Below are 137,557 nucleotides of genomic sequence, written 5' to 3'. Positions count from 1 at the left end.
CTTCTCCCCACCAAGGCCCTGGCAGCGAGGCTCCTTTGTGGGACCCAGCAGCTGCACTGCCTGGAAGCCCAGTGAGGAGCCCTGGAGTTTGTCAGGGATAATAGCAGGGCCAGGAATCCAGGCAGCTGCTCTCCTGGGCCAGGCATTTGGCGCTGACAGACACCAGACTCCTAGTCCCCTGTTCTAACCATATCCGTCCCCGAGCAGGGAATAGAACCCAGGCGTCCTGAGTCTTACCATGAGACAAGCCTGCCTCTCAGGCTGAAGGAGGAGAGAGGAAATAGTGTGATCCCAGGGGGCACCGTCTGACCCCCACCCCTGTGTCCTGAGATCTGGGGACAGTGGATCTATCAGCTCCTGTTATCCATGGTGTTTATTAATGATAAGACTCTGGATGGCCAGCAGAGAGCAGGATTCCTGACCTTTCCCACTCAGCAACTAGGAGAATGTGCTTAGCAGAGCCACAGGGCTGGGCTAGCAGGGGAAGGTTGCCCCGTAAATGCCCTTCGCCAATCCTAGCAGCCCCTCAAATTCACGAGCACTGAGCAAACCCTGAACAAACCCACCTGCAGGGAAGCCACCTGGGCAGCCAGATACGTGTCTGCCCAGGCCTGTCTCCCACCAGGCTCCCTTACCTCGTAGGTGCTGGTCAGCCCCAGGCGGTAGAAGACGGGCAGGAAGAGGTAGGTGGTCAGCAGGGTGTTGAGCATCTGCCCCAGGCACATCCACAAGAACTTCATGCCATAGCGGTAGGCCTCTGCCGGCACACCCAGCACCTGGATGGCCGACATGAAGCTAGCAGAGAGCGAGAGCCCCACAGGCACAGCCGACATCTGGCGCCCCCCGGTGAAGAAGTCGTCGCTGGTCTTCTGCCCGCCTTTGGAGAGGGCGTAGAAAAGCCCAATCCCCGTGGAGACCAGGAGCATCAGACCAAATACTCCGTAGTCCCAGAGGCTGAATGTTAGCATCTCCGGCATAAAAACCTCCATGCTGCCCACCTGGGACATCGAGCCAGCTGCTATCCGAGCAACGCCCCCGCCTCAGACACGGACAGACCCAGCCCCACAAGATCCCCCCCCGCAAGCAAATCAACAGCTAGGCCTGCAACGGGACCCTGTGCCGTAACTTGCTGGCTCAACGCAGCCACCCGAGAGCTTTGCTAGCAAAGCAGGGGCAGTTTGGAAAGCGCCTAGATAGGGCCACAGACAGACAGAAATAGAGACACAGATAGGCAGCAAAGGGCTGTAAACAAAAAAAACACTACAGTTAACCAAGTGAAGGTTCACTGTGGTAGAAGGGAACAAATAATAATTATTTAAACCAACAAAAACAGCAAATTGTGTATGAAAATCAAAGTGTTTCAGAAACTGAAATTCACAGTTTGGATCCAGGACCCAGAGAGACCCACACTGCAGAAAAGTCTCTATGTTCACGGTGTCAGGATCAGCTGGGGGGTGGGGGGGGAGAGGAGAAGAAATATTTTTTAAACAAACAAAACCATCTGGCCTGGATCCTTTCTGAAAAATCAAAATATTTTACAAACTGAAACTGACCAGAATGTCAATATTTTAAAACACATCGTTAGAAATTAAAGCAAGTCCAGTTGAGGCTGATCAAAAAACAAAACCAAATCTGTTTTGTCTATTCAGAACAATGCCAACACTCAGCACTTCCCCCCTAGTGCCTGGAAAGCCAAAAGGTGATGGCACAAGAAAGAAAATACCCAGCTTAAAAATTTTAAAAAAGAGTGATCAGTGAAATTGATACAGGTGAGAAGATCAAAAGGCAATAGGTTCCAAACCAGTGTTGTGCTCGGCAAAATGTTCCCTTGTGTTTAAAAAAGATATAAGATGCCTAAAAGCCTTGTTTCACAGGAAGTTTCATAAGCAGATAAATAAATAACTAAATCAAACCCCACTAAACTGCTAGGAAAACAAGAGCAGGACAGGAGAAAATAGTTTGCTGCCAGCAGGAGCTGGGATGTCCTGGGAGACTCCTTGGCAATCCAGGTCCCCTTTAGGATGAAGCAGCTTCTCAGTCTACCTGGGCAGCTCTGGGCTGTGAGCGTTTTTCTAAAGTCACTTAGCCAGCAGGTTTACGATAAGGGAGGCGGCTGCTTAGAGTTTCTCAGAGGGGTGTTGATTTATTTGATGGGAGACCAAGGTCATCCAGGCTTGGCCAAAGGAGTATGTGTCCAACGCCAGACACCCTTTCAGCACTGGGGCTAGGAGAGCAGGTGGAAGTCGTCAGGAGGAAGTTTTTAAAGACACTTTCCAGCCCAGGGCGTGGTGGCAGGTTATGAGCAATGACTGGCTGTCACAGCTTTCTCACCAATGGTGGAGAGCATGTAATTAGCGAAGGGACCTACCAGGGGAATTGGGGCTGGTTCTGAGAGGTAAGTGTCAGGTGCTTCCTGGTAAGGGATGGCAGGATGGGGGAGAGGAGAGAAGAGCTGAATAAGTGGGTGGAAAAAAGAATCCAGTAACTCCCGCCTTGCACTGGTGCAGTGATTTACAGCTCTTCTGAGCAAGGCTGCAAAATGCTGCCACTGGATAAGGGAGCAGAGAGCTCCCCACTCCCTCCACACGGCTGTACGACTCGGTCGGGCTCTGAGGGACACACGCACACAGCCTCAGCAGGCTGCGAGCAGCGATGGATGATGTCCCAAGGCCCATTGGCTGCCTGCCTCCCCAGGGGAGCTCCTGCACCGCCAATCCTGCAGGGCCAGGGCCCGGGGCCCAAAGCTCTGCTTGCAATGCCTTAGCGCAGGCAGAGAGGCGCTGAGTGACCGTGAGTGCTCCCTGTCCGATCATGGATATCAGGGGCGTGCTGCACAACTCCACCCCAAGGGAGCAGGAGTCAAAATGTCCCCCCTCCCCCCACCCCACAGTAAATCCCAGTCAGATGTGGGGGGGGGGGGGGCGTGTGGAGGAGAGGCAGGCACACTCATCGGGGAGGGAGCAGAGAGGAAACCCAGCAACCTGGTGCAGCTCCATGCAAAGCCAGAGCATGAAACTGACCAGCCCTTGAATCCAAAGATCTTCATCACAGCGAGTGTCCATCCAAGGAGTAACTCCAGCCCCGGCCAGGGCAGTTTCTACGGGGGGATGCCCTGCACTTCGCCTGTGCGTTTTCACGGGCAGCGCCTTGGTGGATTAGGGCAGGGCAGTGGCTCAAGCACTTCTGCAGGGCCAGTGGTGCAACTCGCACAAGACCGCGGGCTCCCAGGCTGGCCCCTCCGCAGCCACCACTGTGCAGGCAGAAGAAGCAGGACTGGGCGAAAATTTCCCATCCTAATTTATACCGAGAACTGGGGGGTTTTGATGAGATGAAAGTTCTCTGGGGAAGCAGCTGCTCTCGTTGGAACTTTTCAGGTTTTGTCACAAATTTGATGTTTATACTTTTTTTTTCTCTCCAGTTTTTTTGGCCTTTTTTAAAAAAAAATTCCATAAAAAGCCAAACATTCCTGTGACAAATACCCATTTCCCAACCAGCTCTCATTATAAGCCCTCCAGGCCCTCCCCTGTGACAGTCCATCTACCCCCCCCCCCCACCGTCCCATCACTGCCTCTGTTGGGCCCTTCGCTTTGAGACACCAGGCATCTGTTCCTTTTTAGAGGTGTTTTCACTGAGGGGGTTCCTGATCAAATCCAGGTCTGGCCTCACAGCAAAACTGGGTGAAAAGGGAGAGAGAGAGAGATTTTAAAAGTCACTGGAGAGCTGTTATCTGTGTTTGGACTCTGAGGAGGTCACAAAGTCTGGGTTAACCTTGCAGCAAGGAGAAACCCAAAGGCCTTGTCTGTGCAAAGACACCAGCCCAGCTTTCGGATAAGCAAGTGTAAGCAGCTCAGTGATTAACCCTTTCCGCTCCTGCCTGGCCCCTTTGATTTCAGTAAATGCCAATGCTGAGGCAGCGCACTAGGTACCTAGTTACTTGGCTCCTCTGCTGGGGACAGAGGTGGAGTGGGTGGTTTAAGGTGCCTTTAACCTTAAAAGGTGTGTAGGGCCCTCCCCAGCCTGCAGTGTAACTTAGAGCAGCCCCGGGGCTGCTCTAACTTACACTCTGCATCCCATGGCCCCTAGGGAGCAGAGCACTCTCGACATGTTGGATCATATTAAAGAAGTTCTTTATTAAAATCACAAATGAGTTTGATTCCCCATAGTTTAAATTCCAGGGTATTACTAATGAAGAGGTCTCTTGGTTCTTGGTGCTGTTTCTCTCCCTCTATGTGTGAAACTTGCAAGCTGCTAATTGTGTTAGTACATTCTAAGACAGAGTCTGCTCTCAAAGCAATTCTTTGTAACAACAACTACTCACCCAGAGAGAGACTCAAAGCAATACTCTGTAACAACAGAAACAGCACCCAGAGACTCCCTGCCCTTTTGTTGTATTCATCTCGCTTTGTTAACAATTGTGATTAAAATAGAGATAGAGGATGTATGTGGATGGATGCTTGGTGTGGATAATAACTGAATGTTCAGGGAGGTGCCAGCCTAAGAATCCAGTGTCCATCGGCTGAAGAAGGCGTCAAGTGGAAATAAACAGAGGACCCCCGGAGGGCAGACTGGAATCCACCCAACAGCATCAAGGATGGGAGAACCAAAGAACAAGATAACATCTGGCAGCACGGAGCCGTCAGGAATGTGCCATCTGCTGATTGATTCAGCAACAGCATGATGAAGCAATTCCCATAGACTGGCATCGGAAGAAATTCCTATAAAAATGGACTCTAGAAAGTGAGAACTTTAGGGTCTGATTCTGCAAACCAACTTCCAGGAGCATCAGATGAGCATCTGACAAGGCCCTGCTCCCTCCTCAGGTCCAGGCCACCTGGCCAGTGGCTTGGGATGAGCAACTCTAAGGCTGGTAACTATGATAACAACCTTGCAGAACGTGTGTGTGTGTGTGAATAAATATGAAATTGAATGGAATGGTATAGCTGCCACAAGTACTCCTTTTCTAATTGCTTACTATGATTCTTTCTGTATTCACAATAAATGTGGCATTTTGCCTTTTCCCCTTTAATAAGATCCTGCTGGTTTTTATTTTATTTGTATAACATTTTGGTGGAGAATTGCGAGAGGGGGAATACTGGTAAAAAGCCTCAGTTATTGTAAATATTGGTGTGCAAACTGCCAGCTCTGTTGAGCTCGGCATTTCTATTAGGTTAACCAGACCTGCTGGCCTCCGGGAAGGTAGCAGGGAAAAACAAGTTAACCAGACCTGCTGGCCTCTGGGAAGGTAGCAGGGAAAAGTGTATAATTTAAACTAAGGTTACTAAAAATGATCAGGTTTAACCAGACCTGCTGGCCTCCGGGAAGGTGGCAGGGAAAAGTGTATAATTTAAACTAAGGTTACTAAAAATGACCAGGTTTAACCAGACCTGCTGGCCTCTGGGAAGGTTGCAAGAAAAAGTGTATAATTTAAACTAAGGTTACTAAAAATGACCAGGTTTAACCAGACCTGCTGGCCTCTGGGAAGGTAGCAGGCAAGAACAGGTTAACCAGACCTGCTGGCCTCTGGGAAGGTAGCAGGGGACCTGCTGCCCTCCGAGAAGGTAACAGGGGAAAAACTCATAGATTAAGCTACGATTACTAAACTTAAGTCCTATTGCTCACTGAGGTATTGGGGCAGCAAGAAGGCCTAAGGGCCAGGCTAAGCTACTTGCTGGAATAAGGAGTAGCAGATTCAGAGAATCTAGGCTGTGTCACTCCCTGGCCTGTGCCAGGTGTGACAAGGAAATCTGATAAGCTATGATTTCAGAATCTAGTCTGTGTCACTTGCTAAGGAATACCAGGAGTGACAAAGAGATTGAAATATCCGTGTTAAGATGTTTAAAACAAAACTGGGTAAGCCAGTACCAGAGGGAAGAATGGAGTCAGAAGGAACTCCAACCTCACCTTTTGTTAAAGAAATTACCGCTTTTAAACAAATCCTTCAGAAACGTGGGCACAGTCCTTGGACTAAACGAGCCCTAGCTGATGTCTGCACTATTTCGGAGCTAGAGGATAGATTGGCTCCGTATATCCTCATATACAAACCTCCTAGTGCTGCCAGAAGAGAGTGTGAGGCATGTAAGGATTCTTCCCTCCGCTTGTCTTCATGTAAAGAGGAAAAGGCACAAACGGAAAAGGGAGCAGACAACTGGAAGGTCCTGGGTACAAATACCCAAAGTCAGCTGGAAATAGTGAAAGAGGCACTCCAGGAATGCAAAAAGAGAGAAAGGTTCCTGGCAGACCAAGCTAAAGCCTCTGAGAAAACTGAAAGAGAGAATCATGTGCTCCAAGGTATGGTAAAGAAATGAACCTTGAAGCAGGGCCAAGCACCTGCAAATCACAGTCCTGAATCACTAATTAAGAGTCAAGGAGTACTTGTGGCACCTTAGAGACTAACCAATTTATTTGAGCATGAGCTTTCGTGAGCTACAGCTCACTTCATCGGATGCATACCGTGGAAATCCGATGAAGTGAGCTGTAGCTCACGAAAGCTCATGCTCAAATAAATTGGTTAGTCTCTAAGGTGCCACAAGTACTCCTGTTCTTTTTGCGAATACAGACTAACACGGCTGTTACTCTGAAACCTGTAATTAAGAGTCTGAAACAAAAATTGGGCTTTGCCTCTAAACAGGTAGCAGCCATTACGCAGGTGAAGGGGGAGAAGGTCCTATGTACGGCACCCCCAGGCATAATGACAAAGAGAAAAGAGAGTGAAAAAGTTAACTCTGCAGAGGCTGGAGGGAATTAAGCAGCTAAACCTTGTGAAAATGTTAAAAAGGAAAAGTGTTAGAGAAAGTTCCCAGAAGTCACCTACTACAGGACAGGCCTAACAAAGAAAATAACAGAACGCCACTAGCCGTCACCTTCAACCCCCAACTAAAACCCCTCCAACGCATTATTAAGGATCTACAACCTATCCTGAAGGATGACCCAACACTCTCACGAATCTTGGGAGACAGGCCAGTCCTTGCCTACAGACAGCCCCGCAACCTGAAGCAAATACTCACCAACAACCACATACCACACAACAGAACCACTAACCCAGGAACCTATCCTTGCAACAAAGCCCGTTGCCAACTGTGCCCACATATCTATTCAGGGGACACCATCACAGGGCCTAATAACATCAGCCACACTATCAGAGGCTCGTTCACCTGCACATCCACCAATGTGATATGCCATCATGTGCCAGCAATGCCCCTCTGCCATGTACATTGGTCAAACGGGACAGTCTCTACGTAAAAGAATAAATGGACACAAATCAGATGTCAAGAATTATAACATTCATAAACCAGTCGGAGAACACTTCAATCTCTCTGGTCACGCAATCACAGACATGAAGGTCGCTATCTTACAACAAAAAAACTTCAAATCCAGACTCCAGCGAGAAACTGCTGAATTGGAATTCATTTGCAAATTGGATACTATTAATTTAGGCTTAAATAGAGACTGGGAGTGGCTAAGTCATTATGCAAGGTAGCCTATTTCCCCTTGTTTTCTCCTACCCCTCCCCCCCCCCAGACGTTCTGGTTAAACTTGGATTTAAACTTGGAGAGTGGTCAGTTTGGATGAGCTATTGCCAGCAGGAGAGTGAGTTTGTGTGTGTGTGTGTTCCCGGGAGTGGGGGGGTGAGAAAGCCTGGATTTGTGTTGGAAATGGCCCACCTTGATTACCATGCACATTGTAGGGAGAGTGGTCACTTTGGATAAGCTATTACCAGCAGGAGAGTGAGTTTGTGTGTGTGGTTTTTGGAGGGGGGTGAGGGAGTGAGAGAACCTGGATTTATGCAGGAAATGGCCCACCTTGATTATCATACACATTGTGAAGAGAAAAGGAGGACTTGTGGCACCTTAGAGACTAACCAATTTATTAGAGCATAAGCTTTCGTGAGCTACAGCTCACTTCTTCAGATGCATATCGTGGAAACTGCAGAAGTGAGCTGTAGCTCACGAAAGCTTATGCTCTAATAAATTGGTTAGTCTCTAAGGTGCCACAAGTCCTCCTTTTCTTTTTGCGAATACAGACTAACACGGCTGTTACTCTGAAACCTGTCATTGTGAAGAGAGTGGTCACTTTGGATGGGCTATTACCAGCAGGAGAGTGAGTTTGTGGGGGGGGGGGGCGGAGGGTGAGAAAACCTGGATTTGTGCTGGAAATGGCCCAACTTGATGATCACTTTAGATAAGCTATTACCAGCAGGACAGTGGGGTGGGAGGAGGTATTGTTTCATGGTCTCTGTGTGTATATAAAGTCTGCTGCAGTTTCCACGGTATGCATCCGATGAAGTGAGCTGTAGCTCACGAAAGCTCATGCTCAAATAAATTGGTTAGTCTCTAAGGTGCCACAAGTAATCAGACTGTCACTTGGATAAAGGTGCATGAAAACTCTGTAAGCAAAAAAAGAAATAGTGACACCTTATGTAAAAACGGATCTGGATCATGTTCTAGAAGTTAAACCATGGAAGGAATGTGCATTTGCCCCAGAACATGTGCAGGGTATATTGTAGAAGGGGCAAAAGAAATGCAAACATACTGTGCTACTTAATTAAAATGCTATTCGGGCTCCAAAGGGAGCCACCATAGGTTGGGTTTTCTTTTTCAGATTGCTGTGTGTCTTGGAAGCAGAAGTAAAAAGTGATCAAAACTCTGGTGAAAGTTGATTGTGTCCCTTTTAAGATCGAGTCTCTGAGCTGCTGAGGGCTTTAAATCCAAAAGCAGGAAGCGTCTGTGAAAATGCAAATGACCTAAATGATAAAGGAAGGAAAGAACTAGCAGCAAAAAGGAGCTGCAGATAAAGGACACACCTGGTCAGCAAACAAATTGTCCACATAAAAGGCATGGGATCACAAGAGAATTTTAAGAAATGTAATGATAAGGACCCCTGTAGCAATGTATAGTGTGTATGATTTTTGGAAAAATCCTTTAAGGTCATATGGTAATGATGCTTCTCAGTCATTACCTGTAAATAAACTTAAAGCTTAACACAGCAGGAAAAACCTTATAAACTTGGTCTGCTGTATAAGAAGGGAAACTGAGGTACCCCACCTCAGGGATTTAATAACTAACCAGAAAGAAAAGGAGTACTTGTGGCACCTTAGAGACTAACCAATTTATTTGAGCAAAAGCTTTCGTGAGCTCTCGAAAGCTCATGCTCAAATAAATTGGTTAGTCTCTAGGTGCCACAAGTACTCCTTTTCTTTTTGCGAATACAGACTAACACGCCTGTTACTCTGAAACCAATGACTAACCAGTGGGATAATTTCCCCATAACCCTTAAAAAATAGAAGCCATGGAAACCTGGCCTGCTTATAGAACAAAAAACAGGAAAATGTGGGGGTAATTCCTCTGTTTTGCCTGCAATCAGCAAGGGTATTTGTAAAAGAAATATTTTAAGCAATAATCTGCCACCCCAAAAGGGGTAGAAACATGTTCTTTTGTCTTTCAGAAAATCAGGAAAAGCTGATGCCAGCTGAAGAGCAACCCACTACCAGGAATCTACTGTCACAACAGAAATTGTGTGTTGTCTTGTCTTGTCTTGTTGCTAGCACTGTTGTGTGTTTAAAAAAAAAAAACAAAAACTGCAGACCTGCAGGTAATTAAAAATAAATTAAGCTCTCTGTGCCAGCCACAGGACAGCCTGAAACAAAAACAAGTATATGCCAATGTAGACTTGGTCCAAATTGGCCTGGGTAACCTAAAAGGCCGAGGGAATCTTTGGCAATAGCTTAATACTACCACATGGCTTATGTATAAGGAAAAACAATTTAGAAATAGGAAACTACACAGCCACGGCTATGGGATGCACTGAAATGCAGATACTTGCCCTAGCTACTTTAGAACACAAAATGTTCTGGGTCATATTGGGAAATATTAAGGGTTTGATGCATTTGTTAAAACAAAGAAAGAGATCATTGTTTGACACTTATCAATATGAATGGATGCAATACGTTTCCAGTATTGTAAACCAGCCTTGTTAATGGGAGAAATTGTTATCAAAATTGCACACCAACAGTCCCTGGAGGCAAAGGTATTGAAGGTTAACCCACTCCCCATATTACACATGGGATCCTTCTGGCTACCTGGACCTCAAGCCAGTGGGCTGGGGAGGGAGGGAAGCTATTGGACACTAGAGGTTGTACCGAATGGACTCCTCAAAAGTGGGTGTGCCTCACCTTGCCTGTTGCCCCAGAACCTTGTAGTAAAGATACATCACTAGGATCATGTATGTGGCATGAATTGGAATCACAAACTCAAATTGCCTCACAGTACTTTCTCTTGAATAGGCTACATAGAAAGTGACACTGGAGATTATAAACCTTAGTGTCAAAAGGGGGATTATGTTGGATCATATTAGAAAAGTTCTGTATTAAAATCACAAATGAGTTTGATTCCCCAGAGTTTAAATTCCAGGGTATTACTAATTAAGAGGTCTCTTGGTTCTTGGTGCTGTTTCTCTCCCTCTTTGTGTGAAACTTGCAAGCTGCTAATTGTGTTAGTACATCCTAGACAGAGTCTGCTCTCAAAGCAATTCTTTGTAACAACAACTACTCACCCAGAGAGAGACTCAAAGCAATACTCTGTAACAACAGAAACAGCACCCAGAGACTCCCTGCCCTTTTGTTGTATTCATCTCACTTTGTTAACAATTGTGATTAAAATAGAGATAGAGGATGTATGTGGATGGATGCTTGGTGTGGATAATAACTGAATGTTCAGGGAGGTGCCAGCCTAAGAATCCAGTGTCCATTGGCTGAAGAAGGCATCAGACAATGGGACACGCACTCTCTGGAGGGCCAAGATATTAACAGCTATTGAAAGACAGTTGCAGGCAAATGGGCCCTGGCTCCTCATCTTTGGCAACACACCACCCTCCATGCAGGCCCATTAGCTCTGTAGTCCAGCTGGGAATATCAATCTGGGAGATGGGGGAAGGCTGCATTACCCCACTCTATGGAAACACAGAGCCTAGAAATCTGCAATTATCGGAGAAACAGGAAAAGAGTGTCCCCGAGTAACAGAAGCCCATTCCAGCTGGTGTGGTTACATTCTGCTTCCCTACACCTCCCCTGTGGCTTCAGCTGGATGCAGGCTCTTTATCCACTGCCTGTTCTCCAGGGCTGCTGAGCTCCCTTAGCTGGTGCCACCCCAGAAGTGGATGCATTGCAGCAGCGAGGTTCGGCAGGGAATGGCTTCATGGGGGCAAAGTCTGCAGAGGCCGTAAATACTTTTGCATCTTTCATCCTGGAGGGCAGATGCAATGTCAGCTCTGCCCATCCCTCCCTTGGGGCTGTGGGGCATGAAGACTGTAGCAGCTCGACGTGTGTCTTGTTGTGCAAGGAGATGTTGATGATACTGTATGTGCTGTGGCATCATGCCAGCTCCTCCCAGGCACACGCAGCTGGGAAGGACAGGTCTGTTTCCCTGCAGATGTGCCAACCAAGCCATTCCCTCAAGACTGGGTTTCCGTCTGCCAAATGCATGAGTTCCTGGTTACTGCTTTGCCTGACTCCAAATGCAGGTGGCAGAGCCGGGGGATTGGGCACAGACTCCCTGGCTAACCTTGGGCAAGTCCATTTCCCACTCCGTAGAACAGGGATAATGAGTCTTACCCTCCTGAGGCAACAGCCTTAAGATTTGAATGTGCCCCAGGCTATTTGCCACAACCTGGCCCTGGCCCCCTCAGGATGTGACCTGTTTGCTGAGAGTGGATCTGGCTGCTGGATCTCCCCGGCTTCTAAGCCAGCCAGGTCCAGGCAGAGCCAGGTCACTGGTCCATGCTCTGGGTTGCTAGGGTACAGCCCCAGGCTCACAGCCCCGAGTCTGAGCTGTGCCTCAGGATGTGGGACTCCCCTGCCCCATCACCCGAGCCTGGAGCCAGTGCCGTACGCATCCCACGCCCCCTAGTTGGTGACACACACTTCCTAAGAGTTCATAGACTCCAAAGTCCAAAGAGCTCACTGTGATCATCTAGTCGGCTCTTCTCCATATCACAAGTCACAGGATTTCCCTGAATTAATCCCAGCTCCCTTAGGAAAACATCCACTCTTGATTTAAAAATGGCCAGTGGTAGAGAATTCACCACAGCCCTGGGTGAGTTGCTCCATTAGTTAGTTACCCTCACTGTTAAAAACGTACACCTTATTTCCTCTCTGTGTTTGTCTAGCTTCCTTTGTGGCTGGCAAAATTTTGAAGCTCCAATACCAACATCTGGTACTTTGCACTTGCTCTTTTTGCAGTGTAAGGGTACGTTAGCTGTCCCAGGGGGCAGCATAGGTATGTTGTCTGGTAAACGAGAGAGACAATGCTGGAATGTGAGCTGTGTGGGAGCCTGGCTGCAACAAGCGCCTCCTGTTTCAAAGGATTACTTCTAGCCTAAGGTTTCAGAGTAGCAGCCGTGTTAGTCTGTATCTGCAAAAAGAAAAGGAGGACTTGTGGCACCTTAGAGACTGACCAATTTATCTGAACATAAGCTTTCATGAGCTACGGTTCACTTCATCGGACGCATTCAGTGGAAAATACAGTGGGGAGATTTAGATACACAAAGAACATGAAACAATGGGTGTTACCATACAGACTGTAACCAGAGTGATCAGGTAAGGTGAGCTATTACCAGCAGGAGAGCGGTGGGGGGAACCTTTTGTAGGGATAATCAAGGCGGGCCATTTCCAGACATTCTTGTCAACTGCTGGAAATGGCCCACCTTGATTATCACTACAAAAGGTCGTCCCCCCTCCCTTCTCCCTCCCCCCCCCCCACTCTCCTGCTGGTAATAGCTCACCTTACCTGGTTTCAGAGTAACAGCCGTGTTAGTCTGTATTCGCAAAAAGAAAAGGAGGACTTGTGGCACCTTAGAGACTAACCAATTTATTTGAGCATGAGCTTTATGCAAGGTAGCCTATTTCCTCTTGTTTTTTCCTACCCCCCCCCCCCAGATGTTCTGGTTTAACTTGGATTTAAACTTGGAGAGTGGTCAGTTTGGATGAGCTATTACCAGCAGGAGAGTGAGTTTGTGTGTGTATGGGGGTGGGAAAACCTGGGATGTGAGAAAACCTGGATTTGTGCTGGAAATGGCCCACCTTAATTATGCACACTGTAGGGAGAATGGTCACTTTGGATGAGCTATTACCAGCAGGATAGTGAGTTTGTGTGTGTGGTTTTTGGGATGGGGGTGAGAGAACCTGGATTTGTGCAGGAAATGGCCCAACTTTATTATCATGCACATTGTGTAAAGAGTTGTCACTTTGGATGGGCTATCACCAGCAGGAGAGTGAATTTGTGTGGGGGGGTGGAGGGTGAGAAAACCTGGATTTGTGCTGGAAATGGCCCACCTGATGATCACTTTAGATAAGCTATTACCAGCTGGACAATGGGGTGGGAGGAGGTATTTTTTCATATTCTCTGTGTATATATAAAGTCTGCTGCAGTTTCCACGGCATGCATCTGATGAAGTGAGCTGTAGCTCACGAAAGCTCATGCTCAAATAAATTGGTTAGTCTCTAAGGTGCCACAAGTCCTCCTTTTCTTTTCACCTTACCTGATCACTCTGGTTACAGTGTGTATGGTAACACCCATTGTTTCATGTTCTCTGTGTATATAAATCTCCCCACTGTATTTTCCACTGAATGCGTCCGATGAAGTGAGCTGTAGCTCATGAAAGCTTATGCTCAGATAAATTGGTTAGTCTCTAAGGTGCCCCAAGTATTCCTGTTCTTCTAGCCTAAGGGTTCACTTTTAGGGCTGCCAACAGTCCCTTATTACAAGGGACGTCCCCTATTTTTTCATCTCTGTACAAGATCGGGAGTTGCTGAGTGCCACAAAAAGCAGCAAGAAGTACTGGTGAGAGCAGGGGAGTGCTGGTTAATTGTACTGATACTAATAACTATGATAATATCAGGAGGGGGGTGGGGCAGGGGTGCTAAGGAAACAGTCCCTTATTTCCGAAATACAATGCTAACCACCCTACTTACACCTACTTGACAGATACCACACATTGCTGCAAACAACAGGACTTGACCACAAAGCCAATATGCACACAACATTCTGCTGCTAAGCCGGCCCTATTGTTGGGCGTGCCTCACCGCGTCAGGCGGGAGTCTCAGGTATTTGTATGGAAGGGCTGTGTGTGTAATTATCCCTGGCTGATCACAAAGGGAACATAGAAATGCTCCTGTAGCAGGAAATATGCTGGGGAGCCAACCTCACTGCTTGCCAAATCCTTGTCATGTGGTAGAGGGAAAAACCATGTTCCTTAATCAGCAGGGCTGCCTGCCTTCAGGAGCACAGTGCCCGGGGGTGGAAGTGTGATTTTACAAGACGCCAGCGGGTCTTTGCAGTGCAAACATTGTCACTGTGCCGGGGGGCGGGGAAGTAATGTTGTGTCCCAACAGACCACAAAGCTGATGGGTCTGGAGGGGCACCACTTCCTGGAGGAACTCTAGACCATGCTACTCAAAGTGGTGGTCTGCGGCCTGGTGCCGGTCCACAAGCCATCGGCTGCCGGTCTGCGCGCACATTGGAAAAAAGAAATGCCGGTCCCCTACATCAGATAGCTTGAGAAGCACTGCCCTAGACCATAACAACAGACCGGGGGGGGAGGGATGCTGGCTTGTGGTTAATTGAGGGAACGGGGAGTCAGGGCTCCTGGGTTTGTTCCTGGCAGGGAACATGGGCTCGTGGTTGGAGACGAGGCCCGAGACTCAGGCCTGCTGAGTTCCGGTCCCAGCTCAGCGAGCCCAGTCTTGCTGTTGGAGGTGGGAGTTTGTAAAAGCAGGCGATGGTCACGCATATGTTTACCCCGGCTCCGAATGACAGCAGGCTGCACAATGCACCTGTCTCTGCCCCGAGCCCTTGAGCCCTTTGAATGCTGCTTTTCACCACCAAGGCTCTCTGAGCTCTGGAAGGAACTGAAGGCATGCAAGCAGGCTCTCTATTACCAAAGAGAAACTACAAGTAGGTTCCTCGTTCCTCCAGCACAATTGGTGGTTTATCTCCCGTGTGTGCTTTGGACAGGTGCAGTGATTTTCCAGGGGCTTAGCTGGTCTATTCACACAGGGAACTAAGAGGAAAAAGGTTTCAAGATAAACACACAGTTAAATTATGACTCAAGGTGAGGGCCAAACAGATCCCTTGTGCAGCTCCCTGGATTGCAGCAGAACCTGATCCCTAAGTGATCAAATATTTGAAGGCGGGTGAGGGAGTTTAGTGGGTGTTGACAGAGGGAAGAAAGGGGAAATTTAGACAGAGGAGCAGGAACCATTTCTGCAAAGGGTGTCTAGTCTTAGCCACAAGACTCAGCCTTTTGATACTATTTGTATTCTCATAGCAGCCGGAGCTCAGCCCTGGAGCAACTCCCCACTGCAGTTTTTTCCCACGTCGACCTCAAAGCACTCTGTAAAATGGGTCAGCGTTGTTAGACAGACAGCAAGCTCTTCAGGGCCCGGACCGGCCATTTCTTGTAGGTGTGCCCAGCCCAGCGGAGCACAGAAAGAAGCCCCTTGCCCAAGGCCATGCAATGCATCAGTGGCAGAATCCAGGAGTCCTGACCTCTGTTCTTCTCCAGGCTCCTTCCCGGGGGAAGTGGTGACAGCTACACCAAATGCTAGGGGATGTGCTACAGCGACAGTCCTGGCCTGGCTACCAGGAGGGGCTTAACCCATCTTTTCCCCAAGCCACTGCTAGTTCTAGGCTAACCCATGCATGAGGTTCAGCTCTCGGCTCTTCCCACTAGCTCATCTCACCACGTCCACCAAGATCCTCATCTGCAGCGCTGGGCGCCACTGAAAGATTTCACCTGTAGGAGGAATGGCTGGGGAATCTCTTGGAGGCAGGGCCCGGAGCTAGGGTCTCTCCCTCCAGCTGGTGAGTCTTCGCTCTGTACGCAACATAAAGAATACAAGGGAGCCTCCGGGCCACAGCGGGGTTCCAGAGAACTGTGTTTCCTCCCTATATGTAGGCACAGCAACGTACTCAGCTGCTCTGCTATGTTCTGGGGGCTCCCAAAGGACTGAAGGGGCTGTGACAGGTTCCCTCTAGGATGCCACCTGGAACTGGGGTACCACTGAGCCCTCTGACCCACCAGCCTGGGCTCCCTTTAAACTGTACTGCTGTGACCAGCCTGCCAAGCCCTCTCCCCGGCTCCAGCCCCCATACAGGTAGGGACACACCCAGCTGCAGTACATTTAGATGCTGTGATACAGACAGCTACAGCTAAGGAACTGTCCAGCTGCTCAAGTGCACCCCCACCCCCGAGTGTAAACCCAAAATTATACCGTCTTGCACGGCCCAGAGATCTGTACAGTGTAAGCTCATGAAATTCGCCCCCTCCCTCAATGTGGAGAAGGTTATGAAACAGCTTTCTGCCCCAAGTTATGACTCCCACACACTGGTTTTAGACAAAGCAAAAATAAGTTTAACTACAAAAGATCAATTTTAAGTGATTATAAGGGACAGCAAACAGATCAGAGCAGATTACCTAGCAAATAAGCAAAACACGCAAATTAAGCTTGATATACTACATAGATCAGATATGAGTAGCAGATCCTCACCCTAAATAATGATTCAAGCAGACTGCAGAGATTCTTCAGGGGCCAGCTGCACTGGCTTACAGCTTAAAAACCCTGGGTTTTCCTTTCACAGGCTAAAAATCCCTCTAGCCTGGGTCCAGCTCTTCCCCCAGGTCAGTCCTTGTTCCTCAGATGTTTCCAGGAGTCTCTTTGGGCAGGGAGTCAGTGAAGAACCACTATGATGTCGCTTCCCTGCCTTAAATAGCTTTTGCATATGGCAGGAACCCTTTGTTTCAAAGCTTGGTTCCCGTGCCAGCCGTGGAAAAACACTGATATCCCAAGATCCCAAGACGGAGTCCAGCCCCAGGTGACTTGGTCACATATCCCTGTAGTGTAAAAGCAGCCATTGCTGGGAGGTAGTCTGTAGTGTCCTCAGGACAACCCCCAGGTGAGGAATAAGCTTCTTCTAAGGCCTATTGTTCTCCCTAATGGTTCATTAACTTGAAGGGGCCCTTCCCAGCCAGCCATCTAGACTGAGAGCCTTTTGCCTCTTGGTCACTGCCCAAGTGTAAACCCATTTGTAATACAGATACACAATCAATATTCTGAAGAAGTGGTTTTTTACCCACGAAAGCTTATGCCCAAATAAATCTGTTAGTCTTTAAGGTGCCACCGGACTCCTTGATGTTTTTACAGTTAATATTCCTAACTTCAGATACAAAAATGAGACTTGCGTACAAATAGGATAATCATATTCAGTAAATCGTCACCTTTCCAATGATCCGTCACATGACCTAGCTTGCATAAAATACGTCAGAATTATGCCATAATCCTGCCATAGTATCGCTGTGAAGAACACCGGGTGCAGTGTCACGGGGGCTACCCTCAGTTCCCCTACATTCCACTGCCAACCCCTGCCAAGTGAGCCAATCTGGGGTTAACACACCACACACAGCCCTCTCCTGTTCAGTTCCACCAGCCCACGAAGGGAGACGGTACCTCTCTCCAGCCTGGGATATAGGTAGATTTAAGGGTGGCACAGTTTTAGTCCTCCAAGTTTACCCTCTTCGCTCTCACTGGGGCTGGCAGGAAGAAACCCGGCCAGGACCCAGGAGGAGCAGAAGAGAAAGTGAAATAAAATATTGATTTGATATATCATGTAAAAATATGTGGAGCTCGCCTCCCCGCCCCTGCTGTCCAGGAGGGACCAATGACTTGTCTCCCCACCCCCAGAGACTGCGTCTGAAGTTGGCCAGAGGAAGCCGTGAAAACTCCATAATTCATCCAGCTGTGTAGCAGCAGCCCAGGTGCATGGACCCAATTCCTTCCTGGCCCCTGCTGGTGATTGTTTTGTGCCCTGAAGCATGAAGTCTGAGCACCTGCTGAAGTTTTAACCCCAGCTCCCATCACTCCAGAGTGCCCGTCTTAATCCTTTCCTGCACTCGGAGGCACGTATGCGGCACCCACGGGCACCCCCAGGGGGATCCCAAGGCTAGATTCGGCCCACGATCGCGTGGCATTTTCAGTCTACCCAGGCAGGGCACAGAGAGGGGAGAAATCCCTGCATTTCAAAGAGAACGGCTGGCGCTGGCGGGACAGGGAGGCTCTGGGTCTCAGTGGATTGTTTTATGAGTGGAAGGATTTAGGATAATCAATGTGAGCCAAGTACAGGGAACTGCCTGGCAGGGAGTCTGAGGGGTCAGGAGGGCATCTAGGGGTCAAATACTGGTCCCACTGACGGGTGCAAATAGAAAGCAACATCACTGACTTCAGTGGGCCCACAGTTACCTCGGCGTAAGGGAGAGCTTTGGGTTGTGTTTACCCCACCCAGCACAGCAGGGTCCTGCTCCCTGACCACAACAACAAACACTCATCCTCAGACCCACTGGCTTCAGCGGGTTTACGCCAGCTGTGAGCACAGTCAGAAACCAGGCCCAGGCATCCACATGAAAGGGAAGCGCCCAGGCGAACATGTGGCAACCACGCAACATAAACAGCGGCTCCGAAAATGAATCACCCGCAGCCACACAAAAGCCCCGCTCGGCTGGTGGCAGCCCCGAGCTTGGGAGCGGAACAGGCTGCCAATACAAACAGCTTCCCGCATCCCTGTCGCAAAGGGGCTTTTAATAAACACGCTGGCAGAGTTCTCCTTCCAAAGCAACTTGAGCTTCTGCCAAAGTGTGTCCTTCTGGAGAGGACCTGGGCTCTGTGGAGCCACCTCTGCTCTACCCGAGAGGCCCAGCCAAGAGCTAGAGAAGCCAGTGCAGCCGGTGGCAACGACTCCACCACAGAGGCTAATTGTCACTCTGTGGCCTCAACACATCCATCCCCGTGATCCAGTGGCTCAGGGCCCCGCTCTGGGAGCCAGGACGCCGGGGGTCTATGCTTCGCTCTTTTACTGATCTTGGCTGGGGATCGCACAGACCTGACCCAGCGGACGGGGTGTCTGCAAAGGGGAGATGGAAAGCTCAGTGGTTTGAGCATTGGCCTGCTAAACCCAAGGTTGTGAGTTCAATCCTTGAGGGAGCCATTTGGGATCTGGGGCAAAAATTGGGGATTGGTCCTGCTTTGAGCAGGAGGTTGGACTAGATGACCTCCTGAGGTCCCTGAAATTCTATGATTCTATGACTCCTGTTTGCCGAGCTCCTGGGCTCAAGGTGTGATCAGCACACCACAGCTGTTTGGTGCAGTGGACATAGCTCCGGGAGCAGAGTGCTGTTCCTGAACCAGGTTTCAGGGCAGCAGCCGTGTTAATCTGTATCCGCGAAAAGAACAGGAGGACTTGTGGCACCTTAGCGACGAACCGATTTATCTGAGCATAAGCTTTCATGAGCTACAGCTCACTTCATCGGATGCAACTAACAAATTTATTTGAGCATAAGCTTTCGTGAGCCAGCCAGCCACCCCCAGCCCCTCTCCTGAGTAAACATGCAATAAATACGCTGCTGCGTTCAAGCCTGGCGACCCACAGGTCAACCACAGCTGGCCCAGGCACTCAGCAAGCTAGGCAGAGCTCAAGTGCTGCTCCCTGGAATCTGGGGCTCTCGGGCCAGATTCGCAGGGCTGCTGCTGGAGCTCTGGGTGCTCAGAAGTCACAAGGAGACGCAGGGGCTCTGGATCTCGGCGAATCAACCTCCTGCTTTACCTGGGTGGACAGTCTTAGTGCTTCAGCGAAGGCACTGATGTGACCACGTAAAGCACATGTCTAACTCCCCGCACTGGTAACTGCAAGAGAAGGGAGTCCAGGGGGCAGCTAGTAATTCAGGGATGTACCGAGGGTGTACATGCAATGGCCCCTGCTGGATAGAATTAGAACCACTCTGCTGTGTGTCATATGCTCTAGACAGCCACCAGCGATTCTCCTTTCGCTGAAATGGCAGGGCGATCAGAGTTCTAGCCCTGGGTCACAGTGCAGTTTCGGGGGCCAGTGGTGGGCAGGCAGGACGTCCCTAGATGGACAAAGGCCAGAGACAGTCAGATCTCAGAGTCTGTCTCACTAGCCAGGAGTTGTTATTACGAACTTCGCTCCAAGTGGGGCTTGCAAGCCTGAGAGCAAGCTGGGGTCTGTGACAGGCAAATCTGCTGTTTCTAGCCTGTTCCCAAGGGCCTGCGGAGCTCCAGAGACAATTCGCTTTCTTGGGATAAAGCCTCACTAGGCAGCAGGTCCGCACCCATGGCCCGTCCTCGTTAGCACCTGAGTCAGAGGGAAGCTGCTTCGGGATTTGACAAAGGGGGGCAAAATGATAGGAACATTAGGCTGACCCCCTGGGGAAACTGAGGCACAGAGTGAGGCAGCAACTCTAGTCTAGCCACTAGACCACATTGCCTCCCCTGCAATCAGGTTAGCTCCCCTGCTCACCAGCCAGTCCTGCTGCCAGTCTTGCAGCTCAATGTGAGCTGCTCAGTGGTCCATGATTCCCCCCATCCCCACCCCAGTTCCTGTAGCACCCTTCCCCAGCCTGCCAGGAACCCCCAGAAGAGCAGGGAACAGAGCCAGCCAGAGGCCCATCCCCGTCTCTGCCCATACCCAGGGCTCCCTGCGCTTCTCTCTCCCAGCAGGTGCGTCAAAGCACTTGCAGAGCCTCTCTTCCCACAAGGCCCAGGGCTGACACACGTGCCCGGGGGGAAACCCAGCAGAAAGCACATCTCTTGTGTAAAGGGCTCCCAGTTGCAAGCCAGGCTGCAGGCAGCCCAGTGACTCAGTGCCCAGGCATGAGAGCAATTCTCCCACCCCTGCTTCCTCGCCTCCCTCCCTGCACCAGACACTCAGGTACATTCCAGCTGCGTCACACACCTGCCGAGAGCGGCTGCTTGGGGCACACGGCCCTCGCCACTTGCCTTCCCTCCTGGAAGCAGCAGCCTGGGAAACGGCCTTTGGCTGCCCTTTTGGAATGGGGGTCTAGGCCAAGCCAAGCTGGGCCTGCACGTGTGTGTAGGGCGGAGGCACCCGTAGGACCTGGTGATGGCCATGGGTGGTGGGGGTGCTTTGCACCATTTACAGTCAGGCCCCAAGAGTTCCCTGTCGGGCTCCCGCCTTGTCTCTCCAATGTCCTGGGACCAGCGTGGCTACAGCTTCACTGCACGGGGCTCCCACAGAGTCCGTATCGCCGGGCCCAGTACTTGCAGGGTCAGTCTCCTGGTGCAAAGGGAGTGTCACCCAGCCAGCATGGGCGTGGCTTGCACTTGGGCAATAGTGAATCAGGCCCCCAGTGTTTCAACAGAGGCCAGTGCAAGTGACTTTGGATGCAGGCCCAAGTGGGGGGAGGGGAAGGCAAACACACGTCTCTACGCCGGGCGCTCCACTGTACATGCCGAGCCCCCCGAACCGCTCTGAAGAGGTTCCCCACCCCGAGACCCAGCAGGGAGCAGGAGGCAGGGAAACCAAGCAAGCAGGAGAGGCCTCGAAACAACCTTCCCATGTCTTAAAACCTGTTGTGGGGGAGACCCCTGCATTTCCCCCTTCGCGGCTCCTCTCCCAGGCTAGGTGAGGGGTCGTGGCTGCCGGCAGTTCAGACCCTGACTTGCCCCCCCATGCTACCGCGCATGTGACGTTAGGGGCTGGCAAAGGCATTGATTGAACTAAGCACAGCAGAGACACCAGCTCAGCGAGTTGCCGTGGGCTTTGTGGCTGCTAACGTGGGGGTGGGGGGGCATCTCACAGCCGGGACTATAGTTGCCTAGGGGGAAATGGCTTTCATAGATCGGCGCCTTCCTGGGTAGCCACAGCAGGGTGGGCACGGATCCATCAAACCCAGTCCCGCCCGAGTCCCTCCAGCAGGCGAGCAGCATGCGTGGGGCAGGGATGGGGGCTGTGAAGTTTGCCCAGCCGCTGTGCCTGTCCCGTGGACAGAGAGCAGCTGTTGGTTTCTAGGCCCATCAGCCTCAGACCATGGAGCTGCCATGGGACGATCCGATCCCCAGCAAGCCTCCATAAGCCGACTGCTCCGAAAGTTGGGGGCAGGGGTCCGCTCTCTCACCCCCCCACTGTCCCTCGGGACCCAGAGCCAGGGCAGGGCTGCTAACGCCTCTGCTCTCTGTGGGGAAAGAGCCGGGGGATCTGCCCCAGCCCCATCCCCCTGCGCAGAATCCCGGCAGGGCCTGAGACGTGGATCAGCGTCGCCCATATCTCGGGCCCCACAGGCAGCCCCAGCCCCGGGATCGGAGGGTGCAAGGGAGCGTGTGGTTGGAGAAGGGGGAATGCGAGGGCAGAGCCATGCCAGCTGCTTCTGTAGCACTTAGCTTAGCCCCGGGGGCAGTCTCAGCAGGGGCACTGCATGAGAGTGGCACCATCTAGTGGTCAGAGCCTCTACTGCACAGGGCTGGGGGCAAGCCGGTAACTGCCCCTGGTCAACATTTCCTGACGGAAACTATTGCACTGGGAGGTGGGTGCGGGGGGGGGGTTTCCATTGTAACCCCTCCCCTGCCTCTGTCCTCCCCCCTGGGAAAATGTCATCTGGCACTTTTTCAATGGGAAATGTCAGAACTAAAGTTTAGTTTGGTTTTGTAGTGAAATGGATGTTTTGCTGTTCTAAACCGGGGAGATTTCAAAGTGGTCTGTTCCCCCCCCCCCGCCACCCAACATATACCCCCGCACCCACACGCCTTAATTGCTATGAATGCGACAGAATGAATGGCACGGGGGGGAGGGGTATTTTTTCTATTTTCTCCCTCCCCCGCTACATTTTCCTATTTTCCTCTTTGGAAATTTTCAAAACTTTGCAGCCTTGTGGCAAAAAAATAAAATAAATAAAAATAAAAAACAAAAAACAAAAGGAAAAACACACATGCACACCCCTGCCCCCCACTTTTTAAATAACTGGTTCCATTTCAAATCCTGCAAAACACACACACGCACCCTCTTCAAATGGTTTCCTGACATTGTTTTCCCAACTCTTTAACCTAGCCCCTCGTGTGGACGCCACGGGCACCCCAGGGAGATTTGCTGCCTCTGTTGCCGAAGCTGCGTCTACACTGGGGCTGGTTGGCCCAGCCAGCAGTTGGGGGCAGTCCCAGAAGTGTAGGCCAAGCCTGTGCAATCCCATTCCCAAGGCCAGGAGACACCCGACCCTCTCGTGTCCTAGGCAGGGATCTCTCCCATCCCGCTCTCATCTGGCTTCCTTAGCCCCGGCGTCGCAGAGCTCAGTACCGAGCAGCCCCCGGCACGCGGGGCTCTTTGGAGCCTGGATGCTGGCCCAGACCCATCTCGCTGTCTCCCTCCCACCAGCGCGCACAGCAAACCGGCTGCAGCTGCAACAGGAAAGCCGCTCTCCCTGCCATGCCCTGCGGTCAGGCCCTCCCACGGGCCGCTCGCGCCTCCCAGCTCGGCAGGAAGCCCATGGGGGCTAGGACCTGAGGGGTGCAGCGCTCCCTCCTTCGCCCCTTGGCCATGCCAGGGACCCTCACTGGCTGCAGGGAGACACGCTGGCCGCATCCAGCAGCATCTGGTCTGTGGCTCCCGGTGGGGGGATGCTGCTCTGATGCCAGAGCTTGGGAGAGCCCCCTCCTCCAGGCTCCACTGGGGCCCCTGAAGAATCCACACTGGGGCTGCTGGCCCAGGCCCATGGGAGCTCGGCCAGGGCTGGGGGGATGCCCCATGCGCCGCAGAGCCCATCACCTCCCTCCAGAGCCTCAGGGCTTTGATTCGAGCGCCCTGTGCCATACTTCAAATCCCACGGCAGGAGCAGGGCAAGGCCGCTCAGAGCCCATGTGGCTGGATCCCAAGGGGTCCCGCGGGGTCTCTGGGGGACATGCCTGGACCATGGCTCTGGTAGAGAACGTCCCTTCCACGTGCCTCTGCTGCTCAGAGACTGGGGTTCACCTGGAGACCTCAGGGGGCTGGGAAGGACTCCGTGGGGTGCTGCAGAACTGAGCCCCTATGTCAGAGCAGCCTCAGCTCCCAGGGGCTGGCTCGGCAGCCTCTCTTTATACCTGGAACGGGGCAGCTGCTCGCTGGCCTGCAGGGACCCCCTTTAGGCCTGGGGATGCTGCCAACACGGGGCTAGTCAAGCAGAGCGGCCATCCCGCCCCCTAGCATGGTACCGTGGGGCCCGACTGAGCCACCGACTCCGCCCAGAACCAGCACCCAAGCAGGTGCAGCAGAACCCCGGCTTGCTCCTAGGCCCCGCTTCTGTGCCCCCCCCGCGCTCGGCGGCTCTCCCCTCCAGCCTAGTTGGTTCCCTCCCCATCCCACGCACCAGCCTCTGCGAGCAAATGACAGGAAGTTCACACAAAGCCAAGATACACAGAGGGCAGGAAGGAAGCGAGAAGGGGGATTTCCCCCCCCCCACCATCTTTCATCTGCATCACAGCTCGCTCCATGCCCAGCTCCCTGCCCTGGCCCCGGGAGAGGAAACCGAGCACGCTGGCTCCTTGTCCCTCCAGCGAGGGCAGAGCTGCGCCCACGAAGACGTCACCCCACACAAGGTAACGCTCTGGGTCTCACCGGCTGGGATGCAGGGCAGAGCGGGGCCTGGCTCGCGAGCCCATCGTGGCGTAGCTGCTGCGACGGGGGGCTCGGTTCCCTCCCCCGAGGTCATCCAGACCCGGAGGGAAATCGCAAAGGCCTGTTGCTAATAACAGAGGAGGGAGCCGGACAAGGCTGCTCAGCGGCTCACGGTTGTTTGTCTCTTGGGACGTTGGCCGGCCCGCTGTGAAGGCGAGCTCTGTCTGAACCCAGCGAGAGGCGAACGGAGAAGGCCGTCAGCGAGCAGGGGGTTTGGCAGGGCTGGAGGAAGGCTACGTCTGGGGTCAAGGCATTAAACTGGGCACCTGCTCTGCCCTGACTCCCGGGGGTGGGGGGGGCTTTGGCTAGTCATCTGTCCTCGCTGGCTGAGAGAGTTGGCTGCTCAGCATCAGATGTCTGAGAGGGACCTGATCTTCAGAGCCCTGCCAGGCCACTTTTTAAACAGGTGGGCCTCTGTGCCTCAGTTTCCCCATCTGTAAGACACACTCCCAGCTCCCAGGTTTGCAGAGTGGGCTGAGGCCCTTTGGCTAGATGGTCTGATGGGGTCACTGGATTCAGCCCCTCCTGTCAGGAGGACAGGGACCATTCCCCACTCGGCGGGGAGGGAGGGGAAATGTACCGCTCTCACTTCATACTACGAGAATCCTGGCACACACACACACACACACACACACTCTCTCTCTCTCTCTCACACACACACCCACACCCACCCCTCCCTCCCCTATACAGCACGAACATGACCACAGCCTGCAAACAACTAACATGTTCATTGCACTTATGCATCCCCCTCCCTAGAGGGTTTTAAGACCACGTTGGCCAAACCCCCAAAAGGGCTGGTCGGGGGTCGCTTGGCCCTGCCTCAGCACAGGGCACTGGACTCAAGGCCCCTTTCAGCCCCACATAACTCTGATCCTACGTTGAAGAGACAAACCAAGTTGAACTTGTGGGGCCTGATTCTTCACTCCCGTGCATGTTTACACCAAAGAGCAATGCTACCCTGCCCATTTGCACGGCTGTGCCCACAGAAACCGGAGTGTAACCAAGAACCCCCGCCTCCCCAGTTCAACTCCGGGTGCGTCTTGCAAGGCAGCAGAGTGAGGCAAGAAATGAGATTAGCATCAGCTCTCTGGGAAGGGAGTGGTCTCAGCGTGAAATGAGTGCAGACAGGAGACCACAATACGCCCTGTGACGTTGGCACCAGCTGGCCCACGTATTGGCCAGTCAAGGATTGAGCGACCTGCCGTCTTGGCTAGGAGACTAGTCTACGATACCATGTTTGGCCAGCGTAGCCACATCCTGGAGGGCCGTGAAAAATGTCCTGCCCTTGGCAAGTGAGCCAAGCCAACTTATGCCCCTATGTAGGTACCACGGGGTTGCCGGAGGAATTCTTCCTCACTGCCTCCTCTGGGGGTGGGTGGGGGAGGGATTTCAGTGTCTGCACCACCTTGTTTTGAGGCCTGCGCCTCGCCAGGCCCAGGTTCAGGCAGGCTAGTGGGGAGGGAGGAGAGAAGCCACCTGAATAACTCACCGGCTCCGTTCTGCAGGGCTCTCAGACCAGCCTTGCTCCAGCTGGAGAGGCAGGGAGGGGGTAGGGGAGCCCCAGGCAGGCCAGCAAGCAGCTGACCACCTGGCCTCTGCATTGCCCACCCTCGTAGAGTCCTGCACCCAGCCAAGCCGCTGTGACTCAAACCTCACTCAGGGGAATGAAGCAGACTGCAAGCAGGAGGCTGCTTTCATGGTTGACTTTCTGAGCGCAGTCACATTGGGAAGGAAGGCCGGGGTGGGGGAAGGTGTATTCGATGCGGCGGCCGGGGCCTTTGCAGCCGCCTGAACAGGACTTCCTACCTCCCCACCTCGCTGAGGATGAAGTGCCCGGGATGGGAGGGGAGCCAGCACCTGCTAGAGAGCAGGCAGGGGCACTTGCAGGAGCAGAGGAGAGCATTGCTGCCTGGCCTGGTTTTGCCAGGAGGGTCCATTTGTGGAGGTGACTGGCCCGGGAAATCTGGGAGCTCCGGACCCGCTACCAGCAGGGCTCAGAATCAGCCCGGCGGTGCCGGCGTTTAGTGCCGGAGGCGGCCGCCCAGAGCAGGGAGCGCAGAGAAAAGGAGCCCGGCTAACCAGCCCCGTCCTGGTGTTGCCGCAGGCTGCCTCCCACCATGGCCCCCCTCGGGGAGGAGACGCCCCTGATCGGAAACAGGTCCTGCAGTCTGTCCTCCATGGAATCGGGGACCCTCCAGGTCTACCTGTACCACCCAGCCAGCACCCCGCGATCGGACCCCGACTTGGGCGGCGTCCTGACTTTCGCGTACGGCGAGTACTTGGCCGAGGAGCTCTGCGTGGCGGCAGCCAAGGCCTGCGGTGAGAGGGGCGGGGGGGGGGGGTTCTGGGGATGGGATCCACCCGGGGCAGGGGAGGGGAGGAGGTGGCCCCGCCCCCCGTAACGCAATGCCATCGCTTCCCGAGCTGCCGCGATTATGTCGCCACCTGGTGGCCGCAGCCCGAAGCACCAGTCGACCACGGGGACAGCAGCCAGACGCTCTCCCGTGCTGCATCTGCCCTGTGCCTGTGGGAGGAGCCCAGCGCCCAGGGCTTCACAATCCCCTTGTCCGGTGCGGGGGGCCTTGCAGCCCAGGAGATCCAGGGTCAATTCCCAGCTCTTCCCCTAGCCACAGGGTAGCCTGGGATGAGCCGCTTCCCCACCCACGCATCAGTTCCATTGGGAGAATGAACCCATCTTTCTTCAACCCTTGAGCTAGATTGTAAGCTGCCTGGGGCCGAGTGTAAGTGCCCTGCTGCCCCAATCTCGGCAGAGGGCCACCCGGGGCAGGCTGGAGCTCAGGCTCTGAAGCCTAAGGAGGGGGGGAAGGGGTGCACCGAAGCTGCCCCTTCCAAGTTCTGCCTACTCGGCTGTTTTCGGCGCATTCGCCCAAGCCCTGCTTGCCTGAGCCCTGTCTAGAGCCACCCCAGAGCTACCGGAATGGGTGAGCCCTGGGTGCCCTCAAACCAGGCACGGACACCAACACAGCCAGGCCAAGGAGCCCAGGGCGAGCCGCTCTGGTGTCTGGGCTAGTCAGGTTTCCTGCCGGGTTTGCCGAAACGCCTCACCTGCCACTCTCCTCCCTGCAGGGATCCTGCCCGTTTGCCACTCCCTCTTCGCCCTGGCAACGGAGGACCTGAAATGCTGGTTCCCGCCCAACCACCTCTTCACGGTGGACAATTCGAGCTGCCAGGTTGTCGTCTACAGAATCAGGTGCTTACGAACTCCCTGCCCCAGTCGCTGAGCGCCCAGCTCCTGGGGCGTTGTCCGGAGTCACCCCCTTCCTCGCGGGCCTGCGAACTCGCGAACCCAGCAGAGACCTCTGGCTAAGCTTCCCCGCCAGTGCAGGCTCCTCGGCGTTCCAGGCAGGAGTGTCTCTGTCCTAGTCCCTACTTCCCTCTGGGCCAACGAACCGCACCCACTCCCTTCCCGGCCTGCGTGGAGCTCATGGGATCACTCAGGAATTACCCTGTGTCTCCACACAGGGTTTCAGCACCCAAGCCTAGGGCCCCTCAACAGCAGGGCAGTGAGGTCTGTCCGCTCCTGAGCGGGGCCATTATTTCACACTGGTGCATCCAGGGCCGGCTCTAGGGTTTTTGCCACCCCAAGCAAAAAATTTGCCATAGGTGCATCTCAGGGGCAGGGTTGGCTCGGGAACCTATCGGTGGCACGTTTGATTAGGAACCACCCGACTGGATCAGACCCACGGCCCATCTTGTCCAGCATCCGGTCTCTGCCAGTGGCCGGCCACAGGCAAGTGCAAGAAGGTCTGGGTGGGGGAGGTCTAGGTTGGATATTAGGAACCACTCTTTCACGCGGAGGGTGGTGAAGCACTGGAATGGGTTCCCTGGGGAGGCGGTGGAATCTCCAGCCTCAGAAGTTTTTAAGACCCCAGCTTGACAAAGCCCTGGCTGGGATGATTTAGTTGGGGTTGGTCCTGCTTGAAGCAGAGGATTGGACTAGATACCTCCTGAGATCTTTTCCAACCCTAATCTTCTAGGATTCTAAGAAACCCCACAGGAAACAGTTATGGGACAACCTGCCCCCATAGAGCCTCCTGTGGAATGATAGTGTCTTATATTCTCTCTAGGCTCATATCCTGTGCCCAGCCCCCAAGCAGGAGGTTGGGGCTCATGCCCCGATGCCAGCAAGTTTTGCATCCTGCCAACATTCTTGGTCCTCTTTAATCCTTGCTATTATATCTGCACATCGCTGCCCCCCCCTATAAAATCACCACTGGGGAGCTGGTAACCCCAGGGTCAGAAGTGACACTTCGAGAGGGTCAGTTCTCACCCCCAAGCAGCCAGCCCACGGGGAAGTTAGCGTCAAACATGGAGGAGAAGAGAAGTGAGCTGGGCTCGTTTTCCTTGGCAGGTTTTTCTTCCCCAGCTGGTTTGGGCCGGGGAAATCGTACCGCTTCGGGCTGCTGAATGACCAAGCCAGCGCTGTGCTAGACTGTCCCACCATGAATTATCTCTTTGCGCAGGTGAGTGATGCCCCGGGGGGTTGCTACAGAGCGTTTGTCCCCTAAAGTCAGGTACCAGCATCACCCGCCAGGTGCGTCAACGCCCAGCTGTGAGGTTCAGACATGGCATTGCCCAACCACTTTCCCAGTTGGGCTGCACCCCGGTTCACCGCCCCCCCACTGCACAGCGGAGGAGGGAAGGCGCAGAGAGATAAAGCAGCTGTCCACAGCCCTGCAAGGCCCCAGGGGCAGAGCTGGGAACTGCCCCCCAATCTCCAAAGTGCCAGCCCAGCACCTCGGCTGCTTGCGAGCGTGGGCCTCTGCCAGCCTGATCCCAGGTGCACAAAGGGCCCAGGCACCGCCTAGACTGGGTTGTGAACAAGGTATAACTGGAGTGTGGAAATCCCTGTGCAGCAAGCTGGGAACTGCCCGCGGCTGTACAACTGGGGGGGGGGGGGGATGTTGCCAGGGCTGGAGTCACCCCAAGATCAAGCATTGCTCAGGGGGCTCAGGGTCCCTCAATCCCTTGGAAGGAAGCTTACTCACTTGTGGCCCTGTTTCCACATCCCTGCAAGCGGGGGGGATCCCAGAGCACCAGCTGGAGCCTCGCTGTGCTTGTGTAGCTGATCTGGGGGGCGTGGGGCAAAGTGGCTCTGCCCACAGGCTGTAATCGCAGCCTGGCGCTGAGCGGACCGTGCGTGGTGTGCTTGGGGGTGGCCCCCAGTCCCGCAGCGATTTCATCAGCGGGCGAATGGAGGGGGCGCTGAGCCTGCAGATGCAGGAGGAGTGTCTCAGCCTGGCCGTGCTGGACATGCTGAGGATGGTCAAGGAGAGGAAGTGGAGCCTGGAGGAGATCTTCAACAGCGTCAGGTGAGAGAGGGATTGGGCGGGGGGCAGGGGGGCCAGCAGGGCAGGGGGATCCGGATGTGTCCCTTCTAGCATCTGGCCCCAAGTTCCATCTGCCAAAGCAGCTGCAAACGCACCCGCTTCCCTGCCCTGCTGGGTTCCAGCAGCAGCCACCAGTGCAGGCACAAATGCTCACCACACAGGCTCACCCCCAGCTGCCCAGGCCTTGCTTTCAGCCGCCCAGGGACCCCGGCCAGCAGGTCCCACGGATCCCAGTTGGCGAGCTACCAAGGGCCACCTCCTCTCACATAACACCTGGAGAAGGGGCTGTTGGGGAGGCTAGGCCAGGACCAGGTCTCCTCCATCCTCTTCTTCCACCCCCAGCTACAAATCCTGCATCCCAGAGACGCTCCGGCACCAGATCCAGCAGCAAAGCTTCCTGACCCGCAAGCGGATCCGGAGGAAGTTCCACAAGTCCCTGCGGAAGATCAGTGGCTGCCAGACCGATGATTGCACCCTCAAGCTCAAGTACCTGATTGACCTGGAGAAGCTGGAGAGGGCCTGGGTGGAGGAGAGCTTCCCGGTCCGAGCCCACAGCGCTAGCGAGCGGGGCCAGGAGGGGCAGAGGATCATCCACGTGTCTGGGGAGAACGGGATCTTCTGGAGCCACAGCGGGGACAAGGTGAGGCTGAGGGGGCGTGGGGCAGGAGCAAACACCAGCCCTCAGCCCCACATGGCTCAGCTGGGGATTGAACCATTCGACGCCGGAGATGGGGCTGGGGGGCAAAGGGCTGTTGCTGCTCCATACTTTTGAAACATGGGGCGATACCACCCCCCCACACACACACACTTTTGCAGTCCATCCCCCACCTCTGGATTGACCCTGGGACCATGGATCTAAAAGCACAAACCTCTCCTGCTTGAGCTAATTAGCCGGAAAGCCATAGCAGCCTCCAAAACCTATAGCACGCCACCGCCACTAGAAGGGGCCGCAGCCCTGGCTGGTGTCGGTGTGGGGCACACCACAATGTGCGCTCCATCTCCTCCACAGACAGGGAATGAAAACCCGGCTCAACGTGTCAGGAAAGGCTGGACGGGTTTTCGTTTCCTGTTTCCCACCTGCGAAATTCAGCCCTTGTCTTGCTCTTGCTTTCCCAGGAAACTCGATGGGCCACTGGAGAACTCACAGGTCTATGGCATCAGGGAAACCAGGCCAGGGAGCTGGGAGGGAAAGTGGCTTGTCCTCCAGCTGCCTTAAACCTCTGTGCATTTCATGTGTCCTCTTACCCACGTTTAATCCTATCACCAACCAGCCAGGTGGGAGGATTGTTCTCCGGGAAAGACCTAGCCCCAGCCCTTCACTTGAGCTTCTGTGTCCTCCAGCAAAACCAGGGGCAAGAAGAATCCACCCTCCTGCTACATCTGAAACCTCACCCGGGGTCCGAGGCTTGGGGGATGTTTCGGGTCGGTTCTTGTTGTCTCGCGTTGGGAAAATGCTCAGTTCAGAGACCCACTTCTCCTCCTCTCCACCCTAGAGCCGCCAGCCGTTCTGCGACTTCCCCGAAATCGCCGACATCAGCATCAAGCAAGCGAGCCGGGATAGCAATCCCGTGGAGAACCGGATCGTCACAGTCACCAAGACGGACAACAGGATCCTAGTGAGTGTGTGTGTGTCAGGTGGGGGAGCTGCCTCATTCCGACTGCCTGCTGTTCCCTTTTGGGCACCCACGGGTCTCTGTGTCCTTTCTAGACACATAGGGGAAGGGACCTCGAGAGGTCAGCTAGTCCAGCCCCCTGCACTAAGGCAGGACCAAGTAACCCTAGACCATCCCTGGCAGGGGCTTGTCCAGCCTGGTCTTAAAAATCACCAGTGACAGAGATTCCACCACCTCCTTAGGGAAATTCCAGGCTTAACTCCCTTGACAGTTAGGAAGTTTTTCCTAGTGTCTAACCTAAATCTCCTTTGCTGCAATTTAAGCCCATTGCTTCTTGTCCTGACCTCAGCGGTTCACAGCAATGTATCATCCTCTTCTTTAGAACAATCTTTTACGTACTTGAAGACTTATCAGGTTCCCCCCCCAGTCTTCTTTTCTCCAGGCTAAACAAACCCCGTTGTTTGAACCTTTCCTCAGAGGTCATGTTTTCTAGACCTATCATCATCTTTCTTGCTCTCCTGTGGGCAAACATGAGCCTACCATGTCATGAGTACTTTCACCCAAGCTCCCCTCCACCTTCAAATTCTCAGCCAGTTTCTCTGTATCTGTCAGGAACAAATCCACCTCAGCCTCTGCCCTAGTCACGTCCTCTGCCTTCTGTGATAAAAACGTGTCCCCAGGGCATTCCAAGAACTAGTTGGATAATCTGGGCCCTGCTGCATTATTCCCCCAGCAACAGCTGTCAGAGTAGCTGAAGTCCCCCATCACCACCAAGTCCTGTGCTTTGGATGGTTTTGTTAGTTAACATAAGACCGTAAGAATGGCCATACTGGGTCAGACCCATAGGCGCCAACTTCTCCTGGTGCTGGTGGGTGCTCACGCCCCCCCACCCCCGACCCTGACTCCACCCCCATTTCAACTCCTTCCCCAAAGTCCCCACCCCAACTCTGCCCCCTCCCTGCCCCCATTGGGCTACTTCCCCAAATCCCTGCCCTGGCCCTGCATCTTCCCCTGAGCGCCCCGTGTTCCTCCCACCCCCACAACTGTTTTGCGGTGGCAAGCCCTGGGAGGAGAAGCAGGGGTGGCGCGCTCAGGGGAAGAGGCAGAGGTGAGCTGGGGCAGGGAGCTTGGCACCCACAAATTTTTCCCCATGGGCGCTCCAGCCCCGGAGCGCCCACGGAGTCGGCGCCTCTGACCAAGGGTCCATCTAGCCCAGTGTCCTGTCTTCCGACAGTGGCCGGTGCCAGCTGCCCCAGAGGGAATGAACAGACCAGGGAATCATCAAGTGACCCATCCCCTGTCGCCCACTCCCAGCTTCTGGCAAACAGAGGCCAGGGACACCATCCTGGCTAACAGCCATTGAAACGTTGTTTAAAAACAAGCCTCATCCACCGCTTCTTTCTGGTTAGCGGTCCTGGGCCCTGTAGTAGACCCGTCCCAGGAGATCGCCCTAGATTTTCACTCCTTTCAGCCTTAGCCAGAGATACAGCCCGCCATGCCGTTTGCCTTTTCTGCACTAGTATCACATTGCGGACTCCTTCCACGTGCGATCCCCCATGGCTGCCAGAACCTATTCTGCAGCCCTGCAGCCTAGCCACTCATTCCCCATTTTGCATATGTGCAGAAAGAACCAAAGTCTCTATGAGAGAGCAAGAGACGGAGGGAGCGGGACGCGTGCGTCTCCTCTGTGAGGTCTGCACTAAACACAACTCAAAATGGCCTGCCGCAGACAGCCGAGTCCTTAGAGATTTAAAGGCACGGTACACAGGAAATGAAGCCACAGCTGTTACTGTTCAGTGCTCCATCACAGAACCTGCCCCTCACAAGGGTTTCCCTCTGCCCAGGGGCAGCCTTCTCCTCCTCGCCAGGCCTCCACATGGACACAGGACAGTTGGCATCCCAGGTCCTGCGGTTCAGGGAAGCTGTACCCCCATTTCCTCCCCACTCCCATTGGCTTCCAAAACTGGCTGACCACAGTGACAGCAGCACAATGCACTTGCCCTTGTACCCTGCCCGTTCCTTCCACAGCACCCCCTGCGCAGGGCCAGGGCTAAGTGCCACCCTCTTGGCCTGGCTGAGCATGAGGGATGCTTGTGGCTCTGATTCCAGCTGAGCCTGTTGTCTCTCTCCGCCCCTCCCCTCACCCCCCCAGGAGGTGGAGTTCCTCACGCTGCAGGAGGCCCTGTCCTTCGTCTCCCTCATCGACGGCTACTATCGGCTGACGGCGGATGCTCACCATTATTTCTGCAAGGCAGTGGCTCCCCCCCGGCTGCTGGAGAACATGGAGAACCAGTGTCATGGACCCATCAGGTGGGGATGGTGACGGGACCCTTGCCAGCAGCAGCGCCGCCTGGCTAGAACATAACTCCTCCCCTGCCAACTTGGCAGCCTCGGGCTCTGGATTCCTGGGGGCAGGGAGTTAAAAATACTCTCTGCAGGAAATGTCAAGTAATCATTTAGGTAGGACCTACACAAAAACAATGCTTGCTGCTCCCCTGTTTTGGCTCTGAAGGGGCACTGCACTTGTTCTGTTCACCAGAGCTGTGCTGAAATAGGAGGAGGGAGATGATGCTTGAACAAGGAAATTGGTTTTTAAGGGAAAGCATTTTTAAGTAGAGGGTGTGGACTACTGGGTAGTATTCCCAGCTCTGGGAGGGGAGTGGGGTCCGGTGGGTTAGAACAGGGGAGTCTGGAGTCCAGACTCTTGGATAGTATTCCCAGCTCTGGGAAGAGTGTGATCTAGTGGTTAGAGCAGGGAAGGTAGCCAGAACTCTTGGGTTCTATACTTGCGTCTACCAATGGCTGAGTCCTTATGAGACATCATACAATATTTGGAAAGGGCTCGGAGAACCATTTCTGGGAAGTCTCCTCAAAGGGGAAAAGATCCCAACTAATTCTTCCGAAAGCCCCACCGTTGCCTTTCATGTTCTGTCTGACCCCAGCTCCCCTTCCAAATGGAGGAGCCAGAATCTGGAGGGGAGGCAATGGGGAGCGCGTTCTAAAAACCCTTCATTGCATGTAAAGCGTCACGTGGCCTTTGCAAACTGACCCCTCCACCCTCGCTCTAAAGGATGGTGCCATGTGCCAGGCCTGGGCACTGAGCATGCACTATCTTAAAGGGACAGTGCAGAGAATAGCTGTGCTGGACCCAGTCGCTGCGAGCTCTGGTTGGTTCCTGGCGGCTGGGACCTTCGCAGGGTCCTGACACGGGCCTGGGCTTTGCAGGTCTGAGTTTGCAGCAAAGAAGCTGGCAGCGAATGACGAGGGAGCCTACCTCCTCCGCCGCAGCCCGCAGAACTTTGACAGCTACTTGCTGACTGTCTGCATCAAGGTGAGACCTTGTGATTGACGGTACCTGTCCTCTGCTGGCTGCCTGGGGCACAGGGGGATGCCAGGCTGCTTCCCTGAAGCTGTTCAGCATCAGAGTTTATTCATGCTTCCCAGCCCTCTGCTGGGGAGGACATCAACCCCACAGGGATCCGCTCCCGTCCAGTGGGGGACTCCAGTCCGGAATTCCCCAGTGACCCATCCAGGCTAGAAAGGGTCCGTCTGAGTCAGCCAACCAGAGGGAAGAGAGAGGATCTGGAACTGGGATTCAGTTCTCACCTGGGACAGATGCTGGGCGTGGTCCCCAGGAGAAAGACCCGGCATGGATTTCTCTGCCTTGGTCCCCTCCCTGGCTGCATAGAGAACTGCCCCGCATGGACCTAGGTCTATTCGGGGTGTCTCAGAGCCAATGAAGCCCAACTCCTTGGATGGGCCAGGACCCCCTCTACCATCCCTGCCCGCTATTCGGACTCTGCCTTTAGCTTCCTGCATCTCACTCAGGGATGCCCAGTCCCTGGCTCCTAGCGCCTGTTGGCCCAGATCATGGACTGTGGCTCCTTGTGGCTGAAGGATCCTTTGGGTCACATGTGGTACCGCTGGCTAACTGCCCCCTGCTCTGCTATGCAGACTTGCTTCGGACGGGATTACAAGGGCTGCCTGATCCAGAGGGACAAGGATGGGAGCTACTCCCTCTCCGGAGTTGCCAGGCGCTTCTGCAGCCTCCAGGAGCTGCTCTGCACCTACCAGAACTGCACCCTGCACGCCGACGGGGTGGCCCTGCACCTGGGCACCTGCTGCCCTCCCCAGCCCAAAGGTAAAGCCAGGGTGTGACGCCACACATGGCACCCGGGGGCACCACCTGGATCCAGACTCAGGGCACGTGGTGGGCCAGACCCATAGGCGGGAACCAGGTTCTGCCTAGCCAATGGGTTGGAGGGCTGAGGAAACCAAGGGCAGCTCAACGGTCTGTGATGTCACGGCGGCGGGTGTGGCCAGCAACATTTAAAGCCCAGTTGTGCCGGCTGCCCCGTGGGCACTGCTGAGGACCATTGCGCCTGCCGGAGACTGTGTGTGCCAGGATGACGAGGATGTCTCCAGACTAAGGGTCTGTCTCCCAGTCCCCCCCACAAGCCATGCACATCCAGGCCAAGCCCTGGGTCTAACTGTGGGAGCTTTGTCCCCCTCCCTTCCCACGCTGAGCCCCTGTGCTGAGCAGTGAGGGAGCATCTGACCATTACATGGCGAGACCCCCCCGCTCACCCCATGCCATGGTCCCTGCTGATTTGTCCCCTTCCCTCTCCTCACAAGAAAAATCCAACCTGCTGATCGTGCGAAGCAGCTGCTGCCAGCTCCTCAGCTCCCCCTCTGCCCCACGCCGCAGTGTCAACCAGATGATGTTCCACAAGATCCAGCCGGAGAACCTGATGATGGTAAGTGGCGAGGGCTGGGGACACAGGGCCCACACCAGGGTCTGGCTGGACAGGGGGACTCCTCTCCCAGCCACATTTCTGGATCAAACCCAGAAGCGGGCGACCTGCCCAGGACTCCTGGGTTCTCTGCCCAGAACTGGGAAAGAAGTAGTATGTTCTAGTGTTCAGATCAGGGGCCTAGGGGAGGCGGCTCAGGACTCCTGGGCTCTTTTCCCAGTTCTGAAAGGATTGCATGGTCCAGTGGTTACAGCAGGGGAGGGGGCATTGTCAGGACTCCTGGGCTCTGGCCCAGATTCACCATGTGACCTTGGGGGAGTTCCTTCCCCACTCGGTACCTCAGTTTCCCTCTCTGTGAAATGGGGACTATTGAGGGCAAGGGCCTGATCCTTTCGCTCTGGTGTAAACTGGGAGTCGCTGGCAGGCACAGTACTCGGGAACAAAGGGAGACAGGCAGCAGTGTTGTGCACTGCTCCCACACCACCCCTGCCTGCGAGAGGAGACAGACACCAGGGTGATGGGCACAAGAGGGCTGGCATTTCCAGAGGAGGCTTGTGGGAGTTAGGTGGGTACCCAGCTCCCAGCAAAGGGGGCGCTGAAGGATTGTGCCCTGGCTCCAGGGGGAGCTGGTGAATGACCCAGGGCAGATGGAGGGGTGGGTGTGTGGGGGAGGTGCCCCCTGGTTATTTATCCCCTCCCCTCATCTCCTCGCTCTTGCTTCTGACAGTGCGAGAACCTGGGCCAGGGATCCTTCACCAAGATCTACCGGGGCATCAAACGGGACCAGGAGGACGACGAGTGCCACGAGACCGAAGTCCTGCTGAAGGTGATGGACAGCAGCCAAGGCAACTGCTCCGAGGTGAGGCCTGAGGTTGTCGGGGGGCAGGGGGATGAGCCGACACACTGGGCTCCCTGCAGCTTGCCCAGTGTAGGGCGGCCTGGCTCTAGAGAAGCTAAGCCAGAGACAAAGCAAGGGGACAGGTATCCTAGCTCAGCCTAACCCGGATTCTCCGTCCGTTCCAGTCCTTTCTTGAAGCCGCCAGCATAATGAGCCAGATCTCCCACAAGCACCTGGTCCTGCTGTATGGGGTCAGCATCAGGGAAAACAGTGAGTAACGCCCCTGCCGGGGCCTTTCCCGAGATGCTGCCCAGAGAAGGCGCGTGGCAGGGAAGGCCCTGAATCATTAGAACGGGGAGGTGTCCGGGCAAAATGCCAGTTTCTTGCTCCACAGTTGATTCTGCTTGTTTGCCGTTTACACTCACAGCGAGTCAATCCCAAGCAGTTTCACTTCCTGAGGCTGGAACCCAGGTGTCCTGGCTCTCAGTCACTTCTCTCAGCACCAGATCACCCAGCTGTCCCTTGCTCTAGCCCCTGGCTCACGCTCTCTCCCAGAGCTGGGAACAGAAATAACTTAGCAGTCCTGACGCCCAGCCCCCCACCAGACTACACCCTGCGCCCAGGGCCAGGGACAGAAACCAGGAGTCCTGACTCCCAGACCCCTCCTCGAACCCACAGCCCATTCCCAGGGCTGGGGATAGAACCCAAGGGTCCTGACTGCCTCTTCCACCCCTATTCTAACCCTCAGATCTAACTATGCCCCCAGAGCTGGAAACACAGGAGGCCTGATTCCCTGCTGCTTTAACCACTAGCTCCCCTTCTGCCCCCAGAGTTGGGGCCAGTGCTGTAGTGTCCACGTTTTTAACTCTGCAGAGAAAAATCTTGTTAGAGTCCCCCCCAAAATACATAGGGCGAGATTTATGAATCAGACTCACTAAAACATTTCCGTTGGAAGGCAGCATGGGGCACTGGAGCTGGGGGGGTCAGGACTCCTGGGTTCTAGTCCCAGCTCTGGGAAGGGAGTGGGGTCCAGTGGACCGTGAGGGGCTGGGAGTCGGACTCCTGGGTTCTATTCCCCTGAGCCAGCAAGACATCCTGAGGACACAACCAGAAGGTCCTCACAGGTATTTGTGATACAGGAACCATCCTCCCTGGGCTGAGTCAGGGAAACTCTGCCTCTGTAGCCAAGTGGTCCTGGCCCAACCAGCTGCCGTGAGATGCTGATCGCTTGCCCCTCCCCTGCAGGTATCATGGTGCAGGAATACGTCCGGTTCGGCGCGCTGGACATATACCTGAAGAAGAACCAGGCTGGGGGCAAGGTGACAGCCAGCTGGAAGCTGGAGGTGGCCAAACAACTGGCCTATGCCCTCAACTTTTTGGTAAGCTGGCAGATGACTCACGGTCAGCCCCTAGACCCCCTCCCCAACCTCCTTGCCAATATCCCCCTTGATCACCCAATATCAGCATGCCCTTCTTGGGCCCTGCAGGCAGGCCCTCGGTTATTTACAAGGAGCCAAAGACTAGGTTGGGGTTAAACTCCCAGAGCAGTTATTAAACCTGAGAATGACTCATCCTGCTCCACACACACACACACACCCCTTCCCTGGGGTTTTCCCTCATGGTTAATTTCAGAAATAATAAGAATCTGTAGCTCTTACCTAGCACTTTTCATCAGTCGATCTCAATGCATTTCACAAAGGCAGACATGATCATCAACCCATTTTATAGAAGGGGAAACTGAAGCCCAGGGAGGGCAAGTCACTTACCCAAGGTCCCCCAGGGGGCCAGTGAAAGAGCCAGGAATAGAAGCCAAATCTTCTGAGTCCCAGTCCTGTGCACTAGGTCACAGTCCAGCCCTCTCCCCTTACTACTGGAGCATTTCTAGGGTTGCAGGCCAGCCTTCATTCCCTCTGCAAGGCAATCAAAGCATTTGATCCTCCTGGGTGGGTGGTGATAGGGCCCACCTGGTCTGGCAGCCAGGGTGAGTTAGCAGAAATAGCTCTGCAGCTGCATGTCCCTGGCACCTTCAGTACTCTGGAAATCAAAGCCCTAGATTCTGTGGTAAAAGACGAACAATGGTGGGTGGTAAGTAACAGCCCCAGGCCCAAATAGCCTGGTGAACAGGGAAACAAAGAGACACACTGGGCTGTTCGCTGCTGACATTTGCAACTGACCACTTCGCTTCTTCCCCAGGAGGATAAGAAGATCGTGCACGGCAACGTCTCTGCTAAGAAGGTCCTGCTGGCCAGGGAGGGGGACGCTGCCAGCGGCAGCCCCCCTTTCATAAAGCTCAGCGACCCTGGAGTCAGCCTTGCCATGCTGACCAAGGAAAGTAAGTTCCCTGGGGCAGAACCAGCTCCCATCACAACTCACACCCCATGAGGCTGGGGAGGGACAGAGGCGTCCTTTGGGAAGAGGCATCCTTCCATCCCCCACCTTTCCGCCAAGGAGAAGAGTTTCCCTTGAAACAGACCAGTTTGTCTCCACTGAGGAAAGGCCCTTGGGATCCCACCAGGGCCTTCCCTGGCTCCCATCACCATAGTATCTGGGCACCTCAGAGTCTGCAATGTATAGTAGGGCAGGGCTACGATCCCCACTGCACAGAGGGGAAACTGAGGCACAGGGCAGCTAAGGCCCAGATCTTGAAAGGTTCTTAGGCTTGGCAACAACAATTACCAGGGTGCCCGCGTGCGGAACTGCCTTCACCCCACCGGTGTGTACTCCCTTGCAGTGCTGATCGACCGCATCCCCTGGGTGGCCCCCGAGTGCATCAGCAACCCCAAGAACCTGGCACTTGAGTCGGACAAGTGGAGTTTTGGGGCCACCGTGTGGGAGATCTTCAGCGGGGGCACCATGCCCACAAGTGTCCTGGAGCCCCGGTCGGTGAGTCGGCCCCTCTGCTCCCTGGAATCCCCCCTCCCATGGTTCTGAGCCACACGGCAGCCCCAGAAGGGTCACTTCCCTTCCTCTGTTCCTGCGGCTGGGATTTTACCAGCCTGGAGGTGCTGGTTTGTGTTGGCAGAGCGGGTCTGACCTGCAGTCACTCCCATGACAACTTCTCTGCAAAGTTCCTCTTCGGAGGGCCCCTGCCCAGAGCAGCTGTTCCTTCACTGTGCTGCTCCCGCTCACGGGCGCCAGGCAGCGATGCACCATTGGAAACTTACAAGGCCCCTTGACACTGCTGGCGAGCCTGGGTGGGCAGAGGCAGATCCGGTTCAAGGATCGGGGCCCACAATCTTGGCATAGCAGGAAGGTCGGGGTCACTCTGGTTAGTTGAGGTGCCATTGGGGTGCAGGCATCAGAGTCTGACACATGCCCCCCTAAAAGCTGGGGGAGTAGGGCCAACCCCAAGCGTTCCCATGACATGAGTTTGTCGGCTCCCCAGAATCACGATCAGCTTAAAAACCATGAGATAAAAACATTGGGTTCTTTTACCTTTGCCTTCAGGGGTCTGAGCCCCTCAGGGTCCCCACTTCCACCCTTCCTCACCAGCCAGGAAGGCTGGCAAACGCTTTGCTTTTCGTTTTTTAAATGGAAGCCAAGATTTGCATGTACTACCATGACTCCCAGAGCTGGGACTTTATGAAAACCTCCCAGTATCCTGCGACTTCTGATGAAGCCATTTCAATTGGCAAGGCTCCTTCTGACCCCGGGGGAGGGGCATGTGCTGGAAGGCAATCGGCCCTTCCCCCGCTGCATGTTATTTTTAAAGATTTTTTTTTTAAAACCCGACGGTTCCCCGTGGAGAAGGACAAGGGCGTTTGGGCTCCTCCTCCTGGCATCCCCCTGCACCTGGGGCAAATGCAGGTGGAAACTCCAGCCGGCTGAGAGACCCGAATGCCACAGCTTCTACCCGGGCAGGCCTTTATCCACCCCCGCCACCCCCCATTCATGGCAGAGGGCGGTGTCGGGTACCGAGCAAGGGACGACCCAGTGGGGGGACCCAGGTGATCCGCAGGCAGTGCAACACCGAACCCCCCTGCCCCCTTTCCCCTGGATAGAAACTCCAGTTCTACCAGAACAGCCTCCAGCTGCCGGCTCCCAAGTGGACGGAGCTGGCCAATCTCATCACCCAGTGCATGGACTACCGGCCGCGCTGGCGACCCTCCTTCCGGGCCATCATCCGGGACCTCAACAGCCTCATCACCTCAGGTGAGTGCCCGGCCGGCGCACGTGGGACAGGCTGCCGAGAACACGGGGCGTGGGATCGCAATAGACAGCAGCTCCCGAGCCACACGCCCGGCGGTAACGGCCACGGTCCGGTAAGGGCCTGTTGGTCCCCGCGGATGACTCTGGTCCCCCGTTTACCAGGCTGACTGTGGTCTCTCTTGCCTCCAGCCCTGGCCTGGCCGGGTGTGAGGCCAGGGTGGCTCCAGGGCGTGGTACCGAGCAGGGTACAGCGGTGAAGCAGGAGCCCTGCTTGCTTTTGGCTCGGTATCGCCCCCTGCAGGACGACACCGGTGCTGCCGCTGCCCAGTTTGCAGCCAGAGGAAGTGGCTGGGCCTGGGGGGGGACTGGTGGGAGCTGGCCATGCAGCCTGACATGCCCACCCTCCCCCACGTTTCAGATTACGAGCTGCTGTCAGACCTGTCGCCCAGCGAGCTCCCAGCCAAGGATGGCTTCTGGAGCTACGTCACAAACCCAGCGTGCCAGGACCCCACCATCTTTGAGGAGCGGCACTTGAAATACATGTGTGTGCTGGGCAAGGTGAGACCCCGAAAGTCCCACGCCTCAGGCCCCAGCCTCCCTGTGTGCTTTACATTCCCGCCAAGTCACCCGGCCTGGCCGAGTCGCTGCACCACCCTCACCCCAGCGTTTGGGTGTTAAACAGCTCCCCGGCCGGACAACCCGGTCCCCTTCCTCCCACGGCTCTCTCGTGGGCAGCCTGACCCCCCAGCCTGAGCCCAGGGCGCCCTTGGGGCTGTGCATTTCCTTTTCCTCAAGCAGGGTCTTTGCCCCCCTAATGTCATTGGGGACCTTCTCCCAGGGCTAGTCACCCTTTGCAGAGGGGCCAAAACAAGGCCTAAGCCTTACTGTGGAGGATTTAAATGGTGCATCGTCCACCCTGCCAAGGGCCAGTTTCTCCCGTCTTCCACCTCCACAGCTAAACCTTCAAAACCCTTGGCCTCCGTGGTTTCTTGTAGCAAGGAGTTCCGCAGGACAGGCACGTATCACCCACATTAGTGCTGGGTAAATCTTTGCCCCGCCCCCCGCGGCAGGCTGGGTAAGGAGCTTATACTGCTGCATCCAGCTGGTGGGGTTTCCAGGAACCACCGCCAGGGGGAGATGAAGAGCCATGCTGGGTTAGGGTGGGTGGCGTGGTGTGGCAGGCGTGGCGTGTCTCGTGGGGATCAGGGCCCTTGCTGCAGGCCCCGGGGGGGTTGCCACGGCTGTATCCATCAGTCCCCCCCGAGCTGCCAGGCCCCCCACACTCCACTCCCTCTCCCGCCCCAGGGGAACTTCGGCAGCGTGGAGCTGTGTCGATACGACCCGCTGGGCGACAGCACCGGGGAGCTGGTGGCCGTGAAACGGCTGCAGCAGAGTTCAGCCGAGCAGCTGCAGGATTTCGAACGGGAGATCGCCATCCTGCGCTCCCTGCACAGCGACTTCATCGTCAAGTACCGGGGCGTTTGCTACAGCCTGGGTGAGCCGGGGGGCCTGGGCAAGGAAGGGTTAACGCTAGGGCTGGGCAGGAGCCCTGGGGTGTCCGAGGCTGGGGCCACATCCGGAGCCAGCGCCCGGCCTGGGTGGGGCTACATTCGGTTAGACCCTCACAGCCGGGGGCAGTGAGCGTGACGGGGCAGCGCATTCCATGGGGAGCCGCTGAAATCACCGACCGAGGCACCAGGGTGATGGCTTCAGCACGCTGCAGGGGCCTGTCACAGGCTCTTTGCAGCTCTGCAGCTGGCCCTGAACCATGACCCGCAGCCCCCCTGCTATCCCAGCCCCCCAACCCCGACCCGCAGCCCCTCTGCTATCCCAGCCTCCCAACCCCGACCCGCAGCCCCCTGCTATCCCAGTCCCACCAGTGTCCCTCAACCCTGACCCGCAGCCCTCTGCTATCCCAGCCCTGGGCTCCCCCACCCCACAGCCCTGCTGGTGCCCCTCAATCCTTGCTGCTTGTTCCAAGCTGAGACCCTCACCTCGCTGCCTGGTGGAGCTTTGACTAGAGCAAACCCGCTCAGGACGCAGTGGGTAGAGGGCCAGAGCTGAGGGCCGGGTGTGGGGCAGACTCGGGTTGGGCCTGAGGGCCAGGTGTGGGGCAGGCTCCCGGGCCAGAGCTGAGGGCCAGGTGTGGGGCAGGCTCCCAGGCCAGAGCTGGCCATGACATCTTTTCTGCACCTTCTAGGGCGGAGGAGCCTGCGGCTCGTCATGGAGTATCTGCCCAAAGGCTGCTTGAGGGAGTATCTGCAGAAGAACCAGGAGCGCCTGGACCACAAGAGGCTGCTGCTCTACGCATGGCAGATATGCAAGGTAGGGAGCCCGGCTGCACCCCCAGGCACCTCCCCGCATGCAGCTCCTCTGCTTTGTGCCCCCCATTCACAACAAGAGGGACAGGAAACTGAGGCACGGAGCAGTTACATGACTCTCCCAAGGTCACCCAGGGAACCTGTGGCAGAGCTGGGACGTGAGCCCAGGTCTTCACAGCCCGGCCCCAGCGCCTTACAACCATCCTTCCTTTCCCAAGTGGGTGCATGGAGCAGGGCCAGCTGGCTCTCTGATTCAGAGTAGGCAGGGAGCGGGGGAGCCAGGGTCCCCTGTGAGATTGGCGTGTATTCCCTCTGGCTGGAGGCTTTCAGCATCTCTGTTCCAGGGCATGGAGTACCTGGGATCCCAGCGCTACGTCCACAGGGACTTGGCCAGCAGGAACATCCTGGTGGAGAATGAGACCCACGTGAAGATCGGGGACTTCGGCCTGGCCAAGCTGCTCCCCCAGGACAAGGAGTACTACGTGGTGCGGGAGCCAGGACAGAGCCCCGTGTTCTGGTAGGGGAGGCCCGAGCTGCCAGCACCCGCTGGACTGCGTTTCGCTCGGGGGTGGGGGCTGCAGCTCCCAGAGCAGCTGAAAGCCAGGACTCCTGGGTTCTTTTCCCAGCTCTGCCACAGGCTCCCTGTGTAGCCTTGGCCATGACACTTCTGCTGCCTCATTTCTCCCCTCTGTAGAAGGGGGATAAACCTCTTAGCGAGCGCTGAGGAGATTCGGAGTGCTCCCCCAACCCACAGTACAATCCAACCTTCCTGCGGGAGGGGCCATTTCACACCTCTAACGCAGTCCATGCTAACAATGGTACTTTGCAAACATCAGCTAAACAGTCGCCCTGTGAGAGCAGTATTGTCAACCCCGTTGTACAGATGGGGAAACCGAGGCACCGGCCTGCGGCCACCGAACAAGTCAGTGGAAGAGCTGGGAATAAAACCTGGGTATTCTTGCCCCCTAGCCCTACACTCTATCTGCTAGACTTAGCTGCCTCCCCCGGTGGTCCCGTACAGCAGCGACGAAGGATGCCTGGCTAGATGGGGAACGGGAGGCTGGGGGGTGATGTTGGAGTTCTCTGATACAGGGCCCACGGCCCGTGCATCTGGGGGACTTTGAGGTCAAAAATGTTGATTTTTAAAATACGCAGCCAACTGTTCAGCTTGTGTAAAATGGTGCCGCTCCCGTTGACACCCATCGAGCTGGGCCCGATGTCTCCGGCTGGGGATCTGGCCAATTTGTTGCAGTATCTGTCTCTGCAAACTGCCCCTTCTCTCTGCCCCCTTTTGCCCCTGGAGGGGAGAAGCCCCTGCTTCAAACAAGTACCCTGATGGGCCCTCTGCTTGCACAGCCCAGTGCTCACCCACCTACCTCGCTAACCACCTCCTCCCCGGCCAGGTACGCGCCCGAGTCCCTGTCAGATAACGTGTTCTCCCGCGAGTCCGACGTCTGGAGCTTTGGAGTCGTCCTTTACGAACTCTTCACATACAGCAACAGAAGCCAAAGCCCCTCCGAGGTGAGACCACTAGCCACAGCTTCCCCTAAGGGCTCCGTCTCCCGCGAGCACCACAGGGTGCCATGGGTTTGGAGGTTCTCAGCCTCTGCTGCCAGGAAAGACCTTTGGCTGAATCAGGCACATCTCCCCCTGGACTCCTGTGGGAGCTGCCCCCCCCCACCCATCACCAGAGCTGAACTTGGCCTGGTGCATTTAGGATTGCCCCAGAAGAATTGCTGAACAACCCCATGATCTACTTAGTCTCCAACATTGGATGCCTCAGTAGGTTTAACTCCCCTGCCTCAGAGTGCTCCTAATGGGGCAATCCTATCAGGGGAGGGTCTGGGATTCCTTCCTGACCCCAGTCAGCTCATACCCTGAAGCATGAGAGCTGAGAACCCTTGTCACTTAATAAATGTCCAAGCCCCTAGAAGCCAACTAAGTTCCTTGCTTCACTAATATCCTGCAGCAGTAAATTGCACAGGTGAGCCCCAATGCTATCCCACTGCAAGGTGTCCCCCCTTGGTCACTTATCTGAGCAAACATTCCACACAAGTGACCCATCCACGGCAGACTAAACTGGCAGTTTCCTTTCCTGAAGGCGGCCGTGGGTTATGTTAGATACAAACTGAACTTTAGTTGATAAAGGGATAAAAAATGACAAATCGATGCTTTAATACCTGGTTAACACTTAGAGTCCAACCTGTCAATAGATTGCTTACAGCCTCTGTACCACCTTACCTTGCTGTGTACATAACCATCCCCGACGCCCTCCTTTCACATCTGTTACCTACTTACAGAACTTCAATTTGTTATTGATTACCCCTTTGTAAATGGAGCTTTGATAGACTAAAGGGTGACCACAGGGACTATATAGTATGGGGAAAAATCAGATTTAAAAAAAGCAAATGGCCTTGCAGTCCCCCCTCCTGCCTGCAGAGGGAGACAAAGTCACATCTGACCATGGAGATTATATGGCATGGGGTGGGGGTGGGGGGACTGGTTTAAAAAGAGATCTCGCAATCCCCACTCCTGCCTGCGGAGGGAGACAAAGTCCCATCTGACCATGGGAGAAAGGGGGGAAACTGGTTTAAAAAGAGACCTCGCAATCCCCACTCCTGCCTGCGATAGGAGACCAATCCACTCCCAGAGTTTCCATTTCCTGCCTTGGTTTCCCTCCCTGCCTCGCAGGAATTTCTCCGCATGATGGGACTCGACAAGCCCATGCCGATCATTTGCCACCTGCTGGAGCTGCTGAAGGACGACAGGCGGCTCCCCGCGCCCCCTGGCTGCCCCGCCGAGGTAAGGAGCCCGTGCTTCCCCGAAGGCGGGGGTGGCTCTGCCAGGCACGTCCCTCTCCCCGCTCCGAGTTCACGGCTCCGCACCCCTTTCTCCTCCAGGTGCACGGCCTGATGCTGAGCTGCTGGGCCTTCAGCCAGAGCAAGAGGCCCAAATTCAGCGAGCTGGGGCCACAGGTCGAGGCACTACGCGACAGCCGGAGCAAGGTCCGAGGCTAGCAGGACGAGGGAGGAGCGGCCCAGCCCCCTCAGCAGCTCCCGGGCCCCTGTTCCTGTCCGGACTTGACACCGCTCCTCGCACCCTGCCAGGCACGCCACCCCCCCCCACCCCGCCCACAGGCCAGGGACACCACGGACTGCGGGGTCATGGCCTGCGCAGAATCCCACTCATGGGCCCATGCTGTGAAACTGCAGGGACTGAACTCAGGGCAGGGCCCTCGCCCCTGGGACAGAGAAGAGGACGGCAGGACACGCAAGGGGCTTGACGATGGCTCTGGCAGCCCCATGACCCAGCCTCCGGGGCTAAGCCAGACGTGTGCTCGAGGCAGAGCAGCAAAGGGCCCCGGGTTCCCTGCCAAGAGCTAGTCTGAAGGCTTCAAGGCCACAGAGCCGCTCTGATCCCTCCAAGGCTCCTGCGGAGACACCTTCCTCCTCCCAACTTCAGCAGGTTGGGGGACCGGGACCAGACTGCCAGCCCCAGAGCCGCCCGGTGCCCTCCCGCTGGGCTACATCACTGGCCCAGCCCGGTGGCTAACGGGTTTGACTCAGCCGCGGCTGGTGCTGTTCAGGATCGTCGCTTCCCCGGCTTAGGCCTTGGCTCCCAAGGATCCGCTTCAGCAGGGCGCAGGCTGAGGTGCGTTCCCAGCTGCTGTGCCCAGCTATTTGCCCGTGCGGGTGACTGGGGAGACTGAGTCAGCCGCTCGTTGGTGCGGCATGCCATGGGCCGCAGAGTCAATCAGCCCATCCAGTCTGACTCTCCTGTATAACACGGGCTGGAGAACTTCACCCCACGACCCCTGTCCTGTGCGTGGGAGCTCGTGTTTGACAAAGCACCGCCCAGAAAGGCCCCCCACGCCGCCCTAGGGCAGGCAGGCCCTCGCTGCCCCATGTGCTTTGTTCCTGTGGTGCATCACAGTCCTTGAACACAAATCAGAACCATCCGCTGGGCATTGCCCCTGTATTGTACTCGCCCCTGTCCCCCCATCTAGTGATGCTACCAGCTAGACCCGATCTGTATTACCCAGAGATCTGTGGAGCTTTTCCCACAGCCCCCGTTTGCTGCTGGAGCTTACACCAAAGACTCTCTATCTTTTAAGATACCTACGGGGAGGCTTTTCACACCCCAGTTTTTCTTGGAGAGGGAGAAAGGACTGGAAATCTCAGCAATCCCACCCTCCCCCACAGACCTCCCCAGAGCATTGCCAGTTAAAGAGAGACACAGAAGAGCAGCACCATGATGAATTAATTTAATTATTCAGAGAGAACAGCAAGGTCTGAATGGAAGGACTCTTAGGGTGAAGCAGTTTTGGTCTTTGAAGCAGACAGGTAGTTGGGGAATTCTCCTCCCACATCCCCCCAAAAAATGGAATTGAATTGAAAATTTAAATGAAAATGAAAAACTTTTCTTTTGTTACAGGCAGTGAAAGTTTGTGAAAATGTTCAGGTTTTCATTTTAAAAACATCGACAGATGTTTGTTTTCAAACGCCGAAAACCCTTTGTACATAGTGGCCAAAAGCTGAAACGTGTTTGGCTCTTCAGCAAAAGTAGGAATGGTTTTGTCCTGTGAAACCTTTTCCACAAAAATTTCATTTATCCGAAACTCAACTGTTGGACAGCATAGCAGGGGCTTTACCCCGGGGACACCGGAGCCGCTTTGCAAAGAGTTAATATATACGAGGTACAAAACAGGGTGTTCCAGCATATGCGAGATGAACTCGATTGCTTTTTAAACTAGCGCAGCTCGGGTGGGCAGGATTCGAGTTTTAATCAGTAAATGTTGGGAACCATCGATTTCTCCATACACACACAACCCGAGGAAGGACTATTGCCAGCGATAACGAGAGACATTTACAGAGAGGTGAAGTAAGAAAAAGATGCTTGACAATAACAGACTTTGATTTAAGGAGTGTGACTTTGTACGTTTCTACCTGTGACATTGACAATTTGCGATTTAACGGTTTATAAAGCTTTAACTTTTTGAACCTTGAAGGTGACTGTCATTAAATTAAATCATTATTGTCTGATCTCTCCCGCCCATAATTTCTTGCAACTATGCAAATTGAAATAGACTAAAAATCGGGAAAAATGGATCCCATGAAGAGTGCTCTGATCTGTCGCAGTTATACGGAAATCAAAATTGAATTCTGCTGCGGTCAAGCAGAGAGCTTTCGTCACTAGAAACGCACACAACCCAGCCTTTGGCAGGAGTTAAAGGGAATTTGAAATCAAACCGGGCTTGGCAAACCACTCCCTCACCTTCAAAAAGCCAATCAGCCCCCTCTTCCCCCCCTCCGCCCAAAGTTACCAGGTGGTTTTAAAAAAAAAAAAAAAATTTGGCATCTTCTTATTTGTCTCCTGGCGCCTGAGCCTTTGAGTGTCCCAGGTCCAAGCTTTCATCGGCACGCAGGCGGGCGAGAAACACCCTTGGGCAGCTGAGCTGCTGGAGTAATCCCAGGAGTGCGGGAACTGGAACCTTAAAATAAAGTCAAACAACCCCCCCCCACACACACACACACCCCAGCGCTAACTTTAATGTGGGAGGGTGGGCAGCAGGATTTCAGATGACTGACAAGCACTGAAATGTCAGCTCTTGGCTTTCTGCTAGGCCTGGGGGGTCTTTAAATGGCTTAAAGAAGCCAACACCAAACTGTGTAGAACGGATTGTGGGGGGGGTGAAAACGACCCCCCACACACACTCACAGCCGGCACTTCCTGGACACCCTGTGACGAAGTGGGACTGTTCTTAATGTTTCTTCTGAACAGTGTGGGGGTGCCTCAGTTTCCCCTAGGCAGTTCTTAAGTATCTAGGGGGTGGAGTAAGGGTGTATGATCATTGCAGAGCCCTAGAGGGCAGGTGTGTGCAGGGGTCTGGACACAGAGAATGGCCAACACCCTGTTTCCTGGCAACTGATGGCCTGGGCCCTTCCCCCCTGCAAGGTGAGAGCTAAAGGGTTGGAGAACAAAGAAATCAGGTGTCCTCCTGGCCCCAGAAAGGGGAACGCCCAGAGGAGGAGGGGCTGGAGACATGGAGTGAAGGGCAGACGTGGTTGTCTGGCTCACTGCCGCCCAACATGGACCCAGCTGAGGGGTCCTGTTCTCTGCACCTACAAGCTCTGTGTTAGACCATGTTCCTGTCATCTAATAAACCTCTGTTTTACTGGCTGGCTGAGAGTCACGGCTGGCTGTGGAGTGGGGGGGCAGGACCCTCTGGCTTCCCCAGGAGCCTGCCTGCGTGGACTCGCTGGGGGAAGCACACGGAGGGGCAGAGGATACTGAATGCTCCGAGGTCAGACCCAGGAAGGTGGAGCCGGGTGAGCTGTGTGTCCTGCAGACAGGCTGCTCCCAGAGAGGAGACTTCCCCAGAGTCTTGACTGGCTTCGTAGGGAGCAGCCCCAGAGCATCGCCCAGGGACTCCGTGACACTCCTTCACTAAGCAGGGCCCTCAGAAACACACCCTGACTCACCACGGCGCCAGTTTATCAGGGGCGTTGGTTGTTCCTGGAATTAACCAAACCGGCTGGCCAGGCTCAGCTGCTTGCCCAGAACCCCGGCTGCAGCATTCAGAGCTGGCTCCTCCGGCAGGCCTGCTCCCCTGTCAGCTGGGTGGCGGGGCTGGGACGGGGCTGCTGCTTTGGGCTTGTCAGCCTACAGGCAACCTGGTCACACTGGGGCAGGCCAGGGGCTTGGCTTCTGAGCCCCTTTAGCAGTGGGTGCTTGCAAGGGCCAGCAGAGGCTAATGGGCAGGGCGAGAAGTGGGGGGAGAATCCTGGCTCCTAACAGAAGGGCATCATCTCCTTTCTGGTGCAGCCCCGGGTGCAGCACATGCCTGCTGGGCCGATGTCACGCTCCACACACCGGGGCAGGAAGGCAGCTCCTGGGTTCTCCTGGGAACCTAGCACGGCCACCAGGACAGGGTGGCACCTTTGGGGGAGCCAGGGCCTTCGGCCGCCTCGGGGCCAGGGGAGAACCGGTCACAGTTGAGCCACCTGAGCTGTTTAGCTGAGAAAGAGAGAGAGCGAGAGAGGAGGTGGGTCTGTGCGTGGCAGAGGGACCAGATTCCGGCCACCCCAGGTGGGGCTTCTCTGCTCAGGCCGGAGGACAGATGGGGAAAACTGACCAGGGTTAGCACAACGTCACCTTTACCTACCCAGGCCAGCACGAGCCAGGTCAGAGGAAGGATCTGGGGACCAAAATCTGGCTCCCACAACACCACTCCCCTGGGCTGCAGAGGGGGCAGCTGCCCGAAGCACCGTGAGCTTGGAGACACCTCCTGCCCCAGCCCCATAGCTTCTTAAACGCTGTAATGACCAGTCATGGGCTGGCCTGCCGGGGCTGTCCCCTCCTCGCCCCAGGGAGCGCACGGCCCACGGCAGCAGGGTTCGCAGCAGGGCCGGTGAAGCCGCAATAGGAACCGGCGCCCACTTACCGCCGACTTTGCCTGGCTCCTGCCCGGGGCTCCGGGAGTAGAACTTCCACCAGGAGCCCCCGCACGAGGTGACGATGGGGCGAATGAACTCCCAGCCACACAGCTTCACCAGGGAGTCGTGCTGCTCCTCAGTGCCCTCACGGCATGCCAGCGCCAGGACGAGCAGGGCCAGGCTGGCCAGGTAGCGCGTTACTTCCCGGGGGGGCCTATGGACAAAGCACCTAGAGGATGAAGCACAGATCCTGGGGGGTGAGTGAGTTTACCGGAGAGCCAACTGGGCTATGGGGACACGTTCGCTCTTCCCAGGCCCAGGGTGCTGCGTTCTCCCCACCCTCCTGCTGGGCTCCTTGCCGGCTGCACGCCAACCCCATTCCCTGCACCTTCCCCACAAGCAGAACCAAACGCTCCAGCCTCCACAGCCACACCTCAGCCGGGGACCCAGCGTCCTGATGAGGCTAAAATCCCAGGCCCCTGCTAATATTCCTTCAGCTGACGGGCGTAAGGGCCAGATCCTGAACTCAGAGCTGCACCAATTCACACCCGCCAAGGATCCGGCCCTAATCGCTGCCAGGTGGCCCGCAGGCATCCTGGCCATCCCCTCATTACAGATCTGTCAAATCCCCCCCAGTGACAGGGTCACGAATGGGGCGTGCGTGATGCAGCGGGACTGTTCTTAATGTTTCCTCTGAATAGTGTGGGGGTGCCTCAGTTTCCCCTAGGCAGTTCTTAAGTATCTAGGGGGTTGGATAAGGGTGTATGATCGTTGCAGAGCCCTAGAGGGCAGATGTGTGCAGGGGTCTGGACACAGAGAATGGCCAACACCCTGTCTCCTGGCAACTGATAGCCTGGGCCCTTCCCCCCTGCAAGGTGAGAGCTAAAGGGTTGGAGAACAAAGGAATCAGGTGCCCTCCTGGCCCGGGAAAGACCAGAGGAACATGGAGGGAGGGAGTTTCAGTTTGGGGCTGGCTGGAGAGATGGAGTGAAGGGCAGACGGGGTTGTCTGGCTCACTGCCCTCCAACATGGACCCAGCTGAAGGGTCCTGTTCTCTGCACCTACAAGCTCTGTGTTAGACCATGTTCCTGTCGTCTAATAAACCTTCTGTTTTACCGGCTGGCTGAGAGTCACGTCTGACTGCGGAGTTGGGGGGCAGGACCCTCTGGCTTCCACAGGAGCCTGCCTGCGTGGACTCGCTAGGGGAAGCGCACGGAGGGGCAGAGGATGCTGAATGCTCCGAGGTCAGACCCAGGAAGGTGGAAGCTGTGTGTCCTGCAGACAGGCTGCTCCCAGAGAGGAGACTTCCCCAGAGTCCTGCCTGGCTTCATGGGGAGCAGTTCCAGAGCATCGCCCGGGGACTCCGTGACAGCGTGGATGCCCCAGCCTAGTAGTCAGAGCAGGAGGGAGAGGCCAGGAACAGAGCCAAGCACCAGGCAAGGCGGCGGGGCTGGGAACGCTGCAGGTGCGGAGCTGCAGGTGGGCTAGTGCTCCCGCTTGGCATAGCGGCTGGGCTCCCGGGGCATCCCAGTGGCAGGGGGCCTGGCTGAACAGGCAGGTCAGCTGCCGGCCCCAGGCTCTGATTCAGCACCACAAGCCTCCGCCCCGCAAAGCGTGCGCCCCGTTACGAGGGATGCCAACTTTCCATTTGCAGAAGCCCAACACATTTGCCCCGCCCCTGCCCCACCCACTTCCTGAGGCCCCGCCCCCTCTCACTCCACCCCCATCCCCTGCTCTCCCCCACCCTCACTCATTTTCACTGGGCTGAGGCGCGAGGGGGAGAGGCAATTTAGGCTCCGTCTGCGCATATGGGAGATGAGGGGTCCAGAATGCAGGAGCGGGATCTGGGCTGGGGGTGTAGGCTCCGGGGTGGGGCCAGAAATGAGGGGTTCAGGGTGAGGGAGGGGATCTGTGATGGGGCAGGAGGGTGGGGTGTGGGGTGTGGGGAGGGCTCCAGCTCAGGCTGTGGGCTCTGGGATGGGGCCAGGGTTTGGGGTGCAGGAGGGGGCTCTGGCTGGGGGTGCTCTGGGGTGGGGCCAGGGCAGGGGTTGGGGTACAGGCTCTGGGCAGCGCTTTCCTCAGGCAGCTCCTGGCATCTGCCTCCAGTTCCTATGCTGAGGTGCAAACCTGCAGCTCTCGCACCGCCCCCTCAGCTCCCATTGGCTGTTCCTCTGCCTAGGAGCCAGAGGGAGATGCCAGCAGCTTCCCAGGACTCGCCTGGAGCCAGGTAGGGAGCCTGCCTGCGCCACCGACCGGACTTTTAACAGCCGGGTCAGCAGCACTGCCCGGAGCCACCAAGGTCCCGTTTCGACTGGGCGTTCCGGTCAAAAACTGGACACCTGGCAACCCTACCTGCGACAGAATAATCAGTGCCAGGCCGCCCCCCGCCCATCGCCTGGAGCTATGCCCAGGAAACCTTGCGCCCAGGAAACTCTCCCCCACTAGCAGTCAGCCAAGCTGCAGGACGCTGGTTATAAAAACCACTCATTTATTCTCAGGACATGGCCCCAGTTCTCTGGGAAACTTCAGTTTTCACTGGGTTAAGACCCCACGGGGCAGGGGCAGAAGTCACAGTCGGGAGGGGACAGGAGCAGGGACCCACACGCTTTGCACTACGGGCCAGCCAAGCCCCCGCAATGTGTATGAAGGCCAAACGGCAGAGGGAACAGAATGAGCCACATGCTGCACCAGCCCAGGACCCGGCTGATTGAACCAGCTTCCTGCAGCCGCTGGTGAGGAACTAGACTTGGCTGGAGCAGGAGGGAGCCGGAAGCCCACAACTCAGCGCTTTGCAGACCACAGCGTCGCACCTCAGAGCTAGCAAACCCTCGCCCCCGCCGTCAGGGAGGGTCAGCCCTTTGCACCCCCAGGTCTGTGAGCTGGTGGCTTCACCTCCCACCTCGGGGTTGCAGGGGCCAGAGAGATTCCACGAACAGCACCTGGGAGGGGGTAGCAAGAAAATTCTGCCACAATCAGGGGGGAGAGATGGTCCCTTGCCAGAACATGTGCTGAAAATAGAACCAGATCTTCAGTTTCCTGCGACTTCTGCTTTCTTTGGGTCTTTGTATTGCAGGTCGGGGAGGGGATGGATGTTTTATCTCAGCAGCAGATTTAACCTGTGCAGTTCCTGACTCCAGCACAAGGCTACACAAGAAACTGAACCACAGATGGCCTAGGTTCAGAAGAGAGGGTGCGTTGTAAAGCAAGGGGGAGCTGGGGAGAGGAATAGCTGAAGAGCTAGTTTTAAACATAAAACAAACAAACCAAGGCCAGGTTTCAGAGCAGCAGCCGTGTTAGTCTGTATTCGCAAAAAGAAAAGGAGGACTTGTGGCACCTTAGAGACTAACCCATTTATTTGAGCATGAGCTTTCGTGAGCTACAGCTCACTTCATCGGCTTTCATCACTTCATCACTTTCCAAGGCCAGGGTCCTAGGAAACTTTGGGCTTGTTATCTCCTCAAGAACAATGAGCTGATAAAGCCTCAGCAGCCCTTTGTCCCAAGCTCGGGGAACAGCTGGCAGTTTGAGAGACCTCAGGGCTCGGTGGTGCACACTTGTACCTGTCTTGATTGAGCAACAGACATTGCCGGTGGGTCGAGTTTAACAGCAATTCAGATCTCAGGTTTGCCCTCCGCTTGGGCAGAGCGGGGCAGGGTCGTATGTTAGGCTTCTGCCGCGGCCCCATGCCTGTCTGGCCGTGCCAAGCCACAGGCCTGAATTCAAAGGGCCCAGGGCAGTTAGTAAGTATCAGGCGTGTTCTGCAAGGGGCTCGGGAATGTGCCTCAGGCCTGATCTTCAGGGACAGGGCAGCTCTTTGGAAAATCACCCCTTGGTGCCATGCAGGACTGTGCCCCTGGGAGGAGTGGGGGGGCGGTATTGGGGGGCTATTAGTACAGTCAGGACACAGCTGAGCCAGAGAGGCCCCCGTTTGCTCCCTCCCCTGCCAGCAGAGATGCAGTTTTATACCCCGAGTCTCCCGCGCTGACTCGGGGCGAGATGGTGTAGCCTGAAGCCCGCTGGGCACGGCCGGCCTCCTGGCACCTCTCAGGGCGGGGACACCGTCCCACTGGCAGGGCCAAGCCCCCAGGCCAGGCCAATATTTGTCCTGCAACAAGTTCTCACTGGAACATCTGCACAGACAGGTGCTGGGAGAGAGGAGAGGCAGCCACACACGCCCTCCTGAGGTTTTCTACAGCTTCCCCGGAGCTACCCAGAGGGCCAAGGCCACAGTCCTTCAACCTGGTTCATCTCCTCCTTCACCCCTTGCCAGCCTAGCTCATAGGGCAAACGGCACTGCTTCTCTCAGCGGTTTTGAGCGGCTGGAAGCACCAGCCCTGCCAGTCAATATATCCAACAACCAGACCGTTAGCAGCAAGGGACTGGCCAGAGATCCCCTGTGGGCCCAGCTGAGAACACGAGACTCATCCCCCTAGTACTCTCTGCTGCATCATAGCCCCAGAGCTAGGCACGACTCCATTGACATTACGGGACCACAGCTAGTTGCGCCGGGGCAGATCTGGCCCCAGAGCTCTGGGGCGGGGAATGCATATGGTGCCTATCTCCTGCTCTTAGCGCCCCCAGTAAAACAGGGGCTGGGGCTGGGACCTAAGCCAAGCTCATCACACCAGAGACCCTACCCATTTCCTGCAGCGTTTGGACCTTTGGCCCCAGAGACGCAGCGTCTGGGCCGAGATCCGGACATCGGCCAAGCCAGTGACATCCTGCCCCAAGATTTGGGCACCCAGGTGGCAACATGCCCATTAGTCAAGGAGGCAGAAATTCTCCCCTCCACGCCACAGAGACCCTGGTCTGGCGGCCTTCTGGCACTTGCTTTCTTGGAGGTAGCTGCCCCAAGGGCATCGCTGCAAAGGGATCCCTGCATCAGCTCGAAATGCCTATTGCAGCCATGGGGAAGGGAGGGGAAAAGCCCCTGACATCCCAGGAACGGCCAACGGGCCAAACCAGTTGGGACAGGACCCAGAAGCCAGTGAGCTGTTCAGCATCTCTGTGCACCCCATGCATACCAGCCAACAGTGTCAGCCGTAAGTCCTGCTGAGGCGCATTCCTGGAAGTCCCGTCCCCTGGAGCCGGGACTTCCTGGAATAGGCATCAAGAGCAAGAGGTGACGGGTCTGGAGCATTCGGGGCACAGCAGCAAAGAACTAGACAGGCGGATCACCCGCTGATGCCCTAGCACCTTCAACCTCGCATTACATCCCTCCCGGTTGCCCCCTCCCCTCAGTTTCCAGGATCCGCTCAGACGCCCTGATAGACCTGCAGCTTCTTCCCGCAGGGCAGGTCCGGCTCGTGAATGGCCCGCCACATCACCAGCATCTCGTAGGGCACGAAGCGGTGCACCAGCAGCAGCTCCTTGTAGTAGCAGGGATCAAAAGACTCCAGCTTGGCAGAGGGCACCCTGACGCCCACGGTCCGGATGCCCATGTGGGAGGCTGGGGCCAGCCCGGCTTTCTGCAGGCACATGCCCAGGTAGACGTCGTCTATGGGGAAGAGCTCGATGCCCAGCGACTCCTTGTAGATGGTGCGGGCGGTGAAGCCGGACATGAGCAACCCGCCGCCCCCGCAGTAGGGCGGGTAGGACTTGAGGGCGGTGATCTGCTCAGGCACATAGTACTTGCTCCACTTCTCGCGGATGGGCCCCACGTCGACGATGAGCTGCCCCACGTAGAGGTGCTTGTCGCCATCGTTGGCGTCCCGCCTGTCCAGCAGGTAGTGCACCAGGTTGTCCGTGTTGGCGAAGACATCGTCGTCCCCGTTGAAGAGGAAGCGGGCGCCGGGGCAGCGGGCCTCCAGCCAGCCATGGAACAGCACCTGCTTGAGGGTCAGGTTGAAGAAGCTGTCGCGGAACGCCCACTGCAGGACGTCCCCGTGCTCCACCGCCTCCAGCCACAGCAGCCGGTTCAGCTTCCAAGCCTCCCGCGTGTCCCCCGCCTCCCCAGAGAGGAAGACCCTGCGGATGCGGACCCCTTGGTACGTCCTCTCTGCTCCCCAGGTCTTGCGGATGATCTCCCGCCGCTCATAGTTCCCAGGGGAGGACTTGATGGCTAGGAGGAGGAAGACCCCCTGGGAGCCCTCAGCCCCCCCGCACTTGTCAGGGGCATCCAGCAGTTGGGGGAACTCCTTGCAGTGCTTGTAGCGAAGGAAGTCCTGGATGTGGCCGGGCAGGCTGGCGAAGCCGGAGATGTTGGCCACCGAGGCGTTCTCCTTGCACTCGGAGACGTGACATGGGATTGTGGGGATGCCGGGCATGGGGGCGGAGGGGCTGGTACTGCTGACTCTCTTGGCAGCCATCATCACCCGCTCGTCCTTGTTGGTGTCGAGAAGGAAGAGGAGGCAGAGGATCCCCACCGCAGTCAGGACGAGGACCTCAAGCTTGCAGCCCCGGCGGGACAGCATCTTCCCCTGCAAGAGAGAGAGAGGCAAGAGCTGAGAACCCACACATGGCTGCACCTCCATCCCTGCTCTGCTGGGGGTGCAAGCACCTCCTCCTCTGCAGCTCCTGCTGCCCAAGCCGGCTGGCTTGCATCCCCTGGGCTCTTCTGTCCATTCATCTCCCCTTAGTTAGAGCCTGGCCCCAAAGCTCAACTCCAAAAGCCATTTTTAGGCATCTGATGTGAAGCACCCGGATTTTCAGAGGTGCCAAGCGACCTTCGTCGCTGACGGAAAGCCTGGCTGCTAAAGCCATCCTGGACTCCTGCCGGTAGGCAGCCAGCCTGGCATCCCCACCCGCTTCTCAGCAACAGCCCCTGATTGGTACTTCTCCACAGCTTATTCGAGGGGTTGATGGGCAGGTTGAGAAAAAGGTGACTGCATCAGTTCGGGGCATTTCTCCGTTCCCACTGCCCCCACCAATCAGTTTAGGAGACTCTCTCACAACACGTGCCGGGAATTAGACATCGCTCCATTGCTGCAGGGATTTGGAAATCAGATTCCCAACACACCTGGGGAAAAACGTCCTGCACACCCTGGATGTCATGACTGATGCTGTGCTGCCCACCAGGGCGCCATGCAGAACATCACAGCAACGCTAGGGGCAGAAGTCAGCACCTCCTCCCACCTAAACCAAGGGAGAAGCTCCATGAAGCAGTATAGGCCCTATGACACACAGTCTAGAAGTTCCAGTTCCACCCAATAGAAGGAAGCAGTGTGCACACACACACACACTTTAGACTCCGCCCTCCATTCATACTGTAAGCACAGACACACCCGTCAGGGACTGGAGATCACAGGGGGATGCAAGATGTCCCCCCCAGCCCGGTTACTGCTCGGCGTTGGCATGAGAACCTTGCACTCTAGAGCCCCAGGATCTTTTGCTTCCTAGGCCGGATGGGGCCGTGGCAGCAGCTTGCCCCTCAGCACCCAACAGACCCTCAGGATCAGCCAGGAAGGCCAACGAGCTCAATGGAGAGACTCGTACTGGCGCTTCGGATCAGGCCCCCTTGCGTCTCCCTCACTGCAACTGGAGGGGAGCCCTGGAGAAGCAAGGTGCCCCCCAAGGACAGCAGCTTTATCAATGAGCTACCTGGTGGGTTGAGGCAGGCTCAGCTTCACATAGCTCGGGTCCAGAGGAGGCCTATCTGGGGCTCCAGTCGCTTTGGGACACCAGCTCCAGAGCCTGCGAAAGCCAGCAATTCATCCCTTCTCCCATCCCTGCGGCTGAGAAGACCGGTGATGATGCTGCTGCTTCTCCCACGGGGACGCCACCTGTCGCAGTCACCAACCCTCGCCAGCATAGGAGGATTCGTGAGTCTACACAGAGCAAAACTGGCTCTGCCCGCCCGTTTCTGACTGAAAACAGGGAGGAGGAGGAAGCGGGATCAGAGAATCTCATTTCTCCTGCATCCAACAGAGGCCCGGTGCCGCTTTAAGGGATGACCAAGACATTCAGGGGAGAGCTCTCCAGGGATTTAAAACAAAAAAAAAAACTTGATCAGCAACAGTCCAAGCTCATCTCGATTTTGTTCAAGGTTTGCTGCAGCAAATGCCAACCACAGCCAATGCCTCTTGGGAGGGTGCTTTGGGCAACGCAGCTCCTGGCATGTCCCTCATCAGCCTGGGCCAGAGCCCAGCTCGCATTGCATTGAAAGGAGATTTTAAAATAGCACCATCGGCCGCCTTTCTTGTGTGTGGTTTCGCACCTTGTAGTCTCCTCCCCAAACACTCCCTACTCCCCACACACACACACACACACACACACAGCGTGTTGTATACGTAGACCTTTTCCTTGCTGAATCAGCTTCCTTCTTCTCCCACCATCAGACACCCACTCACAGCAGCCATGCTCACCACGCCCTAATTGTCTCACAATGGAGAAGGGTGGGGTGGGTGCTGCAGAGCACCATTTAAAGTGGGGCATAGATTTGCCCCATCCCCACCTCATCTGACCCTCTTCTTCTCCTGTCAGGTGCCCCACCTCTCGCACCAGCGGCCTTATCCCCCATGGCCCAGAAGCCCCTGCACCCACCCCCTTCCTGGAGTCTCAGTCCTTGCGGGACTCATTCTGCTGTCCCTCCCTGCCCCTTCCTCACCTTACCCCTCGGGTGACAGGTCCGCCCACTTCCCGGCTGGCCCCGGAACTGAGAGGAGCTGCTCCGGTTTTGGCTGTTGGCAGGCGAGGACCCGGCCCACTGTGCTGGCAGAGCGGGACCTGGGTGCACGCCCCCGGCTGTAATGTGTGCAGTGGCTACTCGCCCAATCTCTGTGCTCGCAGCTGCATGGGCACATGGCAAAAAAAACAACAACAACTCACCAGCAAAGGAGGCTGGCAGGAGAGTACAAAAACCAGCCAGGCCAGTCCAAAACCGGCTCCGCTACTCCAAAACCAGCTGGGTGGCTACCCTATCTCATGGACACACTTAACAGTGGTCAGGCCATGGGCCGGGTGCCCCACCGCGGGTCCATGCCCTATGGTCACACACAGACACTCGCATGCTAGCCTCAGGCCACCCTCATCTGCCCCCCCCCAAAGCCTACTGACAAAGAAGGCAGCCCTACAATTAAGAGGCTGAACGAGGAGCCAGGAGCTTGGGGTTTCATTCACTGGGTAGGTCGCTGCAGCGCTCTGGGGCTTTGCCGTCACGACAGAAAGGTGCATTTTTTAACCAAGGGATAAATTGACTCACTCAGCCACATCGCTGCAAAACCACAGTGCAGACAGGGTGTTTGGCATCACTGCGAGGTGGGGGACGATGAAGGGAGCCAGCCTCACGCTCTTAAGCTGCTTGCACCACAAGAACCCTGTCTCTAGCAGCATTTCCCAGGGACAGAACTACCCCTGCTTGCTCCCTCGCCGTGAACTTTGGGGTCAGCGATGACAAAGCCTGCGTCTTAGTTCCCCACGGGTAAAATAGGGTAATCATCCTTCCTTGGTCTGCCTGATCTCCTTGGATTGCAGCTTCTGCCTCTGGCCCCCTATCGGGGTGACAGCATGCACTCATTTAAAGAGCAGTCCCTAGCTAGCCCCAGATAGAGCTCTGGCATGCACATGCCCCCTCACAGAAACACCAGAGACAGCGTTGTCTAGTGGGGCAAGCAGCAGGCTGGGAGCCTGGCGTCCTAATCCCACTTCACTGTGCAGCCTCAGCAAAAAAATAATAAACCCACCCGCTTTGGGGCTCAGGTAGCTTGGTAACCCCCGACTCCCTTGGAGTTTGCAAGGATTAGTCCATGTTAGCAGAGCTTGCTGAAATCCAGCAAAGGAGCCCTGAATAGCAGATTGTGGACATTGGCAGAGCATCTAAAGAAAACCAGAAATCAGATCTGCAGTAAGCTGCATTGCTAATGTATTTGCCACCAGTGGATCTAAATGCATGGTACAGACTTAAATTAACCCTCTCAATGTCACCCACCAGGAAGTAGCCGCTGAGCCTCATGCTACAGCCCTGGGAAAGGATTTGCACAAAGGTTACAGTCAGTAGCAGAGCCAGGAACAGAACCCAGGAGTCCTGACCGCTGGCCCCCCCGCCCCAGATATCACACTTCCTCCCAGCACCAGAAACAGAACCCAGAAGCAGAACGAAGTGAACTGACGTCAGTTCGGGGGGGGGGGGGGAGGACAAACTTAAAAAGAAGAAAAGAAAAAATTGTTTCCGTTTGAACCTGGAATTTGTCCAATTTTTTCCTCACAAATGTTTGTTTGTTTTAAGTCAAATGAAACATTTTGTTTGTTACAAAATAATTTGGGGGGGTGGGGGGAGAAATGTTTTTTCCCCTTTTTTTAATTTCAATTCGCTACCTGTCTAAATGACACACCATCGCCAAACAAAACCCTGAGAGGTTTCATTTCAAAATGGATGAAAGAGTTTTGACTTCTTGAGAAAACGATGGAATTTTTTTTAGCTGAAACTATTCACTGAATTCGACCCAAATTCGCAAAGAGTTTTAGTGCCCTGGAAAAAAAAATAAAATGCATTTTTGGTGCATTTATTGTTCATTGAAAAAGCTTTCCCTGGCTCGACCCAGAAGTTCCAAGCCATTTAGGGAAATGGTGAAAATATTTGGGGGTTCTCCTCCCCACATCCCTCAACATTCTCGTATTCCTCTTCTCTTCCCCCCAACAAAAATGTGGAAATATAAAGTCAGTTTTCAAAAAACAAGATTTTGTATTTTCCTGGGTTGCTGTTTTCTTTTAAAAGAAAATCTCCAAATTAAAACATTTTTTCAAACACACAAAAGAAAAAGGAAAATCTCCCCCCCCCCCCCCCCGGGTGTTTTTCCTCTCTCATTTTCATGGCTACACCATGGTGGTCTCCTGGCCCAACTGCTCCCCTGCATGCAGACTGCAGCTCAGTCCCAGCTACCGGGGCTCTGCCTGCCCACGGGAGCCAAGCGTTGGCAGCCCCAGTGGCTTCCTGGCAGCTAGGTCTTGTCCCCTCTTCCCCTGAGCTCTGGCCACCGGCAGGGCTGCAGGCCTAGGGGCAGCCCCCCAGGGGCAGCCCCCCAGGGGCAGCATGGTCAGGTCCCCGGATGCAGTGCACCTGCACACGGCGCTGAAGGACAGTGGCTGCCCTTATTTGTTCCAAGGCCTTGTTCTTTGCATGCCCAGGCCTTTATCTCCTCGGCCTCCCAGATGCTGATAAGGCACCTGGTTCCCAGTCCCCACCTGGCCAAGGGGCAGGTTTCTTGAGACGGCTCCTGCCCAGATGTCACTTTTCCTCCAATCCCCTCTTAGTGGGACAAAGGGTTTCACTGGGTGTGACGATGTGAGGCAGCAGGGAGGGGGGAGTGTTGACCTGGGAATGTTCCCTGGGGAGGGGAGACCTGAGAGCCTGTCACCTGAACCAGGAGGGGGAGGGGGAGGTAACACCTCTACCTGGGAATGTGAACAGAGGCTGCAGCAGGGAACCTGCTGGGTGGGTTTAGTTTCAGTTTGGGGCTGGGTGGAGGAACACAGGGAACCCCAGGGCTGGGGTCTAAGCTCCCTGCTCCCCCAGAAGGACTTGACTGAGGGGTCCTGGGTGTACCCACAAGCTCTGTTTTGGACTGTGTTCCTGTTGTCCAATAAACCTTCTGTTTTACTGGCTGGCTGAGAGTCTCAGTGGATCCCAGGAAGAGGGGTGCAGGGCCTGGACTCCCCCACACTCCATGACAACTGGTGGCAGCGGTGGGATGTACTGCACCCCGTGAATGGCGCTTCCTGCAGTAAGTGACTGGGGAGCAATAAAACGAAGGGGGATTGACGGGGAACAGGTGTGCTGAAGATTCAGAGAGAGACAGTTTCAGGGGGCAGTTAACCCCTGGGAGCATGTGACCAGAGAGAAGGACTTTTGCAGTAACAGGGTCCCCCGGGGGATTGCAGCAAGCGGTCCCAGGGGCGGAGAAGTCTGCTGCTCGACCCTGGCAAAGAGGTGGTGACCTCAAGAAGGACTGGCACACGAGGGGTTTTTCCTGGAAACTGTGGAAAGCTGCCCGGCCTGCAAGTGGCCAGCAGGGAGATGTACACTAAACGCCCTAAGAGCGACCTGGTGGAGCTGTGCAGGCAGAGGGGGCTGCGCATCGGGAGGTCCACCAAGGAGCAGCTGATTGCCCAGCTGGAGGAGAGGGATCGCTTGGATGACCCAATCCCTGAGGGAAGCCACCCGGCGGACGCAGCGTGGGCCCTGACCGAGCTGGGAGGGGTCAGACTGCTGCCGAGGACATCCCGAGACCCTTCCTAACCTAGGCCTGGGGGAAGCCAGCGAATACCGAGGGCACCCTGACCCCGGCAGCCAGCAGGGGATCCTCACGGCAGAGCTCCCCATCCCTGGAGCGGATGCGTCTGGAATGGGAGAGGGAGATGAAAACGAGGGAGCTGGAGGATCATGAAAAACAACGTCAACATGAGCAGGAGGAGAAGGAGTGGGAATGTCAGGAGAAGGAGAAACAAAGACAGCATGAACTGGAGCTGGCCAGGCTGAGGAGCAGTGGGGCCCCGGCTGCGGTGAGTGCGGGGAGACCCAAGACTGCAAGGAGCTTTGATAAGTGCTTCCTGGCCCAGCGGAAGGAGGGGGAGGACGTAGATAGCTTCCTGACAGCCTTCGAAAATGCCTGCGAGCTGCACAGGGTTGACCCTGCAGACAGGCTCCAGTTTCTCACCCCCTTACTGGACCCCAAAGCCGTGGAGGTGTACAGCCGAATGACAGGGGTGGAGGCAGGGGACTACGAACTGTTCAAAAAGGCCCTGCTCCGTGAGTTTGGGCTGACCCCCGAGATGTACCGGAAAAGGTTCCAGAGTCAGCATAAAACGCCTGAGGTCACCTACCTACAACTGGTCAACCGAATGCAGGGATATGCCCACAAGTGGACAGCTGGGGCCCAAGCTAAAGAGGACCTGCTTGACCTAATCGTACTGGAGCAACTGTATGATCAGTGCCCTTCTGACCTGAGGCTGTGGTTGGTGGACAAAAAGCTCGAGAACCCCCAGCACGCAGGGCAGCTGGCCGACGAGTTTGTGAACAGTCGGTCAGTGGGTAGCCGGGAGGAGTCCCAAAAGAACAGGCCCCCCCGCCCCGCTGCAGAGAGAGAGTCACCAGAGGACCTCCCAGCGGGGAAATAGGGAGAACCCCCTCCCAAGGGGAACGCCTGGCGTCAGGCCCCTCCGACCCGTTCGAGGGGACCAACGAGACCTGAGCTGCTATCACTGTGGCCAGAGAGGCCATGTACGGTCCCAGTGCCCCGGGCTCAGGGACAGACTGATCAGACCCAACCTACCCAGAGTTAACTGGGTAGGGACCCAGGTGGACGAGGGGCAGACGACCCAGGCAAGGGGGGCTGCCAGTTTACCACCTGCTCAGGAGGGAAGAGTACCCCCAGCCAGCCCCGCCAGAGGGCTGGAGGCTCTGGGCTCAGGGTGCTCGGTTTACAGGGTGGGCGTGGGGCTGTCCCTCCAGAGAGAGTGCCTTGTTCCCCTGGAGGTGGATGGGAGGAAGGTCAATGGATACTGGGATACGGGCGCGAAGGCGACACTGGCCCAGCCCAAGGTGGTGGCCCAGATCGGGTGGTGCCCAACACCTACCTGACCCTGACGGGGGTGGGCGGAACCCCATTCAAGGTGCTCGTGACAAGGGTACACCTGAAATGGGGGGGCCAAGGAGGGCCCCAAGGTTGTGGGGATACACCACCATTTGCCCACTGAGGTTTTGATGGGGGGGACCTAGAGGACTGGCCAAGCAACCCCCAGACCGCCCTGGTTGTGACCCGTAGCCAGAGCCGGCGAGGGGCGCTGCACCCTGACCTTGGGGAGGGTACCACACCGGAGGCGCAGGACCCTACCCTGGTGGGGAGGGAGCGCCGAGGGGCACGGCTCGGAGAGGCTGTGGCCTCAGACCCGGCCAGTGAGAGGGAGCCGGTCCCCATCCCTTCCCCAGCCGCTGAGTTCCAGGCCGAGTTGAGGAAAGATCCCTCCTTGCGGAAGCTCAGGGACCTGGCCGACCTCAGGGTGGTACGGACCATGAGGAGAGGCTGCCAGGAGAGGTTCCTGTGGGAGAAGGGGTTCCTGTACCGAGAATGGGCTCCCACAAGGGAAGTAGAGTCCTGTGGGATCAGGAGGCAGCTGGGGGTCCCCCAGAAGTATCGCCGCAGGCTCCTGTACCTGGCCCATGACATCCCCCTCGCAGGGCACCAGGGAATCCGGCGCACCCGGCAGAGGTTGCTACAGAACTTTTACTGGCCCGGGGTCTTTACCACAGTCCGGCAGTATTGCCGATCCTGTGACCCTGTCAGAGGGTGGGGAAGGCCCGGGACAAGGGGAAAGCGGCTTTGAGACCTTTGCCCATCATAGAGGAGCCTTTCCAGAAGGTGGCCATGGACATCGTGGGGCCTCTCAGCAAGACGACCCGGTCAGGGAAGAAATACATTCTGGTGGTGGTAAATTTTGCCACCCGCTACCCCGAGGCAGTGCCCTTAGCTTCCATTGAAGCAGACCCCGTGGCCGACGTGTTCCTGACCATTTTCAGCCGAGTGAGGTTCCCCAAGGAAGTCTTGACAGACCAAGGCTCCAACTTCATGTCGGCCCTGCTCCGGTGCTTGTGGGAGAAATGTGGGGTCCGGCACGACTGGGCCTCAGCTTATCACCCCCAGTCCAATGGGCTGGTGGAGAGGTTTAACGGGACGCTAAAGATGACACTGAAAACCTTTATGAACCAGCACCCGCAGGATTGGGACAAGTACTTACCTCACCTGCTGTTCGCGTACAGGGAGGTGCCCCAGGAGTCGACCGGATTTTCGCCTTTCGAACTGTTATATGGAAGGAGGGTGAGGGGCCCCCTGGACCTGATGAGAGACGAGTGGGAAGGGAAGGCCACTCCCCATGGAGAGTCAGTGGTGGAGTATGTCCTGATCTTCCGAGAAAGACTGGCTGAATTCATGGGCCTGGCCAGGGAGAATCTGGCCAGAGCCCAGAAGAAGCAGAAGGTCTGGTATGACCGCACGGCGCGGGCCTGTGCCTACGCCACCGGGGATCAGGTGATGGTTCTCATCCCCGTGAGAAAGAACAAACTACAGGCCGCCTGGGAGGGCCCTTTCAAGGTTGTCAAGCAGCTCAATGAGGTAAACTACGTGGTGGAGCTGTCGAACCGGGCGCACCACCGCCGGGTGTACTATGTGAATATGATGAAGCCATATTATGCCAGGGGGAATGTGGTGTTGGCCGTGTGTGGACAGTGGGAGGAGCAGGGAGATGACCCTTTAGTAGATCTATTCCCTGGGACCAGGGCTGGTTCCCCCCTGGAAACAATTCCCCTCTCGGATCAGCTAACCCCTGCCCAGCAAGCTGAGGTCAGGGGGGTGCTGCATCCGTACTGACAGCTGTTTTCCAACCAGCCTGGACGCACTAACCTGACTCCCCCTTCCGAGTCACAGGGAAAACTGCTCAGGACCTGGAAAGAGAGGTCTGGGACATGCTGGCTTTGGGGGTGATCCAGCCATCTGCCAGCCCTTGGGCCTCGCCGGTGGTGCTGGTCCCCAAAAAGGACGGGTCAGTCCGGTTCTGTGTGGACTATCGGAAGCTCAATGCCATCACTGTATCGGATGCCTACACCATGCCCAGGCCTGACGAGCTCCTAGACAAGCTGGGAGGAGTTCGGTACCTTACTACCATGGACCTTACAAAGGGCTACTGGCAAGTGCCGCTGGATGCAGATGCCCGGCTGAAATCGGCCTTTATCACCCCTCTGGGGCTCTACGAGTTCCTGACCCTGCCTTTCGGCCTCAAGGAAGCGCCGGCCACCTTCCAGCGCCTGGTGGCCCAGCTACTGAGGGGGATGGAGAGTTTTGCCATGGCGTATATTGATGACATCTGTGTCTTTAGCCAGACCTGGGAGGACCACGTGTCCCAGGTTAGACAAGTGCTGGACCGACTCCAGGGGGCTGGGCTGACTGTAAAAGCGGAGAAGTGCAAGGTGGGGATGGCTGAAGTATCTTACCTGGGCCATCGGGTGGGGAGCGGCCGCCTAAAGCTGGAACCAGCTAAGGTGGAGGTGATCAGAGACTGGCCCACTCCCCACACCAAAAAGCAGGTCCAGGCCTTTATTGGGATGGCAGGATACTACCGAAGATTTGTGCCCCACTTTAGCGCCATAGCCACCCCCATCACTGAGCTATGCAAGAAGGGGAAGCCAGACAAGGTGGTCTGGACCGAGCAGTGCCAGGAGGCTTTCCGGGCGCTGAAGGAGGCTCTGGTCAGTGGCCCAGTTCTGGCAAACCCAGACTTTGACAAGCCCTTTGTGGTGTTCACCGACGCCTCAGACATGGGACTGGGGGCGGTGTTAATGCAGGAGGATGAAAAGGGGGAGAGAGACACCCCATCGTGTACCTGAGCAAGAAGTTGCTACCCCGGGAGCAACACTACGCGGCCATCGAGGAGTGCCTGGCCATGGTGTGGGCCCTCAAGAAACTAGAGCCCTATCTCTTCGGGCGGCACTTCACCGTGTGTACACCGACCACTCTCTCCTGACCAGGCTGCACCAGATGAAAGGAGCCAACGCCAAACTCCTGAGATGGAGCCTGCTCCTGCAGGATTACGACATGGACGTGGTCCACGTGAAGGGAAGTGCCAACCTGATAGCGGATGCGCTGTCCCGGAGAGGGGGCCCCGAACTTCCCCAGGTTACCCCACTCAGTTCAGTCTCGAAGGGGGGAGAGATGTGACAATGTGATGCAGCAGGGAGGGGGGAGTGTTGACCTGGGAATGTGCCCTGGGGATGGGAGACCTGAGAGCCTGTCACCTGAGCCAGGAGGGGGCGGGGAGGTAACACCTCTGCCCAGGAACGTGGACGGAGGCTGCAGCAGGGAACCTGCTGGGTGGGTTTAGTTTCAGTTTGGTGCTGGGTGGAGGAATGCAGGGAACCCCAGGGCTGGGGTCTAAGCTCCCTGCTCCCCCAGAAGGACTTGACTGAGGGGTCCTGGGTGTGCCCACAAGCTCTGTTTTGGACTGTGTTCCTGTTGTCCAATAAACCTTCTGTTTTACTGGCTGGCTGAGAGTCTCAGTGAATCCCAGGAAGAGGGGTGCAGGGCCCAGACTCCCCCACACTCCGTGACACTGGGGTCTAAAAGTCTTCTTCCCCCACACTGCACTGGGAGCAGGGAGGCACCTGAGCAAGTCCCCTCGGGGCGGTTTGTGGGCAGTCTGATCCTCTGCCCACGCTACGCTGCCATTGTTGGCAGCCTGTCCAGACATTCCCTGGAGGTGCCCATGGGGCACAAGGTCCAGAGCTTCCCAACGTACCGTCTCTACTAGCAGGTGGGTTAGAGCCACCGCCCGGGCTCTCTGTGGTTTGCATTGGCATCACCTTACCCTACGGTTCAACACTAGGTCACTTTCCCATCACGCTGCCATGCGCGTCACCCCCGTGCAACGGCCACTCCCTGCGCTGATCAGGGAAAAGGGGGATTCTCTGGCGTCATCCTGAAATAAGCAGAACGACTCAGAAACATGGAAGCTGTCTCGTTTGGGGGTCAGCATTCAGCCCTGCGGCTGCCACTGGCTGCTTTCTGGGACTCTAGGTCTGGGTCCCTCAAACCTCCCAGCCCTGCCCCCTCTGCTGGACGACAGCCCCTGGGATTAGGTTGGGCAGCGTTCGGCCTTTCGCATTCTGATGGAGACGAGCGACGTTCATGTTTAAGCTTTTTTAAAAAAAATCATCAATTGAAATTTTCACATTTGTGAGAAACTCCTGGCGGCTCGGACAATTATCTACTGTTGAGATTCAAAAAGTTCCAGCTTCGTAGCCATCAAAACACAAATTGTCAACGTCACATATCAAGATGCCCAAAGGGAGCCGCCTTACTGCCAACCCTACCTTCTCCAGCAGCCCTGTTCTCACTTTGCCGCTCCATTAACCTCAGTCATCATCATCTGTGGAAACAGTTTGCTGGTTTGGGGGTCTGGTAAAATTGACATTTGCTGATCACCATGGAAGGAGTGGCCCCAGGAAGGCACCCCGTGCCTCTAGGGAGATGTAGCCTGGCCACAAATCAATCTTTTCCCATCAAACACGCTGATTTTTCAATGGGAAAATATTTCAGTTGATTTTCCCCCCAGTAGCCCCCTGTATCTGGAGCCCTGCTTTATCTGGAGTCAGTGCCTGTAATTCATCCTCGGGGTCTCCTCTCGGGCAGAGTTAAGGCTCTGTGTTCACCATCACTCATGCTCGGCCTTTCCTGGTTTCCCCGTGTTTGAATTTTAACCATTAAACTCTCTCTGTCTGCAGAGGTGCAAATCGCAGAGGGCAGCAGCCTTGGCTCTGCATTAACTAGTCTTTGTGGGGGTTCATGGGTGCTCTAAGCTGGGCCTAGGACCCCAACTCTTGGAGCCACAGGATGACACCAGATTCTCAGCGTCCAAAAACAGAAAACATTTCTGGCCCACATGGTTCCCACAGAAGCTCCAAACACAACCTGTGGAGCAAGGCTCGCAGAGGGTCCCAGACAATCACTCTGAGAGCAGGGGCAGCTGCCCTGAGCTTAACTGACACAGTGATGGCTGCCTGAATCCGCCAAGAGACAATTGCTCCTCGTGGCCAGGGGGGGGGGGGGGCGACTGCCCCATACATCTCAAAGAACTATTAACTCCAAAACCAACTGCTTCCTGCGATCCCCCACACACACACAGCTAATCCTGGGAGGAGAGGGGCATTCACACCCCCTCCCCCTATCACTGTCACTCAAAGTGGGGAGCAGGGCCGTGGCACGGGGAGAGGCCAACGGCACAGGAGCCGAGCGGCGGGAGAGCCTTCGGGCTGCAGCATCCCTAGGGCCTTGCCTTCACCTCGCCACACCCCGACCCGCTCACCGTATTAAACCACGTTCCTCACAGGGGGGTAACGACGCGTGCCGGCTCCAAGGGTGCCAACTCAGACGGGCAGAGTCACCCACCCATCGAGAGCAGCATCTCAACACAGGAGAGACGGCGCCAGCTGCTTCAGTCACTTTGGGGGCGCGCCGAGCAGCGGAAAGGGGCCACCTCCCCCACGTAGCTATGGTGATGCCAGCCTGGCAAATCCCCCTGTGCCACTCGAGCCTCCACGACTCGCTGGCAGCATCTGGAGCCCTGCTCGGTGTATTTATTCTCCAGAGGCACGCCACGCACCTGTCCAATCAGCCGAGCCCCAAGCAAGCATCTCCCAGGGTGTTTGCTTAGCTCCAGCTAAACTTTCCTTCAGCAAGCTGGCCCCGTGACAGGCAGAGCCTGGCTGTTACTTCACAAGGGACCTTCCTGAGGCCAAGGAGTGCCAAGTGCCTCTTGCCAGGCATCACATGCCCCTTGCCAGCTGCCACGTGCCCCCACAGGAGTGCACATCCCTGGCAGAACCTCAGCCCCTGTGCAGGATCAGGCCCTAAGCAACTTGCACCACCCCTGGTCTGGGCTGCAAGGAGCGCCCTGCCCTGACGCACGCCAACCAGAGCAGCCCTGAGAACGCTCCTAGGTTGCATCCCTGCATCATTGGCCCCCAGGGGGCTTTGCAGGGGCGAAGACTTGCCAGGGTGCAGGCCTGCACTGCCCACCCCAAAACCCACGCCGGACCTGGCAGCACAGACTCTGCTCCTGGTGGAGAGGGTCCCCCAGCTGGGCCTGGCGCCCGTTTGCACCAGCCTAGCTGGTCCCAGCTCCTGGCTAGCATCCCCCCGCCCCCCTCCCCAGCATGAGCCACAAAGCCCCTCCCCTCCAATTCCTGGGACAACTCACGCCAGAAGCTCTGGTCGGGGATGGCTCAGCCTCAGGGACCCCCTGGGCAGATGGAAGCCAGCAGCGAGGCAGAGAAGCCTGGCGTGAGGGGTCAGGCAGCAGAAGCGGCAAGATCAAGGGAGACTTTGAAGAGGGTGGAAGCAAGGAAAAGCTCATCCCCCAAATCTCCCCTCGCCCAGGGGCTGGGCTGCTTTGCAACCCAGCGCCTTGGCACTGCTGCACTCCCTCCTCTCAGCAGCCTCCGCACCCACTGGAGCAGCAAGATGCAAAGCAGCCAGTTCACTTAGATCACCAGAACCAGCCGAGCAAGGAACGTGCTTGTTTGACAGCTAGAGCCCCACCGGGCAGAGGGCTCGCCCGGCACACGATGCAGCCACCTCTTGGGTGGGTCACGGCGCCACCGCTCCGGAGCGAAACAGAGCCCTGCATCCAACCCAGACCGCATGGAGGAAGCGCCGAGGAGGCCTTAGCCAGGGGACAGCCCCGCCCTTTGCAGAACGGGGCTGTGGGGGAGTTAATCCCGCATTTTAAATGTCAGCCAACAGCCTGGTTACACCTGGACACTGCAGAAGGGAGACAGCACCTTCCTGAGAGGGCTCCTGTCCCCGCCCTTACCCCGCCCCGCCCAGCATCGGGGAGCAGCCAGCAGAGCAGACACCCCTCTGCTGACTCCAGGGCCTCATGGGGTACAGGAATTCCCCCTCCCTCCAACCCAAGGCCTGGTCGGCACGGAAGTCGTCACCCCCCGGCAAGGCAACACTGGACCTAAGAGAGCCCCCACCCTGAACCCAACTATTCAGCTTAGCTCCCTAGCACATGGAGAATCTGCCCTGCACCCCCTGGCAGCACAAAGGACAGGAATTGCCCCACAATGCCCCCAGCCCGGGCCCCAGGCAGCCAGCTCTGCAGCAGCACCAAGCTGAGCTGCCCTGGCATGGAAGCCAAAGGCTGTCAGATCATCGTCCCAGCAGGTGGTTTTGCAGCCACCGAATTGGGGCTGGTGCCGCGCCAGCCTGTTAACACCAGGCCCAGGTCCCAGGATGTGGGCCTGGCATCGAGGACAGCTGGGAGTCTGCCAGCCTCCTGCTTATCCCAGTCACTGGTGCGGCTAATTCCTGGGTGTCCAACAGGGTAGGTCTGCCTAGAAGTCGCTCCTGCTTCCCTGGCTGAGCCCCCAGAACAAGGTCAGGATCCACCCCGGGGGCTGCCCCCGCCTGAGAGGCTGGGACAGGTCAGCTGGGTCCTGCCCCACTGGGTCCCTTAAAGCCCTTAGCTCTTTAACCCTTTAATACCCAGCCTTGGGGTCAATGGGACGTCCTCCTCTCCTGTCTCCCAGACTGTCCAAGGCTCTAGCCCCGCTCCTGGGGCCGGTCTACACTGCACCTTGCACCATGCTCTGGAGCAGGCCTGAGCTACTTGTCCAAAGCCCATGTCGGCTGCTAGCTCCCAGCCCAGGGCTCAGAGCACACCTCACCCTCCCGAAAGGCCGGGGAAGGGGGCTCCTGCACGGGGGGGAATTGTGGGACATTGGGGATGGGGGAGACAAAGTAAAAAAGATAGAAGAGCAACGGCCGGGGGAGGCAAGAGCTATCACCCAGAGACACACGTGAGCGGCATGGGACCGGCACCCTCCTGGTCAGGGAAGATTACACTTCACTTCAGGAGCATGAGGAGCCTTGAGGGAGCAGAGACGAAACAGAAACGGCAGCTGGCATCATCTCAGAAACCAGCTGGGAGTTCAGGAAGCACCCGAGGCAGGGCCAGGGCCAGGGCTGCAGCAAGGAGCTAATGCCACCGCAGGAAACATGCACCGGGGCCAGGAGGGGAGATGCCAGGGCTGGGGAGTTCGGACCCGGGGAACCAAGGGGACGGATCCCCAGCTGGCCACACTCAGCCGAGCTCTACCGAGTCTGACCTGGCCCCATGGAACAGGTAGATACGGGGTGTGGACGAGGTCGGGGAGTTTCTTCCTCAGGCCCATTGCTGGCTTTGTGCATCTGTGAGCTCTCCCCTAGCTGAAGGAAGGAGGAATCCTCTGGGACTGGGCTGTGATGGCTCTTCATCGAAAACAGCAAGCGTGGGGCCATTTGTCAAGGGTCAAAAATCTGTAGCCCCGAGGAGACTTTCTGTACCTTTGGCTGGTTTTATTCCACCCTCCCAGCCAATCATGGTACGCGTTCCCCTCAGCAAGAAGCCACGGCAGGGACGCAGCCATGAGTAGACCGAAGGAAGGGGGAATTAGGCATTATATTAGAATATACTACCTGCCTCTAAGGTACCCGCTCGCCTCGCAGTCTGTGGTGTCTTTCTCCTCCCAGCGCCCATTACAGAGGGGGAACCGCAGCGCAGCGTGGCTGAGATCACCCAGGCAGTCTGGAGCAGATCAGACTTGAATCCAGGGCTCCCCCGCCCACTGCACTAACCACTGCACCATCCTGCCTCCCTTGCAGCCTGATCTCAGCTCCCTTGGACTGGGAGCAGCTGCGTGGGGAAGCCGCTAGTGCTGGCAGGGACGGGAGAGAAGAGGGCAGCATCCTGCTGCCAGGGCCTGATCATTCAGATCTTCTCCGACAAGGCCTGGCAGATGGGGCCAGGTTTCGAAAACACTGCGGCACTCACTATCCAGATGGGATTTTCAAAGCTACCATTCGGGCCCCTTAGCAGCCAGACTCTGGGGATCCCCCCCGGCGGGCACAGTGCCCTGCTCGGCACAATCTCTGGTGCCATCCCAGGCCAGGTCTCTCCCGCCACCAACACAAGCTCATTCCCAGGAGAAGGGAGAGGATCTCCTCCACCCCCACCGAGTCCATAGATCGCCTGGAGGGGACACGGCTACATCTCGGGCCTCTTTGGGGCGGGCACAGCCTGGGTCCCTTCTGCCCCAAGACGCTCCCCCATCCCAGCTCCCTTTTAGCCATTCATGAGAAACAAGAAAAGGAGGACTTGGGGCACCTTAGAGACTAGCCAATTTATTTGAGCATAAGCTTCCGTGAGCTACAGCTCACTTCGCCGGATGCATTGAGTGGAATTTCCACTGAATGCGTCCAATGAAGTGAGCTGGAGCTCACGGAAGCTTATGCTCAAATAAATTGGCTAGTCTCTAAGGTGCCACAAGTCCTCCTTTTCTTTTTGCGAATACAGACTAACACGGCTGCTACCCTGAAACCTGTCATGAGAAACAGGAGCTCCGGCATTTGTTGCATACAAAGGAAGAAACCTCCCCAGCTCAGGCAGGAAAACCCAGTGGCCTGTTACTGCCTGGAGCTTGAAGCCAGGAAAAAGGGAGTTGATCTGGAAAGGGAAGAGGGCAGCTGACTGGAACAATAGCAAGGAAACCCTCCTAGTCCCTCCAATTCTGCCCCCCTGCATAGCCCACTCTGCTTCTGCAAGGCCCCCCCAGAGACACAGAGCAAAGCGCAGCCCCCCCATCTCCCCCTACAACAGGGTAGCTACTCACTGCGGGGTGCGGATTCCAACGCCGTGGAGCAGCAGGTGACTGGGACCTGGCCACTGCAGGCTAACGAGGCAAGCAGGGTGTTTGCCCCCTCCCACTCAGGAGGAGTTCAGCTGGCAGCTGTGCAGCGGCTGCTCCAGCCAGCTCCCCGGGAAGGGGCTGGGTCAGAAGCCGCTGGCAAAGTGCCACCAAGGCGTGCCTCAGGCGTGCGTGCCACCGGGCAGATCCCTGCTCAAGGGGGCTGCTCAGAGCTAACCCTGGGGCCTCAGAGCAGAGTGGGGTCAAACGGGAAGTTCTGCCCTGTGAGGCAGCAGGCAGGGCCCCGAGCTAGCGCTCCGAGCTGGGCTTTCTTCCTGCTTCGTGACCACTTCCCCTTGCAATGCCTCAGTTTCCCCTCCCCCCTTTGTCTGGCTGGCCTCCTTAGATTGTAAGCTCTTTGGAGCAGGGACTCAGCATGTATTTGTGCAGTGCCTGGCCCCACCCTGCTCCCTTCTGGGGCCTCTAGGTGCTGGGGTAATACCTCTACATTAGAAGAATCTGGCATTTTGCGAGGAAACACGTAAGCAAATGCCATAGCTTTAGACCAAGCCGACGCTGCCAAGGGCAGGAACAGCCCAGGTGATCAGGACAAAGAGGTTGCAAAAACGGGCTTGAGCCTGCTCTCCGAACTCAGCAGGCACCTGGCCCCGGCGAGGCTGTAACATACCTTGCAGACAGGCGAAGGCTGCAGCCAGCTGACACAGAAACCCGCAGCACCAGAGCAAAAAGCAGGGAACGCTACCACAGGGCCAAGAGGAGCCTCTCCATTAGCTGGCAGGAGTAGTATGACTTTTATCCTTGACAGAAACAACTCTCTTAGGCTATAGCAGTGAGGTCTGCTTGCTATTTTGTTGCCAACACAACTGATAGGAAAGACGCTGATAGGAAAGTCGTCCCCTCCCCGCACAAATTAACCCCCAGAGGAGCCATTCAGCAGGAGGGCTGGGGTTGCCCCACCCCCATAGCCCCTCCCCGGTGTGTCACTGGCTCTTCAGCACCTGCCCCCAGTGGAAGAGACCACCCCTTTGCCTGGGGAGTTTGTTCCCACGCCCTTGTGCTCTCGCTGCTTTCCCAGCTGCATGGGAAGGTGATTGGCGATGGCCGGGAGCGGATAACAGTCCCGGCCTCCCCGGGGCAGGAACGCTTGGAGATCCCCAGCCGGGAAGGGCAGGGCTTAGCCTCAGGCATTTCCTTTTACAACAACTGAAGGTTGCTGCTTTGATTCTTTTGGGGGGGGGAGGGAGCAGCTGAGGCTGGAAACCCAGCTGGAAAGCCCCCTTGAGCTGCCTAATGCTGGACCCCTCACTGGTCCCCTTCACCTCCTCCCACAGAATTTTCTGTAAATGCCAAGGCAGGACAGGCAAATTGGGGGAAGCTGGGGGATCAGGCCCTGCCCCTAGCTCCCCTGTAGGGGGACATGGACACACACATGCACCCGTTCCCCCACTCCCCTGGCTTGGCACGCCTACCTGCACCTCCAGCCGCCTCGAAGCAGCAGCAGCCGGAAGGGTGTTTTCAGTAACTCAGGAAATGATCTAGAGTCTGTGCCCAGAGCCCTTTGCCGCATCCCAGCCTAGGGTGGGGGTGGCAGCTTTGTCTGCAGTGGGCTCCTGGGCTGCTGGAGGAGTAACCAGGCCCTGCCCTTCAACCCCCTCCCCAGCAGAGTTAGGAGGTAGGGCCCTGCCCCCAGTCTATGGAATGGGGAAACTGAGGCAGCACGGGGCAGGGTTTTGCCTGCAGAGGCTCAGCAGGTGGGTGGCAGAGCAGGAAATTGAACCCAGGAGCCCCAGCGGCTCCATCATTGTGCTAGGTGCTGTACAAATGTTAGTAACCCAGGTCAACGCCCAGGGCCGGCAGCTCGTTGGGGTGGGCGGAGAAGGTGCCAGTGAGGCTGCCATGGCACCCGCAGTCATTCCGGGCTTGTGCCCCAGCCGCGCACAGCACAGAGGGCGCTGGCGGGCTCAGTACAGACAGCCAGGAGAGGGGCAGGACCTTTATCCCGTCCGCGGCTGCCGGAGGCCCCTGGCAGCACTCGGCCCAGTTGGATGCAGAGGAGGAGGAGGAGGAGGAGGGTGCAATGGTTCGGTTCGGGCACTGCCCTGGGACCTGCGAGAGCCGGTTTGAGTTCCCTGCTCCGTCCCTGCTCCCTTGGGCACCGGCTGCAGTGCACCAAAAGCCCAGTTTAGCAGGAGCTCTGAGGGCTCGGCCGGGAGCCGTCCAGAGCGTGTGGTCCCGACTCTCCCTCCCTCCAAAACTCCCTTTTCTCCACCCCTCCCTGCCTGCCCCCCCAGTTGTCCTGGAGCCCATCCCCTTATTCCTCAACTGCTCCTGGACCAAGCCCAGCTGGGAATTCTCCCTCTTGCCTCTGAGTGGCTTTGCCCAGCCAGGCCATGGCCTAACGCCCCTGTGATGGGCATACCAGCGTTTGGCTCTTAGGTTGCCTGGCATTCACAGACCTCGAGGCTGGGGTGGGGGTGGGGGGTCCGGCACTGTCTGTTTCCCCTGCCACCACCCTGGGATCCTGGATGCAGCATGTGTTGTGGGACAGACCCATCTTCTCCCGCCAGCCGCCTCTAGCCCTCCCACCCTGCCCCACAGGCCCCAGGTAACAGCAGGATGGATGACCTACAAAAACACTGATTCTATCCCAGTTTGTGGGGGACCCCAAGGAAGTTAACCCGAGAGCTCCTGGGGCGGGGGCACGGTTGCTTGCAAGCACTGCAGCTACGGGGCTGCCCCTCATGTCTCTTGCACAGGGGCAGGGCTGATCATGGGTTTGATGTGGGGTGGGAGCTAGGTGCAGCATCTCAGCAATGCACAGCAAGCCTGGGGGCTGGGTAGGCAGAGATGGCTGGAGCCAGGCAGTGTGTGGGGTGGGGTCCCCCCAGGCGTAGGCTGACCAGAGACCCTGCACTTCTGGCCTGTGCTCTATTCAGAGCAGGGCAGGTGGCAAGGACTGGTTTGCGCTGCCAAGCCCCCCAGGATGGAGATTACACAGCCCTGGGCAAGAAGGGGATCAGCCCAGCTCCCCCTCCCAGGGCCGCAGGGGGAAGAGAGGCCTTGGCAGAGCCTTGGAGCATGGTGCAAGGAGCAGCGCAGGATGGCCCCACGCCCGGCTTCCCTAGCGGCCGCAAGGTGACAGGCCGAGCTCCGGTCCCACGGCCCCTTTGGGCCTGGCTCTCGGGGCTGAGCCTGCCAGGTTGTGCCTACGCCGCAGTGGGGCAGAGCGCCCCCCCCCCAACCCGTTTAACCAGGCTCCCAGACAGCCCCAGAACAGCACCTTGGCCACAGCAAGGCTGGAGGCTGAGCGACCTCGAGAAGATGAAAGGGCCCAGGCCCCATTCCCTGATACCCCACAGTGTGCAGCCTGCACCCCCGAGACAGGAAAGGCCCTGTGTCCCCTTCCCCACCCCTCTGATTGCCCCCAGGCCTTGGCCTTTGTCTACGCCTGAGGTTAATTGGGAACAACTCGTGTGCTTGAACTCCCCCCACCCAACTCCACATTAACGTCCCCATGTAGACAAAGCCAGGTCTGGCTCCTCGCTATCGCCCTCCCGTGGGGGCGGCGAGCACAACACTCAGCGTGGCTGCAGCAGACAGGCTATCCCAGCGGCAGGGCCTGGATCCTGGGACTGCCCTGGGCTCCAGCCAGGGCCCACCCCAGAGCACAGCCTGCAGGTCGGCTGCAAACACGAGCCCTGAGCCGTCCCTGGGAGAGGACCGGCAGCGCCAGGGCCAGGGCGAGGGAGCAGGAGGGAGGCGTGCACCCCTGCACTTCGGACCCAGTTTGACAAGCGCTGAGGTTGAGCACGGCGGTACCTCGGCGAGGGGTGGGCAAGGAGAGGAAAACAGCAGCTGTGGAGCAAAGGAGCCAGCCAGCTCCCACCGTAACCAGACAACCTGGCCCCCCCATAACTCCCACAGCTCGTGCTTCAGCCATGGCGGGGGGACCAGATCCACAAGGGGGAGTCTCTGTAGGTGGATCCAAGAACCAGGCCTGCTCTCTGGCACAAGCTGGGAGTCTCCCTTTCCAAGGGGGCAGCAATCCCCCTTACTTCCTCCAGGCCCGGCGTGCACTAGTAAATACCCCACTCGGCCTGGAACAAACAGCTGGGGCCGGGCCAGACTAGCTAACAGGCAGGCGATTAATTAGCAGAGAGTTTGGCGCGCCTCTTGCTACATGAAAGCTGGCAGCAGGTTCCGCCTTGATCGTGGCAGGATTTCAGGGCATGGAAAAAGGGGCAGCGGAAGCAGACGGGTCGTTTTATTAGAAAATAAAGTGTTTATTAAAAGGGTGATGACCCCCCCCAGCTTCCCCTCCTCCCCCCACCCCCGTACAGCAGCTGGGAGAGTGGAATGGTCTGTTCCATGAGCAGGGGGCCCCCAGCTGGGCCGGTGCAGGAGGAGTTAGGCTAACGGGGAACAGGGCTGTTCTCTGTCCAGTGCAATTCTGAGCTGCTCGGCCCATCCAGGGGCCAAACCCCCAGCCCAGCATGATCCCAGCAGCATCGCCCCTCCCACCTGTGGGGGCCAGTGTCACGGGCCAGGGGCCGGACCCCCACTCCCCTCCCTCCAGATCTGACTTTGTTCCAGTGTTTAAAAATCCAACAGCAGAGAAACCCCCAGGGGCAGCAAACGACTGAATGAGCCAACGTCCGCTGGGGCTTTAAAACCAGGAATGAACAAGGGGGACGAGCGCAGCCGATCAGGAGCCAGCCAGATAAATGCCTAGGAGGAAACATAACCATGAGAGGCGGAGACAGACACTGGAGACTCCCGGTATAGGCCCCCCGCCTACCCAGCCTCCTCCACTCCCCTGTGCTCTGATCATATTCCCCTCCCTGGGATCCCTTTGTTAGTACGGCTTATTACCAATCCCACCCCAGATCAGGCCGCATCGTGCCAGGCCCTGGCTCCAAAAAGAGCTTCCAATCTAAACAAAGGATGAGAGGGGAAACTGAGGCACGGTGATGGACAGGAGTGGGAGGAGTTCTCCATGTGCAATCAGGTGGAAGTGTCCCCCCCACCCCGCCCACCACCACCAGTGATGTGCCCAGCTCCTGCGGTTACCTGTGGCGAATCTCTTCTTCACCAGCGACATCCTGTACCCGCTGCCCGCCAGCTCCACCTCCACGCCCGACAGGGTGCTGCCCTCGCTGGTGAACTGGGCCGCCACGGGGCTGGGTTTGCTGGGGCCGTAGAGGGGCTCCCAGCAGGCGGAGAGGTGGCCGCGGCCTGGGGACCAACGCGGAGACAGACGGGGCTCAGGATCTCACTGAGGGTTCAGACCCTGCCCACCCGGGGGGAGAACAGACTCCAGAGCACTGAGCCATGGGGGGCTGACACACCCTGGAGTTGGGGGTGCCAAGAGGGACAGCTGCTAAGAGCCACCCGCCCCCCTTCCCCTTAGCTCACCCAGCAAACCCTGTTCAGAACCAGGAGCTGGCAACAGGCCAGCAGGCGGCACCGTACCCAGCTACCAGCCCCCTACAGCCCCCCCCAGGAGCCACTATGGCCAGTGGGCATAGGGGCCAAGGGCCATGGGTTTGCAGCTCACACGCAGCCCCTGGCTGCCCCAACATCAGAGGGAGGGAGGCTCAGCCCTCCCCCCGACAGCCACCCCCTCCCCCCCCCCCACAACCCGGCAGGGGCACTGAGAGCTCTCACCGCCACGATCCGGGGCCCCAGGAACATCCAGCAGCCTCCACAACAGACGCTTCTCCTCCAGGTTCCTGCGGGGCGAGAGAGACCCGGGGGGGGGTCACCCCACCAGGCGAGGGCTGGGGGCACACACAGGTCCAGCCATTACCTGATCTCCCCCGCCCGCACAGGACTCCCAGCTGCCTCCTGCACCCCATCCCTCCTCCCCCCATAGCCCCCAGCTGCCTCTTGTCCCCCCCTTCCCCCTCCCTCTTCCTCCAGCCCCGGGGCTCCCAGCCTCCTGCCCCCCCATCCTGCCCCCCCTCGGGACTCCCAGCTGCCTCCTGCCCCCTCCCCAACTCCTCCCCCAGGCCTGAGCCGCCGCCCCCACCCCAGCTCTCACCAGCTGGCCGCAGGCTGCAGCCGCACGTTGGCGACCGGCTCCTCCACGGGCAGTAGCACCTGGACGTTGGCGAGGGGCCTGGGCGCGGCCATGGCACCGGCATTGTACCCGTACTCCACGCTGACCTGGGTGGCGGCCGTGGTGCAGTCCCAGCGCACGGCCAGCTGCAGGGGGGCCGCGCTCGGGCCCAGCTTGGAGAACTGCCAGGGGAGCAGAGAGCGGCTTGAGGGGCCAGTGCCCCGGCAACAGTGGGGGGCTGGGAACAGCTTCTGCTCCCCCCGGAGCAAAACCCAGGAGTCCTGGCTCCCAGCCCACCCTAGACTCCGCCGCCCAGAGAGAACCCAGGAGTCCTGGCTCCCAGCCTCCCCCTCTGCCCCCCCGGCACTTTCTAAGCCAATAGACCCCACTCCCCTCCCAGAGCCTGGGGTAGAACCCAGAAACCCTGGCTCCCAGCCACCCCCTGCTCTAACCCACTAGGCCCCACTCCCGTCCCAGAGCCACGGAGAGAACCCAGGAGTCCTGACCGCACCGCCTGGCGATAAGGGGATCCCGAGCGGGCAGGACTTCCCTGCTGGCACCTCACCTGGTATTTGAGAAGGGCCACGTTGTAGTAGGAGGCGGCCGGGGCCTGCTCTGCCTGCTTCTGCAGGTGCCCGGTCAGCGCCGGCATGTTGAGCCAGAAGTCCTTGGTGCTGGGGTCGCTCTGGGACGGGTCACTGCGGGTGGGAAAGGGGTGGGTCAGACCGGCTGGGATGCAGCCGCAGAGCCCCAGCAAAGCCCCCGTGGGCCCCCCAGCTCCGTGGCCGAGCCGGCCCCACCCCAGTACCTGTACAGCAGCTCAGCACTGGGCAGAAACTGCTCGACGAGCGCCGTGTTGAGCAGGCGGAAGCTCAGGACAGGCGGGGCTGGGCTCCCACTGAAGACGTGGACAATGCCGGCGGGGAAGGACATGGTGAGCTCGCCCGTGATCTTCACCAGACAGCTGCGGGGGAGCCAGGCATTAACTCAGAGCCCCCCCCACCCCCAGCAATGGGCGAGGAGAGCCCAACCCCCCACAGCCTACGGGAGTCCAGCCCCACCACCCCCTCCGGGGGATTGTGGGAATGGAGGGAGGGGATCTCCCAGTTCCCACAATCCCCCAGGGCACTGGGGTGGCCAGATCTCCCATCTTTCCCCCCACCCCATTCACTCAATTCCCTGGAGCTTGGGGGGAAGGCAGGGGGATGGGAGATCCAGTCACCCCCATGGGGGGGGGGTGACGCCAGCAGACCAGGTCCCAGCTCATGCCAAGGCTCCTACGTCTCCCCTGAACCCTGACAGATCCAGGGCTGGACCTGGCCGGGCTCAGCGTGTTGGTGGAGCCACGGGGGGGGGGGGGCGGGGGAAATTAGGGTTATAAGCAGCCGGGTCCCACGTGTTTGCTCTATCACTGCGAAGCACCAGCCAGGAGAGAACCAGTGCCACGTGCGAGATACCAGCCTCCCACAAGAGGGGTCCGCGCCCACGCACCCACACCAGACCAACCAGCATGGGACATCGGAGAACAAGACTTCGCCGGGGCTCCCCCCACCACGGCAGGAGACTTGCCCGTGAGTCCCTGCAGTCGAAGCCCAAGGCTGGGAAGGAATCGAAAGCCCTAACGAGGAGGAACATGATCTTTTATGCTGCTTGGGCTTGGGAGGGGGGGGAAGGAAGGATTGCTAGGCAGAAGATCTCCAGGGTTTGGCCTGGGTTAGCCCCAAAGGAGACACAGAGCTTGTTTATCATAGAAGCTTCCATTACTTTTGGAAGCCAGACTGGAACTGGTTTGAATGCATCTCTGTTGCCTGCTTTACCCTTGTCAATAGCTCGCCAATTTCCTTTTCCTAGTTAATGAATCTTTAGATCATCTAGGATCACACTGGCTAAGGGTTCGGTGCCAGATCTCAGGTGCAACTGGCGTAGGGCGAGTGATTAGTCCTTTGGGGCTGGGAGGAACCGGCCTATTGTTGTGATTTTTGGCGGGAGGGACCATCTCACCTGGGTGGCGAGACAGAGCAGGGCACCCCAGGGGACAGGCTGGGACTCCGTGAGCTGGTGAAATCTAAGCAAGGAATCCCAGCCAGTGCGGGGGCAAGCCCTGCTTCCCAACGGTCTGCCCTGAGCTTGGCACCATGGTGGAGCGTGGGGGGGGGGGAAGAGATGGGAGAGCCACCCCCCCAGTGCCCAGCGGGATTGTGGGAAGGGGCAGGGAGTGAGGGATCCAGTCCCTGTCCTCCCCTCCCCAGTGCCCCATGAGATTTGGGGGCAGATATCTAGCCCTGGCGCTCCTCCAAGCTGTCTCTCTTTCCCTCCCCATAACCAGGGCATCCCTAGGCTGGGCCCAACAGTGCCTGGGTTCAGGGAGCCCAGGCTGTAAACGAGGCTGGGCCCCAATCCCCCACCTTACCTGTTGGGGTCCTGGCCCTTGAAGTAGGCATGGATGTACTCAGTGAAGGCAGTTGCCACAGGAAGCGCATCCTGGGATCCCAGCACCACAGGGCTGGGGCCTCGGGAGAGCCCTGGGGGGGCGGGAGGGGAGGTAGGGTCAGGTACGGAGCCTCCGCTCAATCCCAGCCCATAGCTCCCCCTTCCCTCCCCCGGCTTGGGCCCCCTCCTTTCTATCCACAGGTTCACCCCCTGCCGCCACCCTGATGCTCGGGGCCGGTCCCCTACCCTCCCACCTGGCCCGCGCGACCCCCGGGGTACGTACCCAGAGCCGGCTGCGAGACCGTGAAGAAACTGCGCTCACCCAGGCTGGGCGGAGCCGAGTGGGAAGGGCCCGAATTCCACAGGGGAGAGGGGCTCAGGGAGCGGGACTGCAAAACCAAGGGCAGTACATGACGGTCCAGGCCAGGGACGGGTTAACCCAGTGGCAGGGCAAGGAGGGGATGGGAGAATCCAAGGGCCTGGGATCCCAAAGCACTTTGCAAATGGGAGCAGGATCATTAGCCCCATTGTACCGGTGGGGAAACTGAGGCACGGGATGAGACACGGACTTGCCCAGGGCCATCCAGTGGGTCAGGACTGAGCTGGAAATGGGTCCCAGTCTCCTGCTACCTACCAAACCTCACTTCCCTCCTGGACCCAGGAGCGCCAGCCCCACCGCTAACCATTAGACTCCCCAGAAAAGCATATGCCCCCCGCCAGACAGCATAAACCAGCCACCCCAGGGGGTCTGTGCGCTCGCGTCTGCTCCGGGATCTCAGCGACGGCCGGAGATCAGCCACCCTGGAGACCCCTCAAGGTTGGTCATGGCTGGTTTTTCCCTTGAGACGCAGACAAACCCCGCAGGGTGGGGGAAGGAGCCTTTAGCCTGAATCCGCCTCTACAAAGTTGAAAAATTCCTCAGGCTCCCATCTGTTTCACTTCACCTCCAGCTCGGGGCCGACTTGCGGATCCGCTCCCCAGCCCCCACTAAGGGTCAGCGACGCCAGATCCCTGCAGAGCGCCGCGCTGGGACCCAGGTGATTGGGGTTCAAACCCCAGCTCTGCCAGACTCCCTGGACAACAAGTGACTTACTCACTCCGTGCCTCGGTTTCCCCATCCCTCCACACACACCCCGGCTCCCAGCCAGCACAGCGCAGCGCCACCCACCAGGTCACCGTGGCTGCAGGCGGCCTGCCCCTTCGAGGGCCTCTTCGTCCTGGAGCGCCGCGGGGGGGCCACCTTGGGGGCGGCGCTGGGTGGGGCGGGCGCAGGGGGAGGATCTGCAGAAGCACAAGGCAGGGGTGGGTCAGGGTCCGTCCCATGGCATTGGGAGCAGGGGGAGGGGAGGCACATAGGAGCTGTCTGTGGGGTGGGGACGCAGGGGCAGGAGTGCCCCCCAGCCGCGTGCCGGGGCCAGGTGCTCAGAGGGGTCGGTCCAGGAGCTCAGGAACCAGAGCTGGGTCACGCGGGAAAGCGACTCAGCCTGGCACCTAAACAGACACGTTTCCTCCTCACTAAGAGCGCCAGGCGGGTCAGATTGGCCAGTGCCTGAGAGACCTGGAGTGAGAATAGTGGGGCTGCCGCTGGTCAGGACTGAGGGGCACCAGCAGAGCTGGCGGGGAGCCCAGAGCTGGGATAGCAGGGAGGATTTCAGGGGCTGTGGGGTGGGATCGAGGGGCACCGGCAGAGCTGGGGGGAGCCCAGAGCTGGGATAGCAGGGGGGATTTCGGGGGTCTGCAGGGCTGAATTGAGGGCCACCAGAAGAGCAGTTGGGGGGGGGAGGTCACCGCTCCTCGCGGTACCCCACTCTCGTGCTCTGGGAAGCAGGGAACTGAGAGGCAGGTCCTTTCACAGCCCCCCGGACCGTACTCACCAGGCTCAGCCCGGAGCTCAGGAATGGCCGGAGTGCTGCTGTCTGTCAGCCTGGGACTGGGCCCCTGGGGAGTCCATGGGGAGGGGCCGGAGGGCTCCCTGCAGCTGGGGGGCACCGGAGAGGACGAGGTGTTGGAGGGGGGGCAGGCCCCATGCTTGCAGGGCTGCAGGGCCTGGTCCAAGACAGGACTGGGAGGCCTGGCCACCGAGGCCTGGGGGTCCCCGGAGGGGTCGGGCGAAGGGGCCATGGCACTGGGGCAGCGGGAATCGTGCTGAGACCCCGCCCCTGAGTTCTCCCCGCTGGGCTCGGAGCCGAAGGCGGCAAAGCAGGGGGTGTCCCGGGGCCACCCCGTGGGGCTGGCGGGCGGGGGCAGCCAGGCGCTCTGCTCCTCCAAGGCGGCCGTCGTGGGGGGCAGGGCGCCCCGCTCCTCCTGGAGCCTCGGGGAGCCCTTGGCAGGCCGTCTGGTGAGGGGGCTCTGGGGCGTCCAGGGTCTGGAGTCTGGCGAGGGGCCCGTGGGGGGATGCGAGGGGGAGTCCAGCCCCGAGTCTTCCACGTTCTCTGGAGACGAGGAGGAGAAGGGAGACGGGCTGGAGCCCAGGCCGCAGGCTCGGGAGGCTGTGGAGACAGGGTGACCTTCCTGTCACGGATCCGCCAGCGCAGAGCCGCCTGCTGCCCCGCGCCACCGGAGGGAGCCAGCGAGGGCAGGGGCAAAGAGCAGCTTTGCGGAGCTCAGCACAGAGGCTGCAATGCCCAGAAAAGCCAGCGGGGGAGAGCCCTGGCTACGAGCTGAAGCCAGAGCACAGAACCCAGGAGTCCTGATCCAATTCCCAGCTCTCTCTCACACACTGCGAGATGTCCCCGCCCCGCTGTGCCTCAGTTTCCCCTCCTGTGATGCAGGCACTGGCAGACCACGCTTACCTGGGAAATCCTCCGCTTCGAAGGCCGACTCCAGCGGGGGCCCGAACAGGGCTGCAGAAGGGGCTACATCCGGCCAGGGCTTCCCTGCGCAGCTGGGGACAGACCAAAGGAGGGAGAGATCAGTGGGGCCCCATGCACACTGTTACTCGTGCCCCATCCTGTGCCCCAGGGTGTCTGCCCGAGACATCTGGGGCGCTGGCAGCGCTAGCTGTGGGGAAGGCCAGGCTGGGTGGGCCCTGCTGCAAAGGGGGCCTGTTGCAGCCCCGTGGGGCTCCAGCACAGGAAGGGCCTGGGAAGGCCTGGTGTATCGAGGATGGGAGGCCCCCACCATGAGCTGACCATGCAGTCCCAAAACCGCCCCAGCAGCCGGGCACTGGTGCTCCGGAGAGCAGGCACATCATACAAAGACCCCAACATCCATCCCTCCCCATGCCAAGGGTACCCCGGTACCTGGGAGTCCATACGGCAGGGTGTGGGGGCTGCAGCTTCCCAGACTCGTCACCTGCAGGAAAGGAGACGATCTGAGCCAGGACCTAGCCCCCAGTCAGCACCCAGAGCCACCGCACCCCTCCCGCAACCACCCCCCCAGCAACTGGCCACAGCCCCCACCCATCACACAGTCAGCCCCACCAACTCCCCTTAGGCCAGTGAAAGCTTCTGAGGCTGCCTGCCTGAGTCTGCAGAGAGGCTGAACCAACAGGACCTGGGACGGGGTGCTGCCCCAAGGCCTCTTGCATGGGCGTTAATTCTGACCCCTACCGATGGTCACCTTGATCTCAGTATTAACCACGTCACTGCCAAGCCTTTGGAAAGAACCATCCAGCTACTCTAGCACACTAGGGCGGGGCCTGTGGCCACAGGGGCGGGATTTGCAAAGCACCACGTTTCCCTCCTTGCCCCCCTCTCCCCCCCACAGTCTCCAGTCACGGCCTCACCTGTACCCAGGGCCCTGACAGAGCCCACATCCACCGTGATGGTCGTCGCTACTGGTAAGTGCCCTGGGGAATAACCACACGGAGGGCATCACTGGGGCCCCGGGACTGGAACCTGGACAGCTCCCGACACAGCAAAATGAGAAATAACCCCCCCTCTTCGGAAGGCTGGCCGGGAGGGGGTCACGGTGCCTGCCAGCGCCCCCTGCAGCGGGGCCCGTGCTCTTGTATCCAGATGGGAGAGTCACTAGGGGCTGAGCAGTGCTGGGGTCATGGGGAAGGTGCAGCCCCCCGTTATCCAGGGCACCCAGAGCTAGGAGGAGGGAGATCTGGCTGGGCCCTCACAAAATTAAGACCACCCATCAGAAACTGCTCTGGGCAAAGGACAGCTCAGAACTCTCCAGAGGGCCGGGGTGCAGAGCCAGCTTCTGGGGGGCGCTGCCAGGACAGGATTGGCACCCATCTCCCCAGACAGGTGGGGGCGGGCCACAGGCGCCCTGCGTGGACCTCCCCTGCTGCATGGCCCATTGTACCCACAACAATCTCCCCCCACCCCACCCCACCCCACCCGGGTTTGGCATCTCCCCTGTCCACCCCTACAGAACCCTCTGCTTCAGAGCCGAGGAGGGGAGCACGGGGCGGGGGGAGAACAGCTCAGCCACACTTACTGCAAGACTGTCTCTTCACCGTGCCCTGCGAGAGAACAAGGGGGAGGAGGGATCACCAGGGTGGCAGTTAGCAGCCCAGCCCTGCAGCCCCCAGCCCCATGGCCACCCCTCCCCTCCCAGACCCACAGCCACCCCCTCCCCTCCCCCCCAGCCCCACCACTGCTCCCTCCCAGCCACCAGCCTGGTCCCATGCCACTGCACCCCAGAGGTCCCCTGCTTCCCCCGGCTCAGCCCCCGGCTCTCACCCCGGTGCTGGGGGGCAGGGGGAGGTTCCCCACTGTCGCCTTGAGCTGCTCCACAGCGGCCTGGCTGCTGCCGGCGGTGTCGCAGGGTTGCAGGGGCTTGATGCGGACGTAGAACTTGCGGGGCTCGTCCTCGTCCTCGTAGTCCGAGTCGCTGGACGAGCAGCCGTGGGTCCCGCCCGAGCCTGAGCCGGGGTTCAAGGGAAAAGCCCCCAGACCGGAGTGGCGCTGGGCCCCTGCCTGCCATTCTCCTGGCCGCCCACTAGGTGTCGCCTCCACCCCAGTTCACTGCATCGAACCCAGGAGTCCTGGCCTGGCGCCAAACCCTTGCCCAGCCTAACTGGTTCCCCCTCCATCAGCCCTGAATCATCAGCCAGGCTGGGCTGGGTCCCCCAGAGACCCAGGTTCTGTTCCCGGCTCCACCCCCAATCCCCCCGGGGTCCCTGGGCAGGTCCCTGCAGCACTGGGCTGCAGCTTCCCCCATCTGTGAAGCGGGGTCTGGGTCTAATCAGGCCACAAGTTGTTCGGGGCAGCACCCGACCCAATGGGCCCGGATCCCAGCTGGGGTCTTGAGTGCCAATAAGGACTCCCAGTGCCAGTTTGGGCAACGCCACGTGCCCCTTGCTCACAGGGCCTATGCCAGGCGTGGATCTGTAGGGGAGAGTCCTGCTAGGCCGGGGTTCCCTGCCACAAAACCAGGGGAGCTCTCCCCTGATCCGAGCCTACATCTCTCAGGCTCAGCCCAGGCCCTGCTGGGTTCCAGGGCCAGCGGGTCTGAGCCCAGCCTGGTTCCCCCGGCACAGGGGGTTTGGAAACCGAGTTCCTGCCCTGGCGTGTTAGTGCAGCCAAGCAGGGGGGCTGGATGCCCAGCACCTCTGCCCCCCCACCCCAGGACATGGACCCGGGCGCCGCCAGGCAGGAGAGGAACTGTCTGGGCAGGGGACCAGGGGCTGAGCCCACCAGCCCCTCCCACCCCCAGCTGGGCCCCACCCTGGCACTCGCCCCGCCAGTCAGCCCAAGGATACTGCTCTGGTTGATGTCAGGCCGTACAGTGAATCCCTCCTCGTCCACATCCGGGCAGGTCTGCGGGGGGAGAACGCAGTAGGGGGGAGGGGCTGCTGCAAAGGGGGCCCGTTTTAACGCCCCACCCTGCCCAGGAGGGACCCTCCTCCATCACCCATTCAATCCCAGGGGCATCTACCGGGCCTGCGGGTCAGGATTGAGGGGCGCCGGCCAAGCTGGGGGGAGTCCAGGGCTGGGACAGCAGGGCGCTGCAGGTCGGGAACATGTGATTTCAGCGCTGCAGAACCCCTGGGGCAGGGGTCTCCTCTCCCCCCCCAAACTTGCCCCAGGTGGACACCGCCCAGCCCCCCATTACCGAGAGCTGCTGGGCCCTAGCGAGTCTGGCAGCACCATGGGCAGGTGCCAGCGAAGGAAGGAACGTGGCCGGATCCACCCGCTACATCCCCCCAGCTGGCAGCACGTGACCCAGGGCAGCTACTCACCAAGTCAGCGTCTGGGGACTCCCTGGGGGGGGAAGAGAGAGAGAGAATCAAGGCCCCTGGAACTGCCCGGAGAAGCCCAGCAGGGCAGGGAGGATGGATGGGCCGGAGGTGGGGGAGATGCAGGGTAGGGAGGATGGATAAGGGGGGCAGGAGGGGAAGAGGAGCAGTAGGGGCCGGGGGGAGCTCACACAGTGTCTCGCTCTCGGTCTCTCCGGCTCAGCCCGGGGATGCGGAAGGCTTTGCTGAGGCTCCTCTTGGGCCCTGCGGGGGACAGAGCGGGTGAGCGGCTCCTGGTGCAGATCCAGCCCCTCTTCCCCCCGGAGACGGCTCAGCCCCCCAAGCCGGGACAGCTGGGCCCCGGGTGCTCCCAGCTCCTCCCCACAGGCATCACTTCCGCCGCCCGCCCAGAGCCCAGGGATGATCCCAACGTCCCGGCTCCCCTGCCCCCGTGGCCGCCTCCTCCCAGGCGATGCCCCAGCACCCACAGGGCCGCCAGCTGCAGAGACGTACTTGCCTTCCTGTGCTGGGACCATTCTGCACTCGTCGAAATCCAGCACCCCTGCCAACAGAGAGCAGGGCAGGGGTCAGCCCGGCAGAGATGCCCACACCCACCCCACCTGCCCCAGGCCCCGTGCAACGTGTGCAAGAGCAAGCCCCGCCCCTCAGCCCCGTGCAAGAGCAAACCCCGCCCCTCAGCCCCGTGCAAGAGCAAGCCCCTCCCTCGCGTGCCCTCACCCGGCCTCTCACGCCCGGTGCCCTTGCTCTCGGCGAATCTCTGCAGCAGCATCTCGATGCCGATGTTCTCCACGTTCTGCTTGAATTCCTCGTGCACCTGGGGGCAGGAGGGAGGAAGAGCTCAGGCTGCGGCACTCATCTCGCTGGTGACTGCCCAGGCCCCCCTCCCCCATTCGCTCCCCACCCCCAGCAGCGTCTCCTTCGGGCAGGATGAGATTGTGGGGGTTACAGCTGCCCTCTCCTCTACCCCCTAACACCTGATGCCCCAGCGCACGCCCCGCCCCCCTCTCCACAGCCCACCCGCCCCAGCGCACGCCCCCCGCCCCCCTCTTCACAGCCCACCTGCCCCCCCGCCCCAGCGCACGCCCCCCGCCCCCCTCTTCACAGCCCACCTGCCCCCCCGCCCCAGCGCACGCCCCCCGCCCCCCTCTTCACAGCCCACCTGCCCCCCCGCCCCAGCGCACGCCCCGCCCCCCTCTCCACAGCCCACCCCCACCGAACACACACACCCCGGGGTGCGCACCTGTCCGATCTGCACATGCGTGTCCTCCACGGAGTGCGAGTAGGAGCTGATCAGCCCCTTCATGTGGTGCAGGTGGGTCTCCTCCAGCTCCTGGAACCGCTGCCGGGGGGGGGTGGAGCAGTTAGATGAGAGGGGTCTGTGCAGAGGGTGGAGTTCCCAGCGGCATCTCTCTCACGCCCCCCCAGCCCAGCTGGACCCCTGCAGTATAGGTGCCCCCCTCCCAGCCCCATCACCAGCCCACACCACCCCACACTACCCCGAATGAGATTCGAGGCAGATTCCCTCTGCCCCCACACCCTCCCGTGGCTGCCCCTTGCCCCCCACAGCCTCCCGACCCCCCCAATGCCCACCGCCCCACTTACCACGGCCGAGTCCAGCATCCTCTGCTCAAAGTCTGCCCGGGCCATGTTGTACTTCTCCACTGCGTGGCGCAGGGCCTCAGCCGCCTTCTTCGACTTCCGCTCGGCCTGGCAGGGGCAGGACAGAAGGGGGGTGGGAGCTGGGAGCAAGGGCTCAGCTGCTCTGCCCTGCCATGGGGAGCGGGCATCGGGGCAGTCCCCACTCGTCAACGGGGCACTGCCTGCCCCCATCACCCCAGCCCCTCCCATGCCGGTCAGACCCCCGGGTGATGGGCCACAGCCCCCTTCTCCCCCCACACCGCCAGCCGCCCACCCCCAGTACCTTGTCAATCTCCTTCTGGTTGGTTCCCTCCCGGCGCAGGCGCTCGGCCTCCAAGCACTTGCTGTGATAATTCTCCTTGGACTTGGGCACCAGCTGGGCGACACCCTGCAGCAGCTGGATGGCCTCCAGGGTCCCCGACACCTCCTCCTTGGACTGGTGGGACAAGAGAGGGGCCTGGAGATGGGGAGGAGGGGAACTCCCCCCCCCCAACCTAAATGCCCCTGTCCCAGGGATGCCCCTTGGTGGGAAGCAGGGAATTTGGCTTTCTGGGCCCATTCAGCCCTTGGCATCTCAGCCTGCCAGGCGAGGGGCGCCTGGCCCAGCGAGAGCCAGGTGCAGCCACCCCCTGCCCCTAGCCCATGGCACCCAGGGAGCCACGCTGACAGCAGCCCCGGGCGTAAGGGGCGGGATTGTACCCGGGACGGGGCGGCGTGTACCTTCTTGTGCGCCTTGCCCTGCTCCTCCCCGTAGCGGGCGATCTCCTTGAGCAGGTCGTGCAGCTTCTTCACCAGCTCCAGGTGGCAGAGTGCCAGCTTGTCGGAGGAGACCCGGAACACCTCCCAGAGCGGCGCAAAAGTCCTGCCGGGGCCGAGACGCAGGCGCTGAGAGCAGGCCCCCCGCCCTTACCCCCGCCCGGGACCTCGCACCACCTGGGATGGGCAACTGGGTCTGCGGGCAGTGGGAAGCCTCTGGTCCCATGGGCACCCCCCAGTGGCCAGCGCTGAGTGGGTCCAAAGGAACGCCCCCCTGCCAGGATTGTGGAGCAGATGGGGGCATTGGAAGATACAGGGGAGCCCTCTCATCTCTGCAAGGCCCATGCGGCTGGAGAGAGGGCCTTCCAGCAGCAGGAGGTTCACACAGCGACAGGGCTCAGACACGCAGGCCCGGCCCCCCGCGCTCTGCCCTGCTCACCCGAGCTGCGTGCCATTGGTGGCCATCTTGGCCAACTTGGCCATGGACTTGCCATAGATCTCCTCCACGGTGGCCCTGGAAGCAGAGAGAGAGAGAGAGAGAGAGAGAGAGGGGGGAGGGAGCATGAGGGGAGCGAACGGGCAGCGCCCGGGGGGCAGCGCGTGGTGGGGACAGCACATGGTGGGGGTGGGCGCTGCCCTGCCACACACCGGGGAACAGCAGAGATAGCCCCAGGGCCCTGGCGGGGCTCAGCTCCACTCCTGGGGCACAGGACTGCATTGCCCCGAGCACCAGCTCCACACTGGCCCGGAGCCGGGGCAACACCAGCGCCCCCCTAAGGGCGGGAAGCACCGCGCTGCTGGGGCCCAGGCGCCCCTCCCGCACCCCTGGCCCTACCTCTCGCGGACAAAGTCGGCCAGCTCCTTGGTGGAGACCTGCCCATGCTTCACGTTGTGGTACAGCACGTCAAAGCCCTGGTTCTTCTCTCCCTGCAGCGGGTGGCAGAGAGCAGAGGGTGAAGGGGGCAGAACGCCGCCGGGCCCAGATCCTGCCCCTATCCCTGGGCGCTCTCCAGTGGGCTTCGGGGGAAGGGGCATCTGGGGTCCCTGGCTCTGCCTACAGGCCAGACAGGACCCCACGGGCGGGGGGTCCCCCACAGTCACTGCCCATTGCCTTCCCTCCTGCCCAATCCACAGCCCCAGCTCTCCGCTCTCTCATGGTGGCAGGAAAACCCAGCCAGGCCTGAACTCTGCCCACCCCCCGGCTCAGCATTTGCCAGGGAGCCCCAGTGGCCACTAGCGCAGAGCAGCGGCCGTGGGGGGAAAGGTGGCAGGATGGCATTTGCCAGCCCTCCCCAGCACTCGCTCCAGGAGCACGGGGTGCCGTGGGGCTGCTCTCCCCCAGCTCTAGGATCCCCCTGGACTATTTCAACCCTTCCCCCAAGTCAGCCCCCCCCACTCTGGCCTTCTTGTAAACAACCCAGCCACATGGCCGCAGGCTCATTAGTGACCCCCCAATGCGGGGGGTGGGGGGCGGTGCCAGCCACACCCGCTGTGTAGAAAAGCAGGAGTCCGGGCAGGGCCGTGCAGGGAGAGGGGCTGACAGGAACTTGCTCGGTGCCAAGCTCCAACAGGCATGTGGTGCCAGCCATGGGCAGGCAGCTGGGAGGGCTCCCACTCACGCTCTGGGATGGGGGTGGTACAGATGCACCTTCCCACTACCTCAGCTCCTCCTGGACCCTCCCCCGGCCAGGCAGCGGGCACCACAGCCAGGGCTGGGCAGGGAGGGCAGAGGCCCGGGTGGCTCTGTGCTGGAGATGGGTATGAAATGCCCATTGGTTGGGGGGGCCCCACATCCTGCAGCAGAGGAGAAGGGCGATGGGTGGGCAATGCCACTTGAACACACCAGCCCCCCACATCCTGGGCTGGTTACCAAGGGGGGCTGTGGGCACCCCGTGGGTGAGCTCACAAGTGCCTGTGGACAGCCCGTTCCCGCCCCACACCCAGCACCCCATGAAGCAGCAGCCACAGCTGCTGGGGAGACAGGCTGGAAGCGCAGGATGTCAGGGGGGGTGGCCCAGGGGAAATCTGACCCCTCTCCCCGCCGGGTAAGAAGTGGGGTGTGACAGCCGGGGCAGAGGTGTGGGGCAGGAAGGTAAAGGAGATGCAGCAGTTAATGAAGGCTCACAACCCCACTACCTCCCAAGTCAGCATCACTAGCCCCATGTTACAGCCATGGGGAAACTGAGGCACAGGGCAGGGAAGTGACTGTGCAAGGTGGGAGGGGCAGCCTTTGACCCCAGGCATCCTTAGCTCCCAGGCCCACGTGCAAGGAGAGGGGGGCAGGGAGCGGCCGGCTCTGTCATTGGTGGTTGGGGCTGAACCCAAAGGGGAATGATGGGGGGGGGCAGTTCACTCTGGCAGCCCCCTGGCAATTTCCCTGCACCACCAGGACCCATGTGCGCCCCAGCACAGAGCACTGTGCATGGCAGGCAGAACTCCTGGGTTCTAGGCCCAGCCCTGGAGCATACTGTCCACCCCGCGGCCTTTCCGAGGTGGGCTGCGGTCGGCACGGCCCAGATCCAGTCCCCAGGTCCTTGGCAGCCCCCTACCCCACACCTCTGCCTCTGGAGATTCCAGGTGGGGGTGGGGGAGGGTAAGGGTGCGCTGTCGCTTTAAGAAAGCCACCTGGCAGAGCCATTGGGGCAGCAAGGAGAGAGCAGTGCACGGGTCCCGTTGCTACGGACGATGGGGTTGCCTAGCTACGACTTTGCCCTCCTGCTTATAAACTGGATCTGGTTGGAGGAACGCAAGGGGGGGCATCATTTTGGGGGGAAAGAACGGAGACACCCCCCCACACACTTCCCGGGCGCTGCGCGAGGCACGGCTGCAGGCAGGCGGCACCAGGCTGGGCGCGTTCGGACCAGGCAGTGGGCAGGTGTCGGCTCGCGCCCAAGCCAGGCCCACCCAGCCCAGACCCCAAGAGATGGAAGTGACCCATACCTGCTCACGGCTCACCCCCAACTGCACAGGGAGGGGGATGCCCCCTTCCCATCCCAGTGGGGCTGGACAGCAGCTGGCATGTGCCCTGCGGCCATACCAGGCATGCCACTCTCTGGCCAGGCAAATGCCCCCCAGCTAGTCACAGCGGCGCAGTCCACACGGAGGAGGACCAGTGGCCTCATAGCCCGTCTCCAGGCTCCCAGATCTGTGCAATCTCCACATCTACCCCCCGCCCAGAGTCTAATGGGCTCCTTGCCCCTGTACCTGGCGCAGGTCTCCCCCATCACGGCTCCCGCCGGCTAGAAATCTCCCCAGCACAGCCAGGCCTCCAGGGCCAGCCAGGGACTGCCTGCAGGGCAGCGGCGGGGCTCGGATCTCCCCGCACAATGTGCATCCATCACCAAGGTATTTCGGCAGCTCCGCAGTCCTCCCAGGGCTGTTTCCCTTCCCAGCAGCGAGCTGCAGAGGTGGAGAGCCCCTAACTTCCCACAGCTGGAGGAAAGAACCCCCCCCGACATCCCCAGAGCAGAGAGCACAGAGCCTGGAAATCCCCCCTTTTGGCAGAGTGGGCACAGATGGGGCGAGGGGAAGCACAGCCAGGGTGTTACAATGCACCAGATGGTCACAGCCACCCAAGCCGGGGAACTCCGGGCCAGCAGACCCATGGCCAGCACAGCCTAATCATTCGGGGAGCCCCTCCCCGCAGCTCTGCACCAGGGACAGCCTACGTTCTCTGGCTCCCAGATCTGCACTCAGTCCCCTGGGCCACATCCGTCCTGCCACCCCACAGGGGGCAGTCCCAGTTCAAAGCCAGTTTGCAGCAAGGACAGTCAGGCCCACAATTCCAACTGGCGGAGGGGCAGCGCGGCCTAGGAGACAGGAGAACGAGACAGAGTCGGGTGCAAGGGGAGTCTGGACTCCTGGGTTCTCTTCCCAGCATTGCCACCAATCTGCTGCAGGACCTCAGGCAAATTACTGCCTCAGTTTCCCAGCTGTGTAATGGGAATTAGACTCCAGAGCTCATGTCCACCAGCCTCCTAAGCCAGCCCCACCCCAGCCAGAGCAGGGCATTACAGTGTCCGGGCCAGGCGCATACCCCAACGCAGACCCACACGCCGCAGTCAGGGCCCAGCTCTGGGGTTTATGGACAAGACCCATCTCTCCAAGGATGCTAAGGAACAACCCAGCTCCATTTGAACCCCACAGCTCAGAGTCCCCCCCCATACCCTCAAAGGAGACACTTACCCAGAAATGCTCCCCAAAACAGGACATCTTGGAGCTGGGCGGGACGACGCTCCCTTCCGGATCCTGCAGCTCAGCTCTCCGGCCTCTGGAGCAAACATAGAGATCAGGTGGTGCAGAGGCAGGTTTCTTCCCGTCACGCCCCACAGGGAGCACCGCAGGACAGAGAGATCTCTGCTCGGGGGCGGCGGGGGGGGGAAGAGCTGCTTAACGAGACAACAAGGGGACAGGCCCATGGGGACACCGGGGAATAGGTGTGATACATAATTCTCCAAGGGTGGGAACATGCTTGAGAGGTTAGAGCAAGGCAAGCGGGGTGTCAGGACTCCTGGATTCTATTTCCAGCCCTAGAAGGAAATGGGATCTAGTGGTTAGAGCTGGAGGGAGCTGGGACTCCAGACTCTTGAGTTCTAGTCCTAGATCTACCAGACTTGTAATGGTTAATTCTTCCGGTGCCTTGCTTTCCCCACCCCCAAGGCACAGAGCCTCTCACAAGGACAGCCTGCAGACTAGGACTCCGGACTCCTGGGTTCCACCCCTGATTCTGCCACTGACTCCATGCATGAGTCAGTGCAGCCCAGTGCCTCAGTTTCCCCACTCAACGCAGAACCGGCCAGCCTCCCTTTCCTCCCCGCAGGCTAGTGGGGAAAAGCCGCGCCCGTGTGGTGCTCGGGGGCAGAGCCAGGGTCTAACGGGGGCGAAGCACTTTGGAACAGGGTGCATGTTTCTTTTAAAACCTAATCAGCTCGCAGACCCCGTGCTGCCGTATCCATGGAAACGGGCTGTTCTTTATATCCCACACTCGCTGGAGCCCGGTGTGCCACCCTGTCCTCACACTCCTCAAAAGGGCTGGCCCTGCCGCCCAGACACCCCGGCGCATCGGGTGGCTATCTCCAAACCCGAGGAGGTTTTGGACCCTGGCCGCGCATCCCCACCACGCAGGGAGCCTCCCTTGGCACCGGCACAAGCCAGCAAGGAGGGCTGATCAGCGCCAGGCAGTGAGCAGGTGCTAAATGTCACGGCGAGAACCCAGGGATTGGACGCTTGAGGAATGCAGCCAGGATGAGGGCTGGGGCTGACACCGGATACACGGCTGAATAATGAATGAGGCTCTGCCTTGCGCCCCCAGTACCTCTGCCCGCAGCGTCCCAGCGCGCTCACCAAACCACCTAACGCCTGGGCCACCTTCCCCATGGGGAAACCGAGGCATGGGGCGGGGAGTTGCCCAAGGTTGTGGAGCTAGTCAGAAATCAGGAGTCCCGAGTCCCAATCCTCCCTCCCCCATCCTCGCCACTAAATCCTACTCCCTTCTCAGCGCTGGGGTAGAGAACCCAGGAGTCTTGGCTCCCAGCTGCCGCTGCCAGATTGCTGAGCCCCCAGCTCAGAGGGGATCCCTGGGCCATATAGCAAGGTGAGGCACAAGCATGACTTTGTAGAGACCCTCACAGCCTACCGGGTCCCTAGTTCTCTAGCCCAGGGGGGGGCGCACCTGGCTGGCCTGTAACCACCCCCTGCATCACCTGCTTCCACAGTGCCGTGAGGTGAGCCTGGGGTCTCTAGTTCCCAGCACAGCACCGCGGTCCATGGGGGCATCCCCAGCCCCTGGGCTCGTTCACAGCCCCCCGAGCTCTCCTCCCAGCCTACCCCTACCCCTCCCCCTCCGTGCAGGAGAGAAAAACAGGAAACTAGAAAATCTTTGCATGCTCAGTTTTTTCCTTCTCTCTTTCAGGCCTTGGGGTTGGGGCCAAGCTGCTCAGTTCTTGCCGTGGTGCTGAGCCCTGGCCCCATATGCAGCAGGGCCAGCCCCCGTGGGCCCCCCAGGGCCACCAGACTCACCCAGCACTGACGGGTGCACGGTCCCCGCTGGTTCATCCTCAGCTCTGTCCTCCTGGGGGACCCAGCGCAGCTGAGAGAGAGAGAGAAACCAGAAGTTAGCACAGCACCACTTCCGCTGTGGGGGCCCGGGGGGGCCACCAGCCAGTTAAGCAGAACCAACACCTGTGAGTGCCTGCTGCCTCCGCCCACCCCTGGCCCGGCCTGGCACCCCCGCTCCTCTGGCGCATGACACGAATGGGCAGGTCTCAACCCGGGCCATTTCCTAACCAGCCCCCCCGCCAAGCTACATCTGCCCCTCCCACTCACGTGGGGCTGCTCTGCACACTTACCACCTCCCATCCCCAGGGCCCAGGGCACTTTCTAAAGGAGGAGAAACTGAGGAAACAGTTAGGGGAAACTGAGGCACAGAAAGGGAAAGCGACTTGCCTGAAGTCAAACAGCAGAGCCGGGAATAGAACTCAGAGCTCCTGAGTCCCCGGCCAATGCTCTACCCACCACACCCCGCTGCCTCCGGCCTAGTCATACTCACCCCCAGGCACTGAAGGCTCACACCCCCACCACCACCGTCTGCTCTACCAGAGAAACCCGGTGAGATGGCGCTTCCCGTCCCTGCTAGCCCTGTCTTTCCATGGCAGCCTCACACATGCAGACATGGGGCTGGGCACAGGAGCAGGGAGGGGGACCCAGATGGGAGCGGAGCGGAATCCACTTTGGGAGCAATGACCCAGCGTGGAAATCGATCAGTCCTGCTGCCCTGCCCGGCCTGTGGGCTCAGGAATCAACAGGGGGCACCTGCCTGGCAGGGGAAGGAAGCTGGGGACTCCTCCGCCAATGCTAGGAAGCAATCAAAGCAGGGGCCCTCGTCCCCATTGCTGGGACGCCAGCTGGGCACCCCCTTACACCGAATGAGGAAGGGGCTTTGCAGCCAGACTATCCTAGATGGACCACAGAGATTCCCAGATGCACCCATGGCATCCCCTGCACGGCCCCTCGCCAGGCAGAGGGGACGACGCCACCAGCCCTCTTCTCTGATGGGCTTTGGCGTCTCAGGGGCGGCAAGAATCTGCTCCAATTGTTGGCAGAAGGGGAGGGGGGAGGTCGGAGTCTGCTCCCTTTCCCAGCCTGGAGGGCACTCTGCCAACAAAAGGGTTCATATTTCTATAGTCCCTCCTCTTTCCCCCACGCCTCGGCCAACGTGATCCCTGCTTATCGGTGAAATGCAGCCACCTCTGGGACGGAACATGGCAGCTGTTTAATTGTACCCAGCAACGTGGCACACACCAAAGAGCAGGGAACCCCCATGGCAGGCTGGGATGGACACAGCCCCCGGATGGAGCTGCAGAAGGGACGGAAGTTCCCCAGGGTAGACTCTCACCAGGTCAACGCAGGCTGCATCCTGGAGCTCTGCATCTCAGCCATAAGACCCCAGGATCAGATCTCACAATGCCCCTGCCCCCACCCTGCCAGGCAAGCTGAGTTCTTCTATGCACACTGCCCACAGAGGTTGGCAAGGCCTGGCTCATGCCATGGTACAGCACCCATGTGGTGATGGGCACCTGTCGGCACCGGTGCCGTTTCCGCCAGCACAGGCCCAGCAGACGCTGGTCACCTGGAAGCACGGAAGGGAGCCAGAGGGATCGAGAGGCCCTTGCTGCCTTGTGACTCCTCTGGGGTGCCCCAGGGCTGGTGCCAGACTCACACTGCCAGGCTCTGACCTGCAGGGGGCATAAATGCACCCTGGAGCGGGGGTCACACCCTGCTGGAGTCAGCACAGCATTTAGGGAGAGGAACAAGGCCAGCCCACGGAGGGTGCTGGACTGGGAGGGCAGGGGGCTGTGGGTCAGGACTGAGGGGCATCAGCAGAGGCGGGGGGGGGTATGTTCGAACTGCCGCAGAGAGAAGCTTGCACAACACCCACCTCCGCTGCCAATCTCTCCATTTCACAAGCACTAAAATTAACGCACAGAAGATGGAAAAGGCCCAGAGCGCAAGGAACAAAGCAAACCCGGGGGGCGGGGGGGGGCGGGGGGGGGGGCACAGCCTGATCGGGTCTAGCAGCGCTGGACCCCAGGGAGCAGCAAGGCCTGCGGACAGAAGTCCCCAAACCCAGATGCGTCTGCCCCGGCCAGGGGACATCAGGGGCTGGGGTTTAAACATTAACCTCAACCCAGGCAGAGCAGGGCAGGGAGCACAGAGCCTGCCTTAAACATGGGGATACCCCCCCTCCAGCCGCCTCCCCACCCTTCTCAGTACCAGGCCCCCACCCCGAACGCTGCCCCCCTGCTCACCCAAGGCCTGGCCCCCATGTATACCCCAGCAACTTCTAGGGCAGGGTACTTGGTTCAAGGTACTTGTACCTTCTCGAGGGTACTTGGCCCAGTTTTTGGGGGGGAGGGACAGAGGGGGTGAAGGCCCTGAGTTACCCCTCCCATTGGAAACGGAAGCTCGCAGGGAGGGTCTTGTGCCATCAGGCTCATTGTGTGCACCTGGCAGGGGAATTGGACGCCTGGGTCCTTTCTCCCCAGCTAGGGCCGCTCCAGCAGCCTTCCCTCCATGAGCGTCCAGCAGTCCCACATCCTAGGATAAGCCGCGAGCAGAGGGCGAGAGGATGGTGGGGCAGGGTGCTGGCTGGAGGGCTCCCCGGTCCCCCTGCCCCAGCAGTGGAGGAGGGGGAAGAGACGGGGGGAGCGGCACCTTGCTTGCCAGGCCATCCCGGAGTCATAACCCAGGAGTCCTCCCACACCCATACATGCCCTCATCTCTAGGGCACAGGCGTTCCAACCCCCAGCTCCCGCGATCCCTAGGCCCCTGCCCTAGGCACACGAGCGCACGCCTGCCTGTGATTTGCCAGGCGCCCCAGTCAAACCGACCAAACAGATCTTCAGATGTTGCAGCCACGGGGAGACATCTCCTGGAACCCAGCGCCCAGCTGTGCAGCTCAGCCCCGGGGGGGACGGGGGGACCGAGGGGGGGGAAGGAATTCAGCTCTCCCAGCTAGCAACAGACGGTGCACCGCTCCACGGGGTCATTCCAGGCCAAGCTGCCACTCTGGGCAAGGCCTGAATAAGACGCAAGAGGAAGATGCGCAGGGCTGGGCCTGCGGGGCACTGGGCTTGGCAGGAACCGGGCACTGCGCTGGAGCAGATTAACACAGAGACAAACAACAAGCGGTCGTCTCAGCAGCCTGGCACTGCCAGCGCCTCCCGCGTGGACGCAGGAAATGAGCACGCCAGGCCCCGATCTCACCCCCTTCCTGGAGCAGCTGCCAAACCTCCCCAGGCAACTGGTACCACAGCAAATTTCCATCAAGAAGCTCCCCCACCCCCAGTCAGTGCTTGGCCCTGCCCGCCCCGCCCCCCCCAAATGCCAGGGCACAAGGCCTGCCAGGGCTCTAGCTCCGATATTGCCAGTCAGCTTCCTTCAGTCACTGGCATAGCAGGTTTTCCCCGGCTCAGATCCAGGCGCACACAGGGAGAAGCTGCAACAGGAGAACATGCCCCATCGCCGAGCCAAGCTCTCAGCGGCAGAGCGAGCTCTTTCCCACTACCCTCGCCCGCCCTCTGGGGCGGGGGAACCCTGGATAGGCTGGAACAAAGCGGCCCACAAGGCTTTCAACCCTTCCCATCGACAGTCCCAAGCTAGGAGCTTTACGGCTCAAGGTGCCGGGTTTCAGAACTGGCCTGGAAGCTCTACCGAGGGGAAGCAGGGCTCTCGAGCTCTCAGCAGATCTAACACCTAGGTTTAAGGAGGCAGGAGGAGGTAAACGGGCCCTCCCTTAGCTACCATGGATGGCCCGGTCTGGGAGCCACTGCGTGCCAACCCTGTCCTACCCTGCCAGCGTAGGACTAGAGCAAGACATGGCAGCACTTCCCACTCAGCATGTGCCATGCTTGCAAAGTGGGCAATATGCTGCCTTCTAGTGGCCTGTGCATGGAGAATAACACTCTACTACTGCTACCAGCTAATGGCCTTACCCCTTTGGCTCACCCAGGTCTAGGCTGAAGACCCCAGGTTCAAACCCGGCTCGGATCGGCACCAGAGCAGGTGGGAGCCAGAATGGGAGATGAGCAACAACATTGTTGGACCTCCTCAGAGAGGGGCAGGGAACGCACAGCCAGCCCCGCCAGCCTGAAGCACCAGCCCCGCAACGGTGCTTCCCAGGATCCAGTCACGGACTCTCAGAGGATCCTCATCAACCGAGATGACCAAGGGCACAAGGCCCAGACAACCTGAGCATCCCAGTGAATGAAATATACAAGAAGGTCACTGCGGACGCATCTCAGGAGGGGCAAGGGGGCCACGATGGACCTCAAAGGAAAAACCGCCCACTTGCTCCATAGGCAACAGGTCAAGGAAACCGTGGGTCATCCCAGGCCAGATGCCAACATACACAGCCGCTCCCCCCCCCGAAATGTTTCCACCCACCTGAGCGTCAGCCCTTCATTCAAAGGAGAGGATCCATGCCCTGGCCAGGAGAGCTCCGGCCGCCCATGAGCCCCTTTGCTCCGGAGGGCATGCAGCACACAACCCAACCCTGCAACGCTCCCAGCGGCCGCCCACAAGCCACATCCAGTGAGCACTCCCTGTCGCCCCACGTCAGAGGTCTCAAACGGCGCGTGCTTCCATGTGCGTGGCAGATGAAAGAGAAACAGAACGTTTAAACAGCGCCTCTGAAGAACACTTAGCAAGCTGGCGCGCGCTTTCGGGTCTGCCTCTCCCACACACAAGCCGCGGAGACAACCTGACAGCCTCGCCGTCGTTCAGGCTTCAACAGAGACAACTGCTTGGGAAGGCGTTCTCTCCCCCCGCCCCCACCCTTCCCCGACAGGCAGAAACCTGCTGGCATCTTGCACCCGTCTGAAGCCAGCTGAGGGGCAACCGCTCACCCAACATGGGGATCACAGCCTGCGTGCACGCCAAGTAAGGCTGGGGTTAAAGAACCCCCCCCCCACACACACACACACACTAAAATCCTTCCACACCCCCACAGCGCGGGAGGAGAAATCCAAGTCCACTGCAAGAATCAGACAGGGGGGGGGGGAAGAGCACATTTCTGAGTCCCCGTATCCAATGGCCTTCACCCGAGAGCACAGACACCTGCCCCAAACCTGCAGGGCTGGAAAATTTCAGGCAGGTGGCTGGGCTCAGGCAGCTCGGGAGCAGGGAGCAAATCCCCCAGCTGCAGGGACTCTGCCAAAAATATTAAAAGCGCCTTCCCAGCGAAGCTACACACTTGCCAGCCCCCCCCCCACACACACACATACACACACACGAGCCCCCCCATCTCACCTTCCTAGCACCTGGCTCAACTCACGCCCTCCCTGGGCCCTTGCCTGCTAATGACAAACATTGGATTTTTCCAGGCCAGACCCTCAGCTGGTGTGATCATGGTGTTCAGTGGGGCTGGGGCCCACAGCCACCAAACGAGGGGATTGGGGGGGGGGGGAGGGATCCGGCCCCCACTGGAGCGGGGGCCCACTGAAGCGGGGGCCCACTGACACCAGCCGGAGAGGGGAGAGGAAAGTGGCCCCACACAGATTTCATTTTACCCTCCCTTTCCCATGACAGATGGGCACCTGCCCCCTAGCCCGAAGGGGCAGGTTTGCGGGGCGGCCAGTCCCTGCCAGGGGTCTCAGACCAGCAGGTCACCCCCGTGCACACCCCAGGCCCACAGAGGGGGACCCCACGCGGGATCGGCCGCGGCCGGGGGGGGGGGAGGGGGGAAGAAGCGCAGGCGGCTCGCAGAAGGGAGGGGGGGCCCTGTATGGGGGGGGATCAATGGGGCGAGCGGGGCGCACAGAGCAGCGGCAGCTCCCAGCTGGCCCCCCAGCTCCCCATGGCGAGGGCAGGTCACGGGCGGCGGGAGGCCTCGGGGGGTGGGGGGCGGAGCAGCAGCCCGGCCCCGGGCAGGGCGCACTCACCTCTCCGAGCCCCGGCGGCGAGCGCAGCCGCACCCGCCCGCCCCAGCGCCCCAGCTCGGGCTGCAGCCGCCTGCCCGCCCCGCAGCCGGCCGGGCTGGAGCGGGGGCGGGGCCCGCGCAGGGGCCCCGTCGGGATTGGCGGGTGGGCAGGTGGGTGGTTACAAAAGGAAACAGGAGCGGCTCCTGATTGGCCCAGCCGGCGGGGATGTTGCTCTTGGCTGGATATTTGCATCTTTAAAGTGACAGCGCCCCCTTTTCCCTCACCCGCACCCCCCCCTTAGCCCGCTGCTTTGTATGTTGCCAGGGGGGAGCCGCCGAGGCACCCCCTTCCAGCCCCCCCGAAGGTGGGCTGCTCCTCTGCTGGGGTCAGGGACCTGGGGCCTCTGCTTGTGCGCAAAGGAGCCCTGCGCTGGGCCAGGCCCAGGGGAAAAACAATGAATAAATAATAAACCCTGAAACCCTGGATCTGGGCACCTGCCGGGGAGGGGAGGGGCGTGAAGTAGGTGCCTTGGGCAGCAGTAATGCAATCATGGATTTAATGTCCCTAAACCTACCATGCACCCTGATTGGCCTCTAACGCCCCTAAGCCTCTAATGCACCAAGATCTGGCTATAAAGCCCCTGAAGCTAATATACCTAAACCCCAGGTGGATCCAATCACCCTACAAGCCAATGCCCTTAAAAGTTGTATCTACAGCTCCTCACCCTAGAATGCGCCTCAGCCTGAACCCAGCATCCCTTGTGTTGGTTGTAACACACCTGCACTGGGGCATAATGCCCCGACTCCATCATATACCATTTCAGCCTGGGTCTAGTGTCCTCACCTCACTGCCAGGCCCAGAGGCCCTGCGAGGATATTCAGGATCAGGGCGGTCCTGGTTGGACTGGCCTTTGTCTGCGCTGCCAGCGCTCACACTGGCTGGTACATTCCAATCCTCTGGCTGCAGCCTGAAGTGAGCTCATAGCCCTGCTCCAGCTGACACCAGGACAGGTTTGTTTTCAGGCTGGAGCCCATCACTTACTGTTCAGCAGCTGCTGGGGTGGGGTGGGGGGGGGTGAGGATGTGCTCACTAGCCTGCCAGATGTGCCCTGACGTGCCATCAGTCTCCGTATCCCACTAACAGCTGGGCAACCCTGCTCATTCTCCTGCCCTGAGTGGTGCCTCTCAACCGGCTTCACATAAACACATTCCTCAACCAAGGCTCGGGGCATGACTTGTCCCCGGGAACATAGGGACAACGTGAAGCACGTAGAAGGACAACAACTTGCCTTGCAGCCAGGCAGCATCAGAGCCAGAACTAGAATCCAGGACCCTGACTCCTAGCTCCCTGTTCTAAGCCCTAGACTCCACTTCCACCACATGTCAGAACTAGCAGCTTGGAAGCCTGACCCCTTGCTCCTGTGCTAACCAGTGGACAACCGCTCGTCTCTGGCGGAGTTGCAGGTACTTCCCCACAGGGAACAAGTCAGAAAACCCCCTCAGCACAAAAGGGGAAGCAGAGGAGAGCTAAAGGAAGGCTGCACTGGACGGCCTGATATAAGTATTTACAGTGTGCAGTGCCTAGCCCAGTAGGGCTCTGGTCCATGACTGGAGCTCCTAGGCTGTACAGTAACCCAAATGACAGCGATGCTAAACCCAGCCGGTCTCCTTGACTTGCTTGATTGCTTCAGGGTTTCCTGTTAGCCAAGTCACTGAAAGACATTTCTGCACCGATCTTCTTCCACAGAGGAGCTCTGTATGGCCGGGCCTGAGCATGCAAAACTCTGAGTCAGACACCCCCAAAATCATGACAGTGACTTTAAAATCATGAGATTTTATCAAAACATGACACATTGGCGTCTTCTTCTTTGCCTTCTGATTTCTGAGCCTTCAGGGTCAAGTTTTTCTCTGCAAGCAGAAGGGTTAGAAACTTACTCATTTTTTAATGTGAGGACAAGGTGGATGAGGTAATATCTTTTATTGCACCAACTTGTGTGGGTGAAAGAGAAGATTTCAAGATCCACAGAGCTTCCAGACCTGAAGAAGAGCTCTGTACAAGCTTGAAAGCTTCTCTTTCACCAACAGAAGTGAGTCAATAGAAGATATTCCCTCACCCACCTTGTCTCTTTCATATCCTGGAACAACAGGTCTACAACACCACAGTGAATTTACTTCTTAATGAAAGCTGAGCTAATCCCATATTCACCTGATTCCAGGAGCTGGAGTTTTAAGGAAATCACCCAATATCGCATCAAATTGTGAGAGTTAGCAACACCGAGGAGCTGGCCCATGGGGTGAGCTTATGGAAAACATTCTTTCAAACAAGCTGTCAATGCCGGATTCTTTGCTACTTTGAGGGACGTGGGACTTATTTTTTTTTTAAAGTCCGAAGCAGGAAAACCCCCTAGCTCATTTTAAAACCCTTTTAAAATGGACCCCTCTTCCCTTCCCAATTGCTGAGCCCATTTTCACCCACAGAAGCAAGGTGGTTCTGCTTCTCCTGCACATTCCAGACCAGCAGTTCTTCAAACTGTGGGTCGCGACCCTGTTTTAATGGGGTTGCCAGAACTGGTGTTAGACTTTCTGGGGCCGAAGCTGAAGCCTGAGCCCCACCACCCAGGGCTGACACCACACCACAGGTTTTGCCGCCCCCCCCGCCCCGGTGCAGGGCAGTGGGGCTCAGACTTTGGGACCCCCTGCCCTAGGCAGCAGGGCCCCCCGAACTGGGGCATCAGGGCTCAGGCAGGCTCAGACTTCCATGCCCCCTTCTGGGGTCATGTCGTAATTTCTGTTGTCAGAAGGGGGTTGCATGCAAAGAAGTCTGAGAACCCCTGTTCCAGACAATCCCAATGCTAAGGAGCAACGGGGAAAGTCTTGGGGTTTCTTTGTGAAGACTTGGTTCATTTTGGAGGGGTCACGGGGAGGTCAGAGTTCACCCAAATGTTGTTGCCACCCCTTCTTTAACATCTGTGTGGGCCACCAAGACACTGGGCTCAGCTCTGCCCTCTGCAGGGTGCAGCGGTGGGCAGCAGCTGAGCCCTGGAGTCAGGGAATCAGCAAGGGAGGGCCATGGCCAGTTTGAAAAGGAGTCTCCCCTTTTCACAGCTCTCACCCCCATTTTGCACTGGAGTTCAGGGCTGCACCATGCCGTGGTGAAGCAGGCCCCTGCCTTTAAAGAGGTGCTGTTGCAACTGATGGTGAAAACTGGGCCCATCAGCTCAGGTGGTGCCCGTCTATCCGACAACTTTTCACTTCCCACCCAGCCGAATCCGGGGTGAAAATCCTGCCTCCCAGAGCGCTCGGGGGAGAGAGGGTTTGAGGAAGGGATTGTGGGGGAGAGGGACAGCAAGGACAGAGGAGAGATGCAGAGAGGCTGCTGCAGAGGAGAAGCTCTTGGGCCAGGCTGGGAGCAGGGAGGTGAGTAGGACATACACAAACAATAACAAAGATTGGGGGGAGAGGGGGGAAGCAGCCTCTGCAGCCTCATGAAGCAGCTGTTGGGGGGGGGGTAGCTGCACTGGGATTTCTGCTGCCAAGGAGCCCTCTCATAAGAGTCCCACCCCTCTTCACGGGGTGCTTAGCTGCACAGGGAGTTCCAGCCCCATGGGGCTGGGGGAGCCCTGCAGTCAGTGCTTAGCACAGTCCCTGCTGGGGATGGCCTGCATGGCCCAAGCTGGGACCCAAGACCTTAGTGAGCCAGGGGAAACCCTCTGCTGGGAGGCTGCTCCCTCTCTTAGGCCTGGCCTCACTGGTTTGGGCCAGACTGAGCTGGGCTCAGCTGGGAGCTGCTCTGTGCAAGGCGTCACCCAATCCAGCCCGCTGGGGAGTGGCCATCTCTGACCCCCGGCTGGGGCATTAACAGCAGGTGGCTGGAGATAAAGGCAGGGAGGTGCCTTGCTGAATCTCGGGGACACACCTACCAAAGCCCAGGTCACACAGCATATGCATGCCAGAAGCTGGCAAGGTTCTCAGGCCTGCCTCCCCAAGGCTGGATTAGCAGCCTTGCCCACTGCTGCAGCAGGCAAAGGGCCCAGCCTGAAGCCCAGAGCCAGACCGTGGGAAGATCTGGGGGATCGCTTTGTAGAGACTGGCCTGCTCTTACCAATGACGCATCAGAGTTGTAGACTCCTCGGGCTGCCCCTGCCCATGGTGGAAGCTCCCTGCAGCACTCTGGCACCTGGGAAGCTGCCCGGCCGGCTCTTATCTGGCTGCTCTGGACAAGCCTTGGTTCCAGCGAGCAGCACGGAGGGGTCGCCTCAGCCCCCAGCAGTCCGCCTACTACAGCTAGTGCAGGCGAGGGGCTTCCAGCCCCCAAGGAGCAGCCAGGCTGAATCGTAGCTCAGGCAGACGCCGGCTGGTCTCTGCGCAGGACAGCAGCAATTTGGTTACAGAGGGTCAGTACAGCCCCGTGCACCCCACACTCAGGCTTCACTTGGAGGGAGGCAAAACCCAGCCCCAACCTCTTCCCTTCTGCTAGTGGCTGGAGCAGAGGCCTGGGAGCCACGTGTAAGGGGCTCCATGCCAGTTTCTGGCACTGATCTGCTGCATGACCTGGGCCCAGTCATATTCCCTCTCTGGCTCCGTTTTCCTGCCTGGGGGATGGGTACCTGCCTCTCAGGCCAGGACTGGGGTTAACAAACATACCCTAGTGCTGTGCTTTGAGGGCACACGCCGTTACACTTAAAACACCCACAGCTGGAGCACCACCTTTGGACCAGATTCCCAGCAGGGCTGAGCACCCACAGCTCCGGCTCAGGGCCTTGAGGCTTACATGGGGCTCAGCCCCTCCAAGAACCAACTGTGAGGTTGGGCAACAGAAACGTGGCTGCTTCTGAAACTGGGCCTGAGTGCAGGAGCTCGGAGGTACAGGGCTGGGACAGGCCTACTCAAGGGCAGGATTCAAACCCTCTCCCCTTCCATAGGGCTGCATGAAGGCAGCAGAGCTGGGCATCCCTCTGCTTCACCCCCACCTCGCTGGCTGCAGGTCCCACTCTGGCTGAACGGACACAGTAGGACCCGGGCCAAGAGCCAGCATGTTAGGACAGTGCCCAGCCGGCAGCCCCTCTCTGCTGGGTGGATGGATGAGGGAAGGGGCTGGTGTGGCCTAGGAGACCGGGTTAACAGGGCTGGGCAATGCCCAACCAGTCAGCAATGAGCCCCCTGCAGTGCACTCCCACTTCCCAGCGCAGCCAGGGGCTCAGGGACTCCTCAGCATCTGTGGAGTGGCTGTCTCTTGCCATGCAGCAGCAGCCGGGGGTGCAGGAAGGGCAGGGCGAGGCAGGCCTGCATAGCCCCACGGCCTTATAAATGTACCAGTCCCTGCACATCACCCCGCGCCCCTCACTCCCCCCAGGCCAACTGCCCATCCCTCTTGCTCCTGCCCCCAGACTCCCACCCCACCCCAAACCCTACTCCCCACCACCACTGAAGCAAGAACAGGCCTGCAGCATGCAGCCCCCCCAGCTGCCCTGCTCTGTGTGTTGGGCCTTAAAGGCCCCCCCATTACTGGGGAGGGAAGGTCTTACAGCTGCAAGTCAGGCGCGCCCTCCCCCCCCCTTCTTCTCCAAATGCAGGGATCTCAGCTTCAGAAGTTTCCCAGCCAGTTGCCATGGCAACTCCTCACCCCATCCCTGGCCACTGTAGCCAATGGCAACGCTCGGGCCCAGGCTTCCCAGGCCTGATTTCTGGAGCTCTAAAAACAAAATCAAAAAGACCCCGAGTCAAGGATTTCCACCCCACCTCCCCAAACTCCTGGAAGGGCCTGTGCTCCCCACAACCTGCCCAGCGCCAGGGCCTCGGCCTCAGCAAGCAGCGATGACAGTGCATGCAAGGCAGAGCCCCGGCCCTGCACAGCACGTGGGGAGGGCAGCTTGACCGTACAGCCCTGCTAAGATACCCAGGGCTGCCCTGCTTGGCTCCCGGCAGCCACACCAGGACAGGGGCGAGGGGGCAACACCCAGCTGGGCCAGGTCCTTGGGAGAGCTAGGCCTCCTGCCTAGTCTTAGCGAGCCTGGCCCCTCGTCTAGCCAATGCCCCTTGCTGCTGGAGATTCACCCCACGGGCATCTCCCGGGGGGAGGTGAGGGGAGTTCACTTGAGCTGAAAGAGGAACAGGGTTCTGGTTGCAGCTGCATCAGGCTGCTGCTGGGCCACAAGGGTCCCAGCAAGGATCCCCCACCCACCCAGCCCCTGATCTCCAAGAGCCAGGGGTGCAGGCTAGGCCGGCCTCCAGCAAGGGATGCAGAGGCAGCACCCCCTCCTGGAGCCACAGCGATTGCCTGGCCCGGTTCTAATCCAGCCCTGCCCCGGTTCTAATCCAGCCCTGCCCCATGTCACCACGGAGGACGGACAGGGGGAAAGGCTGATTGCAGGCTGCTCCTTCCCCCATCCCTCCCATCCAGGATCTACTCTTCCCCTAGGATCAGGAGAGGCAGGATGGCACCCTAGGCTGCTGAGCAGCTACATGCCCCGCCACCAAGGGCTGCCCCACAAAGGGAGCCCAGGAGTAGCCCCCAGTGTGACTGTTTGAGCCCTAGGTACAGACACAGGCTGGCTGGCCCCTCCCAGCGGTATGACACTGCAGGGTTTAGCATGCTCTCACAACCAGGGCTAGCATGGGTGGCTCCTCAAGCCAGCAGTTACACCTCTAGTGCAGGGGGAGAGAGGGCCTCAGGGCTGAAGCATAGCTATGTGCAGGAGGCAGGGGGAAAACCCACGGCCATGCCCTGGCGTAGACAGCGCTACGCTGCTGGAAGAATCCTAGCTCCTGCCCCTTGGGGAGGTGGATTAGTTTACAGGGAAGGGAGAACCCCTCCAGGCCCCGTAGTGAGCAGACACACTGAGTGGTATAGCAGTAGGGCTGCTGCATTTTCACTGTAGATGCACCCAGGGGTGAGTTTAGCACTAATGACCCCAGCTAGCTCTGGCAGCTGCGTGGTACAGGCTGCTGCTAGCAGCGCTTACCTGGCCCTACCCGGGGTCCTCACAGTGTGGCTTGGAATAGTTAGATCAGAGGGCAGTCGCCAAGGCTAATTCAATCCATCATCCCCCTCTGCCGAGGCTACGAAGCACAGGCCACTTCCACCAGGGTCCGACCTGAAGGACCCAGCTTGATGTCTGCACGTCCCAGGCTTCGCCCAGCGAGGGGAACTTGGTGATGTGAGAGCTGCACCCCCATAGCCTGAGGCAGGAATTTACATCAATGAAAACCAATGCAAGAGTCTGTGTGAACAGCTGCAGCCTGCTGCACCAGTTTGAGTTCTCTGGCAGATCAGCCCCTGAACTTTCACTGGCCGCCCCCAGGTCTTGCTCCAAGAACCCCCACAAACCCCACTGCCTCCCCCTCGTTGTGCATTTGGAACCAAGGCCGCCTGGCCCTGCTAGGCAGCCACAGAGCACACAGCAATTTGTTGGGCTAGTGTCTCTTTAATGCTTGTTCAATACATTTACCAAACCATAACATCGTGTGTGCAACATTGTGGCGTGTGTCGGTGTCTAAAACTTCTAGCAAACCCACCCCCTGCCCCGGCCTGGGAGAAGTCACAAAGGGGTGGAGAAACAGGTGGTTACCACCCCCCACATTTTGAGCTATAAGAAGGTGGGGCAACCTCATGATCTCCTTCCCTCACCCCCTCTTTAAAAACATCTTCTAGCTAAGAAAATATATAAAGCACTAAAAGGTGAAACATTCAATTCCCCTTTCCCCACCCACCCCGCAAACATCTCCTAGACACATAGTACAATACAATCAAATGTAAAAAGGCCTCCAAGCCCAGCCAGGCGAGCACTGAGAACAGGATTAAACCCTTCTGCCATGGATACAAGAGGGGATGAAATCTGCAAGGAGCTGAGCCCCCCTTCCCAGCAGCTCACCCGGGGGGGACGCACTGGTGCCTCACAGTGGTAATCAGATAAATAAGAACCTTCTGTGTGTAGCAATTTTGGTTTTTTTCTTCATTTAAAAAAAAATTTACAAAAAAAGGTAAGTTGCAAACTTACAAAACAGGTTAGTGTCACATTCTCTCCCCAAACTTGCTCTTCAAGATGAGTTAGAGAAAAAGAAAGATGCGGAAGCTGTGGAGAAGCTAGAACGTGGCTGGGGATTCAGGCCCCCCACAAGTTTCATGCCTAGCGGTGCCCCCTGAGATCTGCTTGGCCTACGCAGACTGCTGGGGTCAGCAGCAGGGACGCAGGGTACAGGAGACAGGAGCGGCAGGGTTTGCAGAAGGGGGATGTTAGCTGAAGTCAGGAGCACCCCTGGTTAGTTTTGACACAGAGATTGGAGAAGGGGAGGGGGGGCTGTTACAAGACAACTCCAATTCCCTTCCTCCCTGGGAGACATTCACACCCCCCACGCCCAGGCCCTCTGCTCCCAGCAATCACACTTAACATGAACTTTCAAAAGGCCCGTGAAATTTGGCTTTAAAACATTTACAGCAACATTAGGGCTTCTGAGGTCCGCCATGGGGTGGGGCTGGGGTTGCCAGCCCAACCACCCCCACCAGGCAAGGGAGACTGGGCTGGCATGGGAACGCTCTAGCAGGGTTGGGTCACAGTTCCACACCCCATGCAGGGAGAACCCACTCCATGCTCCACTGCTTTGGAAAGCAGGAAAGCATCAGTCCAGTCCAGCCCCCACCAGCCCCAATTCAGCTTCAAACCTCCCTTAATCTGGGTCAAGAGATCGTGTCCACCTGGGAACCTGGCATCTCTGTGGGGGCAACAGGACAGTTGGGACTTTAGTTTTGAGGGGCACAAGGAGACTAATAGCAGCTGGGGGAAGGGCAGTCAACTGGGATACAGCCCCCCACCACTATAGCAGCCCCCCTCCCTGGCACATGGTCATGCTGTCAGGGGCATCACTGGGGTGTATGACTCGCAGACTCGTTTCACTTGTGCCCTCAGCCAGAGGATGAGACTCCAACTGGCTGCCAAACAACAGGGAAGCGACTGGATGCTACCACTGATTGGAGCCCCAGTCCAGGCTGCCCGTAGGAGCCCTGGGGCGATGCTGCAGTGGGATGGCCATTGCTGCATCACCTGACCAGTGTAAGGTACCTGCTTGACATCAGGGAGGGCAGACTGGTCCCGTTTCCATCACTGGGGCGGACAGAAGAGGGCCGTGCCTGGGCTGGGGAGAGAGGCAAGGAACAGCTATCCTGTAGCACACCTCGGCCCCCAGCCACAGAACCTGCTCCCCACCTCTGCCAGCAGTGGGGATTACAGACCCGGCCAACCCACGATCCAGCCCCCCATCCCCCTGTAGGGATACAGAGCAAGAGGCTGGGGCCTGTGTGCATGCAATAACCAGACGGTGAGTGTCTGTGGTGCACAGGATAGGAGAGGTAAGCACTCAGTGTAACCCTTTCCAGTCCAGGGGAGATTCCCTCCCATCTTGCAGGAAGCTGGCCATGCAGAGCTCATTCCAATCTTACAGTGCCTCTTCCCAATCACCCATGGCCAACGGGGCCTTGCCAAGCCCTCCCCCCTTCCAATGGGTTGCGATGTGCAATGACTGTGGGCGATCTCCCCTCTGCAAGGTCCAAAGCACCTGCTCCAAGTCTGGCTGGAAAGGGTTAACGCGGGCCGCCTTCAGAACTCCACTTTGCATGCTGGGAAGGTCTCGTCCTGCATGGCCACTGTACTGTTGCTGCCCAGCACTGTGATGCCCAGCTCCTGCTGGCGCTCGTGGGTTTCCTGGTACCATTCGTGCATCACCAGCGAATCAAAGGTTGGGATCAGGGTCACCTGAGGAGACCAATTTGAGAGTCACTCAGAGGCAGCAAGGTCTAGTGGGTCTGGCCCTGATGGAGCCAGGGCACCAGGGCTTCTATTTCTGCCACTTCCCTGCTGGGGGATCCTGGGCATGTCACATCTCTGCCTGTTTCCCCTCTCCCCCCCCCTTTGTCCCATCTGTTTCAGACCCCAGCTCCTTGCAGTGCGTCTGCGCAGCACCCGGCCCATGGGGCTCTGATCTCAACTGGGGACGGGCACTGCTGTGTTAAACACTCTGGTGGGGCAGACGGAGGCCGGAGCAAGGGGAGGTTCTGCCTCCCTCAAAATATGGGCACAAACAGCCTCACCACATCTCCAGCTGCTTCTGCCCCAGCTCAAAGCCACCCTGCCCCAGCCGCCAACACTTGTGCCAAACAGGGACACTGAGGCACACCAGTGACTATCCCCCAGGTGAGGTCACAGAGTTAACAGTTCAAAGGTCAGGGCCCCTCCTGCCTCAGGAGAACCCAGCCGCCCCTGCTCCAAGCCATGGCTACGTGGCCGAGCCCCCTACATCGACACGCATAAGACCGCAGCTTTTCCGCCGGCATGGTACCGCCACCTCCCCCACCGAGCCGTGCCATGCCAACAGACACAGCTGTGCCCCGAGTGTAGGGTGACCAGATGTCCTGATTTTATAGGGACAGTCCCTTTTTTGGGGTCTTTTTCTTATATAGGCTCCTATTACCCCCCACCCTGATTTTTCACACTTGCCCACCCGAGTGCCTCTGCACAGCGGGGTTGTCGGGGTAGCTGTTCTGGAAGGGGGCGATCCCCCCCCCCCCCCCACTCCTCACCAACACAGCTACACCGGCATAACTCTCCTGTTCAGACCAGGCCAGAGTCCAGTTCCCTGGTGGCCTCTGCTGAGTCCCCCCTCCCGCTGCAACCCCCCACAGTAACCACCGCCCCCCCAGCTGAGCCAGATGCCCCGAACGATACACACCGGGGACTTCTTGGATCTGGCCAGTAGGGGGAGCAGGTTCTCCCCACAGGACTCTGCCAGGGGAGGAGGCGGCCAGCAGCATCCACAGCCAGCTGGATGGCACAGCCCATGCAGTGGGGCAGCACTCCCAGCTCCCGCTCAAGGCAGAAACACTCCCCCCAAGCAGAGGGCTCGGGGTTGGAGCATGGGGCAGGGATATGGTTACCCGAGACCCCAACCAGGCCCCCCCGCAAGCCTGCCTGGCCATGCTCAGCGCTGCCCCCTGCTGCCGTCCTGCCAAGCCCCACCTGGACATCACTCCCCCAGTGATGTTTGCCCGCCAGCAGCGCATCCAGGATGGGTCGCATGACGCCCTCTTTGACATGGTCGTCTCCGCTGATGACGTAGCAGAGGGAGCGGATCCGCCGGAAGAACTCCTCGTCCACCGTCCTGGCGCTCCAGGAGCCAGGGATGTAGGCCAAGTCCAAGTAGATTGGCGGCTCAGGGGGAGAAAGGGCCTTGGAGCCTGAAATTGCAAGACGGGGGAGCTTTTAGACACAGGGGGCAGGGCCAGGGCTCCAGCAGGGAATGCCAGGCGGCCCGGTGCACAAGGGCCACACTATTGAAACATGATCAGAGATTTTGGGAACCTTGATTTCGGGCATTGCAGAAGGGCTCAATTTGTGCCCAGTGCTGAATGCCAGCCCACAGTCTGGCCCTTCCAGGCATCTCCCATTGGGACACCCAACAATGTCCAGTCACTTGACACATTCGATCCAGGATCCCAGGCTCGCTCTTGCACACCCACACCTGCTAGGGCACTTCCAGCACTGTCTCTTTACTGGAGTTTTAACTAGATTTTAAATCCAGCATCTCGCTCCCTTTGCTATTAGGGATGGTCACTCTCTGCATCTGGCTGAGCCTGGCTGTGCAGGGAATGGGTCACTAGCTCCCTGGGTCTGCAATGCAGCAGGGGGGCTCCAGAAGCTTTGCAAGAGGCTCTTCTGGAATCCACACATCTGGGCCCTGAGTTACGTGGGACTCGGGCTCACCAGCACGCAGGAACACCAGCCTTTTAGTTCCTACGCGCTGCAGGATTCCCCAGGATCCAGACAGCCCAGGCCAAGCCCCCCCCCCCCCCAACTACCGTGCTCACATGCCTCAACTCAGCCCCGAAGGAGCCAACATCTGGGGCATGGCCACCCAGTCTGTGGCACACTCCCCCAGAGCCAGAGCAACTCCCACCTGGCACATGCAAACTCTGGTGGTGCCATGGGCACCGACAGCAACGCAGCTCATCCCACAGGCCAACACACACCTGCAGTGACTGCCGTGGGCTGCAAGGCCCCATATATCCTCCACCCCCCGAGCCAGCCAGTCCCCTCGGCCTGGGGCTGGGTTAGCATGGGAGTGACAGGCTCTGCTCCTGGCCTGGGATCAGCTGGACTCTACGCCCCATCCCCATTCAGCGTGACCGCAGCAGTTACCTGCGGGAGATGATCTGCCGGCTCCCGAGAGCGGCCTGGCCCCAGCGCTGCGGCTCTTGAGCGATGCTCTGGTGTCCCCGCCGGCCCCGAGGCGTGGGCCCTTCTCCATGGGGGTGCCCTTGGCTGGGGGAAGCGTCCTGACCTTGTCTGCTGAGCCCATGGGGCCTCTGGCCTTGCTGCCCAGGGTCGAGTGTTTGGGGTTTTCGGCTTTCTGGGACATGGGGGCCGAGCCCAGGCGGGAGGGAGTCCTCTTCACCTTGCCAGCGGGCTCCTTCTTCCCCGTGCAGGCCTGCTCTGAGGGCACAGCCTCTGGATCCACCATGCAGATGCCAGGTTGGGCAGGAAGGGGGCAGGGGTCTTTCAGGGGGCCAGGAGGAGGGTCTCTGGCCCGGGCAGGGCCCCTGGCCAGGTGCTCCGACTCTTCATCTGAGTCCAGCCCGCCATCGGCCGTGATGGAGGGGCAGTCGTCGGTGGCAGGAGGGATGTCTGAGTCTGAGAGCGTGGGGAGGGACTCGCTCCCAGAGGTGGGGGGGGTCTCCGCGGCGTGCGGCGGCTGCAGCCGGCGGCCCTGGCTCCTCAGGCCTCTCCTCTGGGCCAGGGGCTTGGCCAGCTCCTGGGAGAGGTCGCTGTCATTGGACAGGTCCCGGGGGCTGACGTTGAGGGAGGGGGGGCGCTCTGACTTGGGGTGCTCAAACTCGCAGGGCGATACCAGGCACAGGTCCACGTCGTGGGGGGAGTCGGAACGGTGCCCATGCCGGCGCAGTCCGTCCGCCCCGTCGCTGCCCAGCTGGGCGTGGTGGCAGGGCTGGATGGGCAGGGACAAGCTGCCTTTGCCCACCGAGGCGTCTGGCTCTGGGGTCAGCCCGCCCGCCTGCGGCTGGTTCAGCTCCTCTTGGGGCGACTCGCTCACTGGGGGTAGCACCTGCTCGAAGGAGACCGACAGCGACTCATCCACCTCGGTGGAGTGGGGGGAGCCCACCTCAGCCGGCAGCGAGGGGGTGGTGATGGTGGGCGAGACGTCAGGGAGCTCGTCCTTGAAGGGGCTGAGGGACAGGCAGCCCGCCTGCTTCTCCTGGGAGGAATGACAGGAGTTGAACTGTTTGTTGTCGTTGTGGCCCGTCGCCAGCTCCTCTACCATGACTGCGTTCTCCACCGGGGACTGGTGGAACGGGGTGTGCCTGGCACTGGCCGGCCCCGAGCTGGGGGGGGACATCATCTCCAGGGTCTTCTCCTCGGAGCTGCCGCATGGGTCCTCGGCGCCCTCCTGGCAGTGGTTGAGAAGCCCCGTGGGCGTTAGGTCGAAGTCCACACTGTGGTCGCTCTTGGGGGTCTTGGCGAGGGGGGAAGGGGGCCAGATGGCCTTGAGCGGGCTAGTCTCTAGGTACCGGAACCCCTGGGGGCTGTCCAGCTCTTCTGGGTCGAGGCCGTTCTCCTGGCAATCCATGGGCCCCAGCCCGGCACAGCCAGCTGGGCCCTCAGTGCCACCACACTGCCCAGCCTCCCCGTTCTCCAGCGGGGACGGCTCCAGCTCACTCTCCGCTGCGGTGATCCCCTTGTCTGTTGACTCCTCCTTCTGCCTGGCCTCGGTGCCCGCCCATGCCGCCTCCTGTGTCAGGGCCTCCAGGGACAGTGACTTGGAGCCTTCCGACCCACCAGCCTCAGGGGGCTTCTTGCCAGCTGCACCTGCCTCCTTGGCCGCTTTGGCCTTGGGCTTCTCCGGCTCCTTCTTGAGAGTGGATTTCTTAAGGCTCCCTGTCCTGAGGGCCAGCTTGCGGGGCTCCAGCCCAGGCGGCTTGCGGGCAGGCGGCTTTGCGGCCTTCCCCTCAGCCTTGCTCTCCTTGGCATCCTTCCGCAGCAGCTCAGCTTTCCCCTCCCTCTTCACGGCCTTCCCCTCGGCGCCATCTTCCTTCTTCAGAGGCCTCTTCTCCTCCTTCCTCACCTCCTCGGGCAGGGACTCTTTCTTGGGCGGGGCCTTCTCCTTGCTCAGCTTCAGCCTCACATCCGGCTTGAGCTTCTCAGCTGAAGAGTCGAGCTTGGCTCTGGGCTCCTCGGCTCTCTCCTCCTCTGGCCTTGCCTTGGCCACCTCGCCCGGCCCTCTGGCCTTCTCCTTGGGCGCTGGCTTCACCTCCCTCTTCTCTGACTTGAGGGCTTTCTCCTTGAGAGCCGGGGGCCCAGCCTCCACCAGGCTCAGTCTGGAAGCAGACCGGAGGCTCTCCTTGGACGCCGACTTGAGGCTCTCCTTGCTTTCTGCCCTCTTTGGCGTGAGCTGCTTCTCGGGACGGGGAGCAGCCAGCGCCTTCAAGTCCTTCTCAGTGACCACCGGGTGTTTCAAAAACGCCAGGTGCTTCACCTTCTCCAGCCCCTCCAGGATCCTGCCCTGCGGGGTGCAGCCTGGGAACAGGACCCGGATGATCTTCTCCAAAGGGCTGGCGGGATGCCAGACCAGCAGGGCGCAGATGGAGGTCAGGCACTGCAAGGGCAGCTCCTGCTCACTGGGGTGGCCGTTGCCGGACCAGTGCTGCAGCAGGAACTCCAGCTCCTTGCTGCCCCGCACCGGGTTCAGCACGTACATGTCCAGTCTGCCAACGCCCATCTTTTGGAACAGCACCGTGGGCCCCAACTTGGGGCCGCTGTCCCTGCAGAGTGGGTTGGGCCTGATCCCCAGCTTCTCCAGGTAGCGTAGAGTCAGGCTGGCTTCATCACAGCTCTTCAGCACCCTAGAGTTTCCCTCAATACCCTTCAGCTTCTCGGACGCGTTGAGGAACATGACGCCCAGCTCGGGGGAGATGAGGTTCTTCACCCAGTCCCCGTTACTCTGGGAGCCCTGTGAGGAGGGGTCCTCCTCTAGCTCAGCGACCTTCCTCTGCAGCAGGCTGTTGACCCCCGGCAGGCTGTCCGTGCCGATGTGCGTCACCAGGATGGAGTCAATCCGGTCCAGGTGGCGCACCAGCTTCCAGAAGGAGGATTTGGGGTTGGAGCCCCCGTTCACCAGGACGTTGAACCCGTTGACAGCAAAGAAGGCTGTGTCCCCCCTCCCGCCGGGGAAGACGTAGCAGCACGGCTTGGAGAGCTTCAGGAAGCCCACCATGGTCGGGGGCTCCAGCAGGTCAAAGGGGGACTGTGGCTCCAGGGACTCCGAGAGGTATTCCACAAACTCCTGCAGCCCCTCCATCTCCGGCAGCATGCAGCCTGGGTTGATCCGCAGCTCAATGAAGTCCTGGAGGTTGTACTGCTCCAGGCTGGAGTCCTGCCACTCCCCAAAGTCAGGGCAGCTGACGGTCAGGCTGGCCTTGGCCGAAGGATCTGCAGAGCTCAGTATCTCCCCAACCTAGAGAGAGAGAACCCATGGTCAATGCCAGCACCTGGCTGAGTTCAGTGTAAAGCGACAGGCTGCTGAGTCATCCCTTGTCAGCCGATCCAGAGCTCCAGCCCGGCCATCCCAGGGGTTAGACAGACACGCCACCTCCAACCCGGACTGAGACACGAGTTCCCAGAGGGGTGAGGCCAGTCGGCAGCCACTAGACAGCCCCACCCTGCCCTCCTTCACCAATATGGGGAAGGCCATCCCATAGCAGGTTTGGCCGTGACACTGCAGTGTCACTCAGCTCAGCATCATTTCCCCTGTGGTCTGTGCTATCAGATGATTGTGCATGGGGGCGATCATCACTGCGAGCCCAGACTCTTCCCTTTGCATCATGGGAACATGCCCCACGAGCGCCGAGGGCAGCAGCCCACCTACTCTGCACCCGATCCTCCAATTCCCACCCCTGCACTTCCTAATTGAGCAGCCCTGGCTGCTGGTGTGATTCAGAGCGCGCTCCCTGCTGGGGAAGGAGAGATGCTACTGCCGAGCAAGGCCACGTTTGCACAGAAGCGTGGGCCTGGCATGGGGAGCAGTTCCAGGGCTGCTGGAGAAGCAAAGCCTTGGCCACACACAGCAAGGGGACCTGAGGCTGCCAGACTTCCAGCAAGACTGAACCTGCTGCTACGCCTGCTAGGTGGTGGGGATGAAGAGGCCTCATATGGACAGTTCTGGATGCAGCACTGAGCAACAGCCCAGCTCCATCAGCACCACTAGAGAGTGGGACTCCACCAGCCCCACGCCCTTCCCACAGGGCTTCGCTGCTGGTGCCTAGAGCTGCACATTCAGCCAGTTTACAGCCACTCCAGCTGGGGCTCAGGATCCATGGGGCTAGTGAGAAAAAAGTGACTAGGGTCCAGAGGGGCCCACACTGGAGTCACCTTCACTGCCAGCAGCCATGTCAAGGTTCTGCAATGTTTCCTCCTGCAGCCAGAGGTGGAAAGGCACACGAGCCCTGAGCCAGGAGAGAGAGACATGTCTCCGCATCAGACAGTAATGGGATTACCCAGGCCTCTCCCCCAGCCCCATTAGGAATCAGAGCTGCCTGAAGGAAGGCGTTTCCTGGCCCAGAGCTCACGGCCACAAGGGTTAGCCGCCAAGGGACGGATCGCGGGCACGGTGCCAGGACACACCTCTTTGTCCGTGAAGATCTGGAGGAAGTCCCGCAGAGAGAAGCAGCCTGTCTGCAGCATCAGCTCCCCGGTCTGCTCCACACAGGGCCCGGCGAACACCAGCAGCTTGTGCTGGGACACGTCCGTGATCAGGTTCCGCAGCTGGGGACCGAGGGCGGTTGAGTTCAGCTGTCCCCACCCACCCCACCCGTGCTCGGGCCCGCCACCCAGGCCCACCGGCCTACACCAGCTCTAGGGGATCTTTGCTGCCACACAATGGAGCAGAGACCAAGCCCCGGGGGGGGGTGGGGGAGGAGGTATCTGCGGGGGAGGTGTTTGGGCTGGGGAGGCAGCAGGCGCCTGGCCTGATGGAGTGGGAAGGAGGACAGGATGTGAGAAGATCATGGAGGGGAATGCAACCCCTACACTCCTGCAGGGTGCTCGTGGCCAGTGGCCCGGCACCTCCTTGCCCCCCCCAGCACCCCCCTCCCCGAGATGGTAAGGGCCCCATTGGAACCCAGTTCCCTGCCCACCTGCTCACCTCATCGCACAGGGACTTATCCGAAGGGTTGAGCAGCACCAGTGTCTCCAGGACATCTCCCCGGTGGTGGAGGGTCCGCTGACCTGCCCAGGAACAAGAGGCCTCGGCGTTGAGACCAGCTCCCCTCCAGGTTTTGGCCCCCACTCCCTTCAGGGAAGGGCCAGGCTGGCCCGAGAGCTGCACAGAGGGTGGCTGCCCAGGGCACAACGAACTCATGGAATGGCGAGAGGCCGGGCAGCAAGGAGCCTCCAGACAGGAGCCTGGCAGCATACCATGCAGCACTCAGCTGGCATGGTCTGCCCCAACATATGCAACCCGTCCCAGAGCAGGGAACCCCAGGCAGCTCTTGGCTGACCCAGGAGGCTGTTCAGAGCGTGCACAGTTCACCTGCCTTCTGGACCACCGCTCCCCTCTGCAATGCCGCAGCACTGCCCCCCAGCACCTCTGGGACCCTGGACATGGAGAGCACATCCGGGTGGCGTTTCAGGGAGATGTCTGTGCCGGACTTAGACAAGGCTGGCTAAGGAGACAGCTGTCAGGCAGTGCAGTGCAGAGACAGCTGTCAGGCAGGGCGCAGGGAGGGGCAGAGGAAGGCCGGTCTTGGGGCTAAGGCCCTGGAGCCAAGAGATCTGGGTCCCTGGCTCTGCCACAGGCTCTGAGTAGCCTGAAGCAAGGTGCCAAGTCTGTGCCACAGTTTCTCCACCCAGGAAGCAGGGCGATCCAAGGCAGCCCCTGGAAGGGCGGTGGGCGAGTGCGAGAGAGAGGGGAACCCGTAGTTCCTGACGGCACACACCACAATCCCAGCTAAAGCTAGAGGTGCCGGACGGGATCGGCGCGCCGGCAGCTACTGCAGAACCCAGCTGCGACAGGGAGTTTGCCCAGCACAAGCTCTGGCCATCCCCAGGCAAGACCAGTCATTCTGGCAGCAGGCAGCCTGCCCAGGCAGGGACACAGGCCCACACACAGACCCCGCTGCTGCATGCCCCCTTCCCAGCCTCCCCCACCCCTTTCAGCCCGGCTGAAGTTCAAGGCTGGAGGCACGGCCGCTGCAGGACCCCACTGGCCGGAAAGCAGAGCTGTGAGCCCGGATGCCACAAGAGGCCAGCAGATCTGCTGAGTCGAAGGATGAGACTCCCCTCCCCCCCACACACACACACTTCCTTCCCACTGCGGGGGGGGAAGGAAGGAAGCGGAGGGGCTGACTCAACCCACGAGGGACCCCCCACCCCTGTGCTCTGCTCCCGATATGGCAACAGCACAGGAGCCGGACAGGGATTGTTTTTAAGCTACGAACACAACCCTCTGGGCTCCCCTACCACTCTGGCTGGAACGGGAAACGTAGCAGCCTTGCTAAGTGGCCGGCTCTGCCAAGGCCCCATGGGTACCTCGGCCCCTTGCCCCCATTACTCTCAAGGCCCTGGGGGTCCACAGATGGGGAGAGGGAGGCCCTGGCCTGAAGAGCTTAAATGGAAAGCAGAAAGAACCCATATCTTACTGATTGAGCAGGGCCCGTGGAGGGGAAGTGACTGGCCAGGTCACCCAGGCATCAGCAGGAGAGCTGGGAACCACACAGACCCCCTGCATGATTGACCATAGCGGCCACTTCAGCCTCCCTTCCCCCACTGGCCCCCCCACCAGAAGATAGGCCAGGCCCAGAGCAGCTAGATGACTTGGCCCTGCCAGTCCACTGCAGGGTTGGGAAAACACCCTGGGAGCCCTCTCCCTAGGCACACCTGAGTGATTCTCCCCTCCACGAGGAAGGTCATGGGCCAGCAGAGACCCAGGCCCACACGGGGCTGGCCCTTTGCAGCCCCAGCTGGAGGGCAGCGTTATGACCACTGGCATTTCCTGCTCTGTGCCCGGACGATGCGGCCCCAGCTCAGGAAGGCAAAGCGGACAGAAGCTGCCTTCCGGAGGCCATCAGCGCACCACCTCCTCCTCCCTGCAGGCATTGGGGGGGCAGACTCCACCTTTATTTTCTGGGGTTGTCGGGGGTGGTCCAAGGCAGCACAAACTGCTCCCCCAGCCCCATTTTCCTTCCCAAGGGTAGAGCTGGGGCATGGAGCAATGCGTGTCCAGGGACCACCGAGTACCGCTTCTAAGCCCCTCCCAGCCAGCAGTTGCATGGGTCTCAGCTCACCTGACCTCCCAACCGGAGCAGAGACTCCCAATAAGCCAGAGACCCAAGCTCTGTGCCCCCGGGCATGCAGTTGGGCACCATGCAAATGGCATCTAATGCAGACAGCTGCACTGCCCTTCACTAGAGGGCAGCAATGGGGCAGAGAAATGGCTCAGTGTGCAGGAAAGGAAAACAACCTGGAAGCCCAGCCCCCTAGCGAACTGGGCTGGAGGCTCAACGGGTAGCCACAGGCACGGCTCCTGCTCCTGACGTTTAGTGCCCCAGGAAGGGAACCGAATTGGCTTTAACTCCACGTGTTCAGCGTAATCCCAGAGCATGGAAGGAAGTGGTTCCATTGGGCTGCTAACAATCTGCTCTGCATGCCCCAACTCATGGGGCCCCAGGCCCACGAAGGCCAATTTATGGTCTGGGGGGCAGGAAGATCCGAGGCACAATTAGGCCACAGGGCACCTCAGGGTGTTGGTGCCAGCGAGCTGAGTGGTTTACTACAGCTCAGTCCCAGGAACGAAGAGAATTCACAAGCCTGCCAAGCACAGGCCTGTCGGGGGTTAAATTCTGCCTCCCTGAGCCAGCTGGCTGCTGGGCTGAGTGCCTTGGGGTCTGGAGGCCTGTACTCCACAGCACGGGGGAGCTGAGTCGCTAAGGGCTGGCCTGGGACTCAAACCCACGTTCAATTCCCTGCACTGCCAGAAACTGACCCTGGGCAAGTCACTGACTCAGTTTCCCCATCTGTACAACCGGGGGGGGGGGAGTGAGGATTTCCCTGCCTCACAAGGGTGGGGGATGGGCTGAGGGGCTCAGACACGAGAAAGCTGGACCCATTTAAGCCAGCCCAGTATCATTAGAGCAGACCAACCTCCCAGTGCCGACGCAGCTGTATCAGAGTGAAGGCATTTCACACCCTGCTAGCTACTCCCACACAGGAATGGTCTTAAACCTTCCTGGCACGTGGCACCTTTATAGCACCATCCCGTTGTAACAGGGGCCACTGTCCATTTAGAGATGTCCCGTCCCAACCCAACCCACAGTTAAATCAGAACAAAAACGGTTCAGTCCAGGCCTGAGCACCTGAGCTGGGCTGGAAGCTGCAGCCTCCCCAGAGCGGTCCATAGTCCCTTCCACCCTTGGCCTCCCACAGAGCAAAGGCTGATCGAGCACCTGGACTGGAAACGGGACACCCCTTGCCACGCCCATGTCACAGGGCCACCGAGCAGCTGCTGGCAAGCAGCGATTCCGTTACTGCCGGTCAGTGCTGCCTCTGAATCAGCAGCCTGGGGGGTCAGCGGCTCCCTATCTGGTTACCAAGCCCCCGAGCCACCCAGCCCCGTGCACAGAAGGGGCCTCTGAGTGCAGCCGCCCTAGTTTCCAGAGAGCTCGTTTGGAAGAGCAAACAAACGAACCCTAAAGGAAGTACCCGGGGAGGCTGGTCTGGCCGGACTGGAGGAGCCAGCCGGAGACACCTGGGCAGGAGGGAGAGCAAGGCGAGCACAGCGCTGGCTGCAGGGAGCCCATTTCACGGCCGGGGCACCCAGAAGGGATTTTAACCTCACGGCTTTGGGGTGTAAGCCAGCCCCTTAGATCTTGAGCAAGCCAGACACAGGCGGATGTGGGACACCAGCCCACAAGGGTATTTCTTCCACCTTCCTCAAACGCATCCAGGGCCAGCCGCTGCCAGAGACGGGCCCGAGGAAGGGCTCCGTGCAGGCGCCCGCATTCGCAGCCCAGCTCCGTTACATGCACGGCAGCCTGAGCTGGTCAGGAACGAAGGCATTTCTACTCTCCCATGGCCAGTCACTTCTGCAGAGAGGCCCGTAAAACCCTCAGCACACTCGTTCCGGCAAGGAGACCCTGTGCTGGGCTGCAGGCTGTCGGGACCCCTGTGCACGGCCCAGCCCCTCGGACAGGATCAGCGGCTCTTCCAAGACCGACAGCGAGGGAACGATGCCACACAGCGCTAGCCCACGAGCCACCTCTCCCGGCCCCGCGGTCACGAGACAGCCACACCAGCAGGGAGCAGAGCCAGGGATCTCCTGGCAGCTGCCCCAGCCCCTTTCCCCTCCCAGCCAGCGGCTGCACGGGTCTCAGCTCACCCCACCTCCCAACCGGAGCACGTGCCGCAGCCCAAGTAGATCACAAGGCAACAGATGAGCCCCGACGCCAGGCCGGAGGCTGCAGCTCAGCAACTTGCTGCACAGAGCCGGCCTGCTCCCCGGCGCGGGAATTGACAGGACCAGGGATCAGACACGCGTCCAGCCCCAGCAGCAGCCCGGGGCGGTGGGGACAATAGTGCTGATGGAGCGACCCTAGGCTCTCCCCAGGCTGGACGCGTGGAACACGGCAGTGTACGTGCTGGTCTCTCTCTCTCTGGCGCCCCATTGGTAGCCGAGGCTGGGGGAGGGTTTTACCCATAGCAGCAGCACTAGCTGGTGCCCACATTGTTTGAACCCAGCCCAACCGGTGCCTCTGCTCTCCCTGTGCCACAGGAGAGGGATGCTACCAGCACGGGAGGCTCTTTAATCTCCTTGGGGAAGGGGCGCTGTTCCGTCTGTACAGCGCCTAGCACCCCCGGCAACAGCCACGCTGCTCCCCACTCCGGAGCACAAGGTCTGGCTTCACCTCAGCCAGCCTGCAGGGGTTATGCTAGGAAAGCACAGCCAGGCCAACGTCCTGCTCCACCCATTGGGGTCCTCGAGCTCTTCAGCCCCCCTGGAAAGGGGATAGTCCGCAGGACCCAGCTACGCCTGACAAGCAACAGGGAGCTCAGACCCTCATGCAAGAAGCTCCCTTCCGTGGATGCCTTAGAGAAGGGCATAGGGGAAGCAGTACCAAAGTGGGTTAACCCCACAGTGGAGCAGCAGGGATCCCCCCAACACTTGTGTCTAGGCACAGATGTGGTGAACCAGCGGTTCCCCCCTACAAGATGAGCAGGGGAGTATCTTGCTACAGCATGGTTTTGACTTGGAGTCAAGACGTCCCACTGCGAGCGAGGTAGACGGAACAAGCCTGTCCCTCGATCGGGGAGGGCCGGCCCAAGTCTAGGCACTGCAGCTGAAGGCGGTGGGGCAGCGTAGCCAGAAGCCAGCCTGGGTGTGACAAGGCCTCACTGGAAGGTGCGTGGAGAGGGCCGCCGGCCCATCCTCCCAGCCCGGGAACCCCTCTGCGAGCCGCTCCCCAGGAAGAATGAGCGCGTTTGTCTGCTTGGAGGGGCCAGGACAGAGGCATCAGCTGAGGGAGAGCACACGCAAGCAACTCTGCACAGAAGCAGCTTTGTAGCCCTGGCTAAATGTTTGCCCAACCCAGCAAAACACCATCAGGAGAGGGCAAGGTCCGGGTCTGCAGCCGACAGGCAACTCCCGGAGCGACCCCTCCCCACACAGCAGGAAGGACTGCACTGCCTCCATGTCTATTTGCAACTCCCTGGGCAGCCTGGCCTGAGATACAGATTGCAACACGAATTAAACACCCAGATCCAGGCCGGGCATGCGTGGAATGGGTCACGTGAGGTTTCTGCTGATGCCGAGCAGAACACGAGCTCCCAGACGCTGCGTCTGCTGCTGGATGTGTCCGGGCACACGTTGCCATCTGCTCCTGGTGGGCATAGCCAGCATGGATCCAAGTGTCATACAACCCTGCCCTCCCACCGCAGCCCCCCAGAAACTGGAGCAAAGGGGACCAGCCCTATGCACCCCCTGCCTCACAGGGAGCAGTCAGGAGTTGAGATGCTCAGATACTGGGGGGCACTGGAGTACCCCAGACAGGTTATTTCCAGTGCTGCTTCCACAGCAGGGTGGGTGTTTGTGAAACCCACCCCCAGCTCACGGCAGGGCCCGCTCGGAGCAGAGCTGCTGCCTCACTCCAGCAACGTTCAGACAGTCAGTTGGGTTTGCAAGAGATTCCCCCCGACACCAGAGCAGGGCGAGTTCTGGGCCAAGCAGCCTGGAGAGCTCCTTTAAATACTCCAGGGATGAGTGAATTCGCAGGGTGCAGGGACAGGACAGTCCCTGGAAATTCACACTGCGGAGTACCCATCTGAAAGCAGCAACGTGCAGACAGGGGGCCATCTCCAGCAAGGTGCCAAGCCCACTACAGCTGGGCTGCTGTTCCCGGCAGAGGGCTGGGCCCCTCACAGCCGCCTCGGGGTCTGCACAGCTGGGAAGGTGGAGACAGGAGAGGCCTGGCAAATCGCCCTTACCTTTCACGATGCTGGAGAAAGTGGCCGAGTGCCGGGACACAAACAGCTTCAGCTGCTCGTCCAGGTTGCAGGAGGCGAGGTCGATGTCCCAGCAGCGGATCCCTGGGGGGAGAAAAAACAATCAGCACCCACAGTTCTCAAAGGGGTGCAGAGCCCACCCCACCCCAACGCTGCCAGGAGAGGCACAAGGCTCACGGAGACCAGCCACCGCTGGGATTCCCAGGGGCTGATCTTGGCTGTGACACTAGCCCCGCTGGGCAAACAACTTCACCCGCAGTGGCTTCTGCCTCCCTGCCCACCCGTGGAACGAGGCCAGCTGCCTTGGCACAGGGTGAGCAATCGGTCTGCTCCGAGGGCTTCACCCCTGGGGAATGCAAGCACTGGGGACCCTGCGCGAACTTGGCTACAGGGGACAGGGAGAGGACATGCCTAGCTGGCAGGGCAGATTCCTCTCCAGCAGCACGGGCAGCGAGTCCTGGGGAGAAGGCAGGACCTACGGGACATCCTGGGCTATCAAACGGGTCAGCCCCCAGCCATCTCCTACTGAGCCATTTAAGGAAGAGCTTTCCCAGCACCCGGAGCAGGCCCCTATAGGGCCCCCTTTGCCCAGGCAGCTGCAAGGCCAGGACAAGCCACGGAAGGGAAACCAGGACCAGCAGAACTGCCCCAGATGAGGAATATGCTGAGGGGGGAATGGGTCAGCAGGGAGCCACCTAGCAGTGGGTCTGCTCTTGCTCTCCTCTTGCATGTGGGGGGAGGATCAGTTACCAGCCAGGTAAGTCGGGGGAACCAAGCCCCCCTGCCAGGGTCTTTAATCCCTGACATAGCACTGTCTTGCGGAACAATCCGGATCAGGCAGAAAGGGCTGAAAAGCAGCCGCAGGCCCCTGCGACAGCCTCCGCCAAAAGGGCATGCCGCACCCAGCCCCATCCGGAGAGAATCCTGCCGCCTTACAGGGACCTTCGTGCCCCACGCCGGGGGAATGGTGCCCTACTCAGCTAGCAGCCCAAGGAGCAGGGATGGGAGCTCTGCCCAGGGGTCGCTGGCCCCTCATGGCAAGTTACAGGGAATACACAAAATGGACCGAAGGGAAGAGCATGTGACCCTGCACTGTAAGCCCTCAGGGTCACACGAGCCGAGCCGCTCGCAGCCAAGGCAGGTGCTACTCCCGGCTCGGGGACAGAGCGGATGGCCAGGTTACAGCACACGCAATAGAACAACCCTGCCGTGCACACAGAGCCCTCCCCACCGCCATGCGGGGAGGGGAAGGGGTTATGCAGACACACGCTGTGCAATACGATGCACTTGCCGTCACTTCTGCAAGAGCGGGAGGGAGAGATAAAGTGACTAGAAGCCGCAGCCCCTGTGCTAGGCCTGCTCTCAAGGGCTGATCAGAGTGAGTGGCACTAAAGGCTTGTGCTGACCTCCCCCCGCCCCCCGTCCTCAATCCCACAGGCAAGCATAAGCGCTCCCAGGCAGGGCCCACAACTCGTCTGGCTAGTGTCCAGCCCTGCAGGCGTCGCCTATAAACATGAGCAGCTTTTAGGAGACAAGAGAGTTCCTTCAATAAAATGCAGCATGATCCGGGCACCCTGACAGCTCCGCACAGCTGCCCCAGCCCAGGGCACAAGCTGCTGCCACTGGCCCCCATTGCTGGAAGCCCCTCAGGTTCCTCATCCTCCCTCTTGCCTGGCAGGGTGTGTCCTGGGACAGACAAGTCTGGGGGCCTACGAACAGCCATGGGGGAGGAATAGGCTTCCGGCTCTGGCAACAACAGGCCATTTCCCTCTGCCACTTGGCTAGTGAAAGGGCAAAGTGCCAGCAGATATCCACAGGGGCCGGGCTAGTGAGAGCCACTCCCAGCCTCACGAGGGAAAGGTCAGTGCAGCGCAAAGGTAGCAGGAGCCCCCCCGTGCCAATCGAGGGAGCGTCGAGTCAAGTGCTGCCCTGAACCCTTGCCAGAGAGAGAAGGGACTTGTGTCCAGCAACGGGCAACCCAGCAAGCCTGGCCTTTGGAGCAACAGCTACTAAGGCTGTCCTGGTGTAACGGGGCTGTGTCGATGCTCAGCAGCAAGGAACACGGAGGTTCCAGCCGGGATCCCGACTCCTGGGACATTCAGCCTAAGGCAGGTTGGACCCAACAGGCCAGTGCTGTGCCCCCCGACCCTGCCTCAGCGTCCTGAGAACCCAGGCCTCAAACAGGAGTCCAGTCGCTCTGGTGAGGGTCTGAGCCGCTCCCCTCAGTAAGTGAGGGAGTCGGACGCTGCCGTGCTGCAGCTGACAGAGGAGGAATTGCCCAATCACACATGGCCCCCCAGACTGCTGCAGTCCCAGTCCACAAGGCAGCTGCACGGCCTGTGCCTGCGGGAGCTTTTGCCTCCAGCCTCTCTGCAGAACCTGTCTGGCAGAAAAGAGGTAGTGAGCAAAGGTACTTCTACCTTCCCTCCCACCGCCACAAGACTACCGGGCTGGCTGGCGCAAGACACAGCCTTTTCCATGTCTGCACGGACCGCCCCTCTAGTCCAGCCCAGGGCCCCTCTTGCCCCCTGACCTGCAGCTGCCCCAGTGAGATTCCCAGACCGACTCTTCCTCACAACCCAGATCTAGAGACATGAGCAACAAGGGCGGCCCAGATGCCATGCAGCCCGACCAACCAGCTCCAGCTGCGTTCCAGGCTAGGAGTCAGTTTCGCGGCCTTCTTCCAGAGTGACAGTCCCTCAGTCTCCTTCCTGGGGGTCACGGGTTCAAACCCTGGCCCAGATGAGTAGCAGCTCAGTCATTACCAGACGCTGTTTGGTGGCCCCCATGGGAGTTCAGTTGCTCACAGGCAAGCTCCCCAGGGACAGCTGTTCACATCACAGCACCCTTGGCCTGTTCAGCCCTTGGTCTCTGCCAGCAAACAGGAGCCCCCCTTGCCAAGCAGGGCTACAGTGTGCTGGCAGGGCAGTTTAGGGAAGCTGGCACGGCACCAGCTGTGGCTAAGTAAAGCTCAGTGACGATGGCTGTCACTTCACCTGCATTTGGAGTCGCTGACTAGTCCCTGCTCACATACACTGACTGGGTTAACACGGGTCTCTTGCAACGAATTCAAGTCACATCCTGCTGCAAAGCAGGGTCACTCTGCAACTGGCTCCCACACCTCCTTCAAGCAGAGTCTGGAAGCCAGGCGCCACACAGCTGGGCTCTGTGCTGTTCTGCAGCTCAGCATTTACCAACCCATCCGACCTGCCCATCTTCTCCCCAGCTCCTTACTGCACGGAGACTTACTGGAACTGCTCTGATCTCCTGCACAAGGCAGCAGAGCCAGGCTGCCTCATTCAGCACCTGTGACTGAAGAGGCCTCTTGGGGGCACAATACTAGGACGGCCCTGCCTTTCTCAATGAGAGCCTACGCTGCAGAGACCTGCGCAAGCCGGGGATGACCCAGCTGCATTGCATTCTGCCTCCTCGGCCACCCATTCCAAGCGGAGAACTTGCTGGGGCAGCATCCGGCCCAAAACTCACACCGCAATGGGGAGAGTGTTTCGCTGCTATGTGAACTCAGCCAACATGCTAGGAAACCCCCCTGACAGACTGTAGCAACAGCCCAACGGGGCAGGAACTTATCGCCACCTCGGCTGTACACAACACTTGACTACAATCCCTTTGTGGCTCGCTTCCTGTTTGGTGTCAGGAGAGAGGCCTGCATGACAGGGCAGTGTGTCAGCCGGAGGCTGAGCTCATCATGGGGCCTGGAAAACGGAAAGCAACATCCACAGCAAGCCAGATAAGAACAGAGCCAGTGCTAATAGTGTCACCCAGGCTTTTAAGTAACTTAAGAGGCTTCCCCTACATTTGCATTAGAGCTGCTGGGTGACTGCGCGCCAGGCCAAAAGAGGGACAGCTGGACCACCAGCACAGTACACTATGCTAGCTAGGTGTGGTATCAGCGTGCTTGCAACAGAGAAGAGATCCGGAGTCTGCCCCCAACCCCGTCCCTGATACTTTTGTTCATGGAACTGAGTCTCGGGGCTTGTAAATAGTCTCCTGTGAAATCATCAACCCTATTACACTGAAGGGAAACTGAGGCATGGATGTCCAGTGACATGCACTTGGGATGTGAAGGTCAGTTCCTGGCAAAGCCAGCAATACAGCCCAGGGGTCCGAACTCCCAGACTCCTGCTCTAAGCAGAGTCCCCCCCACCCCTCCAGTGTGGGAACAGAACCCACTGGGATGACTGCTGAGTGAGGACAGGTCTGGCTGCCATAAGGGGGTGGGGGAGAGAATCTGCCATTACATGACTACGACCATACTAGGTCAGACCAAAGGTCCATCTAGCCCAGTAGCCTGTCTTCCGATAGTGGCCAATGCCAGATGTCCCAGAGGGAATGAACAGAACAGGGAATCAAGTGATCCATCCAGTCACCCACTCCCAGTTTCTGGCCAACAGAGGCTAGGGACACCATCCCTGCCAAGCTTGGCTAACAGCCATTGATGGACTGATCCGCCATGCATTTATCTCGCTCTTTTTTGAACCCTGTTGCTCCCACTCGGGTAGGGGACAGGACACCAGCAGGGGAAGATCCCATGGCAATTTGGACAGTTCTGAGATGTGGGTCAGATGCAGGGTGACCAGGGCCCCCAGAGCAGCATGGTGGGGAGACTAGGTCCCAGTAGGCTGCCCCGCAGACAAAGGGGGACCTGATAACATATCTGGAGACAGCTACGGGCTGTTATAAAGAAGATGGTGATCAACTGTGCGCCACGTCCACTGAAGGTAGGATGGGAAGTAATGAGCTTCATCTGCAGCAAAGGAGACGTAGGTTAGATATTAGGAAAGACTCTTCAACTCTAAGGATAATTAAGCTCTGGAATAGGCTTAATTAGTCCCATAGAGTCAGCGCATCTATGGCATTTGCCGCATTTCCTAGATGCCAGGACCGGTGACACATGCCAACGCCCCAGCTGACCCCCAGCCCCGGCTGAGTAACATCCTTCTCCAATTCAGGTTTGAAAATGAAAGGTCAGAAGGGGTCACAGCCCAACTCCCTTCAGTCACTGGCTCTAGAACACTCACGGTGAGTCAGCTCGAAGACACCAGGATCAGATCCCCCTGCTGTCCACAGACAGCTTTATCCCACGGCTCAGAACTCCTGACCCTCACCAAGCAGCTCCTCAGGGAAAGGAAGCCAACCGCTTACTGTGGATCTGCATTTACTGCATCTATATATATTTAGATATATATTCCCCCTTGGGCAGCCTCCCCAGAGAGTTCAATGAACCTTGGTTTATAGCTGCACGCTCCCTGCCCCAAAGGGCTGGTGGAAATCTTCACAATTAGACTTCTGCCCCCTTCCTTACAGGCATCCATTTTTAAGCATCCACGGCCCTTTGAGTCAGCACCAGGTGAAATGCACAGAGCAGCTCACTCCTCAGCTGCTGCTTCAAGCTCCCTTAGACATCACATGCTGTTGGTTTCTTTGCAGACATAACTGCCTGAGGCTTTGGGGTTCAGTCTTGGCTCTCCATGCGCCCCCACTAGCCCTTCACAGCTTCCTCAGCCCCTGGGGAGGACAGAGCCACTCTGCAGGTCTGGCTGGGACATGCCTGCCTCATATGGGATGTTAACGGAGGTGGGTCAGGAGCATCTTTAAAGGCAGCACCAAAGACGTGCCTTCATGTTCCCACCACATTACAGGTTCCTTGACATTCACCTCTTAAGACAGGTGCACGCTTGCTTCCCCTGGAGGCACGCACCTTGCAGGAGTGACTCAGCCGCGCCGGCCTCAGCCAGACAGAAGAGCATTCCCTCCGGCTGTGAGCGCAGCCGCCTTCCCGGGCTGTTCTGTAAGACGCTGCACGTACAGCCATCAGCTGCGTTAGAAGCGGTGTTCCAAAAGCCAGCAACAGTCTCTGCGCTCTGCCTCCCCAGCTACCAGACGCCCTTGTACAGCAGCCATCTGTTCATTCCTGTCCCACGCTGGCCAGTCACACTAGTCAACTGGGCTCCTCTCCCCACCCCAGGAGAGTGGGTTTGATCCCTGCGGCCATAATGCTTCAGGAATTCTAACCCCAGTTCAGCAACAAAACACAAACCCCAGGCCCCTGTGCGGGGATTACAGAGAAGCAGCCTGTTTCACTCCCATCATGTCGAGTCCCTGGAAAGCAGGCTCCTGAGTAGTGATTTACAAACCGGCTTAGCAGGCAGGCCTCTTGCCCATCGCATGAGCCACCAAGCCAACAAATGAGGAAAAATACCGATTCATTCCCCCACCATCCCCCAAGTCTGTAGAACGGTTAACGATCCTTCCAACCAAAGGGAGATGGTGCAAGATTAGGGCATTAGAAGCGATGGGGGGAAAAGATGCAGAGTTGCACAAACCTTGCTCAACGTAACTGTTTTGGCCTTCTCAGGCTGCTTCCTCAGTTCATGCATGGTAGATACATATATTTTTTTAAAGATCACTTCCAAATTTGTGCCCCCTTCCTGGCCTTGAAAGCACCTTCCGCAGAAGGAGACACTAACTCTCACCCTGCTCCCAGCACCTCAAGTCTCCAGCATTTAATACAAAAAGAAAAGGAGTACTTGTGGCACCTTAGAGACGAACCAATTTATTTGAGCATGAGCTTTCGTGAGCTACAGCTCACTTCATCGGATGCATTCATTGGAATGCATAATTGATCCAATGAAGTGAGCTGTAGCTCACGAAAGCTTATGCTCAAACAGATTTGTTAGTCTCTAAGGTGCCACTAGTACTCCTTTTCTTTTTGCAAATACAGACTAACATGGCTGCTACTCTGAAACCTAGCATTAACACAGTTTATGCCAGTGCCATGCTAAGAACGCAGAACCCCAGCAGCCAGCCAGTTCCAAGACTGGAATTCCTTGACATCCCGTTCCAGGCGAAGGTTTTAATCACCGGTTCGTTAACAGTCAATGCAGATCCACAGCAAGTCCTTGGAGGAAGCCATGAAGCAGGTTTAATTACAAGTCATCCCTTCCTAGTTTCAGTTGGCAGTTTCCTCAATCCATGCTGGCCCACTATAGCAGAACACACCCGACAGACCAGAGCTCCAGATCACTTCCCGATGCCAGACAAGCTTCTCCAGGCAGACAGCTCCCAAGGCCCAGTGCAGGCCAGCTGCCCCATCCATCATGTCTGATACTCCCCCGCCCCGCTCTAATTTCTTGAGTTGAAAACAGGTCCCAGCCCATCTCAGCGATAACAAAGCAACCCCCAACCTTTGTCTGTTGCTGCTATGCTTAGCACCACAGGCCTCCATGCATAGGGTGCCAAGGTGAAAGTCTAGAGGGGGAAATGGGATGGAATTATACATATGCACTAAGCAATAAAAGCGTGAGGAATTCACGCAGTTGGGGACAGACCTGCTATCACCCCCACCCATGTTAAAAGCACCATGAACTGCCCCCCCATAGGAGAGATTCCCTTTAAACATAAGCAATAATCTGGTGGGCAGGAAGGGGGGAAGAGGAGGGCTGCACTAGACCACCACAACTGGATTTTGCATACCTACCCCCCACCTAGTCTGAAGTATCAATGCCCCCCCCCCGACCATGCAACTCAGCAAGAAAGGAAAGGAGACGAGGTGCTGCAATGAATCGAGGGGCGCTACACCCACACACAGGGCACAGCTACATCTGGGGGTGCTGCACCTTGCAAGTACGTAAGCCAAATGCAAAGGGGGAATTGCCCCAGTGCATCAATGCACACAGAACAGCACAAAATGCAGCAGGACAAGCGTAAGATCCGGGCCACGCTGCTCAGGGGGGTGGGAAGCAGGGCCACCCACCAGCGCATAAAACAGCACCCCAGGGGAGAGCCCCTGCGGAATTAGGGCATGGGGCACCAAGGCGGACAAGAGCAGCAGAGGAACGCTGCATGGTGCACGAGTGCGGCCTTATACCCTGGCGCACGGGGGAGCCCCGGGAAAGCGGGGGGTGCCCTGGACACAGGAGCTGCGCGCACCGGTGCAAGGGGAGCCCCGGGAAAGCGGGGGCGGGCGGTGCATTGGGTACAAGCAGGACAATGAATGGGGCCCGCGGCACCTCGGCCCGTGCTGCCTGGGGGCTGCAGCGGCGCCCGGCCGGGGGTGCTCGGCGCTGCGCGGGCCCGGGCGGGGCGCTGCTCACCTCTCTCCAGCGCGGCCAGCACGGCGCCCAGCAGGCCGGGCCGGTGGCAGCCGCCGCCCACGATCACCAGCAGCGAGTAGCGGCGGGGCCCGCGGGGCGGCGGCGGCGGCTCCCCCGCCCGGCTCGCGCGCTCCACGGCTCCCGCCGCCGCCATCTTCCGGCCCGGGCTCCAGCACGACGTGCGGTGGCTGGCCCCGCCCCTCCCCGCTTTTACGTCGCCGCGGCGAAAGCCCCGCCCCGCTGATATCATCGCCGGCCAATCAGAGGGCACGGAGAGGGGCCAGGCTGGGCGGGGCTCTTAAAGGGGCCGGGCACTAGGAGGGGACAATGGGGGTGGGGGTGTCAGAGGGGAAAGACCAGGGACCAAAGGGGGTGGGGCTGGGGGCAGCATAGATTGGGAGCTGGGGAGCTTCAGGACTTGGGAGACCTGGGGGGTATTGGGGTTGGGGGGGTATCGGGGTTTCGGACATTGGGGATGGGGCATCAGCACTGGGGGGCATCCGGCCTGGGGGTATCAGGGCTGGGGGTATCAGAGGTGGGGGCATCGGGGCTGGGGGTATTGGGGGTGGGGGCATCCGGCCTGGGGCATCCGGCCTGGGGGTATCGGAGGTGGGGGCATTCGGCCTGGAGGTATCGGGGATGGGGGTATCTGGCCTGGGGGCATCAGAGGTGGGGGCATCGGGGCTGGGGGTATTGGAGGTGGGGGCATCCGGCCTGGGGCATCCGGCCTGGGGGTATCGGAGGTGGGGGCATCCGGGCTGGGGAGGCATCAGGGCTGGTGGTATCAGGACTGGGAGATCAAGGGGCATTGGGGCTGGGAGGCATCAGGACTTAAGGAGACTGGGGGGCATTGGGGACTGGTGGGCATCAGGGCTGGAGTTTGGGGGAGTATCAGGGCTGGGAACTGGGGAGGAAGCGGCGCTGCTCCCGCAGGGTTGCCATAAGTACAGATAAAAAGCACTTAAGTCTAGATGCCAAGTACAGCATTACAGAAGTACATAGGAGTACAAGTATGCAGTGGAGATAGTATTTATGTGTTTAAAAGTATACGTGCAAGTATTTCCAACTCCTGTATTCCCTACGATTGTCTGGTTAATATATGGACAACTACGTAAACAATAAAAGCACATAGTGGAAGAGAAAGAAAAAGAGCAACAATGACTTTTTATTCATCTACACAAGGCAGCACGGAATAAGAATGAAAAAAATCTCTTACCAATGTAAATAAATGTATAAATTTCCTTTCTGTTACTTACAGCTAGGTAGCTTCGGATGCAGTAGCTTGATCATTATGCTTCAGTAGGTTGTCACAACAATCCAGACCTTATTAAAAAACCCAGGTCCTTTACATTTTTTCTCTAATCTTGATTCTGCAGCCAACGCAACTTTAAAAATGTCTGGGATACGGAAGCAGCAACAAATGACTTTGTACTTCTGTTAGTCACAGCTGTATCACAGACCAAAATATTCCGAAACCGTTTTCTAAATCCTGCCTTCACGTTTTCTACCAAGCAAGAAAAAAGCCCTGGCAGCCAGAACTCAGGGCCTGAAGCTCCCAAGCCAGGTTCTAAGGGCCAAACAGAATATGGGATAGTGGGGAGGCAGGTGATTGTTTCCAAAAACTATTTTGAAAAGGTACTCGAAGATAAAAGAAAGTTATCCTTTCTGTACTTTTAGAATGTATTGAAATATAAGCACTAAGTACAGAATATGTAAAGTACTTAAGTACAAGCACGTAGAGTACTTTAAATACTTAAGTACGAATGTACTTACAAATAGGTGAACGCAGGGTTGGGAGCAGTGGGGGCGTCAGAGCAGGGAGCTGGGGGGGGTGGGGGGAGCATTGGGGCAGGGACATTTGCAAAGAGCAGTACTCCCCACTGTGCCCATCCCTAATGACCTCTGACCTTCCCATAATATCTTTCATTCCCATGCATCCTGACTGTCTACTCACAGCCCCACCAAAATGCAGCCACTTCTGAGGAAGGAGTGGGACATGCTGCACAAGGCCGGCCCCATAGTCAAGTGAAACCAGAAAACATACAAGCGGAGTGATTTCTCTACCATCCCTTCAGAGACTTGCATTGAGTAAGTCTTGAATACAGAGCCATATTTACAGACTCAAAATCTGACTAGAGATTAAAAGTTTTGGCTTGACATTCTCCCAACCAACCCTTCATTTAAAGAGGGCCTTTCAACACCTTCTGTTTAACAAGATATGAAATTCCCATCAAGCGAAACTACCCCCTTTATTAATCACACGTCATTCATAATAATACATTACAGCCTAAGTTTACAGCCACAACTCCATGAGGGTGACTATTTCTCCTCCGCTGCTGGGGGTTGCAGCCTGGCCAAGGGAGCACCATCTGAGTGGGAGTTTGCTATGTTGAGGGTGGATTCCCCTGCCAGCCTCTTTTCTGGGAAGCAAGTTGGAGCATTCGACTTCCCACGACTCTGCTCAAGGAGCTACAGCTAAGGTCATCCGTTGTGAGCTTCCCCCCACCCTGTCATCACGTTGCCCGGCGAGGATGCCCCAGCCCTGGGAACTGCACGCTCCCCCACCTGGCTCTGTGCATTCCTCCCGGGAGGGGTGTGCAGCCCAGGTGAGCACCCACCCTCACACGCAACCTAGGCTTCCTTAATAATTCCCCTTTGCCTACTCAGAGCACTAGACAGCGGCATCAGGACAGGCAGACAGCTGCGGCTGCCACTTCCCCCATGTTCTGCTCGTTGGGCTTTTTGCAATCAGGACAGTTGAACTGCCACTCCCTCCAGGCTGGCCCTGCTTCCCATGCCCAGG

General features: G+C 58.6%; 5 protein-coding genes across 11 annotated transcripts in view; 1 reads left to right on the top strand and 4 right to left on the bottom strand.

The window, feature by feature from the left end:
* SLC5A5 (solute carrier family 5 member 5) overlaps positions 1 to 777 on the bottom strand; it is a 13,991-nt gene extending 13,214 nt beyond the window's left edge. The window contains exon 1 of the mRNA XM_073323850.2: positions 636 to 777. Coding sequence (XP_073179951.2) covers positions 636 to 740 — 105 coding nt within the window. The 5' untranslated portion in view covers positions 741 to 777. The remainder of the gene's footprint in view (positions 1 to 635) is intronic.
* A 23,432-nt stretch (positions 778 to 24,209) lies between these two features.
* On the top strand, positions 24,210 to 48,566 carry JAK3 (Janus kinase 3). Of its 3 annotated transcripts, XR_012156151.2 has the most exons (25): positions 24,210 to 24,421; positions 26,605 to 26,819; positions 27,588 to 27,711; positions 28,873 to 28,984; positions 29,688 to 29,833; positions 30,194 to 30,491; positions 31,345 to 31,467; positions 33,617 to 33,774; positions 34,690 to 34,795; positions 35,419 to 35,605; positions 36,100 to 36,221; positions 36,946 to 37,077; positions 37,242 to 37,326; positions 38,302 to 38,435; positions 39,250 to 39,388; positions 39,788 to 39,939; positions 41,058 to 41,208; positions 41,624 to 41,763; positions 42,511 to 42,700; positions 43,406 to 43,530; positions 43,871 to 44,043; positions 44,930 to 45,047; positions 46,218 to 46,328; positions 46,427 to 47,177; positions 47,961 to 48,566. XR_012156151.2 is itself a non-coding variant. In XM_073323712.2 (24 exons), exons 1-24 carry the CDS (start codon positions 24,315 to 24,317, stop codon positions 46,541 to 46,543), a joined length of 3,462 nt encoding a protein of 1,153 aa, XP_073179813.2. In that variant the 5' UTR covers positions 24,210 to 24,314; the 3' UTR covers positions 46,544 to 48,565. The 3 variants fall into 3 exon arrangements, 2 of the variants coding, with proteins under 2 accessions (XP_073179813.2, XP_073179812.2); XM_073323712.2 differs by having other exon boundaries at positions 39,253 to 39,388; positions 46,427 to 48,565; XM_073323711.2 differs by having other exon boundaries at positions 46,427 to 48,565.
* Positions 48,567 to 54,293: 5,727 nt separating this feature from the next.
* B3GNT3 (UDP-GlcNAc:betaGal beta-1,3-N-acetylglucosaminyltransferase 3) lies at positions 54,294 to 74,415 on the bottom strand. Its single transcript, XM_073323713.2, has 2 exons — positions 74,097 to 74,415; positions 54,294 to 57,381 (listed from the first exon to the last, which is right to left on the bottom strand). The coding sequence occupies exon 2, from the start codon at positions 57,373 to 57,375 to the stop codon at positions 56,218 to 56,220; it is 1,158 nt and encodes a 385-aa protein (XP_073179814.1). The 5' UTR covers positions 57,376 to 57,381; positions 74,097 to 74,415; the 3' UTR covers positions 54,294 to 56,217.
* Positions 74,416 to 78,737: 4,322 nt separating this feature from the next.
* Positions 78,738 to 103,218, bottom strand: FCHO1 (FCH and mu domain containing endocytic adaptor 1). 4 transcript variants are annotated; one of them, XM_073324176.1, is made up of 30 exons: positions 103,114 to 103,218; positions 97,193 to 97,262; positions 95,360 to 95,444; positions 94,379 to 94,573; positions 92,010 to 92,101; positions 91,614 to 91,688; positions 91,139 to 91,280; positions 90,702 to 90,854; positions 90,383 to 90,487; positions 90,021 to 90,119; positions 89,498 to 89,594; positions 89,277 to 89,321; positions 88,951 to 89,023; positions 88,763 to 88,784; positions 88,283 to 88,340; positions 87,261 to 87,442; positions 87,016 to 87,040; positions 86,351 to 86,413; positions 85,866 to 85,917; positions 85,416 to 85,507; positions 84,498 to 85,112; positions 83,792 to 83,904; positions 82,907 to 83,012; positions 82,604 to 82,715; positions 81,002 to 81,157; positions 80,759 to 80,891; positions 80,176 to 80,375; positions 79,800 to 79,864; positions 79,203 to 79,367; positions 78,738 to 78,860 (listed from the first exon to the last, which is right to left on the bottom strand). In XM_073324176.1, the coding sequence occupies exons 3-30, from the start codon at positions 95,384 to 95,386 to the stop codon at positions 78,838 to 78,840; spliced, it is 3,285 nt and encodes a 1,094-aa protein (XP_073180277.1). In that variant the 5' UTR covers positions 95,387 to 95,444; positions 97,193 to 97,262; positions 103,114 to 103,218; the 3' UTR covers positions 78,738 to 78,837. The 4 variants fall into 4 exon arrangements, with proteins under 4 accessions (XP_073180277.1, XP_073180278.1, XP_073180279.1 ...); XM_073324177.1 differs by lacking the exon at positions 86,351 to 86,413; XM_073324178.1 differs by lacking the exon at positions 94,379 to 94,573.
* Positions 103,219 to 104,817: 1,599 nt separating this feature from the next.
* On the bottom strand, positions 104,818 to 134,934 carry MAP1S (microtubule associated protein 1S). Of its 2 annotated transcripts, XR_012156189.1 has the most exons (8): positions 134,755 to 134,934; positions 126,623 to 126,724; positions 120,291 to 120,373; positions 119,771 to 119,911; positions 115,277 to 118,604; positions 114,098 to 114,315; positions 112,148 to 112,837; positions 104,818 to 104,999 (listed from the first exon to the last, which is right to left on the bottom strand). XR_012156189.1 is itself a non-coding variant. In XM_073324175.1 (7 exons), the coding sequence occupies exons 1-7, from the start codon at positions 134,906 to 134,908 to the stop codon at positions 112,682 to 112,684; spliced, it is 4,182 nt and encodes a 1,393-aa protein (XP_073180276.1). In that variant the 5' UTR covers positions 134,909 to 134,934; the 3' UTR covers positions 110,496 to 112,681. The 2 variants fall into 2 exon arrangements, 1 of the variants encoding a protein (XP_073180276.1); XM_073324175.1 differs by lacking the exon at positions 104,818 to 104,999 and having other exon boundaries at positions 110,496 to 112,837.
* Positions 134,935 to 137,557: the final 2,623 nt, after the last annotated feature.

The sequence above is a fragment of the Lepidochelys kempii genome, chromosome 25 (genome assembly GCF_965140285.1).
Source record: "Lepidochelys kempii isolate rLepKem1 chromosome 25, rLepKem1.hap1, whole genome shotgun sequence".
NCBI classification, from domain to species: Eukaryota; Metazoa; Chordata; order Testudines; family Cheloniidae; genus Lepidochelys; species Lepidochelys kempii.
The sequence above is the reverse complement of the archived record's forward strand: the minus strand, read 5'-3'. Positions and strand labels throughout refer to the sequence as shown.

Bases quoted from the DNA above. Each gene is read 5' to 3' on its own strand.
- JAK3 (XM_073323711.2), top strand. From the start codon at position 24,315: ATGCCCAGCTCCCTGCCCTGGCCCCGGGAGAGGAAACCGAGCACGCTG. The intron at 41,209-41,623 runs GTGAGTGCCCGG...CCCACGTTTCAG, and splicing joins CAACAGCCTCATCACCTCAG to ATTACGAGCTGCTGTCAGAC. The intron at 42,701-43,405 runs GTGAGCCGGGGG...TGCACCTTCTAG, and splicing joins GGGCGTTTGCTACAGCCTGG to GGCGGAGGAGCCTGCGGCTC.
- B3GNT3 (XM_073323713.2), bottom strand. From the start codon at position 57,375: ATGCTGTCCCGCCGGGGCTGCAAGCTTGAGGTCCTCGTCCTGACTGCG.
- FCHO1 (XM_073324176.1), bottom strand. From the start codon at position 95,386: ATGTCCTGTTTTGGGGAGCATTTCTGG. The intron at 90,120-90,382 runs GTAAGTGGGGCG...CCCCCCCGGCAG, and splicing joins GGATGCTGGACTCGGCCGTG to CGGTTCCAGGAGCTGGAGGA. The intron at 85,508-85,865 runs GTACCGGGGTAC...GTCTGTCCCCAG, and splicing joins CCTGCCGTATGGACTCCCAG to CTGCGCAGGGAAGCCCTGGC.
- MAP1S (XM_073324175.1), bottom strand. From the start codon at position 134,908: ATGGCGGCGGCGGGAGCCGTGGAGCGCGCGAGCCGGGCGGGGGAGCCG. The intron at 114,316-115,276 runs GTAACTGCTGCG...TTGCAATTTCAG, and splicing joins CGGCAGATCATCTCCCGCAG to GCTCCAAGGCCCTTTCTCCC. The intron at 112,838-114,097 runs GTGGGGCTTGGC...TGGTCTCCTCAG, and splicing joins ACTGGGGGAGTGATGTCCAG to GTGACCCTGATCCCAACCTT.